Source organism: Salmo salar, chromosome 27, assembly GCF_965601325.2.
Source record: "Salmo salar chromosome 27, fSalSal1, whole genome shotgun sequence".
Taxonomy (NCBI): Eukaryota; Metazoa; Chordata; class Actinopteri; order Salmoniformes; family Salmonidae; genus Salmo; species Salmo salar.
The window spans coordinates 19,363,939-19,508,117 of NC_138317.1; the positions used below are offsets into that span (position 1 = coordinate 19,363,939).

The 144,179-nt window shown below is 42.1% G+C and overlaps 2 protein-coding genes and 1 pseudogene across 4 annotated transcripts in view; 1 reads left to right on the forward strand and 2 right to left on the reverse strand.

Moving 5' to 3' along the window:
• The window catches only part of LOC106588595 (protein mono-ADP-ribosyltransferase PARP10), a 22,915-nt gene extending 10,148 nt beyond the window's left edge, over positions 1 to 12,767 (reverse strand). Inside the window, exons 1-4 of the mRNA XM_014177750.3 lie at positions 12,053 to 12,767; positions 6,793 to 6,968; positions 6,323 to 6,565; positions 4,391 to 4,615 (exon numbers count right to left, since the gene is read on the reverse strand). Coding sequence (XP_014033225.3) covers positions 4,391 to 4,615; positions 6,323 to 6,565; positions 6,793 to 6,967 — 643 coding nt within the window. The 5' untranslated portion in view covers position 6,968; positions 12,053 to 12,767. The remainder of the gene's footprint in view (positions 1 to 4,390; positions 4,616 to 6,322; positions 6,566 to 6,792; positions 6,969 to 12,052) is intronic.
• A 5,940-nt stretch (positions 12,768 to 18,707) lies between these two features.
• On the reverse strand, positions 18,708 to 62,313 carry LOC106588596 (CMP-N-acetylneuraminate-beta-galactosamide-alpha-2,3-sialyltransferase 1). Of its 3 annotated transcripts, XM_014177753.3 has the most exons (8): positions 62,024 to 62,313; positions 36,771 to 36,919; positions 36,095 to 36,601; positions 32,973 to 33,166; positions 23,334 to 23,513; positions 21,643 to 21,688; positions 21,332 to 21,451; positions 18,708 to 20,412 (listed from the first exon to the last, which is right to left on the reverse strand). In XM_014177753.3, the coding sequence occupies exons 3-8, from the start codon at positions 36,383 to 36,385 to the stop codon at positions 20,239 to 20,241; spliced, it is 1,005 nt and encodes a 334-aa protein (XP_014033228.1). In that variant the 5' UTR covers positions 36,386 to 36,601; positions 36,771 to 36,919; positions 62,024 to 62,313; the 3' UTR covers positions 18,708 to 20,238. The 3 variants fall into 3 exon arrangements, with proteins under 3 accessions (XP_014033228.1, XP_014033226.1, XP_014033227.1); XM_014177751.3 differs by having other exon boundaries at positions 36,095 to 36,919; XM_014177752.3 differs by lacking the exon at positions 62,024 to 62,313 and adding an exon at positions 37,302 to 37,433 and having other exon boundaries at positions 36,095 to 36,919.
• On the forward strand, positions 48,933 to 111,224 carry LOC145864372 (uncharacterized; annotated as a pseudogene).
• Positions 111,225 to 144,179: the final 32,955 nt, after the last annotated feature.

The window sequence follows — 144,179 nt, forward strand, 5'->3', positions numbered from 1 at the left end:
TTTTTATTGTTACTATTTTCTGCATTGTAGAATAATAGTGAAGACATCAAAACTATGAAATAACATATGGAATCGTGTAGTAACCCAAAGTGTTAAATCAAAATATATTTTATATTTGAGATTCTTCAAATAGCCACCCTTTGCCTTGATGACAGCTTTGCACACTCTTGGCATTCTCTCAACCAGCTTCACCTGGAATGCTTTTCCAACAGTCTTGAAGGAGTTCCCACATATGCTGAGCACTTGTTGGCTGCTTTTCCTTCACTCTGCGGTCCGACTGTCATGATGTTGCCCTCTTTGGGTACAGCGAGCATCATCCCCCCTCTCTCTATACTCCCTACACCAGGCTCTGTTAGGCAGGTCATACATTCCTGGAGGAGATTCTCTCCTCATGGCCAGAGTATAAGAGAGAGTGAGTTTTTCATAGAGAGAACGAAGGAACTTCCACCTCACAGAACTTGAGAACCGAACAATATTCAAGTTCTGGAGAATGTATAAAAGGTCGGTGACATAGCCAGCTACGAACTGTCCGTTTGGTACAATTCTGTGAAACTCACGAGAGACAATACAGCCACATTACCATAACCCTGTTTATTCAAGAGTCTCAGTTATGAGGCTTACATCTAATTGTTGTATAAATTGAATGAGTAAAGATGAAACTATTTGTGAAATTATGTAATATGATTTTAGACTGTTTAATGAAGGAAACTCCAATTCCCTTTGGAGTTTAACCTGTTGGGGCTAGGGGGCAGCATTTGCACGTCTGGATAAAAAAAATGTACCCGATTTAATCTGGTTACTAATCCTACCCAGTAACTAGAATATGCATATACTTATTATATATGGATAGAAAACACTCTAAAGTTTCTAAAACTGTTTGAATGGTGTCTGTGAGTATAACAGAACTCATTTGGCAGGCAAAACCCTGAGACATTTTCTGACAGGAAGTGGATACCTGATGTGTTGTATTGACTTTAAACCTATCCCATTGAAAAACACAGGGGCTTAGGAATATTTTGGCACTTCCTATTGCTTCCACTAGATGTCACCAGCCTTTACAAAGTGTTTTGAGTCTTCTGGAGGGAGATCTGACCGAACAAGAGCCATGGAACGATGATGTCCCATTAGACACCTGGCGCGCGAGTTCATGTTGGGTACCCTCGTTCCAATACGTTATAAAAGAGTATGCATTCGTCCACCTTGAATATTATTCATGTTCTGGTTAAAAAAGGCCCTAATGATTTATGCTATACAACGTTTGACATGTTTGAACGAACGGAAATATATTTTTTCCCCTCGTTCATGACGAGAAGTCCGGCTGGCTTACATCATGTGCTAACGAGACGGAGATTTTTGGACATAAATTATGAGCTTTTTTGAACAAAACTACATTCGTTATGGACCTGTGATACCTGGAAGTGACATCTGATGAAGAGAATCAAAGGTAATGGATTATTTACATAGTATTTTCGATTTTAGATCTCCCCAACATGACGTCTAGTCTGTATCGCAACGCGTATTTTTCTGGGCGCAGTGCTCAGATTATTGCAAAGTGTGATTTCCCAGTAAGGTTATTTTTAAATCTGGCAAGTTGATTGCGTTCAAGAGATGTAAATCTATAATTCTTTAAATGACAATATAATATTTTACCAATGTTTTCTAATTTTAATTATTTAATTTGTGACGCTGACTTGACTGCCGGTTATTGGAGGGAAACGATTTCCTCAACATCAATGCCATAGTAAAACGCTGTTTTTGGATATAAATATGAACTTGATAGAACTAAAAATGCATGCATTGTCTAACAATGTCCTAGGACTGTCATCTGATGGAGATTGTAAAAGGTTAGTGCATCATTTTAGCTGGTTTTATGGTTTTGGTGACCCTGTCTTTGACTTGACAAAACATTACACACAACTCTTGTAAATGTACTGTCCTAACATACTCTAAATTTATGCTTTCGCCGTAAAACCTTTTTGAAATCGTAAAACGTGGTTAGATTAAGGAGATGTTTATCTTTCAAATGGTGTAAAATAGTTGTATTTTTGAAAAATTTGAATTTTGACATTTATTTGGATTCAAATTTGCCGCTCTTGAAATGCACCTGCTGTTGATGGAGTGCACCACGGGTGGCACGCTAGCGTCCCACCTAGCCCCAAGAGGTTAACTAAATCAGAGGCCCGCCCATGAGTGCAGACATTGAGCTGGCGTCATGGGACCGCCCCTTCCCGCTCCTCCGAATATAACCCCACCTTGGGTTTTCTATCTTTAGACCAAGCTTACCTCAATTACGAGAGGGCTATGGTTTGAGTAGAGACCATGCATTTCTCTTGCTGAATTCTTAACCATACCACGTGGTTTAACTCTTAGACTATCTAACCGACAGAATAAGAACAAATCTTTGATACTAATTACTAGTCTGCAGCTAGGAATTTGGTATCATTGAACGCGAAGACCGACAAAACATCTATTCTATAACGACATTGCTGAATGTTACTCTGAACTATCCATTCTAATCATGGCAGAGAGGGCGGACAAACTCTCCAACAGAAACGATCTTTCCAACAGAGATCAAGACGACACACTGAGCGAAAATATACATTGATTGTAATTATTCCCGAATGAGTGAGCGTTCATGTGCAAAAGATTAGCATTTCAACTGTTATAATTATCAACTTTGTAGTGTCTTATCTTTCGTGCCCTTATCAGTCACTTTGTCTATCAAGCCGCCATGCCGGTTTAGCACACTAGGGCACATTCCCCTATCATTTCCTTGTAACCATATCTACTTGTTTGTTTGTGCATTTCTGTGATGATTTTGTTAGTTAATAAATAAATGATTTAAGACAATTGATGTATGGATGACTCATAGTGAAGACTGGGTTCGTGCAGATAACTAACTATTTACGACGTTTGGAATGAGACTAACGAGAGGTAAAGAATAATTCATTAATTAGAAGACTAATTGATCAGATATTAAAATATCTGAAAGTTATTAGGAAAATTGTAACTTTGAAATCTGAATATTTTCCTTGGTGCCCCGACTTCCTAGTTAATTACATCTACCTGATTAGTTAATCACGTAATAATAATTACAGAGAATTGATTTGATAAACTGCAAATAAGTCTTTAGTTTAATGATGCCAAAGACACGACACATCCCAAATCATCTCAATTTGGTTGAGGTCAGGTGATTTTGGAGGCCAGATCATCTGATGCAGCACTCCATCACTCTCCTTTTGGTAAAATAGCCCTTACACAGCCTGGAGGTGTGTTGAGTCATTTTCCGGTTGAAAAACAAAATGATAGTCCGACAAAGCGCAAACTAGATGGGATGTTGTATCGCTGCAGAATGCTGTGGGAACCACACATGCGGAGATCATCCGTTCACCTACTCAAAGGACAAATGTCCACCTGTCTAATGTCTATTGCTTGTGTTTCTTAGCCCAAGCAAGTCTCTTCTGATTATTGGTGGCCTTTAGTAGTGGTTTCTTTGCAGCAATTCTACCAGGAATGCCTGATTCACACAGTCTCTGAACAGTTGTGGTGAGATGTGTCTCTTACTTGAACTCTGTGAAGCATTTATTTGGGCTGCAATTTCTGAGGCTGGTAACTCCAATGAATTTATCCTCTGCAGCAAAGGTAACTGAGTCTTCCTTTCCTGTGGAGGTCCTCATGAGAGCTAGTTTCATCATAGCGCTTGATGGTTTTTGCGACTGCACTTGAATAAACTTTTAAAGTTCTTGAAATGTTCCAGATTGACTGACCTTCATGTCTTAAAGTAATGATGGACTGTCGTTTCTCTTTGTTTATTTGAGCTGTTCTTGCCATAATATGGACTCGGCCTTTTACCAAATAGGGCTATCTTCTGTATACCCTCCCCCCCACCTTGTCACTACACAACTGATTGGCTCAAACGCATTAAGAAGGAAAGGAATTCCACAAATTAACTTAACGAGGCACACCTGTTAATTGAAATGCATTTCAGGTGACTACCTTATGAAGCTGGTTGAGAGAATGCCAAGAGTGTGCAAAGCTGTCATCAAGGCAAAGGGTGGCTATTTGAAGAATCTCCAATATATTTTGATTTGTTGTACACTTTTTTGGTCACTACATGATTCCATGTGTTATTTCATAGTTTTGATGTCTTCACTATTATTCTACAATGTAGAAAATAGTAAAAATAAAGAAAAACCCTTCAAAGAGTAGGTGTTCTGAAACTTTTGACCGGTAGTTACAACATCTAACATAATTACTTTAAACGGATACAACAGCTAAAATGGAATTGCTTGTACACAAACAGATGAAGCTCTTATGGATGATGTCCTTAACTTACATCCAAACAAACATTCGGTAGAGATACAGTACATAACATTTTTTCAAAACTTACAGTCAAAGTCCAGAAAGGAGACCCTGGCAACCCCCTCTGACATCATGGTGACCTCCTTAACTTCACCGCACCGTTGGCTCTCCAGGTACAGATGAAGCATGTCTGCTGTGATGCTGGGGTGCAGGTTCTCCATTAGGATGGAGTCAGTTTGGTCGATCTGTTCCAGAACAATCTGCGCTCCATCCAGAGGCTTCTTAGAGATCTTTGAGCAAAGCTTCTGGAAGTCTGTGCATGCAAAATAAGGAAGACTTCACAAATTATTTAATATCGTATGCAATAGCATAGCCACTTACAATATATTTGTAATTATATTGTTTCTAAAATCATGAGCTGTCCTCAATTACTTAAAATTAATGGTTTAGTTGTGATGATACTTAACTTTTGTCCAAAAGGGGGGGGGCTCAACTCCCCTGAATGAGGTGTGCTTGTGACTCTGTGGTCGAGCAACTACTCTCTCCTTGAGTAACAGGGGGCATGGCTTGGTGTGTTTAGCAGCATTAAGCAGCAGCAGAAGGGAAAGATGACAGAAGTAAACTATAGAAAACGTACATAATAAGCGCCGGAGTTTAACAAACCATTTAACAAATCAAACCTTGAAATTCCATTATGGAAGGTAAAGTAAAAACTCAAACCGGTCTTTGCATCAATACCGGTATATAGTAAAATATGGTATACCGCTGAGCCCGAGTTGCGTTTATATTTTTGTTCAGTATACTTCCATAAAATGTTTGAACTGGTATCCGGGGGACCTTCAGATGAGTCTTTTAAGGACTGTGGTCATCCGATAGCAACACAACCGACATGTAGCCCAAAATGTTCGGACACCACAGACAGAAGTTGGCAGATCAGCAGTACCGACTTCAGACAAGTCCCTCTTGTGTTCGAGAGGGGTCATAATAGTTTGTAGGTCAAACCGTTCGGACGCTACAGAGAATTTTGTGAGAAGACCAATTTTCAAGATGTCTCATGCTCTTTTTTGGTCTCGCCTATGGCGGCAGAGAAGCAAGGACCGGACCGGCCCTGCACGTGGCTACATGCAACTCTCGCTTTGATCTCAAAACAAGCGCGTCTACGCATGCTGTAAACACAGTCCAGTTCAAAGTGAATGGCACAGATCCATATATGGCAATGGTTTATTTGCATATAGGCATACTGCAGTTCTGATTAGTTATGTCGCACCGGTCTGTGTGTAACAGTGTAGGTTCCGTCCCTCTCTTCGCCCCAACCTGGGCTCAAACCAGGGACCCTTGCACACATCAACAACTGACACCCCACGAAGCATCGTTACCCATCGCGCCACAAAAGCCGCGCGGCCCTTGCAACGCAAGGGGAAACCCTAGTTCAAGTCTCAGAGCGAGTGACGCCACCGATTGAAATGCTATTAGCGCGCACCACCGCTAACTAACTAGCCATTTCACATCGGTTACATGTGTAGAGTACAGGCTGAGTCGTGCGTGTCAATTCAATCCTACTCAGATGCGTTCTGCCTACAAAATATATTGCATAGTTAGTTTTGTTTCGATATGTTACATTGAAAGTGGATAATTCGATCGCGTTAATTCGATCACAATTGACACAGTAAAGGGAAACGTTTATAGTGTTAACTAAGGGGGAAAACTCTAGAAAGTTTAGTGCTTCTCTGCACGGGCTGATATTTCTTCTGCATGGCAGCCCCGGGGAGCTGCGCGCCTGCGCAGATGGAACATTGGTCTCATGGTCTAACGAACACCGCTCTAGCTCTGTCACCATTAACCGCAGATGCGGAAGTGCGACATCGGTGGATGGTGTGGATTGAGGCTCATCCAATGCAAAAAAACATCTCTCTAGCTTAAACTGACAGATTTTTATGGGGATACATTTATGCTAATTAGATTTCCGCAGGTCTGTGGAAACCGACTCTAGGGGGTTCAACTTGATAGGAAAACCCCAAACCTTTATTGAAGGCCTGATGGAAGTGTACTAGGACCAGGTCCCTGCCAGGTGAGGGGTACAGAGTGTAGTCGTCCATGTCCATCCCCATCATGTTCTCTACATACAGCTCCACCAGCTCTTGACAGCTGGATGGGTTAACCCCCCGCAGCAGCAGCCTCCGTGGATCCTTACACGCAGGCTTCCTCACGGTCAGCTTAGCATTGCTCAGGACATGTGCTCTTTTAGACAGGACCCTTGATGCAACTGTCAAATCAACACAGACATAATCAGCATGCCATGGATGAATAGTTTTTTGGTACAATATCATGAATTTGTGGACCACAGGAAGACTAGTTGTTGCTAAGACAGACTTCTGGGGATCCAGATAAAGAGAGAAAATCTGATTCTGATGTGTCGGTTCATAAAGTGAAACTTATTGGCCTTAAACATTATATCAGATCACAATAATTACACCGACAATGCATTCTTACCCTCCGCCTCTTCAAACAGCAGTAAGGCCCGGCTCCCTTCCAGCTCCACAGACACCAGATTACCTCCCCCAGAACGACGCTTGTTCTCAAAGTACAAATACAGCAGCTCATCCTCCACCTCCTCTGGTACTCCCAGCACCTCCACTGTCCGGTTCTCTTGGCTTTCAGCAGACATCCTGACATACAGGCACAGGAATAATCAATCAAAAACGTAAAGTAAAAGGTTGCCAACCAACAACGCATACAAAGTAGCAACGCATACAAACCTAGCTAACTAGCTGCCGAATAGGCATCAACTCACCACATAGCTTATTCTTAATGTTTGTCTATAGGCAACCAGAGTGAGGACAGACATTTTTCAGAATAAACGTGATGAGTGAAAAACGCAATGAAATAGACCACTCACTACCCGGTATCTTATTCTGCCGCTATACAACTTTGTATGCGTTGTTTTTTTGGCAACCTTGTTATTTACAACGTTTTTGGAATAGATTCCTGTTGGAACGTTCCACAAATTATACCCACCCGGTTTGAAGTCATAAACAGCTTGAAACACAGCGAAGAGCTGCTGGCAAAACGCACGAAAGTGCTGTCTGAATGAATGCTTACGAGCCTGCTGGTGCCTACCACCGCTCAGTCAGACTGCTCTATCAAATCATAGACTTAATTATAATATAATAAACACACAGAAATACGAGCCTTAGGTCATTAATACGGTCGAATCCGGAAACTATCATCTCGAAAACAAACGTTTTTTTTTTATTTCAGTGAAATACGGAACCGTTCCGTATTTTATCTAACGGGTGGCATCCCTAAGTCTAAATATTCCTGTTACGTTGCACAACCTTCAATGTTATGTCATAATTACGTAAAATTCTGGCAAATTAGTTCGCAACGAGCCAGGCGGCCCAAACTGTTGCATATACCCTGACTCTGCGTGCAATGAACGCTAGAGATGTGACACAATTTCATGTTAGCAGGCAATATTAACTAAATATGCAGGTTTAAAAACATATACTTGTTTATTGATTTTAAAGAAAGGCATTGATGTTTATGGTTAGGTACATTGATGCAACGACAGTGCTTTTCTCGCAAATGCGCTTGTTAAATCAACACCCGTTTGGCGAAGTAGGCGAAGTGATTCAATGATAAATTAACAGGCTCCGCATCAATTATATGCAATGCAGGACACGTTAGATAAACTAGTAATATCATCAACCATGTGTAGTTAACTAGTGATTATGTTAAGATTGATCGTTTTTTATAAGATAAGTTTAATGCCAGCTAGCAACTTACCTTGGCTTCTTGCTGCCCTCGCGTAACAGGTAGTCAGCCTGCCATGCAGGCTCCTCGTGGAGTGCAATGTAAGGCAGGTGGTTAGAGCGTTGGACTAGTAACCGGAAGGTTGCAAAAACGAATCCCCCCTGAACAAGGTAGTTAACCCCCGTTCCTAGGCCGTCATTGAACATAAGAACGTGTTCTTAATCTGACTTGCCTAGTTAAAAAGGCTTTACAACGAAAGCAAAACATTAGATTATGTCAGCAGAGTACCAAGCCAGAAATAATCAGACACCCATTTTTCAAGCTAGCATATAATGTCACATAAACCCAAACCACAGCTAAATGCAGCACTAACCTTTGATGATCTTCATCAGATGACACTCCTAGGACATTATGTTATACAATACATGCATGTTTTGTTCAATCAAGTTCATATTTATATCAAAAACCAGCTTTTTACATTAGCATGTTTTGTTCAGAACTAGCATACCCACCGAAAACTTCCGGTGAATTTACTGAATTACAGATACAGAACTCCTTTATGCAATCGCGGTGTCCGATTTTAAAATAGCTTTTCGGTGAAAGCACATTTTGCAATATTCTGAGTAGATAGCCCGGCCATCACGGCTAGCTATTTTGACACCCACCAAGTTTGGCACTCACCAAACTCAGATTTACTATAAGAAAATTTGGATTACCTTTGCTGTTCTTTGTCAGAATGCACCCCCAGGACTTCTACTTCAACACCCAATGTTGTTTTGGTTCCAAATAATCCATAGTTATATCCAAATAGCTCAGTTTTGTTCGTGCGTTCAAATCACTATCCGAAGGGTGATTATCCGAAGCCGGCGCGTTTCGTGACAAAAAATGTCAAAATATTCCATTACCGTACTTTGAAGCATGTCAAACGCTGTTTAAAATCAATTTTTATGCGATTTTTCTCGTAAAATAGCGATAATAATCCAACCGGGAGACGTTGTATCCGTTCAAACACTGAAATAAGAAAATTGAGTCTTCACAAGAACGCGCGCACCAGTGTCATTGTTCTCAGAAGGACCACTCTCCAAAACCCCTACTGTTTTTTGCCCAAAGACTGCAGAGTTATCATTCCACGTTCTGGCGCCTTCTGTGAACCTATGGGAGCCTTAGAAAATGTCACGTTACAGCAGAGATCCTGTATTTTCGATGAAGAGGCTACAGAAGGCCAAGAAATGGTCAGACAGGGCACTTCCCATATAGAATCTTCTCAGGTTTTGGTCTGCCATATGAGTTCTGTTATACTCACAGACACCATTCAAACAGTTTTAGAAACTTTAGGGTGTTTTCTATCCAAATCTACTAATTATATGCATATTCTAGTTTCTGGGCAGGAGTAATAACCAGATTAAAATCGGGTACGTTTTTTATCCTGCCGTGAAAATACTGCCCCCTATCCCTAACAGGTTAAGGCCACTTTATTTATTTATTTGTCTTCTTTTTTTGTATTTTACCCCCTTTCTACCGATCTTGTTCATCGCTGAACTCCCCAATGGGCTCGGGGGAGGCGAAGGTGAACATGCGTTCTCCGAAACATCACCGCCTAACCGCACTCAACACCCGCCAGCTTAACCTGAAAGCCAGCCTCACCAATGTGTCAGAGAAAACACCATTCAACTGGTGACCGGGGTCAGCCTGCAGGCACCCGGCCCGCCTCAAGGAGTCGCTAGATCGCAATGAGCCAAGTAAAGCCCCACCGGCCAAACCCTCCCCTAACCCGGATGACGCTGGGCCAATTGTGCGCCGTCCTATGGGACTCCCGGCCACGGCCGGTTGTGACACAGCCCGGGAATGAACCCGGGTCTGTAGTAACACCTCTAGCACTGAGATGCAGTGCCTTAGACCGCTGCACCACTCGGAAGGCCCTAAAGGCTACTTTAAATGTGTGCATGATACCGCAACAACATTTTCCCACAGGGACAATAAAGTCATTAAAGTAAAGCTCGCCGACATTGGACTCTGGAGCAGTGGAAACGTGTTCTCTGGAGTGATTTCCCCCTTCTGATAACCAGGTGGCGAATCGCATCTCTGCATGTCTGGCAGACATATCAGTGTGGATGACGGATCACCACCTCAAGCTGAACCTCGGCAAGACGGAGCTGCTCTTCCTCCCGGGGAAAGACTGCATGTTCCATGATCTCGCCATCACGGTTGACAACTCCATTGTGTCCTCCTCCCAGAGTGCTAAGAGCCTTGGCGTGACCCTGGACAACACCCTGTCGTTCTCCACTAACATCAAGGCGGTGACCCGATCCTGTAGGTTCATGCTCTACAACATTCGCAGAGTACAACCCTGCCTTACACAGGAAGCGGCGCAGGTCGTAATCCAGGCACTTGTCATCTCCCGTCTGGATTACTGCAACTCGCTGCTGGCGGGGCTCCCTGCCTGTGCCATTAAACCCGTACAACTCATCCAGAACGCCGCAGCCCGTCTGGTGTTCAACCTTCCCAAGTTCTCTCACGTCACCCCGCTCCTCCGCAAACTACACTGGCTTCCAGTTGAAGCTCGCATCTGCTACAAGACCATGGTGCTTGCCTACGGAGCTGTGAGGGGAACGGCACCTCTGTAACTTCAGGCTCTGATCAGTCCCTACACCCAAAGAAGGGCACTGTGTTCATCCACCTCTGGCCTGCTCGCCTCCCTACCTCTGCGGAAGCACAGTTCCCGCTCAGCCCAGTCAAAACTGTTCGCTGCTCTGGCACCCCAATGGTGGAACAAGCTCCCTCACGACGCCAGGACAGCGGAGTCAATCACCACCTTCCGTAGACACCTGAAACCCCACCTCTTTAAGGAATACCTGGGATAGGATAAAGTAATCCTTCTAACCCCCCCCCCCCACCCCAAAAAAAAGATATAGATGTACTATTGTAAAGTGGTTGTTCCACTGGATATCATAAGGTGAATCCACCAATTTGTAAGTCGCTCTGGATAAGAGCATCTGCTAAATGATGTAAATGTGATGAATCACGCTTCACCATCTGGCAGTCCGATGAATCTGGGTTTGGCAGATGCCAGGAGAATGCTACCTGCCCCAAAGCATAGTGCCAACTGTAAAGTTTGGTGGAGGAGGAATAATGGTCCTGGGCTGTTTATGGTTCAGGCTCCTTAGTTCCAGCGAAGGGAAATCTTAACACTACAGCATCAATGACATTCTAGACAATTCTTTGCTTCCAACTTTGTTGCAACAGTTTGGAGAAGGCCCTTTCCTGTTTCAGCATGAAAATGTTATCGTACAAAGCAAGGTCCATACAGAAATGGTTTGTCAAGATCGGTGTGAAAGAACTTGACTGGCCTGCAGAGACCTGACCTCAACCTCATCAAACACCTTTGGGATGAATTGGATTGCCGACTGGGAGCCAGGCCTAATCACCCACTAATGCTTGTGGCTGAATGGAAGCAAGACCCCGCAGCAATGTTCCAACATCTAGTGGAAAGCCTTTCCAGAAGAGTGGAGGCTGTTATAACAGCAAAGGGGGACCCATTCCATATTAATGCCCATGATTTTGGAATGAGATGTTCAACGAGCAGTTGTCCACATACTTTTGGTTATGTAGTGTATCATAGCCAGCACAGACAGGGCCTAGTATGAACACACCTACAGCCAGGTGTGTATTGATTGTGTAATGTGCATTGATCACAAAATGTATCCTATTTGGCTACAAAAGTCAGGAGTTAAGTTGACTTAAATAAAACAAATACATCTCTGAATATAATAGAATGTGGTGGATTTTATGTACATTAGTAACGTCACTCATTTTCGAAGAAATAGAAACTGAAACTATCTTCGACGCACAACATCGCAAGTATCACTGAGTGCAAATGACACAATTACATAATAAAGGAATAATAACTCTTGCTGGGTATAAATATGAATTCGACCTTAGTTGTCGGGTGAAAAAAGCTTTGAAACACCTTTATTCGCAGTTTAAAGGAAAAACTTACCTGGAATACAAGCATTCTCAGATCACGACGCACAGAAATGGCTTCATTGGCAATTTCTTCTTCTTGGGTTGGCGGGTCGCATACAACTTAAGCTGCATACACTGCCACCTACTGTACTGGAGTGCGAAGCCAGACACAGCCTACATACATTAAATTCTCTTCATTTTTCCTGTTCCTCGAAGAAGGTGAAAGAGACTTGACACCACTTCCCTCCCCTCAATACACCACCCAAGCCCCATCCAACCTCTCTAACCCTTTCACACAATCTCTCCCTATCTACATCATACAGTTCACAAAATATCAACACATGCTCCACCATTTCCTCCTCTAAACACTCATCACACAGACCTGTTTCATGTCTCCCTACCATCCACAACGTGGCATTCAAACCTGTGTTCCCAACACGTAGTCTACTCCACCCAACTTCCTCTTCTACATCCCATACACCCCACCTCTTCCTTTAATGACCGGAGCACACGATAAAATTGCCTCCCCTTACTACTAGTATCCCACTCCCTTTGCTAAAGATTGAGCCCTTTTGCCCAGATCAAGGACATGACTTCTCTGCGGCCCAGCGGGACCTGAATATCTAACAACTTCTTCTATGATATCATGGTGGTCCGCAAACAATGGTTTACGTGCATGCCGCCACCTACTGCGCTGGAATGTACGATCAATCATGATCTGCCCAGTTCTGTACTAGCACAAAGAAAATTATTATTATTAAGTTATCTAAACCAAATAAATCATTAACTTCTACCAAACCCTCCCCCCTCCCCACAAAACCCCTCCCCTACCCCATTAAACATATATATCATGCTGAAACACTGCACCCTTAGAATTGTTCAGCATGTCAATAACCATTTCAACAGTAACATCTGTTACCCCCAATATCTCTTTTTCCATCTCCACAATAACCTTCAACCTGGCATTTCTGCTTTCCACAACCCGAGTCGTATAGATAACCTTACCAATAAAAGCTATGAAGTCAACTTCATTCCTTATCAAAGTCCTTTGACACCGCACATTCATGAGCACACGATTTATGAACAGACCTCAACCATGCCAGGACCACCAGAAGCACCAGCCCAGACAGTAGGTCCACTTACGACAGGGACATCCATGTAAGATCCATCAGTCCACACTGTAGTTCTACCAATCTGTTTTATGGCCTCTGCATTCGATACATCATAACTGATCCTGTATCTCTGAGCCTCTCTCTGTACCTAGCATCCAACAAATGCTGCACTGTGTTCTCCCCCGTAATTACAGCACTTAATCTTCACATTGCTTCCACATTCACCGTAATCATGTGCCCCTCCACACTTGGCACATATTTTCTTTCTTTTACACTGAGCATGTCCCATTCTTTGTCATTTAAAACACCACAGTGGATATGGGACAAATTCTCTAATATTGAAAGTAAGGAATGCTATCTGTACTTTTCCTGGCAAGACTTTCTCAAACCTCAGCATCACTGATAAGCTTTCACTACTTTTATCAACCTTTAGGCTTAAATCACTCTGCCTCCCTTCACATTTTCTTTAACATCATCTGTGGACATAGATATTGGGACCCCGTGGGACTCCCCTCAATCTAGCATAAGCACCAGGGACAGACATGGCTTTTAATCTTCTTCCCATTAAGCTTTTCCATTTTCAAAATCTTCTCTTGTTGAGCCTGGCTACCACATGATATTAACAATCAACCATTTCCAATGAGCCGAGCTAATTTCACTTCACTTAATTCTTTCTCTACGAGATTAGTTAGTCTGATAGGGTGTAAGTGAGGCCCTGTGGTCTCCTCAAACACTATCACCACTTTCCACTCCAACGCATTATTACACTTGCTTCCTACCTTGGCTCTCTTCATGATTTCTTTACTAGATGCTCCACTGCTTACTGTATCATGATCTCTCTTCTTCCTATATCTTTTCACTACCGACCATTCCGGTCCTTGATCAGAACTAACATCCGTATTGTTCGCATTCCAGCACAGCTGTTTCTTCAAACTTTATCTCCATTTCCTCCGCACTACACACCGCCATTTCCTCTACAATGCCCCGCTTCCGTGCTACCGTCTTTGCCATTGAGCAATCATATCTACCCTCTCTCCCACACACACTCTCAGGGCCTTTGAATGTATCCTATCCTGGCGTTTTGGCTGCCGATCCATATACAAAGCACCCATAATCCAAAAATGACCCGATCAATGCGTGGTATATGTACAACAGTGTTTGTCTATCCGACCCCCAATCACCTTACTACACTTAATATGCTCAACATGTCTCTTCCATGTTATCCTCTCATCAAACCACATACCTAAATACTTAAACTCAGTCACCCTACCTATATCCTGACCGTATATTTGCAGCCTAACATCTTTAACCTTCCTCCTAGAAAACACCATAAAGCAGGACTTGGCCACAGACATCCTAAACCCCCATGTTAGAGACCAATCTTCCACAACTCCTACAGCTTCTTCCTCATCACATATTTCACATTCCCACTTCTCTTCTACCACGTTGACAATTCTGACCCCAACATGACTCGATCGAACAGGAAGTCCATGATCCAGTTATGCAGACGTCCCCCAATGCCCAATGCACTCAACTTGAGCAACAACCCTTCCCTCCAAATGGTATCGTAAACTTTCTCAATGTCAAAATACACAATACTCATCACCTCTTTGGCTATCTCTGTACTATCTCTGTACTAACTGTCATCAGGGCCTTCATGGCAGACCTCCCTCTACTGAACCCACTCTGTGCTACGCTCATCACACCCCTAACTTCCAAGAGATATATCATCCTACTCACCACTGGCAACTTCCTGGTTGTTCGTCATGTGCACCAGGTGGTGGTGCTGCTGCGTCAGCTACAGGATTTATGCATTACAGTTTCAGTAGCAAGGCCACTTGAATAAGCAGGCCTAATTAGTCAGAATATCCTAATTGGTTTGACTAAATATGCAAATGTTCATGGAACCTGAGGTCATGTGGAGGGGGAGAGAGTAAGAGGACACTTATGATTCTAGCTAGGTCATTTAGTAAGTTTGTTCATGACTGTAATGTAGTCCTAGACTATCATTTGTAGCCTAATGTATGTATCCATACATGTTTATAGCTTCAACAAGAGAGACTCAGGAGAACAAAGATGGTACTCTCATTATGATCTTGTAAAGCAGAACCATTGGCAAATAAAACAGTTTATCCATTATCCACTAGGTGACAGTGTCCTCTAATGTACTGTGACATGACCTGTGTGTGTGTGTGTGTGTGTGTGTGTGTGTGTGTGTGTGTGTGTGTGTGTGTGTGTGTGTGTGTGTGTGTGTGTGTGTGTGTGTGTGTGTGTGTGTGTGTGTGTGTGCATATATGTTTAAAAAAACGTGGCACATGTTATCATCACTGATATTCAATTCATTGACCGTCAATAATTATACTCCTGGTCTCCTTTTTTAAACAAACACATCTTTATTCAAATGAAACATGTTACATGGTCTCAAAACTTGCAAAATAAATCATGGAAAGATCTCAATTGCATACTCCTCATGTCCTCTCTCCGCATCTCTCAGGGGAAGGACCTCTGGCTTTCTTATCCAATGGGTTTTGAGAAGGAAACAAGAAGAGAGGACGTGAGGAGTATGCAATTGAGATCTTTCCCACTGCTCAAAACCATTTATGGGGGGGGGGGGACTTTGTAGCAATAAAAATATCCATTGACTGGCAGAGTTGTCTCAAGGCACGTAACACAGAAATACTGTTAAAAGTCATAATGTCCCAAAACATAAATAAATCACATAGGCATCCTTAAGCTTATCTCATGATACTTTAAATACAATAATGCAGGAATATCAATTATCTTACCATGTCATTTCTCCTGTGACAATTTTCTTTGTCAGCTAAAAGGTTAAATGAAAATAAACAAGAGAAAGAAATCTAAAATGTATTTCAAATGTATGAATGAGTGCAATAACATAAGATTCAAGCACCCCATGTGAAACTAAAGGTTGAGTGGTTCTGAATCTGACTGTCTTTAATGATATCACATTTAATAAACTTCAAACAAATATTCCCCTCAGTGCTAGGTCACTACAGTTTCCCATCATCGTTAAAGGTCTGATGCATCTCTCTGTATCATAGTCTGTATTTTGAGAAGTCCCTAACATCTGAAAAACCTGTAATAAAACATACTGTAGTTGGTCACGAGTTATTGCAGAGCCTTGATGAGCAGCAACTTGTAATACTGTACATGTTAAATCATTTCTCAAAGAATATTGCACTGATTCCTATCAAGAATATCATAGGCACTTTGGACCTGCTTAATTAGTAATATGAATATCATAGATAAGGCACTTATTTTAAAATGGACACATTGTCATTAGTCAGTCGTTTAGACCTTCTACTTTGTAGAATGATACATTGTGAGAGCTACCAGACATTGGTACTTTGAGCAGCAAAGATACCGTGATAATAAAGCAGTCTGCTAGTGGTTGTTGCACATTATTCCCTCATAGGATGGCCATTCAGTCAATGCCACACCTGGTAGCCAACTAAGATGGGAATACTGTATATACTTTAGAAGGGTAGCTCAATACAGAGATGACAGACGCTCCCACCAGCAGCCATCTGGAGAAGTTTGCCTCGGCCAGGGCTGCAGTGAGGCAACGAGCTAGAGACCTCTCTCCTCCTCATTGGACCTGACATCCCAGACAGGTGTCTGTGGCCTCAGGGAGGTGGTGGGGTGAGGGTGGGAGGGGCAAGGGGAAGGGGAGAAGTCAAGTTTTGGTTTTGGATCAACACATTAGACAAGGAAAAACACACGTTTTCTGGGTTTACTTCTATATATAAATTATGAGGTGGCTAAATGTGAATATGAAATTGTTTTGTTTCAGTCATCTGTATGAGTCAACCAGCATCAGCTCTGTATCAAAACCATACCCACATCAGAAAATTTAAATGTGGAAAATTGGGTAATATATGGTTGAGATGTTGCTCAATGAGATTACAACCTAAATTCACTCTCTCAAAAAGACAGCAGAAAGTTTGTTGAATTCCCAATGTGTTATCACTATGCTTTCAACCATCTAAAAGCACAACCAAATTCCAATGGAAAAACAATGTCTGGTTTTTGGTTGAGTGGTCACCTACAGTGCTTTCAGAAAGTATTCACACCCCTTGACTATTTCCACATTTTGTTGTGTTACAAAGTGGGATTAAAATGGATTTAATTGTATTTTTTTTGTAAACGACCTATACATAATACTCTGTAATGTCAAAGTGGAAGAAAATGTCAAATATTTTTTTTAATTAATGGAAAATAAATCACTAATATATTTTCATTACATAAGTATTCAACCCCCTGAGTCAATACATGTTAGAATAACCTTTGGCAGCGATTACAGCTGTGAGTCTTTCTGGGTAAGTCTCTAAGGTTGCTGCAAACCTGGAGTGTACAATATTAGCCCATTATTCTTAAAACAATTCTTCAAGCTCTGTCAAGTTGATTGTTGATCATTGCTGGACAGCCATTTAAATGTTGCCATAGATTTTCAAGATGATTTAGGTCAAAACTAACTAGGCCACTCAGGAACATTCAATGTTATCTTGGTAAGTAACTCCAGTGTATATTTGGCCTTGCGTTTTAGGTTATTGTCCTGCTGAAAGGTAGATTTGTCTCCCAGTGTCTGTTGGAAAACAGACTGAACCAGGTTTTCCACTAGGACTTTGCCTGTGCTTAGCTCTATTTCTTTTATTTTTATCCTAAAAAACTCTGAAGTCCTTGCCGATGAAAGCATACCCATAACATGATGCAGGCACCACCATGCTTGAAAATATGAGGAGTGGTACTCAGTGATGTACTGTGTTAGATTTTCCCAAACATAATGCTTTGTATTGAGGACAAAAATACATTTCCTTGCCACATGTTTTGCAGTATTACTTTAGTGCTTTATTGCTAACAGGATGCATGTGTTTGAATATGTGTATTCTGTACAGCAGGGATCATCAACTACATTCAGCTGCAGGCCAATTTTTCTTGAGCGCATGGTCAGGGGGCCTGAACATAATTACAAATAATTTGGAGACTGCAAATTGGCCGTAAGAAGCCCAAACAGATATATTTGACTAAAACGTCAATTCAAACCTTGCTTCCATTTGTATACGATCACATCTCTCTATTATGTGTGGGAAAACTTTCAAACAGATTTCCAAAATTAAAATCACTTGGAGCTGATTAGCTTATTTATTTTTTATTTACTTGGGGGGGGGGGGGGGCAAATAAAATCAGCTGCGGGCCAAAACATTCATATTAAACACCATTATTGCAAACAGTGATAGTCCATGCAACTTATGTGACTTGTTAAGCACATGTTTACTCCTGAAGTTATTTAGCCTTGCCATAACAAAGGAGTTGATTACTTATTGACTCAAGACATTTCAGCTTTTCATTTTTTATACATTTCTAAAAACATTATTCCACTTTGCCATTATGGGGTATTGTGTGTGGATCAGTGACACAAAATATAAATCATTTAAAATTCAGGCTGTAACAACAAAATGTGGAAAAAGTCAAGGGGTGAATACTTTCTGAAGGCACTGTAAATGTGTATCACTGCACCGAAGACCATGTAATAGCACAACAAATGGGAATACAATGTCAGATATTTTGTTTATTTATACAACTTAATGTGTTATCCCTGTTCTTCTTCTAATAGCACAACCAAATTACATGGATTGCAGTTGAGAATATATTACATTAAAAGTACATGGTGCAAGTGATCAATGCCGTTTATTATAGACATTTATTATAAAAATTGTGAAGATCTCCACAGACCTGAACATGCACTCTTTAATTGATAAGACATTTATAGTTACATTAGCGTCAAAATGTGGCCATGGATGTGTTACCCACTTGAATAAATACTGTTACATTAGTCTGTAAGTTAGCCTTACCTTTAGGCTACTGTATTACAAAAGTAACATTGAATTGTGTTTGGTTGATAACACAACAAATAACCAGCATTTAAAGGAGATTAATCTACTGCTTGAATAGCTTAATATGTCCCACTGACTTAGTCGGGCTTTAATTCCATTAATAATTGTTATGCTGTCTGAGGCACTGCATCACAGTGCTAGAGGCTTCACTACAGACCTGGGTTCGATCCCAGGCTGTATCACAACCGACCGTGATTGGGAGTCCCATAGGGCGGCACATAATTGGCCCAGCGTCATCTGGGTTAAGGGAGGATTTGGCCGGGGGGGCTTTACTTGGCTCATCTGGCTCTAGCGACTCCTTGTGGCAGGCTGACCTCGGTCGTCAGTTGAACAGTGTTTCCTCCAACACATGGATGCGGCTGGCTTCCGGGTTAAGAGGCCGGGTGTTATGAAGCGCTGTTTGGCGGGTCATGTTTTGGAGGACGCATGACTCGAACTTCGCCTCCTGAGTCCGTTGGGGAGTTGCAGCGATGAGACAAGATCGAATGAGAAAGAAGGGGCAAAATACCCCCCCAAAAAGTACAAAAAATGTAATAGTAATTAAGATGTTGGATTCACTTCTCCAACTCAACCAAAAATCAAACTTAAAGAATAGGACAAAATCAAATCAAACTGTAAATGGAATTTAAATAAAGTTGGATGTAGTCCTATTCTTTAATTTAGATTTTTGGTTAAGATGGAGACATGAATCCAACATATACAGTACATTATGAACTTTTTTTTTTGGGGGGGGGGGGGGGGGGGTTGTCAGTGACATATCAAAGCTAAGCAGGGCTGGGCTGGGTTAAAACCCAGGATGGGAGACCAAAGGGATAGCTATAAATAGCTGTAGAATTTTCCAGAAGGAGGTGCTGCCCAGCTATAGTTTTTTTTCCTGATAGTAGATATAACATTGAAGATCTGACATTGTTTCAAAAGGTACAAATTCAACATATTTTATACAAGCTTTGTCTATGTTGAAAATTGTTTACAATGATGACAAAATCCTGTGGTTGAAATTTCACCCTCAAAACAACAGTTGATTACTTTTTGCAAATCCAATGAATTTTACACAGATTCCACGTCACAATACGTTGACAAATTACGTTGAAACAATGTTGATTCAACCAGTTTATGCCCAGTGGTTAACCTCTGAGTCGACAGAATTTCATTTAAGAGGCTTGATGGTCTCAGGCCAGTGACATCTCCAGACATCAGAAGCCTTTGAAAATCTTGATCTTGTGTTTGTCAGCCAGAAGCAGGGTAACGTTGTACTCATAGTCAGCATCATGCACCCCGGTGTGGCGGAATGCTCCTCCCTGGTGATTCTCTTCCCAGTAGTGGTGCCAGTTCCCGTACTGATCCGCTCCAAACCCGTACACACTCACCTAAATGATACAACACACCATTATACAGAGATACTCGTCCGCCCCGGATTTGGCCAGACTCTTCTATGTGACTTATATTCATATACTTATATGCTTTGGCCTAATGCCATGTGCCACAGAACTGATGAGGTGGAATGTTGCTGTACTGATTGATGCGTTGATATGATGTTCTGGTACTCTGACACATACAATTGATTTTGTAGAGCTAATTTCTTCATTTGCAGATTTTTTTGTGAAACTTACAAAACATGCCAATTGATGATGCTTTAACTCTAGATGACAGTATGCAGTTACTAGAAAAACGTCCTTATACAGTTACTAGAAAAACGTCCTTATACAGTTACTAGAAAAACATCCTTATACAGTTACTAGAAAAACATCATTATACAGTTACTAGGATTTATTTTTCTTCTCTTCTAAATGACTCGGTTGAGCTCTATGTAACAACTATAGAACAACTATAGGACATTGGGATGCCGTCTGCATCACTTGGGGCAACTGTGGAGATTCCTGTTTTTCTAGAGTCAACCTCTTTTAGGTTCTAGAGAACACCTTTTTTTCTAAGAGTGTAGCACATGGCACGTGGTAATTGCCTGCATTTCACAGCTCCCGTGTAGATGCAGATAATAAGCATAACACTCGGCGCTCTGCCCCTCTTTCCGACCCAAAACGTGTTTGTTTGTAGAGCAGTGGCGGGTAGATAACACAGTGCTGCACAGCGTGTGGCCATTTCGCAGACGTAAGGGGTTACTTCATTTCCATCAGCGGTTACATTTTTTGGGCACTTGGGACACTTTTTCCCGGCTTTAAACTCTGTAAAACCTCAGTGTGAACCCAACGCATGCTTTGCAGTCACAGAACACTCTCATAATGTATAGAACTTTGTCAGACAGACACAAAAGGAAGTGGGTGGGCTCACCTTATCACAGATGTGAATGGAAAACAATAGGCTGAGGAAGCCAGTGGAGGGATACCGGCCATGACTCTCCAGCCATGCGTCATAGACATATTTAAAGAAGGTCGGGCTGTATATCAACACCTGCAAAACATAACAACAACTTTGACCTTGTGAGAAGTGAAAATACTTTCAATCTTGAACGTTATCAATCAATGAACCAACCAACCAATCACTAGCTCTTCAAAATCTGCATTATATTGTCTCCAGGTAAGGTAAACTAAAGCAGATCAACCCATAGGGCTTTGGTCAAAAGTAGCCAAGGGTTCACTCACCCTGTTCTTGTTTGCCTTAATCCTGGACTGGACAGGAATGTACGTGCTGCAAGAAACAAAAGATGACATAATATAAGAAATATCAAACTATTATCACAGATAAAAGGGGAAACCCAAGAATCTTTGGTACTGTCAGTTTAAACCACCATCGTTGATAAAATTCCCCTTATTTCTGACAGAGGCGCCGCCATCTTTGTTTACTTTGTGGTGGCCATCCGGTTGGCTATCAGCATTGGCTAACATTAGCCTACTGTCTATGAGCTCCTCTGGACAAACTAGTAGCCTATACAAGTAATACGTTCAGTAAAAGGTTGTCACGTCTGGAAAAGAAACCCGATTTCAGGTTAGAAAATGTATGTTACAGTTCACAGTGTATTTGCGATACTGATACTGTTTTGGTTACGGTTTTGATACTTGTTTTTTTATGTTTGTGCTGGTATAGTAACAGTTTGCAAACAAAGTAATTGTCACATTATTGATGTTTTTACAGATGATCACAGTGACAGATACAGATGCAAACAGCAGGGGCTTGTTTCCCATCAAGGTCAAGGGTCATACGCTATTATGATGTGCTGGGTGTGAGGTCATATAACCAATATTGATTTGGGAATGATTTGATTTGTACTACAGGTATGCTATTCACCACCGGTAGGGTAGACTGTATGAAAAGAAAAGCTGCACAGTCTAGGTCAGATTAAATAAGTGCAATAGATATCAACGTTTCGACAGCTATGCTGCCTTCATCAGGATTGAAGCTGTGCTGTGATATAACTAAAGCACTAAGAATTCTTGACCATCTGATCCATAACATTATTAGGCCCTGATCCTCAGGGCTGGACTGGGACGAGAAATCGTCCGTGGCATTTCTAACACACTGGCCCATTTTTTTCTTTGAGGCCCCCAAACCAATCCATTTTTTCCCCTCGAGACCCCCATACTGGCCCAGTTCTTACTTGAGGCCACCATTATTACAGAGATAATGATAATTTTGTGCAGAAAACCCAAGTTAGACAGGCCCACTGGGCAAAAAATGGGCCAGGCCACCCCTGCCGATATTCAAGGTGCCAGTAAAGATTCCTACAGGCAGCTAAGCACTTCCACAACCTCCTCATTCTCCTCCTCCCCTTCCTCTTCCTCCTAACATCCCACTCATCCTCAGCAGTCATTAGATCATTAACACAGGAACATCACCATAAGGATGTAACTGTCAAAAGCATTCCAGCTGAAGCCATATTTATGACCAAGTTGAAGGGAGTGTTACATTTCCACACGCTAAGAATCCACATGCTTAGAAGCTTAACTTGTGGTAATAATGAGATGATTAACTGAGATGACTCATGTAAGGTGTAATAATTGTCTAACACAGAGCTTGAGAACATCGACCTTGTGGCGCTGGAAGAGGTCTATATCAGTATGTGCCAACATGTGGATACTTGTGGTTATGACAAACAGCCCTGAAGGAGGTACCGGGTGCACTTTTACAAAGAATGTTTACACAGCATAAAGGATACCAGACCTCACGGGGATGAGAACGTTGTTTGCGGTTTCATCTTTCCATTCATTACAAACAACTCCACAGGCATTAACTACAGTTCGTATTGAAGGTTTGCTAAGGTGCACTTACTACACTTTCTTAGGTGAACTTGATGAACGTGTAGTGACTGTGTGGTGCATGGTCATTGATCACTCACTGTTTGATGGAGCCTGTAGTCAAGGCACTGGTGATCCACTGCAAGTCCAGAGTCTTGAAGGGGATGAGCAGAAGACTGGTGGTGTTGTCCAGATCTATGGCGCTCTCTGGGTACATGACGTGATGCGTGGTCCGGCTCCCAACATCCTCCTCATAGCCAGAGGTAGGAGCCATGTTCATTCTGCAGGAACAGGGTTACGGTTAGAGTCAAAGTGGGTTGTCCTGCATTATAAAAACTGGGTGGTTCGAGCCCTGAATGCTGATTGGCTGACAGCCGTGGTATATCGTACCGCATACCACAGGTATGACAAAACATGTATTTGTTATTGTTCTAATTACGTTGGTAACCAGTTTATAATAGCAATAAGGCACCTCTGGGGTTTGAGGTATATGGCCAATATACCACGGCTAAGGGTGTACCTAAGAACAGCCCTTAGCCATGTGCACGACCCCCTCCGTGCCTTATTACTTGAATATAACATATGGATGACAATGCTTTCACATACTAATCAACATATCTGCTTTGTTGAAGGTGGGATGCCTGGAGGTACAAACCTGGAATTTGTATCTAAATGACATTTCTGTCATTTGGAACTTGAATGTGGTGATGAATCAGAGGCTTACTGTATATCCTCAACATCAGGCTCTGGGATCAACCGTCTTCATGACATTCCTGTAAATATCCACTGAATACCCACATCCTAGTAGTGCCATGGCATGTGACACTTTGTGGAATTCCTGCTTCTCCACATCATACAGTTCATATTTGTGTCCCAGTTACAGTGAGTGCATTGAGGGGAAAGCTATAGCTGTGATTCTGCCTGTTTAATTAATACAGTTAGTTGGTTCTTCCAAGGGGAGATCTTTGTGTGTGTGTGAGAGTTAAGTGAGTGTGGGGTGAGCAGTATAATCAATTTCAGCCAAGGACTTTCCTCCTAATTTACACACTGATAGTTGGTCTGGCTCCTCATTGAAAAACACAGCGCAGAAATCCAATCTAAAACTGGGCTTTTCACTCACAGATGTGAGGTGCATAGCTATCACTACATCTGTCGGGCTCTAGGATCCAACCTAATGAAGTTACTCGCTGAGGCTTTACCCCATCATACACGGGTCAGAAGTTGATTGATGTTTAATCCACCGCTGATCCAACGCTGTAAGCGTCTTACACTCCAGACAAGCTAATTATGTTTGAATAAAAGAACCTGGTGCATCTTTGACACCTGTGATATAGCAGCTCTCATAGAACCAGAATAAATAGGCTTTTTTTTTTTTTTAAGTGTGAGGGGTTTTGCCAGTAAATATTTATCATTACATGAAAGGGGATGGGTACTATAATTTTACATTACCTTGGGCTATGCGCTTGGCAGTGGGTCAATGCTGTCAGCGTCTTATTATCCAGACAAGCTAATCATGTTTTAATAAAATATCCCGGTGCTTCCTTGACACCTGTGATATACCAGCTCTCATAGAACCAGAATAAATAGGTTTTTATCAACAAAAAGAAAGAGTTATGGATTTTGCTGGTAAATATTTATTTTCATTACATGGAACGGGATGGGTACTATAATTTTGAAGCAGAGCACATGCAACATGTTTTTCATTTGCAGTGTCGGGTCTGGCAATCGAGCGTTCATCTAAGTCACTGTAGTAGCAGCACATGGGCTCCATCCTAAATGGCACGGTATTACCTGTATAGTGCACTACTTTTGACCAGGGCCCACAGGGGATGCAAGATGATATGAACTGTACATAATTCATGTGCTTGTAAGCCTGTACTGCAGAGAAGGATTGTGTTAAAAGAAAAGCAATAAGTCTTGCGTCTCTTGTCCCAGTCTGCGTAATTAAATCAGCAAGCATGCTGCTCCACAGCATGGGATGTTGTAGAAGATAAGTGCAGTAATACAGCTTTACATTGAGGAAAATTTGTACATTTGTACATTTACATTTGAGTTCATATACAGAGTGACTTACAGGAGCAATTAGGGTTAAGTGCATTGCTCATCAACATATTTTTCACAAAGTCAGCGCAGAGATTCGTACCAGCAACCTTTTAGTTACTGGCCCAACTTTCTTAACCACTAGGCTACCTGCCGCCCAGAGATGTACCAGAAAGCTCATCTCCTGTTTTTCCATGCTTCTGTGACAGCATGGCCAGCACCGTTGAGGGCTATCTCCATTTTAAAGTAGTCAATGGGCACCTTCGAGCAGATACAGTGTGTTGCATTATGGGGATAAAAACTGCGCCTACACGTCAACTGCATGAACTTTACAAAAACCTTGTAAGCAAAGGTAATGCAGTTTTTTATTAAGTCGCCTTCAAGTCTCTGTAGTTGCTTCTCACAAACTGTACCATAGAGGGCTTGCAGTTGACGTACGACACCGTCTGGCGACCATGTTGGAAGACCACTGCATTACTTCTTCTGACAACAACAGCCAAGTTTCTGCCCCAAACTGCATGATAACAGTACCTAAAACTAGTTGATTCATCACCAAGGTCATTTTCTGTGGATATGTTTACAGATTCCCCGCAATCATGAAACACCATTGATGACACCAATGAGAGAAGACTCGAGAACTGTCAGAAAAGCTCAAGACCTGAACCCAGACAGCTGTCAGTACAGGGTCTGCTATGATTATTTCATAACTGGTAAGTCAAGTCTGATCAATTTCAAGTTAAGTTTATCTGTTATGCTAAGCAGGTGTTAACACTAAATTAGCTAGCTAGATTGTAGTCTAGCTATTAGCATATGTCGAGCAATTTCTTTACCATAAAATGGCACCTTTATAACAAATGACTGCATGCCTCGATCATCGCATTTGCAGACTAATGTAAGCCTACTATTCCTAATGTGATGAGCAGATTGGATAGTGATCATTTTGGCTATTAATAAGCGTGTAGTGGCAGAGGTTTATAGGCTATATCAGAGAGATTTCTTTCCTTTGCACAGGAAAAATGTGGCCTTTGATAAACATTTGATGCAATTCTACTACACTTTATATGAATGGAGACATTAGCAGAATCTTTTTGAATACGATGGTAGCCTAGTCCTACTCTACTGACACTGACAACAGATCAGTAAAAATGACCTCGTCTTGAACGCAACCATGTCATCTAGAATATGACATTCATTTGACAAAAATTGGATCCCTTCTAGCCATGACCATGAAAAGAGGAGGCTCAAATTATACAATATGACATCCATATAGCCTGGGGGACAAAACTCCAGTGGTTATTATATATTCATATGATAACCCATTGATAATTTGTTGAGAGCTTTATTCATAAGAGGGAAAATGTATGGACATTACAGCATAGGACAAAGGCCTCCATAGGATAGGTCAACCTGCTGTGTTGACTATTGGTTGTTCCAGCCCAACAACAGATTTAATCTTTACATGACACTAAAACACCTGAATGAAATGAACAACCAAACAATGAACAGCCCTGATGGTATAAGTCACCTAAAGAAGTGCTATTCAAACAAGTGTGCTTTTCATTTGTTTATGTACTACTGTAGGTTCACCAGCTGACCTCTATCAAGACACCCATGTCGACTGGATTCCCAATGTGAAGATGAGCAATGCTGCAGCAGCATCAGTTTCTACAATCTAGCTATACTTTGTCCTTTTCCAGATATGAAAGGAGACATTCCTTAGTCATATGAGATGGTTGTCATATGCTGTGCTTTGGCCAATCAATGATTCTGTTGTGCAATTTGAGTAGAGAGCACCTTGCCGTCATGACAAAAGTGCCCCCTTAAACTATATGAATATGTTAAACGTAATTTGGAACGTGTAAAATACTACTGTTTATGATATTGTAAACATACTGTAGATAATACACTATTGTTGTCTGGCTGAAATTAAAAGTATTGTCACCTCTGCTTTGCCTAGCCCCATTGAATAAAAAGTATTTCTTATAGCCCAACTATTATTCATGCTTTTACAATTTAAACACATTTAGCATAGACAACGTAATTGTTGTGGTAGTCTTCGGCAAACCATCTTCATTATCACAGTAGCCCGACTAAGTGCCACTCAGACCTTCTGGGAGAAAAGTATCTGGCAGTGAACTTGGTGGTAGTAGTTGGGTGTATGTTTGAAGAGAAGGATCCAAACTTCTCCTGTTTCCAAACGGTTCACCACCTAGACTACAAGGGTCGGATTTACACTAAACAATTTAATGTCAGCACAAGGCTTGTACAAAAGTCTAGTATAATGATTAGTCTCATACATTGTCTACTGTTATTGTTTTTACATTGAGAACCTAGAGCTTAACAATATGTAAACAATGTGTGAGTTAAGCTATTCTCTGCTTCAGATGCACAATGTCAAGGAGTCTTTTGCAAATGCCCATAAGGCTAATGTGATCATACTGTAGGCCAGTTTACAATTACACACTAAACTTCAAAGAATCAACACTATTTCATATCCTTTCAAAGTGTAGGCTATTATTACTAAAGCATAATTTCAGGTGAACAAAAGAAAGTCCATATCAGATCTGGCCAACCTCGCTCCACTGATCCCTGCTCCCCCCAAGCAATAGCACACTTGATTATTAACGAATTAATTTTGATACATTGAATCAGGTGTGTTAGTGCTGGGCTGGAACAGAAGCCTGCACACCCAGCAGGGTTGGCCTGCTCCAGTTGTAATAAGTTTAAACATTGTGTGTGACTTTTAAACTGTATTTCTGTTCACAACATGTGCTAACATAGGTACATATATAATCCATGGTACACAAGGATGTACCCTTATTCTCTTGGAACCTCTTCATCTGCAGACAGGGTTTCACAACTCTCTGTACCTGAGAACAGAAAACATTCTAAAGAAACAGGCTGCATTATACTCAAATTTATAACGGCTGTCATCAGAAATGGACCAAGGCGCAGCGGGAATGTGGATACTCATTTTTTATTAAAAAAAAGGAGTAAAGCATCCACCGGACAAAAACAATACACGACAGCAACAGTCTTGCAGGCACACAAAACGCAATGCAAGAACAACTACCCACAACCCCAAAGAAAAACCACACACTACTATATAGGACTCCCAATCAAAGGCAACTCAACACACCTGCCTTCAATTGGGAGTCCAATCACCCACACAACATTTAACACACACAAACCCCCTGCCACATCCTGACCAAAACTAACACAATTACGCCCTCTGCTGGTCAGGACGTGACAAAATTAGACAGCACTGAATATTATGTTACTATATCTCTCTGTCCTAAGTTTTTGCTCGCTATTGAATAGAACTGGAGAATATTTTCAAAAATGTCCTCCCGCAAAAGGTACCTTCCCTATCCAGAGTAGCCTACTCTCCCTTCTCTGACAGCTTGAATTGATAGCTAATTCTTTCACCCTCTTCCATGGCTGTTAGCTAGCTACAAATGAATTTAGTTAAAACGATAAATACATCAAGATAACTAGCAAATATGAAGTTAGAAAGCTGGTGATATTTAATTAACTAAGCTAGCTATACAGTTTGCTAAATAGCGAACATTACATTAGCAGCTAATTTGAGTCAGACTGCACACTTAAGTTTCTGTAGCAAGCTAGCTAAAAACAACCATTTTCAAGAAATATTTACTTACTTGAATAGGTTCTCACACTGCCATTTTCTGGGTCCTTAGAAAAATGAAATAATGGGCAATCTTCCCAAAGTTTGATGGTAGCAAAATTCAGCCAGCCATGTGGACAATTGGAGAACTTACTGTCAACTGCGTTTATTTTCAGCAAAATTAACATTTGCAAATACTTCTATGAACATAACAAGATTCAACAACTGAGACATAAACTGAACAAGTTCCACAGACATGTGACTAACAGAAATGGAATAATGTGTCCCTGAACAAAGGGGGGGTCAAAATCAAAGGTAACAGTCAGTATCTTGTGTGGCCACCAGCTGCATTAAGTACTGCAGTGCATCTCCTCCTCATGGACTGCACCAGATTTGCCAGTTCTTGCTGTGAGATGTTACCGCATTCTTCCACCAAGACACCACCAAGTTCCTGGACATTTCTGGAGGGATTGGCCTTAGCCCTCACCCTCCGATTCAACAGGTCCCAGATGTGCTCAATGGGATTGACATCCGGGCATGTCGCTGGCCATGGCATAACACTGACATTCCTGTCTTGCAGGAAATCACGCACAGAACGAGCAGTATGGGTCGTGGCATTGTCATGCTGGAGGGTCATGTCAGGATGAGCCTGCAGGAAGGGTACCACATGAGGGAGGAGGATGTCTTCCCTGTAATGCACAGTGTTGAGATTGCCTGCAATGACAACAAGCTCAGGACGATGATGCTGTGACACACCACCCCAGACCATGACGGATCCTCCACCTCCAAATCAATCCCGCTCCAGAGTACAGGCCTCGGTGTAACGCTCATTCATTCGATGATAAACGCGAATCTGACCATTACCCCTGGTGAGACAAAACTGCGACTCGTCAGTGAAGAGCACTTTTTGCCAGTCCTGTCTGGTCCAGCGACGGTGGGTTTGTGCCCATAGGCGACGTTGTTGCCGGTGATGTCTGGTGAGGACCTGCCTTACAACAGGCCTACAAGCCCTCAGTCCAGCCTCTCTCAGCCTATTGCGGACAGTCTGAGCACTGATGGAGGGATTGTGCGTTCCTGGTGTAACTCGGGCAGTTGTTGTTGCCATCCTGTACCTGTCCAGCAGGTGTGATGTTCGGATGTACCGATCCTGTGCAGGTGTTGTTACACGTGGTCTGCCACTGCGAGGACTATCAGCTGTCCGTCCTGTCCCCCTGTAGCGCTGTCTTAGGCGTCTCACAGTACGGACATTGCAATTTATTGCCCTGGCCACATCTGCAGTCCTTATGCCTCCTTGCAGCATGCCTAAGGCACGTTCATGCAGATGAGCAGGGACCCTGGGCATCTTTCTTTTGGTGTTTTTCAGAGTCAGTAGAAAGGCCTCTTTAGTGTCCTAAGTTTCATAACTGTTACCTTTATTGCCTACCATCTGTAAGCTGTTAGTGTCTTAACGACCGTTCCACAGGTGCATGTTCATCAATTGTTTATGGTTCATTGAACAAGCATGGGAAACAGTGTTTAAAACCTTTTACAATGATCTGTGAAGTTAATTTGATTTTTACGAATTATCTTTGAAAGACAGGGTCCTGAAAAAGGGATGTTTATTTTTTTTGCTGAGAGTACATACACACACACAAAAGTATGTGGACACCTCTTGAAATGATTGGATTTGGCTATTTCAGCCACACTCGTTGCTGACAGGTGTATAAAATCGAGCACACAGCCATGGAATCTCCATAGACAAACATTGGCAATAGAATGGCCCGTACTGAAGAGCTCAGTGACTTTCAATGTGGCACCTTCAGAGAATGCCACCTTTCCAACAAGTCAGTTTGTCATATTTCTGCCCTGCTGGAGTTTCCCCGGTCAACTCTAAGCACTGTTATTGTGAAGTGGAAACGTCTAGGAGCAACAACTGCTCAGCCGCGAAGTGATAGGCCAAACAAGCTCACAGAACGAGACCGCCTAGTGCTGAAGAACGTAATGCCTTAAAAATCGCCTGTCCTCGGTTGTAACACTCACTACAGAGTTCCAAACTGCCTCGAAGCAACATCAGCACAAGAATTGTTCGTCGGGAACTTCATGAAATGGGTTTCCATGGCTGAGCAGCCACACACAAGCCTAAGATCACCATGCACAATGCCAAGCGTCGGTTGGAATGGTGTAAAGCTCGCTGCCATTGGACTCTGGAGCAAACTCGTTCTCTGGAGTGATGAATCACCCTTTGACGGATGCCAGGTGAACGCTACCAGCCCCAATGCATAGTGCTAACCTTAAAGTTTGGTGGAGGAGGAATAATGGTCTGGGGCTGTTTTTCATGGTTCGGGCTAGGCCCCTTAGTTCCAGTGAAGGAAAATTCTAACGCTGCAGCATACAATGACATTCTAGACGAACTTTGTGGTAACAGTTTGGGGAAGGCCCTTTCCTGTTTCAGCATGACAATGCCCCCATGCACAAAGCGAGGTCCATATAGGAATGGTTTGTTGAGATCGGTGTGGAAGAACTTGACTGGCCTCCACAGAGCCCTGACCTCAACCCCATCGAACAACTTTGGGATGAACTGGAACGCCGACTGCAAGCCAGATCTAAATCGCCCAACATCAGTGCCCAACCTCACTAATGCTCTTGTGGCTGAATGGAAGCAAGTCCCCGCAGCAATGTTCCAACATCTAGTGGAAAGCCTTCCCAGGAGAGGGGAGACTGTTATAGCAGCAAAGGAGGGGACCAACTCCATATTAATGACCATGATTTTGGAATAAGGAGGAGCAGGTGTACACATACACTACATGACCAAAGGTATGTTGACACTACCAAGTTGATCTGAGCCTTGCTGTTGGAAAATCACCAGTGTTCAACTTTCGGCTGTCACAGATGCACCTCCCCCAGTTTCACTCTCCGACCTTCGTCTACAGTCGGCTTCATTAGCCTTACTGCTCTAACCCTATTTCTTCTTCTCAGAGTATTGGCAGGTCCCTCTAAGATTCTGTAATTCTGCGATCGCATATAATGTGAGGGCTTGCAAATTTGACCAATCACTGCACTATTTCAGCATAAAACAGTCAAATCATCTCAGGTATCGCATTAAACTGACCCATCAACGTCGTACAAAAAGAGGGCTTTCAATTTAAACCAATCACTGCACATTTTCTGCATAATATGGTTCAATCAAGCCACAAAAACAAACTTTTTCCCTCAGCATATTTTCACAACAAATTGGCCAAAATCATTACATATTGCCATGTAAAAATCAAACATTTTTGCCCTCAAATATAAAAAAAATCTGAGCAAAATCCTGGAGGGACTAATTGGCACTAACCCTACCCCCATCTATGTGCCAGAGTGTGTATAGTCTGAACACATAAAACCAAGGGTGATTAACTGCCACCTGCAGTTAAGGAAAGTTTTCTCAGCAGTCAATTTCATTAGCTGACCCCTTCTGCTGACCTGGATGGAATTCTGTGATCCTTCCTTAACCTATATCATGTCCCACCCAGCTGACTACTACAAAATAGCGAAAGCCCTAAATCGCATGGCACATCATGCTAAAACAGGTTTTGGGGCCAAGTGGCTTTGACTTCTATGAGACAAACTGACATGGGAACAACAGGTAGGGCAGCTGACAAGTGTGACATGAAGGGAGGAACGGTCTATGCTAGGGTGAAATCATATTGACATCAAACCAAATGGGGCGTCTACACCTACATGTCACAATGATCAGATCACAGTATAATTAAACAGGTGAGATGATATTCATAGCCTATACAAGCACCTTGATGGAACAAACTTGTGTTTGTTCCAATATAACCTTTCATGAGCTATTGTGATGATAATTGTAAGCTATAAACGCCTTGATAGAACAAAACCGTTTGTATCCCGGCTCAGGTGTAATCTTATCAAAAGGTAGGGGTGTGAATCAAGAAACTGGACTACAATGATTACACTTGTAAAATACATCAAAGCCTAGATATTGGTCAGGCATGAATGCTATACAGAACAAAATCACTCTTATCTGGCTTTGTAGTTCCATTCCTAAAATATATAACTCATAAACCAGAAAACAAGCTTGATGAGTCACCTTATGATGACATCACTGGAGTCGATGAGGGCTCCGTAGTGGGAGCCCTTAAGGTTCCCAGAGTTCCCCACCACAGCACAGGTCCTACAGCGCTCAGGGCCCGCATCCATGTAAAGGTCAGCATCAGGGATGACCTGGAACAACTTCTCCACCACCTCGCTGAAGTTGGCCGGCTCTTGCTCTGCCTGCAACCACTGGAGAGAGAGGGAGACCTTCAAGTCTTTCAGTTTGGTCTTTAACCACTCGGGACAGAGCAGAGACAGTAGAGGTAGGGACACAGCAGAGACAGGGAAGAGGTAGAGACACAGCAGAGACAGGCCAGCCAGCGCATAATTATCTGAGAACCATATGTTTCTTAGATCTTGGTGAGAGAATGATTGTCATATGGTTATTTTGCATACAACCTTCCCATAACGTTTCCTACAGGTTTCTTCATGGTTCTATTTAAAGGAGGTTTTCAAAACATGAGTAATGTTTAAAGAACACTCTAAGGATTTTATTTAAAAACATACTTTCAGTTCTCAGCATAAAAAAAACTCTATCTTGTTAAAGGGACGCTTTTGGATTTCAGCAATGAGGCCCTTTATCTACTTCCCCAGAGTCAGATGAACTTAAAGATACCATTGTTATGTCTGCGTGCAGTTTGAAGTAAGTTGCTAAGTAGCATTAGCGCAATTGCTATCTAGCGTTAACACAATGACTGGAAGTCGGCTAACATGCTAGCAGATACCCATAGACTTCCAGTCATTGCGCTAATGCTAGTTAGTATTGGCTTTCAAAACAGTTATTTATCCCGGAAAAAGGGAGTGGTTTTGGGAGTAAATCCCGGTAAATCTCAGTAACCGGGTTCTCACCATTCAACCCTAGCACACACCAAGACACTTTTTTTTTAACAGAGCCAGTAGATGGACCAAGACAGTTCTCATCAAGCCTCACCTCTTATGAAACAAGTTATGAGTAACAGGAGGTTACCTTCTAGTTAATATTCCATCTACTCTTACATCTAATTGGTCAAGGTGAATGTGATAACCTCATCTCCATAGAACCCTCTCAGGGCATGCGATCCTGTCACGTCTCAGGGCATGTGATGTGATCCTTCCACCTCCAACGTGTATCTCCTGATTTAATTTAATAGAGTCACGATGGTGGCAGCCACTGGTAATAGCCCCAGAATCAATTCTAATTTACAAGAAAGTGTTCCTAACTGGCTTCTAAGAAGGGTGAATGGACTTTTGATGTTTGAATTAAAACGAACAACGGCGTACAATTTGACTGTTAGACATTGTAACCGGGCTGTTCCTAAGTGATCGGCAGCTCATTCTTCATTGTACATGACCTTGCTTTAGAAAAACCAAGAATAAACTGACAAACTGTGATGCAGGGTTGAGGCAAGAATAATTTAGAGCTCAATATACCATCGGCCTACGCTTTGAACTCAATATGGCCACGGATTAGGTTCAAAAATAGAATAGCTCTCGTCTCTGAAATACTGAGAAACAGGGAGTGTAACGTTTTTTTCTCAGTTTATTGGATCTAGACTTCTCTAGTAGTGTTGAATGGTATTCATTAAGTAGTCATTCAGTTCTATCTGGTGGAATCTTAGAAATTAGCCACCTCAAAGTATAGCTGACTAGGAGATGGTATCGTTCATGGGCATTGGTACGCACAGTATCATTAATAACCTCGTCATGGACAAGGTTTTCTTCCTTATCCTGATTATCATTAGGACGGTTAGCCTGATGTGACTGAACCAAACTCACCTGTGTGGTTATTCACCTGTAAGTCTCAGAACCTGACATCACCTGTACGTGTCATCAGCCAGCAGACTGTTCCTCCAGGTCATCAGAGGGTGGACTAACCCAAACTCTCTAACCCTTGCTTCATGTCCACATCCCGGTTCAACCCTAACCCTCAACCCTAAACCTAGCTTCATGTCCACATCCCAGTTTAACCCTAACCTCAACCCTAACCTCATGTCCACATCCTGGTTCAGCCCTAACTCTAGCTTCATGTCCACATCCTGGTTCAGCCCTAACCCTAGCTTCATGTCCACATCCTGGTTCAGCCCTAACCCTAGCTTCATGTCCACATCCTGGTTCAGCCCTAACCCTAGCTTCATGTCCACATCCTGGTTCAGCCCTAACCCTAGCTTCATGTCCACATCCTGGTTCAGCCCTAACCCTAGCTTCATGTCCACATCCTGGTTCAGCCCTAACCCTAGCTTCATGTCCACATCCTGGTTCAGCCCTAACCCTAGCTTCATGTCCACATCCTGGTTCAGCCCTAACCCTAGCTTCATGTCCACATCCTGGTTCAGCCCTAACCCTAGCTTTATGTCCACATCCTGGTTCAGCCCTAACCCTAGCTTCATGTCCACATCCTGGTTCAGCCCTAACCCTAGCTTTATGTCCACATCCTGGTTCAGCCCTAACCCTAGCTTCATGTCCACATCCTGGTTCAGCCCTAACCCTAGCTTCATGTCCACATCCTGGTTCAGCCATAAACCTAGCTTCATGTCTACATCCTGGTTCAGCCCTAACCCTAGCTTCATGTCCACATCCTGGTTCAGCCCTAACCCTAGCTTCATGTCCACATCCTGGTTCAGCCCTAACCCTAGCTTCATGTCCACATCCTGGTTCAGCCCTAACCCTAGCTTCATGTCCACATCCTGGTTCAGCCCTAACCCTAGCTTCATGTCCACATCCTGGTTCAGCCCTAACCCTAGCTTTATGTCCACATCCTGGTTCAAACTAACCCTAGCTTCAAGTCCACATCCCAATTCAACCCTAACACAACCCCAAGCCTAGCTTCATGTCCACATCCTGGTTCAGCCCTAATCCTAGCTTTATGTCCACATCCTGGTTCAAACTAACCCTAGCTTCAAGTCCACATCCCAATTCAACCCTAACACAACCCCAAGCCTAGCTTCATGTCCACATCCTGGTTCAGCCCTAATCCTAGCTTCATGTCCACATCCCAGTTCAGCCCTAACCCTAGCTTCATGTCCACATCCTGGTTCAGCCCTAATCCTAGCTTCATGTCCACATCCTGGTTCAGCCCTAATCCTAGCTTCATGTCCACATCCCAGTTCAATCCTAACCCTAGCAGTGGTAACATCTCACCTGCCACCAGCGGTATGTGTCGTCAGTCAGCAGGCTGTTCCTCCTAGACATCAGAGGGTGGACAGACAGGTTGAACCTCTCAGTAAACCAGGGGTCATCCTCCAGCTCGGTCATACACTGTCGACAGCCACACTGGCCCTTAGAGAAGAAGCTGTCCGACTTGCGGATGGCGTATTTGAAGAAGTACAGAGAGGGATCTCTCAACGTGTAACTGAAGAGGAACGTGGTGAAAGTTACAATGCATGAAAACACAGTAAATGCCCTGATCTTCCTCCACTTCGATAGAGACATGGTGTAGTGGTAGATTAAAAACTCAGTTGTCTGGGAGGTGGAAGGAAGGGAAAAACAGAGAGAAGCCACTTATTGAAAGTTCCAATTTCCAAGTGATGTCTGAGAATATTTCCTCCCCTGGAGATTCCGTGGCTCTAACAGGCTGAACGCCGGGTTCCTCTGATGAACAGAAACAGTCCCTGTCTTCCTCATCACAATTACAGGCTCCTCTTGACTCTGTTGGAAAACAACAACATCTCAGAGTAAAAAGCTGACCAGAATACTAGTTCCTTATATTTTGAAGGGAAAGCCTTGGCATTCTATAGAAAAATGTTCGGTCAGACAAAAGTCACATAGATGAGGAATCCTTGTGTATGTCCATGATACGTCTGCTGACCAATAATACCGTAATTGAACGGTGGTACACAATCCAGGATGGTCCTGTCAACTTAACGATGGCCAGGTAACTACATCCAGCTGTTCTTCTGCGGTTGACAGTGTGAGGTCAGTGACTTGTGCGTCTAGCATTCACTGCCTGTCCAGTCAATCATTTACCTAGACAGCAAACAAACAGAAAGACATTAATAAAAATACACACACCGCTGAGTAAATGAATGATCATATATTATAAAACATTTCCTTTCAACAGCTTTCAACTTTCAGTATTCCCAGAACCAACTCTAGCTTTATACTAAAAACAGAAAAGCAGGAAGACCTCCTGGGATCTATTTCTACATGAAAGGACATCAGAGCTCCACCATCCAGCAGAAAGTCCTGGGTTTACTGTTAAATGCACAGAAACACAGAACATTTCACAGTATTGTTCACATTCAGCCAAGGCAAGTCTATGGCCATTCTCCGCACCGAAAACACTCTTGTCAAATTATAGGCCAATATGATAAAATGAGGAATTTGCACACAAACATACTAACTTCACCTTTTTACTCTTTACAATCTGTGGGATGTCAGTTTAGCACAGATCTCCAAAAAGACACAGACACCAGAGGTTAGGAGTGTTTTTTTGATGGTGTCAAGAATTAACAAAAATGTAAGAGAAAGGAACAGACTTGAATGTAACACATAACTAGTTTTCTTGAATGCAGATTCCTAGCAATTTAACAAGCAGTAGCTGTTAACTATTACCAATCAGCCTCAACGACTGTTTGCAACACTAGTTGTCTTGAACGTAACTCCTCAAACAAGTTCCAGCTGCTACTAACTGCTAATCAGCCTCAATACCTATTCTCACTTTCCTTAAGCCCCTAGAGTTGATTGTCGCACTGGTGCAATCTTCTACCCTCAAGCCATAAGACTGCTGAACAATTTATCAAATGGCCACCCGGACTATTTACATTGACCCCCCTCCCCCGTTGGTTAAGAGCTTGTAAGTAAGCATTTCATGGTAAGGTCTACACCTGTTGTATTCGGCGCATGTGACAAATACATTTTGATTTGAATCTAAGTAACATAATAAAAAAATCCCCATCAAAATCCGTCAATTTAAGCTAGCGATATGAGACGTCCCCAAAATCAGTCTTCTCACAAAAAGGTCTGTAGCGTCCGTACAGGTTGACCTACAAACTATTATGACTACTCTATGGACACAGAGACGCTCTACAACCCCCACAAGTGTCACGAGACTCATCTGAAAGTAACCGGTACGGAAGTATGAAGGTAGTATTGTGCCAACCCCAAAAAGGGGTTAAATATGTGTAAAAAAAGGCAACATATTTCCTGAGCTTTCTTATGTCTCCTAGATATAGGGCAGACACTTCAAAACCTTGTTTCTTATGATACATTTTTTGACAGACTTTTTTGTCATTTATGAATGTTGCTCAATGCGTTTCTCTGGGCTATTGTAGTACAGGCCATATAGCAGTAAAGCCCCCCCTACCATCCTACTTAAATCTGACCAGTCATTCCTCCTGTTTCGTGTCACATCCCTTCTCCCCCCTTCCCCCACCTCCTTTCTCCTTTTACTTATGTTGCCTTTACCACACCAGCCTAACTACCACGACCTGGCGGTGATGTCTACCTGAGACTCCAAGCCAAACCCTACAGAGTCAGCCCCTCTGGATCCTTCATCTGCAGCCCTCGGCTTCATCCAGTTCATTTTCATTTCCTCACTGAATCCTCATTCTCACATCCATTCCATTTCCTTAATAAATATTCTAAACCCATTTCATGTCTGGTCCTTAAACTCGTGAAATGAGGAATTGACCAGGAAACCCTGGGTCTGCCCTGCAGGGAGAGACGGAGGAGCAGTGGTGGTGAAGGGTGTCTGGGAGAGATGATGTAGAGGATGGTGGGTGAAGGGAGGGATGTCTGAGGCTGTGTGGGAGGGATCGTGATTGCTCTGTGGATGGGTTAGTCTGAGAAAAACATCACCCTTTCATAAAGTAACTGAACTAAATGACTATTGCGCCGTAGCACTCACTTCTGTCATCATGAAGTGCTTTGAGAGGCTAGTCACCTCCACCTTACCCGACACCCTAGTGCCACTGCAATTTGCATACAGCCCCAATAGATCCACGGATTATGCATTTGCCATCGCACTGCACACTGCCCTATCCCATCTGGACAAGAGGAATACATATGTAAGAATGATGTTCATTGACTACAATTCAGCCTTCAACACCATAGTACCCTCCAAGCTCATCATTAAGCTTGAGGCCTTGGGTCTGAACCCATCCCTGTGCAACTGTGTCCTGGACTTCCTGATGGGCCGCCCCCCCAGGTGGTGAAGGTAGGAAACCACACCTCCACTACGCTGATCCACAGTGGTGTGGGGGCTGTGCTTTGGCAAAGTGGGTGGGGTTATATCCTGCCTGTTTGGCCATGTCTGGGGGTATCATCGGATGGGGCCACAGTGTCTCCTGACCCCACCTGTCTCAGCCTCCAGTATTTATGCTGCAGTAGTTTGTGTTGGGGGGCTAGGGTCAATCTGTTATATCTTATCCGGTGTCCTGTGTGAATTTAAGTATGCTCTCTCTAATTCTCTCTTTCTCTCTTTTTCTTTCTTTCTTTCTTTCTTTCTTTCTTTCTTTCTTTCTTTCTTTCTTTCTTTCTTTCTTTCTTTCTTTCTTTCTTTCTTTCTTTCTCTCTCTAGGAGGACCTGAGCCGTAGGACCATGCCTCAGGACTACCTGGCATGATGACTCCTTGTTGTCCCCAGTCCACCTGGCCGTGCTGCTGCTCCAGTTTCAACTGTTCTGACTGCGGCTATGGAACCCTGACCTGTTCACTGTGATTACTATTATTTGACCATGCTGGTCATTTATGAACATTTGAACATCTTGGCCATGTTCTGTTATAATCTCCACCCGGCACAGCCAGAAGCGGACTGGCCACCCCTCATAGCCTGGTTCCTTTCTAGGTTTTTTCCTAGGTTTTGGCCTTTCTAGGGAGTTTTTCCTAGCCACCGTGCTTCTACACCTGCATTGCTTGCTGTTTGGGGTTTTAGGCTGAGGCTGAAGAAATTTGGCTTGGCCCCTAAGACCCTCACAAACTTTTACAGATGCACCATTGAGAGCATCCTGTCAGGCTGTATCACCACCTGGTACGGCAACTGCACCGTCGGCAACCGTAGGGCTCTCCAGAGGATGGTGCAGTCAGCCCAACGCATCACTGGGAGCACACTGCCTGCCCTGAAGAACATCTACAACACCCGGTGTCACAGGAAGATCATCAAATATCTCAGCCACCCGAGCCATGGCCTGTTCACCCCGCTATCATCCAGAAGGTGAGGTCAGTACAGGTGCATCAAAGTTGGGACCGAGAGACTGAAAAACAGCTTTTATCTCAAGGCCATCAGACTATTAAATAGCAGTCACTAGCCGGCCTCCACCCAGTACCCTGCCCTGAACGTAGTCACTGTCACTAGCCAGCTACCACCCGGTCACTCAACCCTGAACCTTAGAGGCTGCTGCCCTATGTACATAGACATGGAATCACTGGTCAATTTAATAATGGAACACTGGTCAATTTAATAATGGAACACTGGTCACTTGAATAATGTTAACATACTGTTTTACTCATTTCATAGGTTTATACTGTATTCTAGTCAATGACATCCTATTCAACTGTTGCTGTACATGTACTATTCTAGCCTATGTATTCTTCAGGTATACTATATATTCTATCTATATACTGTCCATAATTTCTATACATCCCCATCACATAAAGTGAGAGAAAAAAGTATTTGATCACCTGCTGATTTTGTACATTTGCCCACTGACAAAGAAATGATCAGTCTATAATTTTAATGGAAGGTTTATTTGAACAGTGAGAGACAGAATAACAACACAAAAACCCAGAAAAATGCATGTCAAAGATTTTATAAAATGATTTGCATTTTAATGAGGGAAATAAGTATTTGACCCCTCTGCAAAACATGACTTAGTACTTGGTGGCAAAACCCTTGTTGGCAATCACAGAGGTCAGACGTTTCTTGTAGTTGGCCACCAGGTTTGCACACATCTCAGGAGGGATTTTGTCCCACTCCTCTTTGGAGATCTTCTCCAAGTCATTAAGGTTTCGAGGCTGACGTTTGGCAACTCGAACCTTCAGCTCTCTCCACAGATTTTCTATGGGATTAAGGTCTGGAGACTGGCTAGGCCACTCCAGGACCTTATTAATGTGCTTCTTCTTGAGCCACTCCTTTGTTGCCTTGGCCGTGTGTTTTGGGTCATTGTCATGCTGGAATACCCATCCACGACCCATTTTCAATGCCCTGGCTGAGGGAAGGAGGTTCTCACCCAAGATATAACGGTACATGGCCCCGTCCAATGTCCCTTTGATGCGGTGAAGTTGTCCTGTCCCCTTAGCAGAAAAACACCCCCAAAGCATAATGTTTCCACCTCCATGTTTGACGGTGGGGATGGTGTTCTTGGGGTCATAGGCAGCATTCCTCCTCTTCCAAACACGGCGAGTTGAGTTGATGCCAAAGAGCTCCATTTTGGTCTCATCTGACCACAACACTTTCACCCAGTTGTCCTCTGAATCATTCAGATGTTCATTGGCAAACTTCAGACGGGCATGCATATGTGCTTTCTTGAGCAGGGGGACCTTGCCGGCGCTGCAGGATTTCAGTCCTTCACTGCGTTGTGTGTTACCAATTGTTTTCTTGGTGACTATGGTCCCAGCTGCCTTGAGATCATTGACAAGATCCTCCCGTGTAGTTCTGGGCTGATTCCTCACCGTTCTCATGATCATTGCAACTCTACGAGGTGAGATCTTGCATGGAGCCCCAGGCCGAGGGAGATTGACAGTTCTTTTGTGTTTCTTCCATTTGCGAATAATTGCACCAACTGTTGTCACCTTCTCACCAAGCTGCTTGGCGATGGTCTTGTAGCCCATTCCAGCCTTGTGTAGGTCTACAATCTTGTCCCTGACATCCTTGGAGAGCTCTTTGGTCTTGGCCATGGTGGAGAGTTTGGAATCTGATTGATTCATTGCTTCTGTGGACAGGTGTCTTTTATACAGGTAACAAGCTGAAATTAGGAGCACTCCCTTTAAGAGTGTGCTCCTAATCTCAGCTCGTTACCTGTATAAAAGACACCTGGGAGCCAGAAATCTTTCTGATTGAGAGGGGGTCAAATACTTATTTCCCTCATTAAAATGCAAATCAATTTATAACATTTTTGACATGCGTTTTTCTGGATTTTTTTGTTGTTATTTTGTCTCTCACTGTTCAAATAAACCTACCATTAAAATTATAGACTGATCATTTCTTTGTCAGTGGGCAAACGTACAAAATCAGCAGGGGATCAAATACTTTTTCCCCTCACTGTATATACTGTATACTGTGTGTATACACTATATATTTATAATCCGGACTCTGAAATTGCTCGTCCTTAATATTTCTATATTTCTTAATTCCATTATTTTACTTTTAGATTTGTTGTGTATTGTTAGATATTACTGCACTGTTGGAGCTAGGAACACAAGCATTTCGCTACACCCGCAATAACATCTGCTAAACATGTGTATGCGACCAATAAAATTTGATTTGACAATCACAGCTGAACTGCAGGCCTCAGCGCATATCCACATAAGGATTAAACGATAGGCCTCTCATGCTACCGCTACACTGAGTCTTTGTAGGAAATATGTGTGTGGGGTGGGGTTAATGGACACATTAATGTGATAGGTGGTGTATTAAACTCAGGGAGTCCTTGGAGACATAAGGCCAGGTACCGTAGATGACAGACTGAACAGACTGTATGCTATAACAGATGGTGGCTGGCTGTGTTTGACAATGGTATGTGTCGTCTAGTTTGCTGACCTTGTCCTGCTGGAGGTTGGCAGCTTTGGATTGATCAAAGTTCCCAAAGCTGAAACAACAGAGCATCTGTGATGTAAACTTCAGAGCAAGAAGGAGGAAGGAAGAGAGGGGGGGAGGGAGGGAGGGGGAGGGAGAGAGAGGAATAGAGGGAGGGATGGAGGGGGAGAGAGAGGGGAAGGGAGGGAGGGGGGAGAGAGAGAGGGATAGAGGGAGGGATGGAGGGAGAGAGAGAGGGGGAGGTAGGGAGAGAGAGAGGGATGGAGGGAGAGAGAGAGGGGAGGGAGGGAGAGAGAGGGGAAGGGAGGGAGGGAGGGGGGGAGAGAGAGAGAGAGAGGGGGAGAGAGAAAGGGAGGGAGCAAGCGGGAGGGAGTGGGAGCGAGGGAGGGAGGGAGAGAGAGAGAGAGAGAGAGGGAAAGCTGTGAGTTCTAGAGGTTCTCTCTAATCTCAGGCTTATACAAGTCATCAACTTTACAGGATGGAGCAACAGAAAAGTGCTCTGGATTGTGTTTTGAGAGAGTTTTTTCTCTCCTGCTTCCTGTGAGCAATTTCAGCTCTCAAACTTCTGCAGAGATGAGCCCTTGAATCCCTTTTTTATTACTTGTCTGACAGCACATCTGTAGTGTACAGAACATTCAAGATAAAAAAATAACCCCCACCAAAACATAAAGCTACTAAACACATTACATACTATGTAGTGAGTTTCCTCACTCGTGGAAATTACATTCAGATTTATAAGTTTCTCTTACAGTCATTTACAGGACTTTGATCAGGCTGTTTTTACATCCCATCAAAATGTTACTTTGATAGCAAATTCAAATTTGGTCAGTTTGAGGAATGATAAGCATTTCCCAAAGTTAAAGCTTTTAGACCAAGCAAGATGGCTGCCTCCCAAACATGTTATCTAGGCTTGCATTCCAAATGGCACCCTATTCCTTATTGTGCACCACTATGGGCCCTGGTCAAAAGTAGTGCACTATATCGGGAATATGGTGCCATTTGAGACGCAACTTAGACACAGGATAAGATGGATGTTTCCGATTAATCTTTGGGAGGGAGGGGAGTAGAGAACACCTCTCATTTTAGAGAGTGGTAGTCAACAGTCTTTTCCTACAGGGAAAAAATAAATGTTATTTTCATCAGACTGACGTTAACCTCCAATATACACAGTTTATTTGTCACTTTAACCAGATTTAAACCCCAGGTCAACATAATTTAAAAGGTTAGTTGAAATCATGTAGAAATTACATTTGCTGACAAAGGTTCCATCAGGTTTTTGCTCGGAAAGGGGGAGTATGCTTGGTGTTGGTGGAACTTGGCATAGCTGGGATGTTGAACCACATCACACACACACACACCACCGTGTGTGTGTGTGTGTGTGTGTGTGTGTGTGTGTGTGTGTGTGTGTGTGTGTGTGTGTGTGTGTGTGTGTGTGTGTGTGACCAGTACGACCATACATAATCTGGGCCGACAGTCAAATGCACTTGCTTGCCCAACTTCTGGGAACTGTTGATCTACTGTTAGAGGAAGTATGTCTTGAGTGACTTCCTTTTATTCTGGCCCCTATTGTCCTCACTCTGTTGTGACAGACTGAGGCAACCTTTTCACCTTTTCAAACATACAGATACATAGTGTCACATGTTTTGCAGATGCTTGCATTGGGTAGCTTGACTATATACATGATCCTGTACTCTCTGTACAGGAGGCTCTCACTCCATCTCGCCTGCGTGGGTGAGGCGACCAGCCTCCTTATTATAATACGTTTTTAATAAAAGTAATACCTTGATTGATTATTGATTTTGCCTCTCCTCGTTATTAGTTAAAGGTAGAATTTCCACCACTGTTCACAAATGTATAGGTGTATTTTACTCCAATAATGGTTGAATTGAAGAAGCGTAGGCTGTTGCCAATCAATCACTGTTTTTACGACCCGTGGACACCCAGTGAAAAATGCGCTCTTGCAAAAGCTGCATAGTGCAGATCCCAGCCTATGGAATAAAAGTTTGAGGGAGTTCCTCCCAGGTAAAAAAAATAATAAATAAAGATTGCTTTTTTGTTAACTAGCACTTGTAATGTAATGTAAATGTTGTAAACTCCTCTTTGGTACTGTGCTCCATACATACGCACTTTTGATAGACTTCAACATCTGCATATTATTGAGATATCAAAGTATCAACCATAGAGATCCTATTATATTAGGCATTATAATTCCTAATTCTATGGTGTCACCAACAAAAACATAAACAATAGGCTTAAAAACAGCATAGCCTTCCCTGTAGCTCAGTTGGTAGAGCATGGTGTTTGCAACGCCAGGGTTGTGGGTTCGATTCCCACGGGGGGCCAGCACAGAGAAAAAATGTATGAAATGTATGCATTCACTACTGTAAGTCGCTCTGGATAAGAGTGTCTGCTAAATGACAAAAAATTTAATTTTTCAGGTCATGCAAATAGCACTTTTCAGTAGTGCTCAAAAAATGCCAATCCATGAGAGCATCATTTCTTTTTCAACCATGTTTTGAAGCAATGAGCCCAATCATTCTTCCATGACAAAAACATAAGCTAATAAATCCTATTTAGAAAAATAAATCCAATTAGAATTATCTACATTTCCATATTTCCAAGTCATATTCTTGAAGATCAAGGGGCATTTAATTAATTGGAATGACTGGAATTCTGATAGACTGGTTTTTAATGTAAATATATAGCCTACTCGTTTTATTATCTGTGTTGAAGTAGAAAGTAATGGGTTAGAAGCCTACATGACCTATTAATGCAATTGATATGCAACTTTTCAGGGGAGTCAGGAACCAAAATACACAGTCAGTTAGGAAAGCTAAGGCTAGCTTTTTCAAACAGAAATTTGCATCCTGTAGCGCTAATTCCAAAATGTTTTGGGACACTGTAAAGTCCATGGAGAATAAGAGCACCTCTTCCCAGCTGCCAACTGCACTGAGGCTAGGAAACACTGTCACCACCGATAAATCTACGATAATCGAGAATTTCAATAAGCATTTTTCTACGGCTGGCCATGCTTTCCACCTGGCTACCCCTACCCCGGCCAACAGCTCTGCACCACCCGCAGCAACTTGCCTGTTTCTCCTTCACCCAAATCCAGATAGCTGATGTTCTGAAAGAGCTGCAAAATCTGGATCCCTACAAATCAGCCGGTCTAGACAATCTAGACCCTCTCTTTCTAAAATTATCAGCCGAAATTGTTGCAACCCCCATTACTAGCCTGTTCTACCTCTCTTTCGTATCATCTGAGATCCCTAAAGATTGGAAAGCTGCCACGGTCATCCCCCTCTTCAAAGGGGGAGACACTCTAGACCCAAACTGTTACAGACCTATATCATTCCTGCCCTGCCCTGCCCTTCTAAAGCCAAGTAAACAAACAGATCACCGACCATTTTCAATCCCACCGTACCTTCTCCACTATGCAATCTGGTTTCCGATCTGGTCATGGGTGCACCTCAGCCACGCTCAAGGTCCTAAACAATATCATAACCGCCATAGATAAGACAGTACTGCGCAGCCGTTTTCATTGACTTGGCCAAGGCTTTCGACTCTGTCAATCACCGCATTCTTATCGGCAGACTCAATAGCCTTAGTTTCTCAAATGACTGCCGCACCTGGTTCACCAACTACTTCTCAGACAGAGTTCAGTGTGTCAAATCGGAGGGCCTGTTGTCCGGACCTCTGGCAGTCTATGGGGGTGCCACAGGATTCAATTCTCGGGCGACTCTTTTCTCTGTATACATCAATGATGTCGCTCTTGCTGCTAGTGATTCTTTGATCCACCTCTACGCTGACGACACCATTCTGTATACATCTGGTACTTCCTTGGATACTGTGTTAACAAACCTCCAAACGAGCTTCAATGCCATACAACACTCCTTCTGTGGCTTCCAACTGCTCTTAAATGCAAGTAAAACTAAGTGCATTCTCTTCAACGGATTGCTGCCCGCACCTGCCCGCCCGCCTAGCATCTCTACTCTGGACGGTTCTGCCATAGAATATGTGGACAACTACACATACCTAGGTGTCTGGTTAGACTGTAAACTCTCCTTCCAGACTCACATTAAGCATCTCCAATCCAAAATTAAATCTAGAATCAGCTTCCTATTTCGCAACAAAGCCTCCTTCACAAATGGGAACTTGTTCTCAACTGGCCTCCCTGGTTAAATAAAGGTGAAATTAAAAATTAAAATGCAACATCCATTTAAGGCCAGCTATGTAAACTCTGACATAGATTTATCTTGCAATGTTGACAAGTGGTAATATTGTATTTTCTAATCCCTCTTAAGGGGAAAGTAAAAAGTAACAAAGTAATCTGATTATGCTACTGAGTTTGGGTAATCCAAAAGATATGCTACTGGTTACAATTTAGGACAGGTAACTAGTAACTGCCCAAAGCCTCACTGGGTGCACACTGCCTGCCCTCCAGGACACCTACAGCACTCGATGTCACAGGAAGGCCATTAAGATCATCAAGGACATAAACCACCCGCGCCGCAGCCTGTTCACCCCGCTACCATCCAGAAGGCAAGGTCAGTACAGGTGCATCAAAGCTGGGACCGAGAGACTGAAAAACAGCAGCTTCTATCTCAAGGCCATCAGACTGTTAAATAGCCATCACTAACCGGCTACCACCCAGTTACTCAACCCTGCACCTTAGAGGCTGCTGCCCTATGTACATACTGTAGACACGGAATCACTAGTCACTTTAATAATGTTTACATACTGCTTTACTCATTTCATATGTATATACTGTATTCTATTCTACTGTATTTTTGTCAATGCCACTCCGACATTGCTCATCCTAATATTTATATAATTCTTAATTCCATTTCTTTACTTTTAGATGTGTGTATTGTTGTGAATTGTTACATACTACTGCACTGTTGGAGCTAGGAACACATGCATCTGCTACACCCGCAATAACGTCTGCTAAATATGTGTATGTGACCAATCAAATTTGTTATGATTTGATTATAACAGATTACATTTACACTCACTCACTCACTCACTCACTCACTCACTCACTCACTCACTCACTCACTCACTCACTCACTCACTCACTCACTCACTCACTCACTCACTCACTCACTCACTCACTCACTCACTCACTCACGCACTCACAGATAATACAGCTATGACAGATAATCAAATTATTCACCCAGGTTCAGGTGCAGCTTGAACAGCACACAGCAGGAGGTGTTTAGAGCAAGTTCATATAGAACAAGTAATCGATGTGAAAGAGCAGAAATACAGAGTTTAGGAATGACATTTACTCAGGCAGCTATTGGCCGCCTAGCTGGTTTTTCCAGTGACAATTTTAAAAACATTAATGTGATGACTCTGACTCTAATGCCGTAGAGTGGGCAAAGCTGTCAAAGGCAAAGGGTGGCTACTTCGAAGAATCTCAAATATAAAATATTTTGATTTGTCTAACATTTATTTTGTCACTACATGTGTTATTTCATAGTTTTGAAGTCTTCACTATTATTCTACATTGTAGAAAATAGTAAATAAAGAAAAGCCTTTGAATGACGAGGTGTGTCCAAACTTTTGACGGGTAATGTACATGTCAGTACATACACACAACAAGTAGGTCACATGGGGAGAGGGGTTCGTTAAACTGTGTGGTGTTGCTTTATTTCTTTTTTTCAACCAAGTTTGCGGTTCACAATGGATAGGCTACCATACAAAAAGGAACGAAGAAGTGCAGCAAGTTAAGACGTATCATACATTAACTGCTTAATAACAGGCATTTAGGTAACAAAGAAAGGTCTAACTTAATTGTCCCCAGAGGGTTGCAAAACCAAAGGTATGTAGTGTCATGTTTATGGGAGTTTAGCATGCTAGTATTCCATTACGTTAGTATAAAGTCATGTCGTTTGTCCACGGATAAACTAAAAATATGAGTCTTAATCAGGATGTGAAACCATGAGACTGTACATAATGAGTAACTGATAGTATCTATGCTTGTCCCAAATAGCCCTCTATTCTGTCATGACTTCCGCCGAAGTCGGTCCCTCTCCTTGTTCGGGTGGCGTTCAGCGGTCGACGTCACTGGTCTTCTAGCCATCGCCGATTAACCTTTCATTTTCCATTTGTTTTGTCTTGTTTTCCCACACACCTGGTCATCATTCCCTCATTACAGGTCGTGTATTTAGTGCAAATGATTGCCTTAGTAAAGTGCTTTGTACACTCATCTCTGCTCTTCTCCGCCTGACTTCGATGCACCAGCTACACTCACCTCTTGACAGAATTACACACCCACAAGATGGAGTCAGCAGGAGTAGGTACCCCTGGTATAGGGGCCGAGGAGCGCATCCGGGAGCACACGGCGATTACTCACCGCCTCGGCGCCGCCATGGACCATGTCGTCCAGACGATGGACCACTGGGAGAGACAGAGAGTCCCTTCAGCGCCCTCCCCACCACCACCGGGGTCTCCACTACTCACCCCCTCCACACCCGGTTCCAGTGGGATTCGTCTCGCACTTCCCAGGGAGTACGATGGGACGGCTGCACGCTGCCAGGTTTTCCTGTTACAGCTGGACCTTAACTTGGCAACCGTCCACCAGGCTCCTTCAGGCCGTGAGAAGGTGTCCGCCCTCGTCTCATGCCTCTCGGGGAAAGCCCTGGAGTGGGCCAACATCGTGTGGGGAGAAGGAGATACGGCGTTGGACCATTTTGAGGATTTCCCCCCCCCCCCCCCCCTCCCCGAGGGTAGAGCGGCGGGTGAACGTCTCTTTCATCTGAGACAGGGGACGAGGAGCGCCCAGGAGTTCGCTATGGACTTTCGGACCCTGGCCGCTGGCGCGGGATGGAACGACAGGGCCCTGATCGACCACTATCGCTGCAGTTTGTGCGAGGACGTCTGTCGGGAGTTGGCCTGCAGGGACACCACCCTCACCTTCGGCCAGCTGGTGGACCTGTCCATTCAGCTGGATAACCTGCTGGCCACCCGTGGACGTCCAGACAGGGGTCTGTTGGTTCCATCCCCCAGCACCACTACTCCGATGCCCATGGAGCTGGGAGGTGCTGCGCTCAGGGAGACCGGAGGAGGTACCGTCTCGTGCACCATCTGTGGCCGCAGAGGTCACACTGCCGGTCGGTGTCGGGTTGGTTCCTCTGGGGGTTGAGGCAGCAGGCAGGGCACTCTGGCGTCACCCCAGGTGAGAAGGCACCATTCTCACCCAGAGCCCTCTGTTGCATGTTTTTGTTTGTTACTTTTCCTGAGTTTTCCCCGCATTCCCAGCATAAGGCGCTCGTCGATTCAGGCGTGGCTGGGAATTTTATAGACAGATCATTCGCCCATAGTTTAGGGATCCCCATCGTTCCAGTGGCTATGCCCTTCCCAGTTCACGCCTTAGACAGTCGACCATTAGGGTCAGGATTGATTAGGGAGGCCATCGCTCCTCTGGGCATGGTGACGCAGGGGGGCCACATGGAGAGAATCAGTCTCTTCCTCATTGACTCTCCTGCATTTCCCGTGGTGCTAGGCCTACCCTGGTTAGCTTGTCATGACCCCACTGTTTCATGGCAACAGAATGTTCTCACGGGGTGGTCGCGAGAGTGCTCGGGGAGGAGTTTAGGGGTTTCCGTTGGTGCTACTACGGTGGAAAGTCCAGACCAGGTCTCCACCGTGCGCATTCCCCCCCAAATATGCCGATTTGGCTCTCGCCTTCTCCAAAAAGAAGGCGACTCAATTACCACCCCATCGACGGGGGGATTGTGCGATAAATCTCCTGGTAGACGCCACACTTCCCAGGAGTCACGTGTATCCCCTGTCACAGGCGGAGACGGTGGCTATGGAAACATATGTCTCTGAATCCCTGCGTCATGGGTACATTCGGTCCTCCACTTCACCCGCCTCCTCGAGTTAATTTTTTGTGAAGAAGTAGGAGGGAGGTCTGCGCCCGTGTATTGACTATCGAGGCCTAAATCAGATCACTGTGAGGTACAGTTACCCGCTACCTCTTATCGCCACTGCGATTGAGTCAATGCACGGGGCGCTTCTTCACCAAACTAGATCTCAGGATCGCTTACAACCTGGTGCGTATCCGGGAGGAAGACGAGTGGAAGACGGCGTTCAGTACAACCTCAGGGCATTATGAGTACCTCGTCATGCCGTACGGGTTGATGAATGCTCCATCAGTCTTCCAAGCCTTTGTAGACGAGATTTTCAGGAAACTACACGGGCAGGGTGTAGTGGTGTATATTGATGACATTCTGATATACTCCGCTACACGCGCCCAGCACGTGTCCCTGGTACGCAGGGTGCTGGGTCAACTGTTGGAGCATGACCTGTACGTCAAGGCTGAGAAATGCCTGTTCTTCCAACAGTCCGTCTCCTTCCTAGGGTACCGCATTTCCACCTCAGGGGTGGAGATGGAGAGTGACCGCATTTTAGCCGTGCGTAATTGGCCGACTCCCACCACAGTAAAGGAGGTGCAGCGTTTTCTAGGGTTTGCCAATTACTACCGGGGGTTTATCCGGGGTTTTGGTCAGGTAGCGGCTCCCATTACCTCACTGCTGAAGGGGGGACCGGTACGTTTGCAGTGGTCGGCTGAGGCGGACAGGGCCTTTGGTCACCTGAGGGCTCTGTTTACCTCGGCTCCCGTGCTGGCCCATCCGGATCCCTCTTTGGCATACATAGTGGAGGTGGACGCGTCCGAGGCTGGGATAGGAGCCGTGCTCTCTCAGCACACGGGTACGCCACCGACGCTCCGCCCCGTGCCTTCTTCTCGAGGATGCTCAGCCCGGTGGAGCGAAACTATGATGTGGGGGACCGGGAGCTGTTGGCTGTCGTAAAGGCTTTGAAGGCGTGGAGACATTGGCTTGAGGGGGCTAAACACCCTTTTCTCATCTGGACTGACCACTGCAATCTGGAGTACATTTGGGCAGCGAGGAGACTGAACCCTCGCCAGGCAAGGTGGCCCATGTTTTCCACCCGTTTTGTTTTCACCCTTTCTTACAGACCAGGTTCCCAGAACGTGAAGGCAGACGCACTGTCCCGGCTGTATGACACAGAAGAGCGGCCCATGGATCCCACCCCCATACTCCCGGCCTCCTGCCTGGTGGCGCCGGTAGTATGGGAGCTGGACACGGACATTGAGCAGGCGCTACGTGCAAAGCCCACTCCCTCCAGTGTCCCGCTGGGCGTCTGTATGTTCCGTCTGTTGTCCGTGACCGGCTGATCTATTGGGCCCACACGTCACCCTCCTCTGGTCATCCAGGCATCGGTCGGACGGTGCGCTGTCTGAGTGGGAAGTACTTGTGGCCCACTTTGGCTAAGGACGTGAGGGTTTATGTTTCCTCCTGTTCGGTGTGTGCCCAGTGTAAGGCTCCTAGGCACCTGCCTAGAGGGAAGCTACACCCCTTATCCGTTACCACAACGGCCTTGGTTGCACCTGTCGGTGGTTTTCCTTACCGATCTTCCTCCCTCACAGGGTAACACCACGATCCTGGTCGTTGTGGACCGGTTTTCTAAGTCCTGCCGTCTCCTCCCTCTGCCCGGTCTCCCTACGGCCCTACAGATTGCGGAGGCCTTATTTACACACGTCTTCCGGCACTACGGGGTGCCTGAGGATATCGTGTTTGATTGGGGTCCCCAGTTCACTTCGAGGGTCTGGAGGGCGTTCATGGAACATCTGGGGTCTCGATCAGCCTTACCTCGGGTTTTCACCTCGAGAGTAACGGGCAGGTGGAGAGAGTGAACCAGGATGTGGGTAGGTTTCTGAGGTCTTATTGCCAGGACTGGCCGGGGGAGTAGGTGGCGTTCGTGCCCTGGGCAGAGATGGCCCAGAACTCGCTGGGGTACCAACCGGTTCTGGCGCCGTGGCATCAGAGTCAGATCGAGGCCCCTGCGGTGGACGACTGGTTCAGGCGCACGGAGGAGACATGGGACGCCGCTCATGTTCACCTTCAGCGGGCTGTGCTGCGCCACAAAGCCAGTGCAGACCATCACCGCAGTGAGGCCCGGTGCCCCGGGTCTGGCTCTTGATCCAAAACCTGCCCCTCCACCTGCCCTGCCGGAAGCTGGGGCCGTGGATTGTGGGGCCATTTAAAGTCCTGACGAGATTGAACGAGGTTAGTTACAGGTTACAGCTTCCCCGTGATTACCCCTCGTTCCATGTGTCTCTCCTCAGGCCGGTGGTGGCTGGCCCGCTCCAGGAGTCTGAGGTGCGGGAGGTTCCTCCGCCCCCTCCGGACATCGAGGGGTCCCCGGCGTATTCCGTTTGCTACATACTGGACTCAAGGCGTCGGGCGAGGGGCCTTCAGTACCTTGTGGAGTGGGAGGGGTACGGTCCGGAGGAGAGATGCTGGGTTCCGGTGGAGGACCCTTCAATGCTGCGGGAGTTCCACCGTCTCCGTCCGGATTGCCCTGCACCTCGCCCTCCGGGTCGTCCCCGAGGCCGGTGTCGGCGCGCGGCTCACGACTTCCGCCGAAGTCGGTCCCTCTCCTTGTTCGGGCGGCGTTCGTCGGTCGATGTCACTGGTCTTCTAGCCATCACGATCCACCTTTCATTTTCCATGTTTTGTCTTGTTTTCCCACACACCTGGTCATCATTCCCTCATTACAGGTCATGTATTTAACCCTCTGTTCCCCCCATGTCTGTGTGTGTAATAGTTTATTGTTGAGGTTGGCACGCTTCCGGCTGGTTTGCGCCGGGTTTATTTTATTACCCGTGCTTTGTGGCAGCCTGTACTTTGTACTTGTGTTTTTGTACTTTGTGCTGCCTCACTGGTTCGTTGGGCATTTGTTTTGTTGCGTACTGCGCAAACGATTTCCTTAGTAAAGTGCTTTGTCCACTCATCTCTGCTCTCCTGTGCCTGACTTCGATGCACCAGCTACACTCACCTCTTGACATATTCTCCAATGTCCCCTGGTCAAAAGTAGTTTATATAGGAAATTCCACCATATGTGGCAGCCTTTCTTCAATTATGTACAGACACAACAATTCCCCTCTACTCTGCAGTAAACTGCCTGTAATCGTTGATTTACCTTTGTAATTGTTTTGTTTTAGCCTGACTTACTACAGTGGTCCTCTGTAGCAGGCGTGACTGTAGAAGACGCTTTTATCCAAAGTGACTTAAACGGCTTATATTATTATTATCCATTTTGAAGACCAACTGTGTTTTGTTTTGTTGGTGGGTTGTTGAGTGTACAGTATGTTACGCTGTTGCTGACATTGTTATTTATACTTTGTTTCACATAGGTCTATACATTCCTACCTCCCCCAAAAAAACATGTTCCCATATTATATGGGACGTATAATATAACATGCACCAACTCAGTGGTCTTGTGATTAGAGTGTCTGCCCTGAGATTGGAATGTTGGGTGTTTGGTCCCCGGGTGAATCATACCAAAGAGTACAGTGAAATGCCTTTCTTGTGAACTCTTTTTTTTATTTCAGCATTTGTTGTTCGTGTAATTGGTTTGTAATGTTGCAAAGTACATCTTGTAAATGTTGCAAAGCAAGTCATGTTAACATCAACCTCCACTCCGTGGCAGCGCAGTAAAAGTACTGTACTGAGTTGGCATTCTCTTCTCCTTCTATGAAAAGGAGTGAACCCTCTGCTCTCCTAGGTTGCTTCCTTTATTCACTTTATGTCCTATATAGTGCACTGCTTTTGTTAGGGCTATAATCAAAATAGTGCACTATATAGAGAATAGAGTGCCATTTGGGACAAAAACCTCCTAATGGGTAAGAATGTTTGTTCTCTGTATGTGGTCTGAGATGGAGAAAACACATGGTAGTACAGCCCAGGGGCCAAACCATGGGGCCCAACACAGCTGTAGCCCAGCTTAACAGGGGAAATCTACAACAACACTAAGGCCCTTGGCAACAGCAATGGACCAATCCGTTCAGGAGTTTGCCTTTATTTCACCCATAGGGATTCCACCATCAGCTTCCTTCGTCTGACTTCTGAAATCCTTTATCCCCAATAGTCAGAGCTTTAGAAATGGGGATCTACCAAACACGTTTAATCAATTATAATCTAGTTCTAGTGTAAAACTAAAACTAGGTGTCAGTTAAACTAGCCTACTTGAATGTCTCTACTTTGTCAAACCTAAAACTTCAGTTAGCCATGTATGATTTATACAGTAAGAGGAAAGAACTAAGGCCAGCGGCAAGAGAGATGAGAAATCATTAGGGTTCTGTCCCAAATGGTACCCTATTCCTTGTATAGTGTACACTCCTTGACCAGGACCTAGGGGCCTATACGTTGGGATGCTGCTGATCCAAGCCGCTGGATTCAGACCCAGACACAAAGCTCCCTATTGAGTTGTTTGGGGTGAAAATACAAAAAGTCCTTTGTCATAGAGAACAAAGACAACAATACCGCAATATCATTATAGCAAATCCTTCAACATTCGCTCTGTTTTCTTCCACACAAAACAAAACAATGGCAGATCTTCCAAACACAAAAAGACGGGTTATGCTTGCAGCCTGCTGTACACAACACACTCAATATTCAGATCAGGTGGATGTCATGCTTGTAGCCTAGAGACTCGTAATATAGAAGTTCTTATGATCTGTGTCACCACACCATTTAGAAAACATGTAACAGCCATGTGAATTGAACTAGTCTCACAAAACAAAATGTACTTTATGAGTGCTGACAGACTTTTTGCTTATTTTATTTTTTAATTGAACCTTTAACTAAGTCAGTTAAGAACAAATTCTTATTTACAATGACGGCCTACCGGGGAACAGTGGGTTAACTTCCTTGTTCAGGGGCAGAACGACTGATTTTTACCTTGTCAGCTTGGGGATTCAATCCAGCAACCTTTCGGTTACTGCCCCAGACTAAGGGTTTGATGATGTGTGTAACCAATAGCAGATCACAGAAGAGGTATTTGATGATGTGTGTAACCAATAGGATTACACTGATCTCTCAAACAGCAATGGTTGTTCCATCAGCTTCACACCACTCCTGGTTTAGACAGATACACAAGCAGCAGTATGGTTTGTACACAAACAGCAGTATGGTTTGTACACAGGCAGCATGGTTTAGAGACGCAGTGTGAAACAACCATGTTTTGTATCACCTTTCTGAGGCAGTTGGCAGATATGGCATTTCATGTTTAATAATTTGTCCTTATATAAAAAACAGCACCTGCTTGGAACCTTAAGGTCTGGGGAAGCACCTGGGGCTGGGGTGTTAAAGGAGAACATCTGGCTGAACCATGGGTTTTAAAGGGGAGGACAGGTGGTGCTCAGCTTTGACTGTCAATTAAAATTGTGACCATATGAAGAGCTGGGAGCTGAGAGGGATAACTCCTAATTAACAATACACCTCCGAGGCATGACAATTAGCCTCTTTCTAACAAACAGAAAGCAGGACAGAGAGGTGGAAGATGGACACATTGGGGAGCACCAGGACATACAATGCCTTTGAAAAGTACTCAGACCCCTTGACTTTTTCCACATTTTGTTACGTTATAGCATTATTCTAAAATATATTAAATAAATACAAATCCTCAGCAATCTATGCACAATACCCCATAATGACAAAACAAAAACAGGTTTTAATTTTTTTTAAATAATTTATTAAAAATAAAAAACAGAAACACCTTATTTACATAAGTATTCAGACCCTTTCCTATGAGACTTGAAATTGAGCTCAGGTGCATCCTGTTTCCATTGATTACCCTTGAGATGTTTCTACAACTTGATTTGAGTACACCTGTGGTAAATTAAATTGATTGGACATGATTTGGATAAGGTCCCACAGTTGACAGTGCATGTCAGAGCAAAAACCAAGGCATGAAGTTGAAGGAATTGTCCGTAGAGCTCCGAGACCGGATTGTGTCAAGGCACAGATCTGGGGAAGGGTACCAAAAACATTTATGCAGCATTGAAGGTCCCCAAGAACACAGTGGCCTCCATCATTCTTAAATGGAAGAAGTTTGGAACCACCAAGACTCTTCCTAGAGCTGGCCGCCCGGCCAAACTGAGTAATCGGGGGAGAAGGGGCTTGGTCAGAAATGTTTTGGTACCCTTTCCCACATCTGTGCCTCGATACAATCCGGTCTCAGGGCTCTACGAACAATTCCTTCAACTTCATGGCTTGGTTTTTGATCTGACATGCACTGTCAACTTTTGGAACTTACATAGACAGGAGTGTGCCTTTCCAAATCATGTCCAATCAATCGAATTTACCACAGGTGGACTCATAACAAAGAGTCTGAATACTTACAAAAGCTATTTCTGTTTTTTTATTTTTAATAAATAAATTAATAAAATTGCTAAACCTGTTTTCGCTTTGTCATTATATGGTATTGTGTGTAGATTGCTGAGGAACAAAAAAAATCGATTTTAGAAAATGGCAAAAACATAACAAAATGTGGAAACAATCAAGGGGTCTGAATACTTTGCGAAGGCACTGTCGTCCTGGATGGCTAGGAGCTCGTCCCCAGTGATGTGCTGGGCCGTTGACACAACCCTCTGTAGGGCCTTCCGGTCGCAGGTGGTGCAGTTTCCATACCAGATGGTGATACAACTAGTCAGGATGCTCTCAATGGTGCAGCTGTAAAAGTTCCTGAGGATCTGAGTGGCCATGCCAAATCATTTCAGACTCCTGAGAGAGAAAAAGCATTGCCATGCATTCTTCACGACCGTTCTGGTGTGAGAGGACCATGTTAAGTCCTCAGTGATGTGGACACCGAGGAACATAGCTATTGACCCCCATCCCCCCCCCCCCCCCCCCCCCCCCCCACACACACACACACACTGCCAGTTCTCTTACCTCCTCCCTGTATGCTGTCTCATCGCCGTTGGTGATCAGGGCATAGAGGTCTTATGTTTATAAATGTATGTTCACACATGACAAAGTAAATGGAATGATTCATGCTGACAGGAAAGGCATAATTTATTTAAGATTAGTGAAGGCCTACAGTATTTCTATGCACATCCTTTTAAATGATGGGTTTATTGACCTTACATTGTACTGTACAGTATGTCATGTGTGACAATTCTATGTACAGTATTAGAAGCAAACAAAGGGCAATGTAACTGTTGCCCTCAGGTGAAGGTGATCAGAAAGTGTTCAGTATCAATCTGTCCTACACCCATTTTTTTTTTTTAACGAGTGTGAAATAAAGACATTCCCACAAACTGAGGAATGCTGCTATAGTTGATTGTGCAATGTTTCCATTCAAAGATCTTTGTCAGGCAGAATGTGTGCTATTAAATGGAGTCAGTCTATAATAGGAAGTATAAATGTATTTCATTTTATCTAACAGACAGGGTCTGGGTATGTGTAACCTTTTCAACATGACTTTATATAAGAATAAAAAGTCCAGGAAGAAGCTTTATGTAAGCTTTGGCCTATTCACAAGACCTACCCCACACGGTGAAATAATGACATGAGAATGGCTACGCCTGACAGTGGGTGCTTCCCAAATGGCAACCTAGTGCACCCTAGTGCCCATAGGGTTCTGGTCAAAAGTAAGGTATTATAAAGGGAATAGGGTGCCATTTGGGATGCAGACACAGCCTGATACAGGTCAAGGACAGAACATCTGTCCACCTAAACGAGAGGAAAAAAAACATCAGTCTCATCTCATTTCTCGCAGCAATCTATGAAATAGGGCATCAAAAGGATAAAACATCTGGTGGTATCTACAGCTCTACTTAATGCATCCATACATCCTGAAACAGAGCAGCTGTAGAAAGCCTTTTAAACACATTCTCTCCTTAAACAGCTGCCTGTCTGCTAGTGTGATCAAATAGGCACCGCATTTGTTTATTTGGAGACAGAAGTTGTGTAGTATTAAGTCTTAATTGAGAGACGTGGTTCACTTTGATTGCATTGGTAAAACACTTCCAAGAAACAGTGGTTAGTGCCAAGGAAAACAGACATTTGGTCATTCTCTCAACACAACAGCAGTTTCTAACCGCTTATTAAAATATTCAAAAAGGAGACAATACAATTAACTGCATGTGTCATGCCATGACGTCTGGGAAAAGAGGACAATGATACGTTAATATGTCTTTTTTTATGACGTCAGCCAGCAGTAAAAAGCTGTGTACTGCTATGTAAAGTGTGCCACGCAGGACACTGTGCTTTAAATGTGTGTTTGACAAAGAGCCAAGACTGTAAATGAAAACAGAGGGTGAACCAAAAGCCCAGAGAGAATTCCTCTTGAGAGAAACTGTGGAGGGAAAATAGTGTCTGTGAGCGCTTTGAGTGGTTAGAATGGAGACAACAACGGTTATGCTGTCTGGAGGGAGACTCTGATGCGTCCCAAATGGCACCATATTCCCTACAGATATAGGATCTTAATTTGAGCCAGTTTGCTATAGCAGGAAAATAATCCTGCAGCAACAGGAAATGTGATTATATGGATTATAATTATTGGACGTCTTTGTAGCGGTTGATACATTTTTCATAGAGGAAAATCAAGTCTGATTCTGAAAGCGCTTGAAAAAGCAAAACAAGCCCCCAAAAGATGGAGTGACAATCAAGAGGGAACCACATGTCTTGAGCAAAGGGAGGAGGTGGTAAACGCCGGGAGATGAGCAGGTCCTCCGGAAGCCAGAAGCACATTTCCCTTTCACCGGCACCTTGCCGTCCCCGACGTCTGGCTACGCCTGCTCTGTAGCCGTTGACCCTCTCTGGTCTTGCAGAACAAGATGAAGTTTGTTTTTTGAAAATGAGGACGGTGATAGCCCGCTCATAACTTCGGAGGAAACCTCCTTAGCGATGCAATCGCCACTGTCAGCTTGGCATGCATTGAACTACTCCTCATTGTGTCAGGAGGCTGTAGGAATAATAAATCAAAATACACTAGCTAGCTAGCTTGGTAGCAAAGCTAGCTAGCTATCATGAGAAAGCTGATTTGCCATGAATTCACGGTCAGGAAACAAATAGATGTAATCCATACACATTTGGCTATTCAAAACAAAAAATTAAGTTAAAAGATTCAAATAACAAATACTTAAACACATTTACAAAATGTACAGGAGCTCTCTGCCTAGGCGACCTTATGGAATATATATTCCTATATAGGGAATATGGTGCCATTTGGGACGCAGCCTCTGGTTACTAGAGAAATATACCACCTCACAAGCTGCCTGTAACCACATCCAGGAACCACAGCTATGAGGCCTGACTGTTTACAGGATGGGTTTCTCTCTTTTTCCGTCTCCTTTGCAGCAGGGTTGGTTCCCAGACCAAACCGTGCAGTTACAGTACAATATAATGATGTGCTGAAACGCTCTGAAAGGCCCTGTGGTTAAAGCATGGCGTCTCCACAGTTTAGGATGCTGAGCTGCATGGACCACATGAGTTGGCTCTTATGACTACAGTGCTGACTAGATGACAATGTGACTTATGACTACAGTACTTTTATCAGCATAACTACTGTACTGAGTCTGGCTTAGCCTACAGTAGTCTCGGAACATAGTGGTTTTATCAAAGGAATAAATTATAGTATCTTGGAAAAAGTTTTTAGTTCAGTACCTAAATGTGTAATTATAGCTTTGTGTCTAACTGTATGGCAACTACTGTAAATCTAACTCTTTATGCTCATCAGACAGCTTGTCTTTTTCTCTGGTTACATTTGACATTTAATTCATTTAGCAGACGCTCTTATCCAGTGCATACATTTTTCATACTGGTCCCCTACGGGAAACAAATTCACAACCCTGGCGTTCCGTGCTCTACCAACTGAGCCGCACGAGTGATCGACAGTTGGTGAGGGGTGTTGTACCAAGTTTCTCCAACATCAGTAAAATTCAGAATAGTTTTTACCACCAGTTACATAGGGCCTACTGTAATTACAGTGTACGGCCTAGCTGTACTATTCCTTAATATGAAATGACACCTGGCCTCCACTTCCATCATTCTGAGCACACACTGGTCCCCCAAGGTCACTCCGCAGCCAATCACATCACAGACGGAGAGCAATGTCCCGGGGCCAATCTTCCTGCCATCCAGGACCTCTATACCAGGCGGTATCAGAGGAAGGCCCAAAAAATTGTAAACGACTGCAGCCACTCAAGTCATAGACTGTTCTCTACCGGTACCCCCGGTGTATAGCCTTGTTATTGTTACTTTTAATTGTATTTTTTACGTTAGTTTATTTAGTAAATATTTTCTTATCTCTATTTCTTGAACTGCATTATTGGTTAAGAGCTTGTAAGTAAGCATTTCACAGTAAGGTCTATATCTGTTGTATTCGGCGCATGTGACAAATAAAATGTGATTTGATATACAATATATTGGCAATGACATTGTACTTGCTTATTACTTCTAAATGGTGATTGAATGAAAAGGTAACCCTTCTAACTGACACACTATCATTAGTATACATAAAGGACCTCAGTCATTACTCCAAAGAGAATGGGAAACACAATTAATAATTCAGATGCAATTTCAAATTAATTTCTTGAACACATAGCCATCCTGGGTTTTAATCCCAGTAAGGCATAGAGGTCTATAATAGCAGCATTTAGAGTGAATCCGAAATATTCCCTATATAGTGCACTACTTTTGACCAGAGCATCGGCCATGGTCAAAAGTAGTGCACTATATAGGGTATACGGTGCCATTTCGGATGACAACATAATGTCTGATGTTCTGTACTATTGTGTGGACTGAATGCAGAGAGCAGCATTATACCCTACTACATTAGAGATAATACAGTCAACAGATGTTGGTCTGTTCTCACTGTCATTACCGTGCCATTGAGCAGTTAAGAGTAAATTGTCAGAGATATTACAGAGATATTAAGCCACGCAGCATTACAGCTGGCCTCTATACCAGTAAAGATGTATGTCTGAAAGCCTACATTTTAAACATATTTTGCCTGTAGCCCAAGAACACGAAGTTCTTGAAAAGATAGCACTGAGGCAGTAGAAATGTCCATACAGTTTGCACTTCTGATACTAACTAGATAATTCTACTTCTGGTGACTCCTCAACATAACTCAATTTGGGGTGGGACCACTACTCACAGAAATGTATAGGCTACATTGCCTTTAGGAAATAAATACATTGTTGCAACAATTTCACCTAATCAGTACTCAAGTTATGGCTGTATGGTTAGGCTAAACGCCTATCTAGCCTGTGTACAGTTTAAAAGGTGACAGCAATTGATCGTATTTTTCAATAGACTTTCTATCAGATGAAAAAAAAGTTTCAATATTGAAGTTTGAACATTGGTTTGAAATACTGTAGTTTACAACGAATAGGAGAGTTGCCCAATACCCTTGCAGTACACTGAGTAGCCTAAGCTATAGATAAAAACATGATTTGTCCCGTGATAATGTGACTAATCATTTCAAATCAAAGAACCACAAAATGCATATTTGATCATGCAAAAGGCTTCAATGGCTGGATAGGCTACTTACTTTCATTTCCAAGACAGCTCTGGTCGGAATGGTAGGGAGACCCGTTATCCAGAGCATCCACACAGCACAGCGATAAGGTTATCCAAGCAGGGAGCTGCTGAGGGAAACCATCCCGATTTTCATCGAATACAGTAGCCTAGTTTAAAAGACCGAGCAGTGGACGTCAAAATGTTCACACCCTTAAGCTACTAAAAGGTCTATCTGCGAGTGGATGGCTGGAAGCGTCAAGTCCGTTATTATTCAGTGATACCTCCCCGACGCATGGAGAATCTAGTGGACCGCTATTCGCCTACTGGTGGCGATCAAGCGGTCTGCGGCCATGTGGATTGGTGAGGCACAACAGTGCAACGCAACGCCCCTTTTAATCCTGACTAGGTATAGCGGTTTGGACAGAGGTGTAATAATGGGGTTGCCTGCATAGGATGTGTTGGAAACATTGAAATAAGCAAATGAAAGGAGTAGACTTAGGCAACTTTTTAATTTCCTGTAATGATATGATAACTATGTCTTTGAAAAACAACTCAAATCATAGAAAAGGTTTCTCTAATTCTAGTTATGCCCCAGGGCAAAATCGGTTTAAATCATGTTTCCACGTCATTTCAACAACAACAATCACTGCGATGACGTTAAATCAACGTGGAAAACTGATTGGATTTGCAAAAAGTCAAAGTAAGGGAATTCGTCTCTTTTTCACGCAACTTTTTTCCCCCAATGACATGGTGATTTTTTGTTGTTGATTTCATATCATTTGAGAACTAATCCAAAAGTAAATCAAAACTAGAGATTGAAACGACCTCTGTGCCCCGTGGAATGTGACGAATGGGTGGACTGGCAGCCATATGGTGTACCCTACTGTAACGAGTGCGCTGAGAGCCAGGAAGCAAGCTCAGGAAGTGAGTGTTTTAATAAATAAAATGAACACGAACCACAAACAACGCACCGACATGAAAACAGAGTCAATAACACCGGAGGAAAGAACCAAGGGGAGTGACAGATATAGGGAAGATAATCAAGGAGGTGATGGAGGCAGGGGCGAAAATCTGATATCAACTTTGGAGGGGACAAGTACATTACATTTTCTCAAGAGCAATTCCTGAGGGGGACACCAAAAGTAGTGCTGTAACACATAGCCTACATTGTAATATGGTAAATGTATATTGAGGAACCAAAGAAATAAGGTGTTTGCCGTACTCCTAACTACCGGTACCCAAAACTACACAACTAATCACAACAGCAATACCATTGCCTTTAACAAATCTTAGTTCAGTCACCAGTTTAAGTTGAGAGTGGGGGTATCCATGGCATTTTCCAATTATGTTCCTATTTTACAAGTAAAAAAAATGGAGAACCTTTCATAATGTTGCCAAACAAAGACTCAACAAACTTACCTGAGACTCCCTGTCTCTGCCAGTCTGTCCCTGCATATCTGTCCCCAACTCTGCTGTCTGTGTGCCATCTGTTGCCTGCTCTGCCTAATGACATCATTGTGAAACATTTCCATTAGAATTTCATTTCTTTCTTATGAACATTTTATCAACTAGTCTTTGAGATATTAGGCTAGTAGGGTTCTTTGCGTTTTGGTGTACTGAAAAATACTCTGATGTCCGTCTTTTATTTTTCTGCCATTTTTCTACCTGGCTGGCTGGCTGGCTACACACACACACACACACAGTGTGTAGGTTATTTACAGTAGGAGATGGGCTTCTATCATCTTATCTTTTATCATTCTATTTGGGCTTCGATCTAAAAGGTAGCTAGCAAATGTGAAACGGATTAAAATGACAAGAGTTGACAGCTGTATGAGTTCACCATTTACACAACATATGCTGCAACCTTTTATAATTTTAATAGTTTGTTTCATATTGGCTGGCTTCCAACAATAGCTGAATTTGCAAAGCTAGCGAGCACCAATTCTGTTTCAGTGGTGTTTGCTATAATCTTTGCTACCCGGGTTAAATAAAGGTGAAATAAAATAAATAAATAAATAAAAGTTCCCTTGCGACAATTTAGCTTTTGCAACGAGACCATTAAATATATTTAAGACAATGGTAGAAGAGAGTGTAGTTCTGTTCAGTTTGGACTTCAGTTTATCGCTAACCTTATCGCAGGGACTTTGAAGCACTAACTTATGATGATGGTGACAGGTGTGAGGGATAATCATTAATTCAATTAAAACATTTAAACAAAGTGGATAGCAGAAAACATGTCTACCATTTACCTTCATTTCTTAGACAGACCAGAACCATATATATGTTCTTTGTTTTATTATTTTGATAGCACACAGGGCTGCGGGCCAGAAGGTTGTGGGTTCGCAGACCACCGTGGACAAGAGTAGGCGTGGAATGTTCTCCTTTATAGTAAAAGCATTGAATTAATCTATCATTGTATTTGCAGGTCCAAGAAAAACATACGTTTTACAAACAATTCAATCAATTCTACACCAATTTACATAATTAGCAGAATCTTTATATAATGCATATATGATGAGTTTGAATCTCATCACAGACAATTTGAGCTAATTAGCAACTTTTCAACTACTTACTATTTTTTAGCTACTTTGCAACTACTTAGCATGTGAGCTAACCCTTCCCCTAACCCTAACCCTTTTAGCCAACACTTGCCCTAAACTTAACCCGTTAACCTAACTCCTAAACATAACCTCTAACCCCTAGCCTAGCTAACGTTAGTGAGCTAGCTAAGGTTAGCCACCTAGCTAGAATTGCAAATTGCAAATTCATAACATACTGTACGTTTTGCAAATTCGTAACATATTGTACGATTTGCAAATTCGTAACATATTGTACTTTTGCAAATTCGTAACATATTGTACTTTTGCAAATTCGTAACACATTTTGCGAATTCGTAACACGTACGTTTTTCCAATTCGTAACATATAATACAAATTGTAATTCATGACATATCATATGAAATGGGTGATGGACATCCACAAACTAATACATACCATACGAAACATAACATATCATACGAAATGGAGTGTCTCGGATTTACGTAAAGAATAATACAAAATGCTCTGAAAACAGGTTGCTGATCATGGTACTTTCAAAATTACGACTACCTTTCCACCCCAGACAGAATAGCCCTACTGACACAGAAAAATGTAAGCATTTACTGTTGGCTATTCTTCATTCATGGCTTTGTCACAGGTGTTTCCCTAAAAGCTGTCTGGGTTTAAACATCTTATATTGTACAGAAAGTGAATAGCTTAATCAATTGATAGTGACAGAATGAGATTACTTCCCAAGCAAAGTAAATCTTTCGTCTCCTCAGCTATAGAAGGTTGTAGCTCAGCCTCTGAATGTCAAAGAAATTAAACAATGATATTCCATATACAGAGTCACGTAATTCCTGGGTATTTTACAGGTTGTTTCTAGCAGGAAGCATCGCGGACCAAAGCGCTGTTATAGATCACTTTATATAATAGGATCCGCTTTATTTTCTTCAAAATCTTAAACTAACGAAGGGTAGGCCTGTGATTTTTTCCATTTTCTTTAATAAAAGGTAGACCTATGGTATACCCTGTCAAACCCCTTCAATTCGAGTTTTGGTTTGAACTTAACAGTGCTTCGCTGACATGGAGGTAGGCAATTTAAAGAGTGCATGGTGGGTGAAGGAATTGATCGACAAAGCTATACAGTAGCTGCCTATAGCCTAATTTTGTCTGTTAAACACTGTAAGACTTTTCTGTAATTTCAACAGTAAAACACTGTCGGATGCACTGTATAATACCATACTGTCACGCCCTGACCTGAGAGAGACGGTTTACTTCTCTATTTTGTTAGGTCAGGTTGTGGGGTGGGCATTCTATGTTTTTGTATTTCTTTGTTTTGGGCAGAGTATGGTTCCTAATCAGAGGCAGCTGTCTATCGTTGTCTCTGATTAGGAATCATACTTAGGCAGCCTGTTCCCCACCTGTGTTTGTGGGTTATTGTTATTTCTGTGTGTGTACGGCACAGTGCGTAACATTTCTTGCTGCGTACCTGTTTATTGTTTTGGTTTCGGTTTCCTTCAATAAAGATGTGGAATGACTGGCACGCTGCGCCTTGGCTCCTTTATGACAGGGAATTTGAAGACAGCACTCGTGACAGAATAACCCACCACAAGAAGGCCAAGCAGCGTGCGCTGACTGGGAAGACGAGCTGGACCGGGGAGAATCAACGACAGAAGCCCGAGAGGCAGCGGCAAACTTTTTTTTGGGGGGGGGGGGGCACACAGGGAGATTGGCGAGGTCGGGTTTGAGACCTGAGCCAACTCCCGTGCTTACCGTGGGGAGCGAGTGACCGAGCAAGCACCGTATTATGCGGTGATGCGCACTGTGTCGCCGGTGCGCACTCACAGCCCGGTGCACTCGGTGCAAACTCCTCACAGTTGCCGTGCTAGAGTTGGCCGTCAGCCAGGAAGAAGTGCGCCGGCTCAGCGTGTCTGGTCTCCAGTGCACCTCTATGGCCCAGGTTATCCTGCGCCTGCTCTACGCACGGTACCCCCCGTTCACCAGCGCAGCACAGTTCGTCCTGTGCCAGCGTCCCGCCCTTGCTGGGCTTCAGTGACCATCCAGCCAGGACGGGGTGTGCCAGCCCTGAGCTCCAGACCTCCGGTGCGCCTCCACGGCCCATTGAGCCCTGTGCCTGCTCTGCGCATCCAGTCTCCTGTGCGTCTCACCCAGTCTGGTGAGACCGGTTCCAGCTCCCCGTAGGAAGCCTCCAGTGATAATCCATGGCCCGGAGCCTCCAGTTATGATCCATGGCCCGGAGCCTGTAGGGATGATCCATGGCACAACGCCTCCAGTGATAATCCATGGCCCGGAGCCTCCAGTTATGATCCATGGCACAACGCCTCCAGTGATGATCCATGGCGCGGAACCAGTTGTGAGGATCCATGGCACGGAGCCTGCAGCGAAGGTCCCCAGTCTGGAACCTACAGAGACGCTGTCCAGTCTGGAGCCTCCAGCGACGCTCCTCAGCCCGGAGCCTCCAGCGACGGTCTGCAGCCCGGAGTCTCCAGCGACGGTCTGCAGCCCGGAGTCTCCAGCGACGGGGGGGGGGGGGGGGGGGGGGGTACTGTCACGCCCTGACCTGAGAGAGACGGTTTATTTCTCTATTTTGTTAGGTCAGGGTGTGGGGTGGGCATTCTATGTTTTTGTATTTCTTTGTTTTGGGCCGAGTATGGTTCCTAATCAGAGGCAGCTGTCTATCGTTGTCTCTGATTAGGAATCATACTTAGGCAGCCTGTTCCCCACCTGTGTTTGTGGGTTATTGTTATTTCTGTGTGTGTACGGCACAGTGCGTTATGTTTCTTGCTGCGTACCTGTTTCTTGCTGTGTACCCTGAGCTGAAAAATACTGTTATTAATTGTAATTCAGAAGCCTCCTGTAAAAGTAACTCTAACATACTGTATTTATTTACAGTAATAGCTTATGCCTACTATAGATTCAAATGATTTGTTTCAGGCACCAAACTTATGCTGTCAGGTGAGACACATGAAGCTCAGTCCATTTTAGTAAATATCTTCTTGAAGCGGCTGTGAAGTGGAAGAATAGTTTAAGCAGCTGCTGGGTAGGTACCTTGCTTTGTTTATAAGCATATTTATTGCTAGCCAACGTTGAATTGCTGCATGTTTCCTTAGCTAACCTAGCTAGATAGTTGGCTAACGTTTGTTAGCTCAAGTTGACAAAAGCCATTTCATTCTGCTCTAAATTGCTCGTAGATATCTAGCTGTGCGACATAGAAAACATCACTGAGAGAATATTGTGATTATATTCTGTATCTCAGCCTCTGAGTGCAATAGAGAATACTCTGAGTGCAGACTCGTGACCGTTATGTTTCCACCATTACTACAGAGAAAATGGCTTGTTTCTAGCAGTTCATAGGATTACCCATATTTTTTCGGATTGATGGGCCGCATTTTACACACAAACGGCGCTGTGGGCCGTACTCGCGAGCCACTAAAGCTGATGCGAATGAACAGTGCACCATATTGTATTGAGGGGAATTTTCCCCTCCCATCATTATACAGTATTCCAAGTAGTATAGCAGCCTACACATTAAATAACTAATGTTGGTAGCCATCTAGATGTCACCGTGATATAGTCTACTCAATGGGAGAGCATAAATGGCTAAAACACCAGGACAGTGTCCTCAGCTGTCACAACCCTGTGTGATTCGATTCACTTGGCTCTCTCATCTGCACTACATAAATCATTGTTTTGTAGGCCAGGATTGTCCATATTGCCTCTCCCGCTAACCATTTAAATGTTAAAAACATTGTTCCATAATGTTACAGTATTTGCTAAACATGTTCACTTTACCAGTAGTTCGCAATCACTTGGTGGCACAGCTAGAAAGGAAAATGTTGTGAGTCTGGTAAAATTATCTGTGATATTGTGTATGGCAGGCTATAGTCTTTTTTGTATTTGTTCAATGCCTCAATTGATTTCATAAACTATATTGTATCAGAGGGTGATACACGCAGCCAAACGCACCATTGGGTGCACACTGTCTGCCCTCCAGGTCACCTACAAGACCAGGTGTCACAGGAAGGCCAAGAAGAACATCAGGTACCTCAGCCGTCCGAGCCATGGCCTGGTCTACCCGTTCCCATTACTCAGACGCAGGTGGCATTATGGCGAAAACTGGAAGACTGGCCAATAATTTCTACCCCCAGACCAATACAACAGGTGTAGACCTTACCGTGAAATACTTACTTACGAGCCCTAAACCAACAATGCAGAGTTTTAAAAAAGTAAGAAAGAAAATGTTGTTAAATAAACAAAAGGAAAAATAGTAACACAATAAAATAACAATAACGAGGCTGTATACAAGGGGTACCGAGTCAATGTGTGGGGGTACGGGTTAGTCAAGGTACATGAGGTAATATGTAACTGTCACACCCTGATCTGTTTCACCTGTCTTTGTGATTGTCTCCACCCCCCTCCAGGTGTTGCCCATCTTCCCCATTATCCCCTGTGTATTTATACCAGTGTCCTCTGTTTGTCTGTTGCCAGTTTGTTTTGTTTCGTCAAGCCTACCAGTGGTTTCCCCTCTGCTCCTGTCTCTCGATTGTTCCTGTTTCCTAATTTTCCCACTGTTGACCATTCTGCCTGCCCTGATCTGGAGCCTGCCTGCCGTCCTGTACCTTTGCCCCACCTTTCTGGGTAACTGACTTTTGCTTGCCCTGAGCCTGCCAGCCATCCAGTACATTTGCCCCACCTATCTGGATTACCGACCTCTGCCTGACCTTGACCTGCTTTTTGGCTGGCCCTGTTGGATTAATAAACTGTTGTTAATTTGACATTGTCTGCATCTGGGTCTTACCTGAAACGTGATAGGTATGTAGAGTAACAGCCGCGTGTGTGTGTCTGTGTGTGTGTGTGTGTGTGTTGGGAGTGTCAGTGTAGTATGTCATGAGTGTGTGGTCCAATGAGTGTACATCAAGCTTTTAGAAGCTGTTAAGGATCCGTTTGGTTCCAGACTTGGCGTTCCAGTACCGCTTCCCGTGCGGTAACAGAAAGAACAGTCTATGACTTGGGTGGCTGCAGTCTTTGACAATTTTTAGAGCCTTCCTTTGACACCGCCTGGTATTGAGGTCCTGGATGGCAGGAAGCTCGGCCCAAGTGACGTAATGGGTTGTATGCACTAGCCTCTGTAGAGCTATGGTCAGATGCCGAGCAGTTGCCATACTAAGCGGTGATGAACCCAGTCGGGACACTCTCGATGGTGCAGCTGTAAAACTTTTTGAAGATCTGAGGTCCCATGCCAAATTTCAGCCTCCTGAGGGGGAATAGGCATTGTCGTGCCCTCTTCACTACTGTGTTGGTGTGTTTGGACCATGATAGGTCCTTAGTGATGTGGACACCAAGGAACTAGAAGCCCTCCTTTTCCTGTAGTGTACGATCAGATCCTTTCAGCACCACAATGTAAGTTACTCGAATCTGGCTTATTGTGAGGTCAATAACTCTGATAAATACATAATGGGCAAGAAGCATATTGTTTTGAATAAAATCAATTACAGTAGTAGCAAACTATCAAAGTTGACCTCTGCTCCTCCTCATCTTCACACTCCTTCTCAAACTGAACAGAACATAGGCTATAGGCTAGTCCACGAGCAAGATAGTGCATTTTTTGGAATAGGCCTAATCCAAAATGATTTTTGTAAGAAGCCTTTGACTGACCTGCCACCTTAGGCCTACAGAGCACAGCCATTGGTTAGTTAGCACACACAAAAAATGTGATCAGCAAGAGCAGAGCAGGCCGGGGCTCAGGGTTGGAATATCCACTGTGGTGTGTAATGCATCCTCGTTTATTTACACCATCCCAGCACCTATCTTTCAAATGCAACTTTGCTCTGTGCTTCTCCAAACATGCACTTCGTAGCCTATGTGCTATGGATCATTTGATTGAGACCACACTAAATAGCCTATAGGCACACTTGTTATTGCGCACCCAGCGGAGAATCAGAGATGAGGGGCGGCATCACATCGATATAAAGCCTAATAAGCAACTAATTCTAAAACACTAAGAAATATAGACATTTCATAAATTACAAATTACATGACCCTCCCCTGGACTAGATTTAAAATAATACTAAACCCTCGCCTTGACTGAAATTGAAAAATCATGACTTTCTGCCATTTTCCTCCAGGTAACCATTCTGTACATTTTTATCCATTCCTAAGTCAATGTAAATGCTTAAATCACATCAGAAGACCATTTCCGATTATAATAATAAATAAAATAACAAATATTTTGAGTGTAGGCCTAATACCCTTTTAATTGCGCATCCAGGGTCATTGCAGAGTTAGCAAAACAAATACCCACCTAATTGGTACAATAATCAAGATATAATTCTGCCAGGTAAGCATAATCTGCAGTTAACCTTTAACTGAGAAGGTTTTGGGGAAAGTCTCTGTCTACCCACAAGACGGATTTTGCTAACTGGCTACATGAAGTGATAGACAAATGCGCACACCACCCAGACAGACTGGGGCAATATTGCTGGAAATTAATTTGCAGATATTGTGGTGTTGTTGTGGTGCCTATATGCAGGTATACGCAGTATACATACTTTTTCAGTGGGCATTGATTAGCCTATACTCACATCTTTTCCCACTGATGAGTATCAGAGTTATGTAGTGGAGGTATCAGTTATGTAGTACAGTAGAGAAATCATGCACAAAGTAGCCTACACAATCGCAAAACACATGAAATATTCAAATATGCGCTAGTTTGAGTGGAATAGCTCTCTACTGCTTGTCAAGCGGAGCAGCTGCAGAATATTGACATCGGTAGCCTGTACCAGTAAACGCTTAAGTCAACAATGGGTATGCAAACCAGGTATTGAAAAAGTTTAGTCCGAAGTCTTGTTTGAATATTTTCAATGCGCAGCTGGCATTTGAGCTGGCATTTGAGAGGGACCTGACAAGTACATTTAGCCAGGAAGGAGAGTGGAATCAGAGACTTCTCATGAGGTTCAACACAGCATGGAGGAACCTTTATGGCCCTGGCCAACGTGCCAGATTTATTCATTCATTGGTTCTCTCATGTAAGCCTACAGGTTGTTTGGCACATTTTCTAAATCGAATGTATAGTTTAGGCCTTTGCTTTTATTTGTGTCCTTTGCGTTCATTCTTGATGTCATTGCTTGCTTTTGCAGCTTTTCCTTATTAGACAGGTTTAGGGACAATGAGGTGACACTGACTGGCGGTAGCCTTCTGTCCATGGTCCTGAATCGACGGCTATGGTGTGTGCCGTTAATGAGCGCATCTGGGGCTACCCGTCTTCGTGGGGCTTCTCTTCAACATTGCGTGGGTTCTTGTGTGCAAAATGACAGTTATTGTCAATATGGCTGCATTTCAGATAGTCCTACATTTTTGTACATATTGTTTGTAAGACCAATACCATGTGTCGCCTACTAAAACAAGTAGGCAAACTTTCACTCCTGTCATTCATTTGCATTACATAGTCATTGTGTGATAGGCTACTGTAAAAATGATGTCAATACTATGAAAACAACACAGCTTACTTTTGCGCACCCTCTGCTCTCTTGCTACAGCGTGAGTGTGTGTGTGTGTGTGTTGCTCTCGGAATGGGCATTTACTTTTATTCGCAGCAGATTCAAATGAGCTACTGTCGTGTAGGAAATGTCACATCAGCACTCTCCAACACAGAAAATATTGCGCACCTGGAGAAGTGGCGTCTTAGTGTCACAAATTCCTATAGTTCTAATGATTGAAGTTTAGGCTATGAAGCCTGTAAGAATCTTAGATTAGCTAGTGGTGCTCATCCTGTCGAGCTGATCTGTGTATGTTGTAGCGACCGCTGCATTTCGGGTACACATATCTTAGCATGTCTTTCTTGTGTTACAATAGAAAGTGATGGTTGTTGATGTGTACGGCTACGTTTCAGATACCCTTTTGTACATTTGATCAGTATTAGGACCAATCCACCTTGTGTTATTAGGGCTCTAGTTGTGCCCCCTCAGGCATGTCTTCCTGGAACCGGGCCTGTGTAGGCCAACATTGTACAGTACAGAAACACCGCTAACGCTAGGTGGAATTGAATTAAAGGACAGCTACACCTCCCAGAAAAAATATATTTGTTGATTTTTCCCAGACCTCAGCAATGTTCTCCTGGTGTAGTTTAAGCATTGTTGTGGACTTTTTTTTAAAAGTTGGATTTTGAGAGTGAAAACCTGAACAAACTATAGGAAAACATATACTTTTTCACATAGGGCGTCGCTGGGTGGGTTATTTGGGAAATGTTTGGCAAAATTTGAGTATACCCACTTTTCCAGGTACCACTACACCCCTGGATATTGTGTTACGTTTGGCTATTTAAGCCAATTCTGGCTAACCTGTGGTGTGATAATATCAAAGTGGCTTTGATTGGATAGTATACTGGGAGATTTGTGAAATTTGTTTATGATACTGGTGAGATTGTTTATGACAGTTTGCATTGGAACAAGTGAGAAATACATGTAAATTCAGAATTGGCGAGCTACTCAAAGGTCAGTCTTGGAAAGCCGACCTTCGGCAACATTCTGGATGATGTGAACCATGTATTGGTGTTTCTGATTAGAGATGACAGTTAACAGGTGTCACGGTCGTCGTAATGGATGGACCAAGGCGCAGCGGGTATGTGAACGTTCATTTTCATTAAACACGAAACAAAACAAGAAACCGGATGACAAACAGTCTTGTAGGCTCACACAGCAATACAAAGAACAATCTCCCACAATCCCCCAAAACAAACAAACTCCTAATTATAGGACCTACAATCAGAGGCAACGATATCCAGCTGCCTCCAATTGAAGGCCCCAATCCCAAATACTAAACATAGAAATAAACACCCTAGAAACAGACATAGAACTGTACAACATAGAACTAAACCAAAAACCCCGGGAACATAAATAAAACGCCCCTCTACATAAACACACACTCAAAACCATATAAAACAAATACCCCCTGCCACGTCATGACCAAAGTATAATAACAAATAACCCCTTTACTGGTCAGGACGTGACAACAGGACTGGCCCAGTTAACAGGACTCAACCATCTTATGATAGCCCAGTTGAAGACACAATAACATGTCATTCAGATAACCGGGAAGGTGTTTGACATCATGGCATAGTTTTTTATCTCTCAAAGGTGTCTCAAATCTTTTAAAATAATGATTGAAATGGTTTGTAATAATATTAATTTACCTATCATGTCTTCATCTTTGATATTCTTCATCTATCATGTATTTTTATTTGTAGATTTTAACAATTACTTTTATGATGTATTCATCTTTTCCAAAAAAAATCATAAACTTTGCTTAACATATTCAAAACATCCAGGTGTTGTGAGATCTGGCAGGCGTCAGCAACATCTCAGCAGAGGAACGCGCCCAGTGTCTTCTTTCAAACTTCTGAAAAACGTTACTCTTTGCAGTTCATTCTCATGAAAGAGTGCATTGTTATTCACCCCTGATAAAGTGCATTATAGGTCGACATGGTAGGTTACTTCTGATAGAGTTACAACACTGGCATATTTGTCCATGGCGCTTTGTACGGAAAGGATGCATGAGAAAGTGAAGGAGATTGACACACTTAGTTATAGCAGCAGTGTGTGTGTGTGTGTGTGTTTTTGGTAGTAAAACAAGGAACATTTGGACAAGTGGAGACATTTCGCTGGTCCCCACAAGGAAAACGGCTATTTTAGGCTTAGGGTTTAGGTTTAGGGTAAGGAATAGGTTAAGAGTAAAACTCGCTGCATGGTCATTCCGTCTGCATTGGCCATGCAGCATTTATGATGACACAGCCTCTGCAGAAGTCAGGGCATACATACTTCTTGCGCTCCGCAGAGCAGCGCAGAGTTGTTTTCAAGGAAGTGAGTTTGTGTTATACAGGACATACCGCATCTACCTAAATCAAATCAAATCAAATGTATTTATATAGCCCTTCGTACATCAGCTGATATCTCAAAGTGCTGTACAGAAACCCAGCCTAAAACCCCAAACAGCAAGCAATGCATGTGAAAGAAGCACGGTGGCTAGGAAAAACTCCCTAGGAAAAACTCCCTAGAAAGGCCAAAAACCTAGAAAGAAACCTAGAGAGGAACCAGGCTATGAGGGGTGGCCAGTCCTCTTCTGGCTGTGCAGGGTGGATATTATAACAGAACATGGTCAAGATGTTAAAATGTTCATAAATGACCAGCATGGTCAAATAATAATAATCATAGTAGTTGTCGAGGGTGCAACAAGCACGTCCGGTGAACAGGTCAGGGTTCCATAGCCGCAGGCAGAACAGTTGAAACTGGAGCAGCAGCACGGCCAGGTGGACTGGGGACAGCAAGGAGTCATCATGCCAGGTAGTCCTGAGGCATGGTCCTAGGGCTCAGGTCCTCCGAGAGAAAGACAGAAAGAGAAAAAGAGAGAATTAGAGAGAGCATATTTAAATTCACAAAGGACACCGGATAAGACAAGAGAAATACTCCAGATGTAACAGACTGACCCTAGCCCCCGGACACATAAACTACTGCAGCATAAATACTGGAGGCTGAGACAGGAGGGATCAGAAGACACTGTGGCCCCATCCGATGATACCCCCGGACAGGGCCAAACATGCAGGATATAACCTACCTACCTTTAAATGCAATGTAAATAGTCCGGGTGGCCATTTGATTAATTGTTCAGCAGTCTTATGGCTTGGGGGTAGAAGCTGTTAAGGAGCCTTTTGGACCTAGACTTTGCGCTCCAGTACCACTTGCCATGCAGTAGCAGAGAGAACAGTCTATGACTTGAGTGACTGGAGTCTTTGACAGTTTTTTAGGCCTTCCTCTTCAACCAATCATGTCAATGTGGAGCTATATGGATCCCTACACATTGTTAAAACATTTGAGAGGCACACAGCGATGCGGTACTGAGTACTGAGCATGACTCCGAAGACTCCACAGTTATGTCACACCATCCATAAGGCGCCTCCGAACCACATTTTTGGATCAAGCATAAATTGGCTGTAAGGGTTAGGGTTTAAGGAAAATAGGATTTTGTTTGGTCCCCACAATGATAGTAAAACAAACCTGTGTGTGTGCGTGTGCGTGCGCGTGCGAGCGTGCGTGAGATAGAGAGAGAAGGGTGTGAACCAAAAATCTGTCTTCCAGTGTGTAGCATACAGGCCTCTGGTTTTACTACTGAGCACCAAGCAGCATGTGGCCTACAGCCCTTTGGCAATACCCTTTTCACTGAGCACCAAGGTCATCTGGAAAACTGGCATCTCTCTTCTCATCTCATCACAATGCTGAAGGATTAACAGTACTGTGCCAAGCCTCTCTTCATCAGTGCCTCCTATTCCTCCCCTTCATCCTTATCACTGTGCTTTAGATGAACAGTCTTTTCAGATGGATGAATATTGTTGGTTGGTTTCTCCTCTCTTTTCCACTTTGGTCCTGTACTGTTGCCTCTGTGCTGTTCTTCAAACCAGGTGCTGGTTCTACTTAAAGTAGTATTCTAAAACGGCTTCATCCCTTGGATGAGATGATACTGTATAACAGAGAGCATTGAAATGGCAATGTTCACCAGCGACTAGAGAGATTGTTGAGGTGAAGTTAGCCTTGTTTTTATGAGTCTGTCTGTCGGCTGCTTCCAGACCGAGAACTCAAGGATTACTGCCTCGTCTAGTCAGTCACACTTGAACTGTATCTCCTACATTCTGTAACAACCCGCTGTAAGGAAATCCCAGAGGACTCCATTCTGTTACGGAGGACAAAGATACAGAATTCAGAGTGTAAAGTCTCTAATCATGTGTTTACACGCTGTTGTTTTGTGGCCATGTTTTCTGGCGACTTTGTCATTAGGATTAGACAGCGTGAGATCCAGGCGGCTGCGGCCCTGGAAACGTCTCAGCCAGCCTGGCGCTGAGCCCCATGATGAGAGAGGAGAGGTAGATGAGCGAAGAGAGGAGACCACAGAAGTCTTTAAAAGAGCAGATCATCAATTCACCGCTGGCTGCCAGGAGAAAAGCTAGCTATCAACTGGGATGTGCCGTTATTTGAAATCTTTGTCCAATTATATTCCACTTGCAGGAAAGAAAGAGAGAGGGGGAAGAGAAGGGAAGAGGGAGAGGAAAGATGAATTTTAAAGTAGCATTTAATGTACAACACAAATCCTTCTTGAAAACCAGTGAAGAAAACTCTGAGGAGACATGATGAGAGAAGGACAAGCCTCCAGGGAGGGACAGACACCAAATACTGTGGTTTGTTCCTGTGCTGAGGACCAGGTGCTACCACAGCATCCTAAACAACAGCATTCAGACCACGGGGGAACGTGTCTACACCCCAGATAAAACCTTGGGTTCAGACACATGTCTGGTGAGTGAGCGTGTGTGTGTGTGTGTGTGTGTGTGTGTGTGTGTGTGTGTGTGTGTGTGTGTGTGTGTGTGTGTGTGTGTGTGTGTGTGTGTGTATCTCCCTCCTTTGATGTTTGGGCCAGGAACAGAATCTCTGTGGAGAGGAGAGCCTCAGCCAGGATTAGGATTGAAGCAATTACATTTTTTTTCATTATTAAATGAGATTCATTCGTATGCTCTGTCTGATCTGACACAGTGGAACAGAGTGCAGGTGGTTCTGTCAAGAGACCTGCTGTGTAACAACACGGTGTTTCGGCCACTGAGCAAAAGTCTATAGGCATTGGCTCGGGGGGCTAACGCAAGTCACCATTGAACCACCTTCGTTACAACAGCATTGTGAATATTGCGTACTGTTTTTAATGGACATATATGAGACCTCCAGTTCAAGTTTATTATGCTATTTGTTAGTGGGAGAATGGTGGCTGTTGTACTGTCACGCTGTCACGCCCTGATCTGTTTCACCTGTCCCTGTGATTGTCTCCACCACCTCCAAGTGTTGCTTGTTTTCCCCAGTGTATTTATCCCTGTGTTTCCTGTCTCTCTGTGCCAGTTCGTCTTGTATGTTTAGTCAAGTCAACCAGCGTGTTTTTCCCCGTACTCCTTTTCCATTCTCTTTTTATAGTCCTCCCGGTTTTGACCACTGCCTGACTCTGGACTACTTTTCATCCTGCCTGTCCTGACCTTGAATCTGCCTGCCCTTCGGTACCTATTGGACTGTACGTTGCTTGTGCACGACCATTCTCTTGCCTAAACCTTTTTGGGATTAATAAACAATGTAAGACTCCAACCATCTGCCTCCTGTGTCTGCATCTGAGTCTCGCCTTGTGCCTTGATAGTAACTACCTCTAACAAGCGACAACGTTTAATATGTGGACTTTGTACCTTATACAGTATGTTGAGTGTTACCTACAGCCAAGGCATTCTCTGTGAGGTTCTTGTGAATGGAATCTCAATGACTGCTCTAACCTTGATTACTGTAGGCGTTAATACACATTTTACTGAAACCTTTTCATCGTTTATTGAAGAGTAATATCAAGGAAGTACAAAGGGACAATAAGTAATTTTGATTCTCCTTATTGTGGTAGTTATTGACAGCACCACAGGTTGCCTATGCTTGCCACATGACTGTTATTTAAAGGTTAACATTCAAGAGAGAGAAACGGAAAGAACAGAATTTCTCTCCTTTTGCATGAAAGTGAAAATAATCCAGTATTATTTATTTGTCACCATGTTTTTGTTCTCTTCCTTATTTAGGACTCAAATGCGTTCTTTTCTCCCATGCATATAAACATTAATGTATGGCCTAATGGCACAGTAGAATACATGTGGAGATATGAGTTAATTACTCTCATGGAGACAAATCAGTAATAATCCTAACAATTCTCTCTTAGCTAGGCTCCATCTGTTCAGTAGCTCTATATTATTCTATATAATCACTGCCACAACGTGATTCTCATCTGTTTTACCATTCTATATAATGAATGAGGAATAAATATGAGTAAGGGGTATTATTATTGTAATGATGTGTTTTATGACGGGTCTGAAACCAGGATTTAGTTTTGGTGTTATTACAATGGTAAGCTGCACTAAAGCTCATCATCTATTATTAAAATGGAGAGTTGCAGTGGAGCTGTCAAGATTGTCACGATTGTGAGGAGACCAGAATTGTCTTGACAGGACTGAGGATATAAACGCCTCTTAACAGATCTATTCCCTCGACAGCAGCATCTTTCACATAACATCAGAGAACATAAGCACCAACCCCTCCTCCTTCTCCCCCACTCTCCCCCCCTTCCAATCCTCCTCCTCCTCCTCCTCTAAGAACTGTTCTCCTCTCAAAGGAGCACCAGACAGGAGTCTCTTTCTTTTTCAAGACCATCTCTCTGAACTTTCTAAAAAAAAGAAAAAAGAAGAGACTACTGGAAGTGCAGCAGCAGTAATTCCTAAAATGTTTTTTCACCAGATGGGTGAGAACATCAAAGTGTGTTTGACGTGTACACCTGGGAAGGAGGGAGTCCCTGGTAAGTAGGGAAGGAGGCAGCAGCAGTATGCTAGGCTAGGCGCTAGTAGCTTCACACAGAGACCTGAGGACTGGCCCGCTAGTAGCTTCACACAGAGACCTGAGGACTGGCCCGCTAGTAGCTTCACACAGAGACCTGAGGACTGGCCCGCTAGTAGCTTCACACAGAGACCTGAGGACTGGCCCGCTAGTAGCTTCACACAGAGACCTGAGGACTGGCCCGCTAGTAGCTTCACACAGAGACCTGAGGACTGGCCTGCAACAATAACAGAGTTGGGTGTTTATTGAACCAGTATCTGCGCGTTAGAGAACTAGCTAACTCCCAGGAAACTCTGATTCAAACTCCTATTCACCGGCTCTGCAAGCATTATAATGTCAAAACATGTTTGTTGATCCCCAAATATGGAGTTTCGCTGAGCAACTACCTTCATTTACTCCTGTTATGGCCGGCAAGTACTGCCAAAAAGGTCTAAATAAAAATGTACAAGGAATTGAAAAAATTACTCTTTAGCACCTCCAATGTATTGTGTGCCTTCAGAAAGTATCCACACCTCTTGACTTATTCCATATTTCGTTGTCTTACAAGGTGGGATTAAAATGGATTTCATTGTCATTTTTGGTCCACAACCTATACAAAATACACTGTAACGTCAAAGTGGAATAACAATTCTAACGTAATGAAAAATGAAACACTAATATATGTTGATTACCATAGATCTTGATATAGACTTCCAAGTCGATTTAAGTCCGAACTGTAACTATGCCACTCAGGAGGATTCAATGTCATCTTAGTAAGCAACAGTGAATATTTGGCCTTGTGTTTTAGGTTATTGACCTACTGAAAGGTACATTGTCTCCCAATGTCTGTTGGAAATCAAATCAAATTGTATTGGTCACATACAGATGGTTAGCAGATGTTATTGCGAGTGTTGCGAAATGCTTATGCTTCTAGATCCGACAGTGCAGCAGTATCTAACAGGTAATATCTAACAAGTTCCACAACAAAACCTAGTACACACAATCTAGTAAAGGAAGGGGATAAGAATATATAAGTTTAAAATATATGGATGAGCAGTGACAGAGTGGCTAAGATGCAATAGATAGTAAAGAATAGATAGTGAAGGATACAATATATAAATATGAGATGAGAAATGCGAGATATGTAAACATTATTAAAGTGACTCGTGTTCCATTTATTAAAATGGCCAATGATATCAAGTCTGTAGGTAGGCAGCCGCCTCTCTGTGTTAGTGAAGGCTGTTTAACAGTCTGATGGCCTTGAGATAGATTGAAAAACAGCTTCTATCTGTCCCAGCTTTAATGCACCTGTACTGACCTCGCCTTCTGGATGGAAGATGGGTGAACATGCAGTGGCTCGGGTGATTATTGTCCTTGATTATCTTTTTTGCCTTCCTGTGACATTGGGTGTTGTAGGTGTCCTGGAGGGCAGGTAGTTTGCCCCCGGTGATGCTTTGTGCAGACCGCACCACCCTCTGAAGAGCCTTGCTGTTCAGGGCGGTGCAGTTGCCGTACCAGGCGGTGATACAGCCCAACAGGATGCTCTCAATTGTGCATCTGTAAAAATTAGTGAGGGTTTTTGGTGACAAGCCACATTTTTTCAGCCACCTGAGGTTGAAGAGGTGCTGTTGCGCCTTCTTCACCACACTGTCTGTGTGCGTGGACCATTTCAGTTTGTTGTGATATGTACACAGAGGACCTTAAAACGTTCCACCTTCTCCACTGCTGTCCCGTCGATGTGGATAGGGGGGTGCTCCCTTTGCTGTTTCTTGAAGTCCATGATCATCTCTTTTGTTTTGCTGACATTGAGTGTGAGGTTATTTTCCTGACACCACACACCGAGGGCCCTCACCTCCTCCCTGTAGGCTGTCTCATCGTTGTTGGTAATCAAGCCTACCACTGTTATGTAATCTGCAAATTTGATGATTGAGTTGGAGGCGTGCATGGCCACGCAGTCGTGGGTGAAAAGGGAGTACAGGAGGGGGCTGAGAACGCACCCTTGTGGGACCCCAGTATTGAGGATCAGCAAATTGAAGTGGGTCTAGGGTGACAGGTAGGGTGGAGATGATATGATGCTTGACTAGTCTCTCAAAGCACTTCATGATCACAGAAGTGAGTGCTACGGGGCGATAGTTATTTAGTTCACTTACCTTTGCGTTCTTGGGAACAGGAACAATGGTGGCTATCTTGAAGCAAGTGGGGACAGCGGACAGGGATAGGGATTGATTGAATATGTCCGTAAACACACCAGCCAGCTGGTTTGCGCATGCTCTGAGGACGCGGCTAGGGATGCCGTCTAGGCCGGCAGCCTTGCGAGGGTTAACACGTTTAAATGTTTTACGTCGGCCACGGAGAAAGAGAGCCCACAGTCTTTGGTAGCGGGCCACGTCTGAACCAGGTTTTGAAAAGCCACAACCATGCTTGATTGGTACCCAGTTATGTGTTGTGTTGGATTTGCCCCAAACATAATACATTGTATTCAGGACATACAGTTCATTTCTTTGCCATATTTTTTGCAATATTACTTAGTGCCTTGTTGCAAACAGAATGCATGTTTTGGAATATTTTTTATTCTGTACAAACTTCCTTCTTTTCACTCTGTCAATTAGGTTAGTATTGTGGAGTAACTACAATGTTGTTGATCCATCCTCAGTTTTCTCCTATCACAGCTTTTGAACTCTGTAACTGTTTTAAAGTCACCATTGGCCTCATGGTGAAATCCCTGAGCTGTTTCTTTCCTGTCCTGCAACTGAGTTAGGAAGGATGTCTGTATCTTTGTGGTGACTGGGTGTATTGATACACCATCCAAAGTAAAATTAATAACTTCACCATGCTCAAAGGAATATTCAATGTCTGCTTTTTAAAAAACGTTCACCCATCTAACCATAGGTGCCCTTCTTTATGAGGCATTGGAAAACTTCCCTGGTCTTTGTGGTGGAATATGTGTTTGAAATTCCCTGCTTGACTGAGGGATCTTACAGATAATTGTATGTGTGGGGTACAGAGATGGGGTAGTCATTTAAAAATAATGTTAAACACTATTATTGTACACAAAGTCCATGCAACTTATTATGCGACTTGTTAAGGACATTTTTACTACTGAACTTATTTAGGCTTACCATAACAAAGGGGTTGAATACTTATTGACTCAAGACATTTCAGCTTTTCATTTTTAATTCATTTGTAAACTTTTCTAAAACCATAATTCCACTTTGACATTATGGGGTATTGTGTGTAGGCCAGTGACACAAAATCTCTATTTAATCCATTTTAAATTCAGGCTGTAACACAACAAAATGTGGAAAAAGTCAAGGGGTGTGAATATTTTCTGAAAGCAATGTAGATTTCCGACCTACGCATGGCAGTAATTAGAAATTTACACTGGTGCCGAAGAGAAATTTCTTTCAGGGGTTGTAAACTTTTATTTATACCTTTTTGGAAGTACATACCGGCCATAACGGGAGTAAATGAAGATGCTCAGTGAACCATCATATTTGGTAGTCAACAAACATATTTTTAAATTATAACACTTGCAGTACTGATGAATGGGAGTTTGAAGCTGAGCTTCCTGGGCGTTTGAGGTCCCTTAGTAAGTTAAATTATATTGAGGGATACCGAGAGAACATCAGACCTCTCTGAAATGAAAAAGGACGGCCCTCCCTTCAGTAAAATCTATTTTTACCCGACCCTCCCAGAATGCTAGAAAAAAAAAAAAAAGTCTAACATAATGTGGATAGCAGAGAACATGCCTACCATTTACCTTCACTCCTATTACAGACCAGAGCCTTAGATATGCAGTTTCAGAAACTGTTCTTCGTTTTGTAGGCATTACATGGCAAAGTAGCCAGAAGGTTGTGGATTCGCAGACCACCGTGGACTAGGGTAGGCATGAAAATATCTCCATTATAATATCATCTTCTTTGCGGGTCGGAGAAAAAAAATGCATTTTTCTAAATGCATTTCATGCAATTCTCTGTAATTTTACATGATTGGAGACAACAGAGCATGACAACGAACGAGCGCATGCTGCAGCACCGGAGACATTTTGATTTCTATACAGGCTATTGTTAAGTAGGAGGATACTGTAAAATTTCAATTAATAGCCCGGGCATTTATTTGCTTAAATCACTGAACACAGCAGGCGCTTATTAAAGACAGGCTTCTATTTGAGCCAGGCATATTTGTCTTTAATGCACATGGCTTTTGCTCATTTGCACAGTTAATTGTTTAATTCCAGCATTCAATTCCAGCATATTAATCAATTTCTTCATTTCTTGCCCTAATGTGTTATCATTTACACACTGTGTCATGTCTCTTTTGTCTTAGTATGACTCAATTTATTTTTAAATGTCCTTGACAGAAAAAATATTCTCCTCTTTGTCTGTGCATTTTTTTACCCCTTTTCTCCCCAATATCGTGATATCCAATTGGTAGTTACAGTCCCGCCACAGGAGTTTTCTAGAGCACGATGGGACAAGGACAACCCGGCCGGCCAAACCCTCCCCTAACCCGGACGACTCTGGGCCAATTGTGCGCCACCTCATGGGTCTCCCGGTCGCGGCCAGCTGCGACATAGCCTGGGATCAAAGCAGGATCTGTAGTGATGCAGCTAGCACTGCGATGCAGTGCCTTAGACCACTGCGCCACTCAGGAGGTCCCCTGCAATTCTTACTTTTGCCACTAGAGGGGGATCGGTCGATTTCTGGTGTGTGTCGATTTCTGGTGTGTACTGTTGTTGACTGATTTTATGCTTGCCAGTTAGCTAGCAGTTTTCAGCTGTCAGCAGTCTCGTACTGGATATAAAAACGGATTATTACATAATTCTTTCTAGTCATTAGTGAATTATTTCATGCAACAAATCGAACATTAAACTTTCTAAACAATTCATGGTGATTCATTATAACCTCCACCCCAAAAATGTTTTCGACCTGGCATTTATTTGAAACAGGTGTTTATTTGCTGAAACGTGTGCTGTTAAAAGGGACAGGCGGCTATTTGAGACTGCGCTTAATTTACGGTAATCTAAGTTTGAAACAGTGATAAAGTTGTCTATCAACTGTCAAAATGTAGCACAACAGAATCAGCTACAACTGAAGTATCTGATCATCAATGAATTAGAGAAAAAGCCATTTGTTTTTTTAACACAGCAGCCACATATAATAAGCATACAGTGCGTTCGGAAAGTATTCAGACAACTTGACTTTTTCCACATTTTGTTAGGTTACAGCCTTATTCTAGAATGGATTAAATAATAATTGTCCTTATCAATCTACACACAATACCCCATATGACAAAGTGAAAACAGGTTTTTAGAAATTGTTGTATGTTTTAAAATAATTTTGAAAAATACCTTATTTACATAAGTATTCAGACCCTTTGCTATGAGACTTGAAATTGAGCTCAGGTGCATCTTGTTTCATTGATCATCCTAAAGATGTTTCTACAACTTGATTGGAGCCCACCTGTGGTAAATTCAATTGATTGGACTTGATTTGGAAAGGCCTGTCTATATAAGGTCCCACAGTTGACAGTGCATGTCAGAGCAAAAGCCATGAGGTCGAAGGACTTTTCCGTAGCACAGATCTGGGGAAGGGTACCAAAACATTTCTGCAGCATTGAAGGTCCCCTAAAACATTGGCCTCCATCATTCTTAAATGGAAGAAGTTTGGAACAGCCAAAACTTCCTATAGTGGGCCGCCCACACCAGGGAGGTGACCAAGAACCAACCCAATGCTCACTATGACAGAGCTCCAGAGTTCATCTGGGGAGATGGGAGAACCTTCCAGAAGGACAACCATCTCTGCAGCACTCCACCAATCAGGTCTATGGTAGAGTGGCCAGATGGAAGCCGCTCCTCAGTAAAAGGCACACGACAGCCCGTTTGGAGTTTGCTAAAAGGCACCTAAAGGACTCTCAGACCATGACAAACAAGATTCTCTGGTCTGATGAAACCAAGATTGAATTATTTGGCTTGAATGCCAACTGTCATGTCTGGAGGAAACATGGCACCATCCCTATGGTAAAGAATGGTGGTGGCAGCATCATGCTGTGTGGATATTTTTCAGCGGCAAGGACTGGGAGACTAGTCAGGATCGAGGGAAAGATGAACGGAGCAAAGTACAGAGAGATCCTTGATGAAACCTGCTCCATAGTGCTCAGGACCTCAGACTGGGGCGAAGGTTCACCTTCCAATAGGACAATGACCCTAAGCACACAGCCAAGGCAACACAGGAGTGGCTTGGGACAAGTCTATGAATGTCCTTGAGTGGCCCAGCCAGAGCCTGGACTTGAACCCGATCGAACATCATTTTAGAATAAGGCTGTAAAAAGTCAAGGGGGTTGAATATTTCCGAATGCACTTCCAACTTTTTTTCATTTGGGAAACTATCATTTTCTAACTTATTCTATTTAATTAAATTATTTTGTTGTTACAAAATAGATGTGTTGACTGTGATGACGACATGGAAATATAAGAGCATATATTAGGCAAAATTGAAAACTAGGCATGCACAGCTCACCGCATGATCCTTCAAGCAAAGACTGGCCAAACACACATTTCTAAAAGTGAATTCAAAGGCACTGTAGAATGACTGTATAGCCTAATAAGGCATTGTTTAGTTATTATATAACTCTAACAATTAATATCGATTTTTATTTGATTTTATACAGCCTAAATGCGAAATGTATAGGCATGTTGATGAAGTGCTGTTGTTGACTGTAGCGCATCACACATGCTTCACAACGCATTTCTTAAATGGCAGGCTATAGTCTTATTATTATCATTATCATTATTTCATTGCCTAAATACTTCATTTTTGTTCCTTCTTAGGCTACCTGGCTTTCTCTTGACAGAGTTAGAATATTGTTGGATAACATGTTTAGCTGTTTTCTTTAACAAAAGCCACAATACCCTCACATACTCATTCAATTCAAGCCCCGGTTTTAACTTAACACACCAAGCCCTTCACTGACACTGAGATATTTAAGGAGTGCACGGTGACTGAAGAAATTGGCTGACAAAAACTATTGATAATAAACTATCATTTTGTCTTTCAAACAGGTAGACAGACCTACCTTTTAGTTCTTGAATAGGAAGAAATCGGCTCCAGCAGGAAGCCCTCTTGTAGTTAGTTGTTCAAATTAAAATGAAGACTGTTTAAATTAAGTAGGCCTTCTCAAATTTGCATACTTTTAGCACCCATGTGCTGTCCATCTCCGCGGCTGCCGCCGCTTCATAGTAATGTAAGTTGTAAGTTAATCAAATATGAATTATTGTGAGGTCAGTAACTATGATAAATCGATTTATTACGGGCAACAAAACATATTGCTTTTATTAAAATCAATTATAGCAGTAGCAAGCTTACCTTCGGTCCTCCTTTTCATCTTCACACACTCTCTCTCTCAAACTGAATAGGACATCAGTAGGCCTAGTCTGTGCGCACTGATATTGCTCTTTAAAAAAAATATGTTTTACAAATAAATAAACAATTGTGGTAGAAGCCTTCGACTCGCCTACTGAAGTGCCACCGTACACAGCACAGCCATGGTTAGGCATCACAAAATGTGTTTACATCAGCAAGAGCAGGTCAGGCCAGCGCTCATGATGTGGATAGCCTATCAATTTCAGCCTAGTTTTATATACACACCATCCGAGCAACACAAAAAGGAAGGAAGTACTTTTTTTTTTTTTAAATCTAACTTTGCGCTGTGCTTCTGCGAGCATGCTCTTCGTATAGCCTACGCCTATAAGGGATCATTTTACTGAGACCGCTACAGGCGCACTTGATATTGCACGCCCAGCAGAGAATCAGGAATGAGGGGCAGCATCGGGCACACATTCAGCTATAATAGGCAACTAATTATCAAACACTAAGCAGTATAGACATTTCATGAATTACTATTTACATTACCCTCCCTGAACTAAATAAAAATATACTAAACCCTCCCCCTGACTGAAATTAAAAAAGTATGACCCTCCCCCATTTTCCTCCGGGTAACAATTTACTAAATGTCGACCGCTCCCTAATGCACTAATACTGGTTAAGATGTTTCTTCACCATTAACATTCAAAGGAGCAAGCACTCCACTTCGCTCTTACACGGCCTGTTTGAATTAAATATGTGTCATCGCTGTCTGTCACAACAGCTCTGTATAATGTAGGATGAGACAGGGTTGAATGTAGGTTACTCTGTTAGGATGACTGCTGCGGTACAGACACTTCCTGCTAGTTATAGGGTTTGTAGGCTTCACACATTGAGTCATGTTGTTTTGCATAAGACATTGGATTATTGTATGTTTTAATGAGCAGTTCTATAGTATTTTCAGTAGAACTAAAAATGTATTGTAGCCTACAGTATTTGCACTGTTTGGTTTTATGTGTGATGTCGTGGAATATATTTGACTCTGTGATTACTTGGTTGTCGTGTCTTTCAGATTTTTGTTGAATGTTGAAAAGGTAACCTTCCATGACCACCACTTCACCTCCACTACTTTCACAATACATGGGTAGCCAGCAGACCATAGGGCTTTCAATCTGTTAGTTTATGTCCCAAAATGAAACCCTACTTTAGATCAGAGCCTATAAGGAACTAGGCTGTAATTATAGGAGTTTCGTCAAAACTAGTGCGCTATAAAGGATTTAGGGGCCATTTGAGATGGATTCTCAGTCTACCAGCGAGCAGCGTTCGTTTACTTCATCCTTGTCTATTCAAGCATTTTCTTTTCAATCCCCTCTTTCTACATTTCATGGTGCTTTCACAATGAGCATCCACTGTGTGGAATTCACTGTGAAAGCTCAATATGTTTTTTTTGAGAGATATGAGTGGAGGTAGGATGTATGAAGAATACTTGAATATAAGATTACACAAATGAATAAGTAATTCATTCACAGGCATTAGGAGCTTATTTTACAATAAAATTATAAAGTTGTTACAATAAACTCAAGACAAAATAAATACATTACAAAATTAATACCCAAGACACTTATAATGAATACATTATAAGTGTAGCCACCCCTAAAAGCTAACCAAGATTCTCTGCTGGATTTCAAATTAAATGTTTAAGGTATTTTCCGATTTTATTGAAAAGAGATAGGATAACATCATATGACATTGTCAACAAATTGGATAGCAGGATTGGTGGTGGTGGTGGGGGGAGGTAATGAGACCTTTATGAGAGATACCCAATGGAGATCTTCAACAAGTAATTACATCATTAGAATTCTGACCCATAAGAGCGGCAGTTCGGGGCAAGGTGTTAGGGCTAAAACTAAGCATAGTTTACAAATGTATCCAAGTGTGCTTTTCTCTCCTGCACTCTCTCTCTCTCTTCCTTCCTAAATCCCCATCTTGTGTAACACGTGTCATATTGTGTTGGTCCGCTAGGGACCTGTTTCATTGTACTAACTTCTAATCAATAACCTAGACTGTGTGTTTGTGTATGTGTATCTTATATTATCATTTAGCTTGTTAGTAAATAAATAATCAACTCAATTGGTGTGGTATAGAATGATTTAGTGAGACCCGGGTTTGTGCAGATTTACGAATGATGCGACGTTCAGGATGAGACTGTAGAGGAAATTCATTAATTAGCGACTGCTATAAAATAGATATTCTGATATTCTTTGAGTTAATTTGGGAAACGGAAACTCATTAAACAAACTTTTCCCATGGTGCCCCAGGCTACTGAGTTAATGATTACCTCGTTAATTTAATCACGTAATGTCACGTTCTGACCAGTAAAAGGGGTAATTTGTTATTGTAGTTTGGTCAGGACGTGGCAGGGGTGTGTTTGTTTTGGGGTATTGTTCTATGTTTTGTATTTCTATGTTCGTATTTCTAGTATTTGTATTTCTATGTTAGTTTTGGGAACGACCTCCAATTAGAAGCAGCTGGTTGTCGTTGCTTCTAATTGGAGGCCATATTTATATGGGTTTATTTTGTATTGTGTTTGTGGGTGATTGTTCCATGTATAGTCAAGGTTACCATACAGGACTGTCGTGCGGGTTCTTATTTTGTTTCAGTGTTCACGTATGAATAAAAATATAAGTATGGACACTTACCACGCTGCGTATTGGTCCGATATTTCTTACTCTTCATCAGAAGACGAAGATTATGACACGTAATTATAAACATAGTTAATTATTCGATAAACAGCAGTCGTCACATTAATGATACAACGTTACGACAGTACGTATTCTGTACCTGTATGTGAAGTAAATAATCCTATGTACAGTACCAATATGTACGTATCGTGTATGTGAAGTAAATAATCATATGTACAGTACCGATATGTACATATCCTGTACCTGTATGTGAGGTAAATAATCATATGTACAGTACCGATATGTACGTATCCTGTGTGTGAGGTAAATAATGATATGTACAGTACCGATATGTACGTATCCTGTGTGTGAGGTAAATAATCATATGTACAGTACCGATATGTACGTATCCTGTGTGTGAGGTAAATAATCATATGTACAGTACCGATATGTACATATCCTGTGTGTGAGGTAAATAATCATATGTACAGTACCGATATGTACGTATCCTGTGTGTGAGGTAAATAATCATATGTACAGTACCGATATGTACGTATCCTGTGTGTGAGGTAAATAATCATATGTACAGTACCGATATGTACGTATCCTGTGTGTGAGGTAAATAATCATATGTACAGTACCGATATGTACGTATCCTGTGTGTGAGGTAAATAATCATATGTACAGTACCGATATGTACGTATCCTGTATGTGAGGTAAATAATCATATGTACAGTACCGATATGTACGTATCCTGTGTGTGAGGTAAATAATCATATGTACAGTACCGATATGTACGTATCCTGTATGTGAGGTAAATAATCATATGTACACTGAGCACAGATCATTACATAATCCTATATCTCTATGCAGTGAGCAGTAAATGAACTGGAAGTAGATGATCTGTTCTCACCTTTTTGAGAGAGAGAGAGAGAGAGAGAGAGAGAGAGAGAGAGAGAGAGAGAGAGAGAGAGAGAGAGAGAGAGATGAAAGAGAGAGAGAGACGAAAGAGAGACGAAAGAGAGACGAAAGAGAGAGAGTTACATTTTCTATATTTACAATTTAGAATTTTCCATACAAGGGTGATTATGCAACTTCGGGCACTTTGGCTGTACAAACTTTCAGAAATTAAAACTTATTCAAACACCATTTTACCAGTATTGTACTTGTCTTTGATTTGTCTAGAAACTATATCTGATAATGGCTGCGATCATACTATTCAGGAATTTATATATTTTTGTCATTTTTCCCAGACAGCCATAGACAAATGTCATTTCCATCTTTAAACATCCATTTTAGTTGAAAATGAAATATCATACAATTGATTTAAACGGATTTCTTATACATTTGTACATGGACTTGAATTGAATATTATTTTAAGTGATTTTTAAGGTTTTCCCAATATTAATAATTCAACACGACGCCTGAATGTATAAACTTGCCTTGGTGACAGCTGTAAACAATTATTTATCATGAAAAATAAGATATTTCCACCCAACCTTTTTGTGAGATTATGTTAAAAAACTGTTAGGGCTAGGGGGCAGTATTGACACGGCTGGATAAAAAACGTACCCGATTTAATCTGGTTACTACTCCTGCCCAGTAACTACAATATGCATATAATTATTGGCTTTGGATAGAAAACACTCCAAAGTTTCTAAAACTGTTTGAATGGTGTCTGTGAGTATAACAGAACTCAAATGGCAGGTCAAAACCTGAGAAGATTCTGTACAGGAAGTACCCTGTCTGACCATTTCTTGAACTTCTTTGCCATCTCTATCCATTACAAAGGATCTCTGCTATAACGTGACACTTCCGACGACTCACATGGGCTCTCAGAAGGCGGCAAAAAGCTGAATCGTGGCTTTGCAGGCTCTGGCTGAAACAAAGTAGCGCGTTTGGGTAGTGGCTGGTTACAGTACTGTGAGACTCAGGCTCGTGCCCGCGTCGACCGAAAGCTTTCTTTTCCTTTGTCTGTTTACCTAAAAGGAGATTCCCGGTTGGAATATTATCGCTTTTTTACGAGAAAAATGGCATAAAAATGGATTTTAACCTCTCTGGGCTAGGCGGGACGAATTCGTCCCACCTACGCAACAGCCAGTGTAATCCAGTGGCGCGATTTTCAAATACCTTAAAAATCCTATTACTTCAATTTCTCAAACATATGACTATTTTACAGCTATTTAAAGACAAGACTCTCGTTAATCTAACCACACTGTCCGATTTCAAAAAGGCTTTACAACGAAAGCAAAACATTAGATTATGTCAGCAGAGTACCCAGCCAGAAATAATCAGACACCCATTTTTCAAGCTAGCATATAATGTCACAAAAACCCAGAAGACAGCTAAATGCAGCACTAACCTTTGATGATCTTCATCAGATGACAACCCTAGGACATTATGTTATACAATACATGCATGTTTTGTTCAATCAAGTTCATATTTATATCAAAAACCAGCTTTTTACATTAGCATGTGACGTTCAGAACTAGCAAACTTCCGGCGAATTCACTAACAATTTACTAAATTACTCACGATAAACGTTCACAAAAAGCATAACAATTATTTTAAGAATTATAGATACAGAACTCCTCTATGCACTCGATATGTCCGATTTTAAAATAGCTTTTTGGTGAAAGCACATTTTGCAATATTCTAAGTACATAGCCCAGCCATCATGGGCTAGCTATTTAGACACCCGGCAAGTTTAGCACTCACCAATATCAGATTTACTATTACAAAAGTTTGATTACGACACCTTGTCAGACAGGCCACTTCCTGCATGAAATCTTCTCAGGTTTTTGCCTGCCATATGAGTTCTGTTATACTCACAGACACCATTCAAACAGTTTTAGAAACTTTAGGGTGTTTTCTATCCAAAGCCAATAATTATATGCATATTCTAGTTACTGGGCAGGAGTAGTAACCAGATTAAATCGGGTACATTTTTTATCCAGCCGTGTCAATACTGCCCCCTATCCCCAACATGTTAAACAGCGGTTGACATGCTTCAAAGTACGGTAATGGAATATTTAGATTTTTTTTGTCACGAATTGCGCCATGCTCGCGACCCTGATTTACCATTTCGGATAGTGTCTGGAACGCACGAACAAAACGCCGCTATTCGGATATAACGATGGATTATTTGGGACCAAACCAACATTTGTTATTGAAGTAGAAGTCCTGGGAGTGCATTCTGACGAAGACAACAAAGGTAATCAAACTTTTGTAATAGTAAATCTGACTTTAGTCAGGGCTAAACTTGGTCGGTGTCTAAATGGCTAGCCGTGATGGCTGGGCTATCTACTGAGAATATTGCAAAATGTGCTTTCACCGAAAAGCTATTTTAAAATCGGACATATCGAGTGTATAGAGGAGTTCTGTATCTATAATTCTTAAAATAATTGTTATGTTTTTTGTGAACGTTTATCGTGAGTAATTTAGTAAATTCACCGGAGGTTTGCGGGGGGTATGCTAGTTCTGAACGTCACATGCTAATGTAAAAAGCTGGTTTTTGATATAAATATGAACTTGATTGAACAAAACATGCATGTATTGTATAACATAATGACCTAGGTGTGTCATCTGATGAAGATCATCAAAGGTTAGTGCTGCATTTAGCTGTCTTCTGGGTTTTTGTGACATTATATGCTAGCTTGAAAAATGGGTGTCTGATTATTTCTGGCTGGGTACTCTGCTGACATAATCTAATGTTTTGCTTTCGTTGTAAAGCCTTTTTGAAATCGGACAGTGTGGTTAGATTAACGAGAGTATTGTCTTTAAATAGCTGTAAAATAGTCATATGTTTGAGAAATTGAAGTAATAGCATTTCTAAGGCATTTGAAAATCGCGCCACTGGATTAGACTGGCTGTTGCGTAGGTGGGACGAATTCGTCCCACCTAGCCCAGAGAGGATAACAACCATATGATTTCCATATCTAAACAAATAAATGTATGTAAACTATACATCATATACTCATTTACCTCAAAAATATGGGTTGTGATGGAAATGACAAGGTGTGGTGGAAATGACAAGGTGTGGTGGAAATGATATCTATGTAAAAAAAAAAAACATATGAAAACAATATTTTAATGCCAACATTTTGAACAACAACCATTGTTAAACATTTCATTAATATAAGACAAAGTAAGATTCCAAAACACTGGAACTAACACTTGAGAACAGTGTGTTACAGATGCTACAAATAGAAATTCTAGCACATAGAGGGAAGAGTTAATTTAGAGCTACACATGTTTTATTTAATGTATGATTTTATGCCCTGCTTTGTATGTACTGTATAATTGGTTTCCAACGGAATCTAAGGCTTAGAAAGAGAGCAAAGTTCCTCCCAGACCAAAGCATCCAGCTCCATGTGCCTTTTGGTCACTGGATGGGGCTCAGGGACTAGTCCAAGCACATGCTGTGGTCTGTACCATATGATGTCGTCTCTCATTGGCCAAAAAAAAAAAATGGTTGGGACCAACGCGACTCATGGTTTTCACAAGAGCACCACTCTCTGCGTGAACGTCTTGCACGATACCAGGGTAAACGTCCTGATCATACTCCACCACACACCACTTTCCAATCAATGCTTCACTTAGATCTTCAATGGGCTGGACGGTGCTTTGAGATGAGTTGAATTTTCCATCTTGGTCCACCTTTTCTTTTACTGTCAAATGTACAGTGAACTTCTCCATGTTTCCCTCTTTGTTTTTCTTCTCTCTCTCTTCAGCTTTGTTTTTCCACTCAAACCACCATGTCTGCTCACCAGCATCAAAGTCAGATGTTTTAAGGTCTTTTGCTTGGCGAAGGGAGCACTCTCTATTATACATGCACTCTTTCTTCAGGTTCCCACAGCACAAAGACTCAATAACTTTCTCAATGTTGCTGCAGCTGATCACTTTGTGATACTGTAGTTTGTACTCCATGAACTGGAGGTTGGCGTGGGTTTTGCAGAGGCATTTGTCCTTATCCTGAGCGTTGGCTTGACAACCCAAAAAGGACGTAATTTGCAGAATTCACAGTAGGAAATTTGAATTTCTGAAACTTCTGATCAAGGTTCTGAATTGTGCCATTCAAGAAGCACTTCTGCTTTTTCTTCTTGTTCCTCGTTAGTGTGTCATTTTCCCCTGTTATTGCTCTACTTTTGTCATCATGTTCATAGAATCTAGAGATTCTCTTCTGTGGCTGTGCTAATTATTTTACACTGCTTTTTCCTGGAGTATTGAAGACTTGATGGCCTGTTTTCATTTGCCCTCATTGCTTTTGCTGAAAAGCAAAATTCTCTGTTTGCGGCTTTGACCAGGCCATACTTTCTCAGGATGCTGCCTCTGAGCATTTTTGAAGCCACTTGTTTGTCCTTGGCACTGCACATTTCTTTTAGATTTTTGTTTTAACTCTGCAATGATGGCATTTTGAAACAATAAAATCCTTCAAGATCTTCGGAGTTCCCTTCATTTGCTGTTTTGTCTTTGGGAATCTTGTCTCTCCATTTTGTTCATCAGTCGATCATACCTTTTTTTGTATTTCTCAGTTTTCCATAAAGCAATATCAAGTTTGACATTTGTCATACTAAGATCTATGTATGCTTTTGAGCGACCTCTTCCAACCTTTTTCCTTCCAGCAAGTATTTGACTTCTCATTCCTCTTGCAGACGATGAGGAAGGGGTATCAGGGTGTACGTCAAGGCCAGGTAAGTTAGGGGCAGGTAAGTTAGCCTCATGTTCTGGCTGCAAGTCATCTGGTGACTGAGGTGGTGTGTTGCCTGATAGGTAGGTCTCCATTGCAACCGTTCTCTTTAAAGTCTGTCTTCTATTCCGTTGGTTCCACTTCCATTGCCTTCTCTTGTTTCTTTGTTCTGTCTTTGTAAGCTCAGAGATAGATATCACTTCTCCCTTCTCTTTTTGCTTCCAGCATCTCTCCCTGTCTTTTTGCTTCCAGTATCTCTCCCTGTCTTTTTGCTTCCAGTATCTCTCCCTGTCTTTTTGCTTCCAGTATCTCTCCCTGTCTTTTTGCTTCCAGTATCTCTCCCTGTCTTTTTACTTCCAGTATCTCTCCCTGTGTTTTTGCTTCCAGTATCTCTCTCTGTCTTTTTGCTTCCAGTATCTCTCCGTCTTTTTGCTTCCAGTATCTCTCTCTGTCTTTTTGCAGATGTTCCTGGTATGGTATAGGATCAGTTTTTATTTTGTTTCTATGTCTGTGACCTCTGTGCTGTTTTATGTGGCATCTTCTAAAAATAAAGACAAATACTACTTCGTTTTCAACTTGTGCACACCTTGGAGCATTTTCTAGATTCAATTCATTTAAATATGATTAAATAAGCCTAAAGTAAAAAAAGAAGTAAAGTAAAAACGAATAAGATAATGGATTTGTGCCATTTCCATCACTTTCTATAATTTCCACCACACTTAAGTTTGTGATGGAAATGACTGTGATGGAAATGACACTTCTACAGTTTCTGGAGAAAATTGACAGACTGCTTAGCATGCTTTGGTTAGTATTACAGCTAGCATATCGTTTACACTAAATACATAAAATATAAAAAAATATATATAAAGTTCTACCACAAACTAAAGAAATGATAGCCTGTTTGGAAATGACTGACAATTAAAATATTCTCTACACAAGCAATATTTACCTCAATTTTTCTTCAACTTCTGGACATCACATTTGGAACAACTGTCCACTGCAGCCATGTGCTTCAGTGTCACAATATGTTTCCATTGTAACTAAATTAATATTCTTTTGAAAAAAACGTTATTAATGAGGAATTTGTCCTCAGTGGTGGAAATGACACCACTCCCAAAGGACAGGTAACAATATATAAAAAAAATATATATAAAGGGCATACTCACAATAAATATTGATATAGATTTTATTTAATTGATTATTTCTGTAGTACATAACATATAATGTGTAATTATTAATGTTTTCCCATAGAAAAACATAGTAGAAGCTTAAGTCTGGGTCAGGGACAAGGGCAAAATAGCGAAATTGAGGTATAAAATGCATCTGAAAAGTAGCTAAAATACTTGATAGAGAGGTGTTTAAAAAAGTATGGGGTGATTCCAGTGTGAACTTAACATACAAATATTTCTATTTGTTTTATTATTTATAAAATCCCCAAAATTGACCCGAGGACATAGAAGTGCCCGTAGTTGCATAATCACCCACAAATTCAATAATTTGTATTACTGAATGTGAAAAGCACTTTGACAACACTGCGACAAACATGATCTGCATCGTAGTTAGTGAGGTCAGTAGCAGCAATGAAATGGAAGGGTTTGGAAGAGAGTGGCCTATTATAGAAGTGTCTCCCAGTCATAATTATTACTCTACCTCCCTGGCTAAATAAAATAGCTCTTTCTCTCCCAGCACTACTGAGTAAATAAACACAATCATTAATCCTCGTGCTTTCACAGGGGACAGACATGTAATTGATGGAAAAGCAAACCCAGATCAATATTTACTCCATTACACTTGATCCGTATTATCTCCTCCAAAATCGTTTTGACAAACATTTAAACAGATGTTCTTATCCACAGCAACCAGGGTTAAGTGCATTGCTCAAAAGGCACATCGACCGATTTTTCACCTAGTCGGTTCAGGGATTCAAACCATCGACCTTTCGGTCAAACCAACTTTTCAGTCTAAGTGTTACCTGAACTTACAACAAGTAAACGTAGGCAAAAATGAGGTTGGGACAGCCACACGCAGTGTTTTTAATGTATGTTTTCAACATGCATATTTGACACATGCTGATGACATTGTGCATGTTAATTCATAATAGTAATTTCTATTCAACATGTCGTTATTTGGGACGTGAACTCACAACCACTAGGTTCACGGCATTCTGAGCTTCCTGCTACACCACCATGTCTGTGTCAGTTATCAGTTCACCTGACTGTTCTCATCATTGGTTTGATTGACTTATTTTAGGGTTTTCTGTTTTAAAGTTAGTCCTGAATCACTATGATAACTAAAATAGATTTCATTTAACAGAGCTGAAATTTACTTTGAAGTGCAAAGTCTAGGAATACAGGTGAAATCAGTCATTGACACAGACATGGTGGCGTAGCAGGAAGTTAAGAATGTCATGAACCAAGAGGTTGTGAGTTCAAATCCCAGGTGAGGACAGGTTGAATAATAATTACTGTATAACTAAACATGCACAACGTAATCATGTATGTCAAACATGTACTTAGACCATTTTATAAGCACTATTTTAATGTGTGGGTGTCACTAGCCTATGTTTTTTGAAGTTGGAGCTAAGTTTGGGCTAACAAAAATGTTTAAGTTATAGTAACACCTTGACCGAATAGTTGAGTAAACTAAAAAAGGCTGTGGAACCAGTTTTGACAATGTACTGTATATGTGCTTTATGAAAATGTACATTATTTAATTGAAGATAAGTGTCTTGTTTTTACTCTGCATAATTAGTTTACATTAACTTTGTTCAACCTTTCCTTGATCACCACAGATATAATATTTGATCATTTGAATATTCGCTTCAGAACAGATATCTGGAAGGTCGGGTATATTTACGTTAAAGAGAAGAGGACCCAGAAATGATCCTTGAAGAAGCCCCCGTTCTGGCCTGTACGTCTGATTTTATTGATTACTACACAGTTCACCTGGGGTAAGTGAACTGAGTGGTCCCACAAGTTGAGCTGTGAGGATGCCCCATTGGACAACCAAACTGCAAAGAATTCCATTAGCCTAAAATGTTCTGGTTTTCTCCATTGTTTAAGTGAAGGACAGACAAGTTATGGCTGTCAGGGAAATTGAGCCTGCACTGAGAATTGTGTTACTGATAACAACCAGTAGTGATCTTTCTGATTCCTCCCCCACAGTATGTGTAGGTGAAAGGGAAGTAATACATGGTCTTTCTGCATGTACAGTGCCTTCAGAAAGTATTCATACCCCTTGACTTATTCCACAATTAGATACGTTACAGCCTGACTTCAAAATGGATTAAATTAGTTTTTTTCTCACCCATCGCCACACAATACCTCATAATGACAAAATGATGTTACCATTTTTTTATTTTTTATTAAATACATAAATATCTCATTTACATAAGTATTCCCACCACTGAATAGAATCACCTTTGGCAGCAAGTCTTCCTGGGTATGTCTCTAATGGCTTTGCACACTTGGATTGTCCAATATGTGCCCATTATTCTTAAAAAACAAATGTTAAGCTCTGTCAAATTAGTCATTGCTAGAAAACAATTTTCAGGTCTTGCCATAGATTTTCAAGCTAATTTAAGTCAAAACTGTAACTCAGCCACTCATGAACATTCATTGTCTTCTTGGTAAACAACTCCAGTGTAGAATTGGCTTGTGTTTTAGGTTATTGTAATGCTGAAAAGTGATCTCCCAGACACTTGGAGATTTTGCCTGTGCTTAGCACCATTCTATTACTTTTTATCCTGAAAAACTCCCCAGTCCGTAACGATTACAAGCATACCCATAACATAATGCAGCCACCACTATGCTTGAAAATATGGAGTGGTACTCACTAAAATGTTGTATTGGATTTTCCCCAAGCATAACATTTTGTATTCAGACCAAAAAGTGAATTGCTTTGTCACAGTTACTTTAGTGCCTTGTTGCAAACAGGATGCATGTTTTGGAATATTTTTATTCTGTACAGGCTTCCTTCTTTTCACTCTGTCAATTAAGTTAGTATTGTGAAGTAAATACAACGTTGTTGATCCATCCTTTGTTTTCTTCCATCACAGCCATTAAACTCTGTAACTGTTTTAAAGACACCATTGGCCTCATGGTGAAATCCCTGAGTGTTTTCCTTCCTCTCAGGCAAGTTAATAAGGACGCTTGTATCTTTGTGGTCACTGGGTGTGTTGATACACCATCCAAAGTGTAATTAATAACTTCACCATGCTCAAAGGGATATTCAATGTCTGCTTTTGTTATTCTACCAATAGGTGCCCTTCTTTGCAAGACATTGGAAAACCTCCCTGGTCTTTGTGGTTGAATCTGTGTTTGAAATCCACTGCTTGACTGAGGGACCTTACAGACAATTGTATGTGTGGGGTACAGAGATGAGATAGCCATCTCTGTACCCCACACAGAGTCCATGCAACTTATTATTTGACTTGTTAAGCACATTTTTACTCCAGAACTTATTTAGGCTTGCCATAACAAAGGTGTTGAATATTTATTGACTCAAGACATTTCATCTTTACATTTTTAATACATAAATCCACTTTGACAATATTGGGTATTGTGTGTAGGCCAATGACATTTAAAAACAACAACATTTTATACATTTTAAATTCAGGTTGTAACAACAAAATGTGTAAAAGGTCAAGGGGTGTAAATACTTTCTGAAGGTACTGTAAATGGCTCATTTACATTACACATAGAAGAATCCTGTGCTATGTGCATGTGAAAATGTAATGGAATGTATTCTCTGGTCTCTCTGACTGTCCAATGCACTGAACGTTAAGGTTTACAGCCAATCAGGGAACTTCCTCCTCAGATGTCTTTATCATGGACGTGCTCATTAGTTAATTGGATCACTGATACTCTGTTCATCATAACCCACATCTGCAGAGGGAGGGGGCGAGAGAGAGAGAGGGAGAGAAAGTTCACAGGGGGTTTAGGGAGTGTATTCCCATGCTGATTCTCCCTCTCTTCTCTTCCTCCTTTCCCAGTGGGTTGGGGGGGACCTCAGGGAAACTCTCTGAGACTCCAACCCAGGGGAAGAGTCTCATGGTCTTATCAAAACTCCATTACACACTAAAGAGGAAGGAAGGCCATTGTAAAACCTTCAGAGTGATGTTCATTATACTTTTATATTACACCCAATGTCATCTTAAAGTGCTTCCTTGGGTTGTGAATATGTGATGCAATGTATGCAATCGAACATATATCAGGTAGTAGAGGACAATTCCACTAATTGTATCATTCTAAGGTTTCTCTCCATATTATGTAAATAACATTGATTCTGTCCTCTCGAGTCAATTATCATACAGTTACAGTTTTTCAATTCCTAAATTTGACTCACCTGAGTAGGGATTGAAATACTACTGCTTCCTGTCTGTTTTAAGCATACTGCATAAAGGTCTCCATTTTCTCCGGGGGGGGGGTGTATTTATACCAGGATACCTGAAGATAGCAAAGAGTCTTAGCCACACGCTGGAAGGCAGGCCCTCTGGTCACAAATCCACTACATAATCTGCTGCTGGTACTGTAAATACCTGCAGATGAGATTCATAGCTATGGCAGATGAGCTGCGCTGCGGTACAATCTGTACATGCACTGTGCCTGCGGTTGCAGTTGCCGACTACTATAGCTGTATATTGCGGTCACCATAGCAGCATAGACAGAGCCCAGTGGTTGATCTACTTTTCTGCTTAACTCTGGAATTGTAAATTTCCCCCTTTCCCTCCTCTCTTGCTACTCTGCAATCTCCCCATCTTTCCCCTTAGGTTATTGGCCAACAACATCCCATATACCCCAGTATATACACCGCTGTCACGTTCTTGGAAATGAGCGGACCAAAGCGCAGCGTGAGTATAGTTCCACATATTTATTTAAGTGAAACGAACAAAACAAAATAACAAAACTTACAAAGACCGTGAGGACGTAGTGCCCAAACACACTAGCAATCAATCAATATCCCACAAAAATCAGGTGGGGAAATAACTACCCAAATATGATCCCCAATCAGAGGCAACGATAAACAGCTGCCTCTAATTGGGAACCATATTAGCACCAACATAAAAATAAACATACTAGATCACCCCCTGACCTACTACACCATAGAGAACCAAGGGCTCTCTATGGTCAGGGCGTGACAGTACATTTACATTTAAGTCATTTAGCAGAAGCTCTTATCCAGAGCGACTTACAGTAGTGAATGCATACATTTCATACATTTTTTGTTCCGTACTGGTCCCCCGTGGGAATCGAACCCACAACCCTGGCGTTGCAAACACCATGCTCTACCAACTGAGCCACACGGGACACAGTACCCCCCCCAAAGGTGCGGACTCCGGCCGCAAAACCTGAAACCAAATGGGGAGGATGGGGGGGTGATTAGTGTCGGTGGTGGCTCCGGTCGTAGCCCCCGCCCAGACCCCGGATCCGGCTATCGCATTTTATACCTCTCTTATATCCCATATACCCCAGTATATATGCTCTGCCCCTTATTAGTAGGAGTCCTCTACCAATTTTTCAATAACCTTGATTAATTATTCATTCTCGCACAATCGAGAAAAACATAATATAATAATATTATAATTATTATAATATTAATAATATGCCAAATGATCATGTGTGACCTATATTTCCACAGTGACTTGTTCCTCGTCCATTTCTCTGTAACTGAGTTTGTTTGTTTGCTTGCTTTCAACAAGAACTGTTCCCTATCGCGATGCTAAAACAAACTGCCTCTGAAGAAGAGAGGGTATAGGCTAGTCTCCTTTGGCAGAAGGGTTCCCTCCCGCATTAACAATGTTTCAGCATACATGTCGTTTGGGTTAACCACAAATGGATGTGCAGGAAATCCGTCCAGGGCCTTATCCATTTGTGTCCTGGCCTGAACAACCTCACCGGACACAGCTAAATGGATATTGTCAATGAATGTATTTTTTGAATGAGCAATGACAGCTAATGTTAGCGTTATAAGCTGACTGTGGCTATAATTCGCCCAGCTTTCTTCGTCCGCATTCATCCTTCTCTGTCATGTTTCCAAGGGGATTCTTTTTCAAGATCACAATTCCCTCTTGTATTTTAAGCCCCCCCATACCCAAACTTGTTATTGGTTGGGAGAGTTGTCTGTCTGAAGAGCAGCCTCCCCAGATTTATTTTCTCCCCTTTCGAAGTGGCCAAGAGAATCCCACAGTTTCCCCAGACCTAGTACTGTTGCCATAGGTCTTGGATTTCCAGGTATAGTCTCAAAATAAACCCTGTTTCATGTTGAGGTCCACAGGGAGTTGTCACAACAACAAAAAATAGCAACAGAGAGATATGTGCTTTAGAACAGAGTTTGTCTGGTGTTAATAACATGTTCTCCCAGTAATAACCTTCTACCGTTTGTTAACCTCTCTAGTTCTCTCGTCACCTATAATAAAGGTCTGGATTCATGTACATCACATTATCCATACAGATCACATGTCTACTCTGACCTTTACTGCATGTGGGCTGGGCAGCCTAATTTTATCTGCTCTGATTTCTCTGAGTGTAATGCTGATATGTCCTTTTGTAACACTGTTATGAACAGGACTGGACAGGAGATGCCTGCCGAGGACATAATGGGACAAATAGGAGGCCATTGAAATACTGTATGTGACCCGTTTCAGGAAGCTAGGCAAATGTCGCACGTCACTTCCTCCCAGGAGAGACTTTCAAAAAAATCTAAATTCATTTTTTTTGCAGAAATTCCTTCTGGAACATGTGAACATTCATGTGCCTTAATAATAAACTTGTATGCCATCTGTAAATATGAATATAACTGTTAAATTATGAGCCTAGTTGGTTTAACCACAGAAAAAGACAGGAACCTTCCCGCTAGCCATGATTGAATGAGATAATGGATGGGCTGGACATGCCAAGAGATGAGTTCGGATTGGTCTGCCATGTAGCATGCTTCTGTCTATAACGTGACCTGCTCAGTATGTGTAGATATTCCTTGCTACCGTGGATTTGAAGAAAAAAGATACGTTAGCCATGGAGAACTGCAAAAGGTTTGCAACTGCCCTCAACAACATTGCTGCCCTGAATTTAGCAGGCGCTATCACCAAAGATCAGTGGGAAAAGTTGTGATAGACTACTTTCTGCACAAGGTCAGTGTGAACCATAGTGACTTGACACAACGCGGGCCAAATAAGTTGTACAAACAAAATGGAGTTAAAGAGTTTCTAGTCTGCCGTGAAGTGTTCATCCATGTATACGGGTAAGAGTCTAGCTACATTTTCAGATATGATACGTTTATAATTTTGTCAGAAAGTCATTTTCATTGCAGGTTAAAGCGTACTGTTAGCAAGCTAGTGAACATTAGCTTGCTGGCTCATTAGCTAACGTTACGTGTATGATCTGTGCAGTCATATTATAAGTATCTCAGAAATCCATTTGCATTGCTAGTTATAGCCTAATGTTAGCTCGCTAGCTAATATTGAACATAGTTGGTTAGCTTTAGCTAACTGCAATTTACACTACAACATTTCCTGCATGGTGGCTATCTATGACAATCTGTTTGTATTGGGATTATGGTTCATTGTTTAGCTAACTAGCTACATGTCTAAACATCAGGCTCCACTTTGCCAGATGATTACATGACCCATCAAGTTAGCCAGATGTGTCTGGGGGTAATTACAGCCATCTATTATATTTCATGAACATGTGTACATGTCTAGACAATAGTGACCCATTGACTTAGCTAGATGTGGCTGGGACTGGTTATAGCATTTACTTCACATGACCCATCAATTTAGACAAGTGTGAAAGCATCATCTAATAACTATGAAATATTTGTACAATATTTTTATCTGGACACATTCTAGTTTTGATATAGCTACTATGCAAATATGCAAGTAACCATTTCACTGTCCTATTTACACATTCTGTATCATGTGCATGTGACAAATAAACGTAGATGTTATTTGATATACCCAATTTGTAAGTCGCGCTGGATAAGAGCGTCTGCTAAATGACGTAAATTTAAATGTAAAATATAGTGTGTGTTTACCAGAGACGGTAATGTAAAAAACAATATGACCTGCTCCGAAGTCAGATTAGGATATGGGCCATGGACTAGATAAAGTGTATTTGTACTACTACTTTTTGCTACTACTTTCACCACTTTAGTCTTGAAGTCTTTGGTTGTTTACTACACTACCTTACTCTGTTTACCACATGGCCTCACATGTGAATCCTTAAAGAGATGGGTGGGTCTAAGGCTTAAGAGGGTGTGAACTATGCTGAATGGTTGTAGACAAAGAAGAGCTCTTCAGTAGGTGTACCAAAAAACATTGAAGGCCATTTTCACAAAAGTGGGGTTACAAGTTTATCAACTTTCAAAGCAGAATTACTTTCCTATTGTTCCTCAACTGTAGTGTATGATATACCATGTTGTAGCTCTGAGTCTCTACTTTTATCCAATGTGAAAAACACCATTTCAAATGTTGCAACATAAGACCTAATCAAGATGGTCGGTCACATATAGGGGACAAAATACCAGTACAGGATCGGTCATTGACAAACCATATAGGGGACAAATACTGCTATGAGGGGGTTGGATTAAAGTGTGGTAGACATACAGTACACAGTGCCATAGATAATTCAGCAGTCATCCTTTGACTGTAACCTTGGCAAATCTTGAAGTTTCGAAGTAAAGTGACTTTCAGGAAGAAAAGAACTGGAGTGTTTAGTGTGAGTAGGAAGATAAGGAGGAGAGGTTGGAGGATGCTCAAACTGACGGCAGGAATTACATTATTACCTGAAAAAACATTTTGGGTGGTATTCCTTTCCAAGTCTATTTTACTACTGAAGAACTAAGACTTTGAAGGCAGTCAATTGAAGGCAGTCAACTCAGGAAGTGATTTTACGTTTCATTTTATTGGGAAGTCATTGAAAATAAATCCTATTTTTTCAATTACTAAATTGAATTTTCATTTAACTTTCTGAATTGACTGCCTTCAATTCTTTATGGCGTAAAATGTCTGCTGGGTATGCAAATTCTGAGAATTAGTTTTTCTGTCTAATAGATTGCATCACAAATGATACGTTTGTGACTAAAAGCAAGGTTCTAGGGCCCTAAAAGTCAACTCTGGACCTCGAAGCCAGTTCCACTGCATTTTAACTCTGTTCCCCTCTTATCAGGGACCAGACCTTATAGGGTAAGAGTTGAATACCCCTGCTCTAAGACTTCCAAATCTTCAAGATTCATCCCTGGTTTTCAAACTACTGTAGTACTGGAATGTAATATACTCTAATCTTCCATTTCTCAATCAGGCTGAGAAACACCAACCCCAGGCAGTAGTGGATAAGACAGTCAGAGAAAAACAATCATTCAAAGCTTTCATTTAATTTCCTCTTCTAAGTAATGTTTTATTTTGTTAACAAGGCAGCTGTTTCTCTGCTCTACTCTGTCTCTGCTCTCTCTCTGCTCTGTCTCTGCTCCCGCCCCCACATCACTCCCACCACAGCTGTCCAGTCTCCTTCTCCAGTAGTCGGTCTACCCTTCTGTCTACCCTCCCTTTAACACCCTGCCTGATGAAATCTCATTAGTTATCAGAACTCTTGACAAACAATGTGACAGATAATCCAGTCAAGTTCCAGATTGAACCACCATGCTGCTTCCATCACGCTGCTCCATTGGCTGGCTGGGGACTGAATATTCTATTTACTGCTGAAATGAAGAATTGGGAGAGGGGGATGCCAAGTGCATTCCTTAATGCCTGTGGTTGGTTGCAGATCAGGGTTATTATAGTAAACGAAAACTCAAACAAAAACTCATCGATTTCGCAAACGGAAATAAAATTGTTAACAAACCTGTTTTAAAAACTAAAACTATTATCTTTGACACACCAAAACGAACTAAAATCAAATAAAACCCATAATGAATTATGTTCAGTTTTAGTTTGTTTTCTTCTAAACTTGAGATTTTCAAGCTTCTTTTTCAAAGTCGAGGCTGCGGAACCGGACGTAAATGCCCCCATCCCGCCCCACGTTCTGCTCATGTGTTTCTTTACCTTCACGCACACGTTTGTGGTCACCCTCCCTTCTCATTTCTCACTGATCATTAATGATAATTCTTCAAGTTTTACCATGAAACATCCATGCAGCCTGCCAACCATTTGATCTCAATCAGTTTCACGGGGACATGCATTTAGATGTTCTTGAGTTAACAGTGTTGTTTCGAAGTAGGCTATGTTGTTGTTTTGAATTATTTAGAGAGTGAATTTTAGAGCAGGTGCTGTTAAACTGTGGCATACCTGTATTTATACTGAACAAAATTATAAATGCAACATGTAAAGTGTTGGTCCCATATTTCATGAGCTGAAATAAAAGATCCCATAGCTTTCTGTGCGTAGGGGAAATTGTATTTTGCTGAAATGTTTTGTTTATATCCCTGTAAGTGAGCATTTTCTCCTTTGCCAAGATAATCCATCCACCTGACATGTGTTGCATATCAAGAGGCTGATTAAACAGCATGATCATTACACAGGTGCACCTTGTGCTGGGGACAAAAGGACACTCTAAAATGTGCAGTTTTGTTACACAACACAATGCCACAGATGTCTCACGTTTTGAGGGAGTGTGCAATTAGCATGCTGACTGCAGGAATGTCCACCAGAGCTGTTGCCAGATAATTTAATGTCTCTACCATAAGCCTCCTCCAACGTTGTTTTAGAGAATTTGACAGTATGTCCAACCGGCCTCGCAACCGCAGACCACGTGTAAGCGTGCCAGCCCAGGACCTCCACATCCGGCTTCTTCACCTGCAGGATCGTCTGAGACCAGCCAACTGGACAGCTGGTCTCTAGCTGTAATAAAGCTCATTTTAATTGGCTGGTCCTGGCTCCCCAGTGAGTGGGCCTGGCTCCCAAGTGGATGGTCCAGTCCCACCCATGGGTGCGCCCCTGTCCAGCACCTTTTTTTCTAAGAGTGTAGAGGACAGTACTGTTTGTTTTGTGTCCGCTAGTGTTCTGTTGACCTTGGGTTGAATCCCTTTCATGAACTAACATAATGAATTCTAGATGCTGCCAGGTTTACAAACCAAACCTCTCAACCTCCCAGCAGATATATTCCATTACAACACATTTCCTTCACTTAGCTATGTCTGAAATTCTGACACAACCTTTGAGAATGGCAGTCCTCAGACACCATTGGCACAACAAGATTAACTGCATTTATTTTACCGTCTTATTTCCATTCCTTTATTTCCCATCTCCTCCCATTTTCTGACTACACCTTCACACTGAAAACGCTTGTGTTGTAGGATCCCCTCCCCTTTATACTGTATAGATAAAGGCATTCAAATAACTGCAAAATGAAGGAGTTATTTCCTACTGTATCACCAATGGGGACATGTGAAACATCTCCTCCATATCCAATTACAAATTATAATATAGAACGTATATCATTTCTGACCGATGAATTAGTTAGTAAATTGTGCTGCTTGACCTCAGAGAGAGTGGTGGTGCGTTTCATGTTTGTTAATTATGAGGAATACATCCTCGAGCCAGGAGAGAAAGAAATACACAATTTGCTGCAGCACAGGAATGACATTCACATTGTTAGGTTGTGTAAGTTCAGCCCTGATTGTGGATTCAACTCATGTCTTTTCATTCTCACAGAAGCAGACCACACACACACATCCACACACTGGGGGAAGGGACATCTGAGCTTCAATTTTCACAGTAGATTGAAAGCCAACATAGAAGTCAGCTCGGAGAAATAGTTTCAGCAATTGAAAGGAGTTGTTGATGGAAATCAGGGGGAGCGAGGCAGACTGACAGATGGGTGTCCTGACTGCTGGGTTGAGGGTTCAGCAAACAGAAACTAGTCACTACCCACTGGGAAAACACTGGTTGAATCAAATTTGTTTCCACGTCATTTCAATGAATTGACGTCTGTGCCTAGTGGGAATGCTTTATTACTAGCTGAAGATGCTTTTCCACAGGATTGGTCTATTTGAAAGACAACCAGATAATAGGCTAATGGAAAGATTAAATGGTTACACTTTACAATAAGGTCTAGATCGAGGTGTAGATCACATTTGTCACATCCTAACCAGTATAGAGGATATTTTGTTATTGTAGTTTGGTCAGGATGTTGCAGAGGGTAGTTGATTTATGTATTACGGGGTTTGTTGGTCACTGGTTTATGTTTGTATTTCTATGGGTATGTTCTAGGTTAGTTTTTGGAGGCAGGTGTTTCTAGTTGTCTCTGATTGGGAGTCCTATAAGTGTTTTGTTTGTCACTTGTGGGTAGTTATTTGTTAGCACTGCTTTTGTTGAGCCTGCTACTCTGTTCCTGTCGTTAGTTTGTTTATTGTTTTTTCGTGGTGTTCTCATTTTTATAATAAAGATGTTGAGCACGCAACCCGCTGCGCCTTGGTCCCATTCTCTCTTCCACGACAGCTGTGAAAACATTTCACATTCCAGTGTTTGAACTTGTTAATGAGACGGCATACAGCCAATGGCAATGTCCACTTTAGGTATAATGTCTAGAGCCAATTGGGGATTTGACAGCTTTAACAGCAGTTCCACCTCTGACACAATCAAAACAACTGCTATGCCGTAGTTGGCTAAAGCAGATCTGATTGAATCAAAGCTACATTAATTAACATACATTGATAAGAACTTAATCAATAGACATAATGGTGAAATATTTACCCCTTACTATGAGCAATTAGCTTTATAACAGGGTCTGTTAATATCATCATAGCCTCATAAACACACATAAGTAGTTCTGTTTTATAAGTGCGTTATAAATGTTTTCTATCATTTCAGCCTGTAATTTTGTGAAAGTAGTGCTCATGACCCAAAATGGCTCCCCGTAAATTGTGCACAATTGTGTACAACGTCATCCATTTCATATGATATGTTACGTCCTGCAGTTATTATAATTTGTAAGTCCTTAAGATCCCGTTTAATATCTTTAATTAATTATTCCTTTGTGATAGCTACATTAAATCATGTTAAATAATGAATGAACATTGTAAGAGTTACTTGTGAGGAATAATTTATATGCACTGACAGTAACTGAGTCCTAAATAGCACCCTATTCCAGAGACCTATGGTCAAAAGTAGTCTACTATATAGGAAGTAGGGTACCATTTGGAATGCAACTAGTGTTCACCAGATTTATGACCTGATTGCATCATGCCATCATGTTACAATCTTCTTCGTCTTGCAAGCTTATGTTCTATAAAACATTAAAACATGAGACTTGTCATCCATTACATCAGTAAAAGACCTATTCTGTTCTCTCAGTTATGCCTAGTTCTGTCTCTCTGATATATTATAAACCCAATGTGCGTCCAATATGGCACCCTATTCCCTGATTAGTTCACTACTTTTGACTATCGAAAGTAATGCTCTACATAGGGAATATGGTGCAATTTCAGACGCAGCCCCAATGATTTAACCCAGCCAGCTGCCAGAAAGATTCACAAGACACCACGGCCTTTTAGAAGGAGGAACACGCTGAGCCTTGAGAGATTTCCATAAATGAAATGCTCAGTTTAAAATTTGCACTTTCATTTTCCTCACATCAATTTTAATTCTCTTCTCTGTCAAGGTTTGTTTATTTTTCATCTCTTTTGTTATTCATCATTTTTCAAATCTCACTGCGTTTCTCTCGAGGAGCAGGGGGAAGTATAGGCCAGGCTAATTAGAATTTAATAGGCTAAACCATTCTCTTTCAGGAAGACGGAGAAGAAGAAGAAGAAGACGGAGAAGAAGAAGAAGACGGAGAAGAAGAAGAAGAAGACGGAGAAGAAGAAGAAGACGGAGAAGAAGAAGAAGACGGAGTAGAAGAAGATGGAGAAGAAGACGGAGAAGAAGAAGAAGATGGAGAAGAAGACGGAGAAGAAGACGGAGACGGAGAAGAAGAAGACGGAGAAGAAGAAGAAGGAGAAGAAGACGGAGAAGAAGAAAACGGAGAAGAAGACGGAGACGAAGACGGAGAAGAAGACGGAGAAGAAGAAGAAGATGGAGAAGAAGACGGAGAAGAAGAAGAAGATGGAGAAGAAGAAGACAGAGAGGAAGAAGAAGACGAAGATGGAGAAGAAGAAGAAGACGGAGAAGAAGAAGAAGACGGAGACGGAGAAGAAGACGGAGAAGAAGAAGAAGATGGAGAAGAAGAAGACAGAGAGGAAGAAGAAGACGAAGATGGAGAAGAAGAAGAAAACGGAGAAGAAGAAGAAGACGGAGAAGAAGACGGAGAAGAAGAAGAAGACGGAGAGGAAGAAGAAGACGGAGAAGAAGAAGAAGGAGAAGAAGACGGAGAAGAAGAAAACGGAGAAGAAGACGGAGACGAAGACGGAGAAGAAGACGGAGAAGAAGACGGAGAAGAAGATGGAGAAGAAGAAGAAGATGGAGAAGAAGAAGAAGAAGAAGAAGAAGACGGAGAAGAAGAAAACGGAGAAGAAGACGGAGACGGAGAAGAAGACGGAGAAGAAGAAGAAGACGGAGACGGAGAAGAAGAAGAAGATGGAGAAGAAGACGGAGAAGAAGAAGAAGATGGAGAAGAAGAAGACAGAGAGGAAGAAGAAGACGAAGATGGAGAAGAAGAAGAAAACGGAGAAGAAGAAGAAGACGGAGAAGAAGACGGAGAAGAAGAAGAAGACGGAGAGGAAGAAGAAGACGGAGAAGAAGAAGACGGAAAAGAAGACGGAGAAGAAGAAGAAGACGGAGAAGAAGAAGAAGATGGAGAGGAAGAAGAAGATGGAGAGGAAGAAGAAGATGGAGAGGAAGACGGAGAAGAAGAAGAGGATGGAGAAGAAGAAGAAGATGGAGAAGAAGACGAAGACGGAGAAGAAGAAGAAGATGGAGAAGAAGAAGAAGATGGAGAAGAAGAAGACAGAGAAGAAGGAGAAGAAGAAGACGGAGAAGAAGAAGAAGAAAAAAACGGAGAAGAAGAAGAAGACGGAGAAGAAGAAGAAGACGGAGAAGACGACGGAGAAGAAGAAGATGGAGAAGAAGACAGAGAAGAAGATGGAGAAGAAGAAGAAGATGGAGAAGAAGACGGAGAAGAAGACGGAGACGGAGAAGAAGAAGCTGGAGAAGAAGACGGAGAAGAAGACGGAGAGGAAGAAGAAGACGGAGAGGAAGAAGAAGACGGAGAAGACGGAGAGGAAGACGGAGAAGAAGACGGAGAGGAAGACGGAGAAGAAGAAGACGGAGAGAAGACGGAGAAGAAGACGGAGAAGAAGAAGATGGAGAGGAAGAAGATGGAGAAGAAGAAGAAGACGGAGAAGAAGACGGAGAGGAAGAAGACGGAGAAGAAGACGGAGAGGAAGACGGAGAAGAAGAATACGGAGAAGAAGACGAAGAAGACGAAGAAGACGGAGAAGAAGACGGAGAAGACGGAGGAGAAGAAGACGGAGAAGACGAAGAAGACGGAGAGGAAGACTGAGAAGAAGACGGAGAGGAAGAAGAAGACGGAGAAGAAGACGGAGAGGAAGAAGAAGACAGAGAAGAAGAAGAAGATGGAGAAGAAGAAGAAGAAATAGGATAAGGTCACTGGTAAATAGACTATCTATGCTGACTTGTTAAAAAGACATTGTCTTGTGATTTGTACGGGCACTTCTGTTTAGTTAAAAATAGATGCAGTGCTTTTTGCTATTCAGACCCCTTGGATTTCTTCAAATTTTATTGTGTTACAAAGTGGGATTAAAATTAATTTGTATTTTTTTTTTTTGTCAACAATATACACAAAATACTATGTCAAAGTAAAAAAATATATAAAAATGTAATAACTAAAATATAGTCGTTGCATAAGTATAAGTACAAAAGTACAAAAAAGGCATATGTTTGGGGCGAATCCAATCACTGATTAACTGCCTCGCTATTTATAAGCATGGTCGTGGCTGCATCATGATATGGGTATGCTTGACATCGGAAAATACTGGGGAGTTTTTCAGGATAAAAATAAACGAGATGGAGCTAAGCACAGGCAAAATCCAAGTGCAAAACCTGCTTCAGTCTGCTGAAGCAGGCCAAATCTACACTGGAGTTTCTTACCAAGAAGACAATGAATGTTCCTAAGTGGCCAAATTACAGTTTTGACTTAAATCTGCTTGAAATACTATGGTAAGACTTAATAATTGCTGTCTGGCCATGATTCTCAACATTTGACAGAGCTTGAAAAAATGTTAAAAGAATAACAGGCAAATATTACATATCCCATGTATGGACTCAGGGAGCTGAATATTTACTTATGCAACAACTATATTTGATTCATATTATTTTATATTAATCTTAAAAGAATATACCTAATTTTATCTTCCACTTTGACATGACAGACTATTTTGTGTAGATTGTTGACAAAAAAAAAAGACAAATACATTTTAATCCCACTTTGTAACACAATAAAATGTAATGAAATCCAAGGGGTCTGAATCCGTTTGCAAGGCACTGTAATTACGTATTCCAGCTGCATACTTGAGGGGTGTGTTGTAGAAGTGACTGACAGGACAATGCTTTGTTAGAAATGGTGGTTTTATAACAGCTTGTTACACACTATCAGCTCCGGCCACACTATATTTACAATAATAATAATATCATTTGGTGGGTGCTTATATTTGTCCTATTTCACACATGTAGGCCTACAATTGTGTATTATATGTGTGAATAAAAAAATTGCATAGGTGATCATAGAGCATATAGGCTTAATGCCTTTGCTCAAAGGCACATTGACAGATTTTTCACCTTGTCGGCTCGGTGATTCAAACTAGCAACCTTTCAGTTACTGGCCAAACGCTCTAACCACTAGGCTACCTGCCTAGTTAGGTGTTGATGGCCCACATACAAAAGACGTCCTATGATTTGTATGGCTCTGGTATGTCAAATCTACTACTGTTTGGACAAAAAAACATTTAAACTTACATACGGTAGTTGAGGTGAGCTAGGGGTGTGTTGTAACACAAAGAACTTGTCACTTTCCAAGTGAGATGACTATGTTAGCGTAACTCAGCAACGGCGACTGTATTGTTCCAAACGGTATCTGTGTTTCCCCCCCACAACGTACCAGACATGTTCTCTATAGTCTAAGGACAGCACTGTGTCTCCACAGAAACACTTGGGACCCATCCAAAGCCAGATAGTGTTATCATCCTACACCACACCACCCAGACCTTGGTTTGGACTGCAGCTCCTACTCCCACTACTCTGTTCCTACTCCATCCTACAGGTGTGGGGCTGTTCCCTCTGCTGAGTTATTATGTAGATGGACACTTCTCACTGCACTCCAAATAAGAGGACCATTTATCATACATCAGAGAAGACTTGGCTGGTAAATCATTTTTATTTCTTTATTTAACTTGTATTTAACTAGGCAAGTCAGTTAAGAACACATTCTTATTTACAATGACGGCCTACCCCGGCCAAACCCTAAGGACTCTGGGCCAATTGTGCGCTGCCCTACAGGACTCCCAATCACGGCCTGTTGTGATGTTGTGATACAGCCTGGAATCAAACCAGAGTCTGTAGATACGCCTCTACCACTGAGATGCAGTGCCTTAGACCGCTACGCCACTCGGGAGCAACCCCAGAATCTCAATAGCTCTGGAGAGGAGTGGACGGGAATGATTAAGATCTGCAACAACACAACCCATAGACAACATATACAATAACCTATGGCCAACATATACAATAACCTATGGACAACATATACAATAACCTATGGACAACATATACAATAACCTATGGACAACATATACAATAACCTATGGACAACATATACAATAACCTATGGACAACATATACAATAACCTATGGCCAACATACACAATAACCTATGGCCAACATATACAATAACCTATGGCCAACATATACAATAACCTATGGCCAACATATACAATAACCTATGGCCAACATATACAATAACCTATGGACAACATACAATAACCTATGGACAACATACAATAACATATACAATAACCTATGGACAACATATGGCCCAAAAACAACAACAACCTTATGTTGTAACGTATGAAATTGTACATCGGTACACAATAGTTTGAGACCAAAGAGAGAAAGAAGAAGTTAATCAAAGTTTAATCACATATTTTCACATTCAAGTTCAAGGTTTATTAATCTGAATGTTGGCGTGGAGTTTGACATTAATAACACGATTTATGATCAAATCTGTGCCTAAGAACATACATTTTTTCATAATGAAGTTCCCTGGGGGAGTAATTTTCTGTCTTATTAGAATAACTGTTTGGGTTAGCTTAATGGAACTATAAATATATTCTTATGTAATCATAGAAAGCCTGCATATTCAAGATGCAGGTTGGCATTTATTGTCATGAGTCTTGCCCTGGAGGCAGCTCTACGGAGAGGATACTAGCTGGCACAGCCACAAAGTCATAAAATATGATGTTAAACATATTAAACCACACTGCTAACCCTAATGCCAAACCTTAAATTAAAACCGAAAAGGGAATTTTTGTTTTCATGAATTTTTACAATATAGCCAATTTTGACATTGCAGCTGGCCCATCTAGCAGAAACCGCTCAGTTCTGCCTCCAAGGCAAGACTCATGACAATAAACATCAACATGTGTTCAAGATAATGTGACCGGTGTAGATTGTGTTGTGTTTTTTTTAAATAACTTTTATTTAACTAGACAAGTCAGTTATGAACAAACTCTTATTTACAATGACAGCCTAGGAACAGTGAGTTAACTGCCTTGTACAGGGGCAGAACGATTGATTTTAGCCTTGTCAGCTCAAGGATTCAATCTAGCAACCTTTCGGTTACTGGCCCAACACCCTAACCACTAGGCTACCTGATCTGCTTACATATGACCAACAGATCAGGGTTGGTTTTGATGAATAATTCTCTGATAAAGAAACAAACATCCATAAATGAAATGTTGTGCTGGCCTTATGCACCAACTCCTCTCTTTCACATGGATACAGTAGAAAGGGTAAGAATAACAATCTAGTTTGACAATGATATAATATAATCCAATGTACTTTATAAACTGGATGGTTCAAGCCCTGAATGCTGATTGGTTGACAGCGGGTATGACAAAACATTTATTTTTACTTCTCTAATTACAATGTTAATCAGTCTATAATAGCAATAAGGCAACTCAGGGGTTTGTGGTATATGGCCAATATACCACGGCTAAGGGCTGTATCCAGGCGCTCCGCATTGCATCGTGCATAAGAACACATGGCATATCTGATAAAGAAACAAACAACATCCATCAATGAAATGTTGTGCTGCCCTTATGCTTAACTCCTTAACTCCTCTAGCTCAATGACGACATGTACAGAGAAAAGCATAGTAACTAGCTAGAATGTACAGTGTCATGAATGACCACGAGAATCCAAATAGGTCAGATCAGGTTTGCAATGAATAACTTCAATCAGACCCCCTTTCACTCGTAGAGGGGGAAGGAAATAACTAGTGGGGATTAACAAATCAAAATACATTTTAGATTCTTCATAGTAGCTACCCTTTGCCTTGATGACAGCTTTGCACACTCCAGGCGTTCTCTCAACCAGCTTCACCTAGAATGCTTTTCCAACAGTCCTGAAGGAGTTCCCACATATGCATTTCCTTCACTCTGTGGTCCAACTCATCCCAAACCAGCTCAATTGGGTTGAGGTCGGGTGATTGTGGAGAACAGATCATCTGATGCAGCACTCCATCAATCTCCTTCTTGGTCAAATAGCCCTTACACAGCCTGGTGTGTTTTGGGTCATTGTCCTGTTGAAAAACAAATTATAGTCCCACCAACCGCAAACCAGATGGGATGGCGTATTGCTGCAGAATGCTGTGGTAGCCATGGTGGTTAAATGTGCCTTGAATTCTAAATACAGTTGAAGTCGGAAGTTCACATACACTTCGGTTGGAGTCATTAAAACTCGTTTTTTCAACCACTCCACAAATTTCTTGTTAACAAACTATAGTTTTGGCAAGTCGGTTAGGACATTTACTTTGTGCATGACACAATTGTTTACAGACAGATTATTTCACTGTATCACAATTCCAGTGGGTCAGAAGTTTACATACATTAAAGTTGACTTTGCCTTTCAACAGCTTGGAAAATTCCAGAAAAGGATGTCATGGCTTTAGAAGCTTCTGATAGGCTAACTGACATCATTTGAGTCAATTGGAGGTGTACCTGTGGATGTATTTCAAGGCCTACCTCCAAACTCAGTGCCTCTTTGCTTGACATCATGGGAAAATCTATAGAAATCAGCCAAGACCTCTGAAAATAAATTGTAGACATTCACAAGTCTGGTTCATCCTTGGGAGCAATTTCCAAACGCCTGAAGGTACCACGTTCATCTGTACAAACAATAGTACATAAGTATAAACACCGTGGGACCACGCAGCCGTCCTACCGCTCAGGAAGGAGACGCGTTCTGTCTCCTAGAGATTAATGTACTTTGATGCGAGAAATGCAAATCAATCCCAGAACTGCAAAGGACCTTGTGAAGATGCTGGAGGAAACAGGTACAAAAGTATCTGTATCCACAGTAAAACAAGTCCTATATCGACATAACCTGAAAGGCTGCTCAGCAAGGAAGAAGCAACTGCTCCAAAACCGCCTTCAAAAAGCTAGACTATGGTTTGCAACTGCACATGTGGACAAAGATAGTACTTTTTGGAGAAATGTCCTCTGGTCTGATGAAACAAAAATAGAACTGTTTGGCCATAATGACCATTGTTATGTTTGGAGGAAAAAGGGGGAAGCTTGCAAGCCGAAGAACACCATCCCAACCATGAAGCACGGGGGTGGCAGCATCGTGTTGTGGGGGTGCTTTGCTGCAGGATGGACTGGTGCACTTCACAAAATAGATGGCATCATGAGGGAGGAAAATTGTGTGGATATATTGAAGCAACATCTCAAGACATCAGTCAGGAAGTAAAAGCTTGGTTGCAAATGGGTCTTCCAAATGGACAATGACCCCAAGCATACTTCCAGAGTTGTGGCAAATTGGCTTAAGGACAACAAAGTCAAGGTATTGGAGTGGCCATCACAAAGCCCTGACCTCAATCCTATAGAACATTTGTTGGCAGAACTGAAAAAGCATGTGCGAGCAAGGAGGCCTACAAACCTGACTGAGTTACACAAGCTCTGTCAGGAGGAATGGGCCAAAATTCACCCAACGTATAGTGGGAAGCTTGTGGAAGGCTACCTGAAACGTTTGACCCAAGTTAAACAATTTAAAGGCAATGCTACCAAATACTAATTGAGTGTATGTAAACTTCTGACCCACTGGGAATGTGATGACAGAAATGAAAGCTGAAATAAATAATTCTCTCTACTATTATTCTGACATTTCACATTCTTAAAATATAGTGGTGATCCTAACTGATCAAAGACAGGGATTTTTTACTAGGATTAAATGTGAGGAATTGTGAAAAACTTAGTTTAAATGTATTTGGCTAAGGTGTATGCAGAATGCTGTGGTAGCCATGATGGTTAAGTGTGCCTTGAATTCTAAATAAATCACTGACAGTGTCACTAGCAAAGCACCCCCACACCATCACACCTCCTCCTCCATGCTTCACAGTGGGAACCACACATCCAGAGATCATCCGTTCACCTACTCTGTGTCTCACAATGACACGGCGGTTGGAACCAAAAATCAAAAATTTTAACTCATCAGACCAAAGGACAGATTTCCACCGGTCTAATGTCCATTGCTCATGTTTCTTAGCCCAAGCGAGTCTCCTCTTTATTGGTGTCCTTTAGTAGTGGTTTCTTTGCAGTAATTCAACCTTGGACAACCTGATTCATGCAGTCTTCTCTGAACAATTGAATTTGAAATGTGTCTGTTACTTGAACTCTGTGAAGAATGTATTTGGGCTGCAATCTGAGGTGCAGTTAACTCTAATGAACTTATCCTCTGCAGCAGAGGTAACTCGGGGTCATCCTTTCCTGTGGTGGTCCTCATGAGAGACAGTTTCATCACAGCGCTTGATGGTTTTTGCGACTGCGCTAGAAGAAACTTTCAAAGTTCTTGAAATTTTCCGTATTACCTGACCTTCATTTTTTAAAGTAATAATGGACTGTCGTTTCTCTTTGCTTATTTGAGCTGTTCTTGCCATAATATGGACTTGGTCTTTTACCAAGTAGGGCTATCTTCTGTATACCACCCCTACCTTGTCACAAAACAACTGATTGGCTCAAACACATTAAGAAGGAAATAAATTCCACAAATTAACTTTTAACAAGGCCCACCTGTTATTTGAAATGCATTCCAGGTGACTACCTCATGAAGCTGGTTGAGAGAATGCCAAGAGTGTGCAAAGCTGTCATTAAGGCAAAGAGTGGCCACTTTGAAGAATCTCAAATATAAAATATATTTAGATTTGTAAAAACAATGTTTGGTAACTACATGATTCCATATGTGTTATTTCATAGTTTTGATGTCTTCACTATTATTCTACAATGTAGAAAATAGTAAAAATAAAGAAAAACCATGGAATGAGTAGGTGTGTCCATACTTTTGACAGGTAGTGTAGATGAAGTTTCAATACTATTGGTTGTGCATGTAATATGAACAATTATGAAAGTGTTTTTGTTAAGAGAGGGATGTGATTTGAGAAGTTATAAGAAATAATTGTTTTACATAACTTTGCACAGTGAGTAATAACCGCCCCAAAGTGAGGTCAGGGAGTGTGACAGCCTGCCGGAACCACCCCTTTCGAGCAAGAGGTATAAGTGATGGGTTAAGAATGAACACATTAGACCAGAAAAGTGTGAAGCTGCACCTGCACGTTTAAAATGGTTTGATTTTTGAATCTCAACACGAGGTGGAGACGATAAACTCACCTCCCAGACTATCACTGGTACGGCTGATTAGCTGTCCTAAATAATGTATCTTCAAAGTGAATTTAAGTAGGACCATCCTGTTACTTTGCTCAAATCATCATATTACGCTACACTCATCACCCCACTGGGGAACTATCAATACAGCTGGCTAGCCTATCTTCAAAGAAGCCTCTTCAAGAGCGAATGGAAGGAAAATCAACTCTGGAGTTCTGTTCAAGACTACATGACAAGTCACCGGACAACTACGAAGAAGGACAACAGGAGAAGAGTTGTTGGAACCATTTCGGACCCAACCCCCTTTACCGAAGGATCCCAGGCGAACCCAGGCATTTCACGTAAATACATTCATGATTTCTTGCTCAAAGCGGGCAGCGGTTCATGTGCAAAGTTTACGATTATTTTAGGTGACAGTAGTTTCTGAATGTGGCAATGTTAAGTGTCTCTGTCCCTCTATCTCCCTCTCCATCTCTTCTTTAACAAGCATCCATTTTGTTGTCATTCATTAGGGACCTGTTTTCAGCATATTAAGTCTCCAGTCAATAACTTGTAAAGAGTGTGTGTGTTTATCCTTTGCTCCCATTTAATTAGCTAGTAAATAAATAATTAAACAAATTTGTGTAGTACTGAATCATAAGTAAGGCTCGGGTTTTTGCAGATGCAAGTATGTTACGACTGTTCAGAATGGTGATATGATACGAGGTTATGATTAATAAGTTGACTGTTTATAGACGTGATCGGTAAAGACCTTTTAGAGTTTAATTCTGGAGATGGTAACTCTTTAAAGAACCCCTCAGATCATAATGAGTTAATTGTTACACGATTAATTTAAAATCGGGCAACAATCAAACATAGTTAGTTAATTAGATAAATAACAGTCTCCAGATGAATGTCAAAAAGTCAAGCCACGACAACAGCATTCTCAAATCAAAAATATAAAAAGTTCATAAATGCATGAAATGCATAAATATCACAATATACTGGTAGAAGACCATAATATTACAATGTCAGAGACAATATAAACTCAATATCTGTGTTTTAACATGTAGGATTGATTGATTTTCATGGGGCCATTTTTCAGTAACCTACCTCTTCCACATGGGTACAGTAGACGGGGAAGAGATAAAGGGGGCAGGATGTTTATGAGGGGGAATACAGAAGGAGAAGGAAGTATGTGACATTAAAAAAGGGCACTTACAACAACAAAAGGAATGTACACTAATATTAGGCATAGGAATATTCAGATTTTGTGTAATTATATACAACATGAAATTCAACACGTTACACGTGCAAAGGTTGCAGGTCTGTGGAGATCTTCACAATTTCTATAATTATTTGTGCAGAATCTTGAACAGCATTGACCACTTGCACTATTAAGGCTACTTTTAATGTAATCTCAACTGTAATCCAGGTCATTTGGTTGTTCTATGAGATGAAGCACAGTGATAACACATTAAGTTGTTATAAATTCAAAATATCTGACACTGTATTTTCATTTGAATGTTGTTGTGCTTTATACGATTGAAAGCGCAGGGATAACATTTAGATGACAACTAAACAACAACAAAAAAGAATCGGACAATGTTTTTCCTTTGAAATTTGGTTGTGCTTTTAGATGGTTAAAAGCAGTGAGAACACATTGGGAAATCAACAAAAGTCTTTTTGAGTGGGTGAATAAAGGTTGAAATCTCATTGATCAACGTCTCTACCAAATATTATCCAAATGTACATGTTGAAATGATGTGGTGTGCCCAGTGGATCAATGTTCCAGGGACGCTGCTCTGCCGCAGCCCCCGTGCTGCTCCCAGCCTGTGATGTGTGTGTTGTGTATCAGTTTGCGTACTTGTAACAACAAAAAATTAAGAATATCCGTGCAAATGGAACAATAATGCAGGTATTGTAATGCAAGTATTGATTTACTCCCTGGCTCAGTCAATGTTGTCTTTTCGTTGTCTTATTTAACATGGAGAAAAGGTGCTTGCCAGCAGTGTATTGTCCCTCTACAGCGTGAAGGCTGCAGCTTCCCTATTGAATGATCCAGACTGCCGTCACGCAAATCAGTCAGCCAGATGACTCGGACATTGCCGGTGAACTTTACAGCTGTGAAGCCTAATTAACGAGACAACTGCCTCCTCCTGTTTAGCAGCTTCCATGATTACTCCTTAATGAAGAACAAAAGAAACTGTCTCTCATGCTGGGCTTTCTGTGTTGTTGCTAGCTACAGTATGCCTCCACTGCAACCAGCTATAAAGGAAACAGAGTGATAAGTGTCCCACTGCCTGTTAATCAACACATCCCAGTCTCCATCCCAAATGCCACCCTATATAGTGGGGCTTTCAGGTATAGAAATTGTGCACTATGTTGGGTACATGGTGCCATTTCGCACACCAGTGTTTTTCTTGCATTATACAACGGGTGGGTCTAATCCTGAATGCTGATTGGTTAAAACCGCATTCCAGCCAGTGTCTAATCCACAAATGACCACTGGTTAAATCTAGGATGTTAAAATGCCTATTTACTCTGTTCCATCTGACTGCGCAATCCATTGTCTCATCAGTCCAGCCAAGCAACTTATAAAATGGATCTCCACTATAAAAAGCATCTCGACATTATCTCACATTTCTTTTAGACAAAAATTTCAATTTTGTTTTCAACAGCGGAGATTTGTACAAACCTTGCTGTCTATCTCTGACATTTGGAACATGTTTAATATTTAAATTCGATCTCCAGCTGTCCCATAGTAATGAACGTGTCGTGAGTCGGGACGAGACAGACAAGCAGCCAGCGTTTCTAAGCCAGTCAAAATCTAGATTGAACTGGCATCATTTTTATGGATATATACAAAACCATTTTTTTTTTTTAAAAGGTAAAATGAAACACAGCTAATTTGCAGTCTTTCCAGCTTCAGTTTGAAGTGATTGTGTTACTGTAGCTGTGTTGTTGGCTAGCTCCTCTGAACAACAGTGTCCTGACGAGTGAGTACATTTGCTATGTCAGGCGAAATTGAGCCTCATCAGCTTATTGTTATGGATGTATCCAAATAAATGTCACTAGAAAACAGCTTTAACCAATGCAAATACAGCTACTTTGCTGTTATTTTGGCTGTACTTTTTGACGTGACTATAAGTTAGCCGTAGTTGGCTAGCTAGCAAGCAAGGGATAGGAACATTGCCAGCCAGTATGGCAATGGACCATTTAGAACAAACAACTGGGTCGCATCCATAGATACAGAACAAAAATACTGAACGACTGGGTCGCGTCTCTAGCAACCCTAAATTTGTGTCGGGACTATATCTTGTGGAAGAATGAAATAGTATGAATAAATTAATCAAAATAGCGTTTTTAAATGAAAATATGTCAATCATTTCAATATGTTGATAACCCGTGTGATAATGCCCTCGAAGCCGGTGTTTGGAGGTTATATTAGCACGGTTTGCCGGCCCGAGAACAATATATCCTCCTATCACCGGCTTCTCAGGCATTATCACTTAAATAGACAAGTCATAAATGAACAAAGTCCTGAAGTTCTTTCTGATGCTGTCACTTATTTTAAACACATTCACATCGGGATTTTAAAATTCAATGGAGGGCTGCATTTGTGGGGGGACCAATTGTTTATTAAAATCAATTTGCGGGGGCCTCTTGAGTGGCGCAGTGGTCTAAGACACTGCATCACAGTGCTTGAGGCTTCACTACAGACCTGGGTTTGATCCCAGGCTGTGTCACTGCTGGCCGTGACTGGGAGACACATGAGGGGTGCACAATTGGCCCAGCGTTGTCTGGGTTAGGAGAGGGTTTGGCAGGCCGAGATCGCGCTCTAGCGACTCCTGTGGCGGGCCAGGCGCATGCACGCTGACACGGTCACCAGGTGTACGGCGTTTCCTCCAACACATTGGTGTGGCTGGCTTCCGGGTTAAGCGGGCATTGTGTCAAGAAGCAGTGCGGCTTGGCTGGGTCGTGTTTCGGAGGACACACGGCTCTCGACCTTCACCTCTCCCGAGTCCGTACGGGAGTTGCAGCGATGGGACAAGACTGTAACTACCAATTGGATACCACGAAATTGGGGAGAAAAAAGGGGTATAATAAAAATATATATACACAGTTTATGTCTCGCGGGCCGGATATAAGTGCTGTATTTGCTGTAATGGAAGATCCCTCTGCTCTGATTTATAGACTAATAGCCCAGCCTGTATGCTACTGAGCAGCAGTAAGAAAAGTTTGAACGGTATGGAGCTAAAAGAGGTCTATACATACAGTAGTTATGTGTCTCAACACCTACAACATCATTATGTTTCTCTATTCCTATTTTGTCATGGCAGGAATTGTGTCTGAAATGCAGTAAGGCACGTCAGGTGTATTCACACATCTTACTCTGTGTGTCAATTAGTAAACAACAGCTTCATTTAAATGCATCCTTATGGCTACGCTAGATGTCTCCAGTGCTGCTGCCATTACATATAGTCTTACTGTGTACATGTTTAAAGGAAATTAACTGTGCATACAGAGGCACATGCCGACATGCCTTGAAGCTACACGCACCTTCACTATGGATTCTGAGAAGGAGACAAATGAAGGCTGATTCAAACCAAACCAGTTTCAGACTCTGTCTTGGTGAGAGAAATATAGCATGCTTTACATACTGGGATGACAGTGAGAATAATGCATGTTTGTATTCTTGTAACAAATGAAACAATGCATGGCCTCCGTTTCAAACAAAGAGCTAAAGCCTCGTACTGTATATCGATTAACGATTGAATGTTGTTTTGAGTGAAGAGGCTAATAGGACAGCACACAGTTTCCTGCCTGTGACTCATTTATTCTTCAAGAATATAACTTATGACTTTAGTGCAATTTAATTGACCTGTCATAACCCAAGATTAGGCTGTATTACAGTCTCTCGTTCATGTTTTTGTTGTCATTTCTCCGTCTACAAAATTGAGAGCGGTTACATTACCCTAGTCTGCCTCATCTGTCATTTTATCAAACAAAGTGGCAGGATCAGGCTGTTGAAATGGCAGATTGCCTTTATCCCGCCCTCCCTGTGAGGGTGAGAGGTTATCATCTCTGACACTGTATTCTGATGCCCAGAGATGAATCACAGCCTGATTGCCACCAGAAACCTCCTGGTGGGTAATCTCCCCCACACCCTTTTCACCACACACACACACCCTTTTCACCACACACACACACACACACACACACAGTCCTTTCTAACCTGATGATTGCTGTAGTGAAGACAGAGCATCAGCCACACTGATACAGTCAGTCAGTGAGGTAGAAAGGCTTCCCAGAGACTTTAGCCAGTTCCTGTTTTAAATGCAGCCCATAGATCAGCCAGACAGAGCAGAGCAGAGCCAGAGCTGCTGGGACTAAGAGACCCACAGGCCCATTCTGTGGCTGAGCTGAAGTGATCCCCACTCTTAACACTGATGGATGTTTCTCGCTCAAGGACTGACTGCAGCCTGCTGGTGCCTTTGTGTTGGGCAGCATATCTAGCCATGCTGCAATGGAATGAGGTACCTCTATTCCTTTCCAAAAACCTGTCCTTTAATAACCGGCAGCTAAATTTTACATTGCAGCATGGTCATCTAGTGAAGTCCTTTTAGTTGCATTCCTTCATCTCTAAAAATAGATAGATTTAGTGAAACAGCACAGCTGAGAGGTCAATAAGATGCTGCTCTAATCATTTTAGTCTGAATCTCTCTAAGGTTAGTTCTTCCCCAGAGTGTTGCATGTTTATGTTAACCTGCTGAGCTAGCAGAGATGCTAACAGATGTTTTACTCGTCTTGTAAATTCATGGATGAGTCAGTCTCAGATGTACTCAAATTACTTGAAGCTAAACATAAAAGGTGATTATTTCATCTGTGCAGCTTTGGCTCAAAGCAGAATTAATTTGCAGCTATCAACATGCAAATCGAGATACAACGTGATATAGTAACAGTTATTTTAGTATGCGATTTAAAAGAGAGTAATGTTAATTTACTGTGCAGTGTGTAAATGTGATGGGATTTATAATCTTTTATTGTCAGCTTCACTACACGACTTCCCAGCCTAAGCAACACAACGGTACTGTATAAAGGACATACAGCAACACAGAGGTTCCCTAACGTTTTCACTCAGGGCCCCCCTTCCAGCCTTGGGGAACATCCTGCACCCCCGCTGCTTGCACGCGCCACGTCTATTTCTCAATGGTCACAAGCACTGTTCATGACACAAACTGTTCACACCCCTCTTGTTGGTGGAGAGAATTTTACAGGTTTAAAGCTTATTTCCTGCAATTCTACACATTTTGTCATGGGGTGCAAAGAAAATCTTGCAGTTTTAAAGCAAATTTTCTTGCTATTCTATACATTTTGCCATGTCTAATGTGATATTTGAGTGACTAAAAAACGTCAACAATATCTATGTGCTAAAAAACCTAAATAAGAAAATAAGTTTAGTTGACATGGGCTAGTTGATCTGGATATTTCTATAAAGACCTCTCTAAGGTATTTTATTTAACCTTTATGTATCTAGGCAAATCAGTTAAGAACAAAGTCTTATTTACAATGACGGCCTAGGAACAGTGGGTTAACTGCCTTGTTCAGGGGCAGAACTACAGATTTTTAACTTGTCAGCTCGGGGATTCGCTCTAGCAACCTTTCGGTTACTGGCCCAACGCTCTAACCACTAGGCTACCTGTCGCCGTATACAATGACTAGAGAATAGAAAGGTTCAATTGTTTTGTGAAGCATCACATTACAGTTGAAAAATATATGGCAAATAGAAATCCAAAATGGATGATGTTGAGAGATAGATGGGAGGGGTTGAATGGAGCTGAAGGGTGGGACTAATAACAGGATAAAAAATGTAAAACATACGGGGTCTGTAAAATGTATATAGGTTCAGAAATTTTGTGAAATAGCACAGTTACAAATAGAACTGGATGGACATCAGAAATAGAGGAAGGACTAAAAACAAACAAAAAATAACTATTGTAAAATAGACTGTGTCTGTAAAATGTGTATAAGATGAATAAATTGAAGCTGAAGTGTTTATTAGTTTACTCCAATTGGGGGATCGGTGGTAGGGTTTGCGGGGAATAATAATAAAGGTATATTCTTTAAAAAAGTATGTATGTCTATATAGTATATGTATGTATATATGTGTATATGTATGCATGCGTGTATGGATATATATATTTACCCCTGTAACGCCCTGGCCATAGAGAGGGGTTTTTTGTTCTTTATTTTGGTTAGGCCAGGGTGTTACATTGGGTGGGCGTTCTATGTTCCTTTTTCTATGTTTTTGTATTTCTTTGTTTTGGGCCGTGTGTGGCTCCCAATCAGGCACAGCTGAAGCTCGTTGTTGCTGATTGGGAGTCACACATAAGGAGCATGTTTTTCGTTTGGGTTTTGTGGGTAATTGTTTCTATTAGTGTTGGCACCTGACAGGAGTGTTGGCACCTGACAGGAGTGTTGGCACCTGACAGGAGTGTTGGCACCTGACAGGAGTGTTGGCACCTGACAGGAGTGTTGGCTGTCGATTTTCTTGTTTTTGTATAGTGTTCACGTTGTTCAATTAAATGATGAACACTAACTCTGCTGCGTTTTGGTCCACTCTCTCTTCAGACAGCCCTTACAACCCCAAAAATATATGGGGGATTGGAAATGATGCAGACAATTACATTGATGGAAGCAATATTCTTTCCGCAATATTAAGCTGATCCACCCCCCCCCCCAAAAAAAATATAATAATTATCAAAAAATGTACAAAATAAAAATAACAACAAAAAAAAAATATATATATTATATATTATGTCCAAAACAGCTCAAATAAGCAAAGAGAAACGACGGGCCATTATTACTTTAAGACATGAAGGTCAATCCGGAACATTTCAAGAACTTTGAAAGTTTCTTCAAATGCAGTCGCAAAAATCATCAAGCGCTATGATGCAACTGGCACTCATGAGGACCGCCATAGGAAAGGAAGACCCAGAGTTACCTCTGCTGCAGAGGATAAGTTAATTAAGAGTTAACTGCACCTCAGACATTGCAGCCCAAATAAATGCTTCAGAGTTCAAGTAACAGACACATCTCAACATTAACTGTTCAGAGGAGACTGTGTGAATCAGACCTTCATGGTCGAAATGCTGTAAAGAAACCACTACTAAGGGACACCAATAATAAGAAGAGACTTGCTTGGGCCAAGAAACACGAGCAATGGACATTAGACCGGTGGAAATCTGTCCTTTGGTCTGATGAGTCCAAATTTGAGATTTTTGATTCCAACCACCATGTCTATGTGAGACGCAGAGTAGCTGAACGGATGATCTCTCATGTGTGGTTCCCACCGTGAAGCATGGAGGTGGGGGTGTGATGGTTTGGGGGTGCTTTGCTAGTGACACTGTCAGTGATTTATTTAGAATTCAAGGCACACTTAACCATCATGGCTACCACAGCATTCTGCAGCAATACGCCATCCCATCTGGTTTGTGCTTGGTGGGACTATAATTTGTTTTTCAACAGGACAACGACCCAAAACACACCTCCAGGCTGTGTAAGGGCTATTTGACCAAGAAGGAGAGTGATGGAGTGCTGCATCATATGACCTGGCCTCCACAATCACCCGACCTCAACCCAATTGAGATGGTTTGGGATGAGTTGGACTGCAGAGTGAAGGAAAAGAAGCCAACAAGTGCTCAGCATATGTGGGACCTCCTTCAAGACTGTTGGAAAAGCATTCCAGGTGAAGTTGGTTGAGAGAATGCCAAGAGGGTGCAAAGCTGTCATCAAGGCAAAGGGTGGCTACTTTGAAGAATCTTTTTGTTAAACACTTTCTTGGTTACTACATGATTCCATATGTGTAATTTCATAGTTTTGATGTCTTCACTATTATTCCACAATGTAGAAAATAGTAAAAATAAAGAAAAACCCTTGAATGAGTAGGTGTGTCAAACTTTTGACTGGTACTTTATATAATAGAATTGCCCCCCTTGCTGACCGCCGCACAGTTTGGCAACCAAGTCATGACAAGGTCCAAGTAGGCAGACAAGGTTCAACATAAAACACTTGCCAAGTAGGAAAGCATTGCCTGTCCGTTCTCTTAAAATACTCTGGTTTGTAGTGTCTACAGTTAAGGCAGTAACTCCTCTGTTTCCTGGGATAAGTCAAGATTACTCCTACTATAGGTCTTATAGCCAACATAAAGCAACAATAGATTTAAACCTGGCCTCAGGGGCTTCCCAATGAAATCAATATCCATTCCAGGTGATATTACGAGCCGACTGAAATTTCTCAGGTGGGAAGAGAGTGAGAGAGTGTGGTGGATATGGAGGGGGCTTGGCTTGAGGTGCACATCATGACATGAAGTGAGTTGGAATGTGTTTAGGCTATTGCTATCATAACTTCATTGTATTACAGAATGATACACTAGACATTACGAATATTTCTGGGACAAAAAATACAATTATTAACCGGTTCTCAAGATTTGAAAATAACGGTTCTGTTACCTCAACCCGTTCCAAGCCCTGATTTCCTATATAGTGCACTGCTTTTGACCAGGGCCCATGAGGAAAAAAACAGACCTGCTTGACTTACGTAAGACTCAAAGCTTTCTCTTTGTGGTAGAAACAATTGTCCTTTTAAGTCCATGAGAAAGACAAACAGTATTCTACACATTATGTACTGTTCTGATGCTTGACATAATCATCAGATGGTGTTCTGTGCCTTGATCCAGGAAATGGAATGACAGGGGGAAGGTGTTCATTCACACTGGGCCAAACTGCACTTTGTTAAGGAAACTTTGGCACATCAGATATTCGACAACCATTCCTCAAGTCACTATTCAACGATCAATGCTTTACATGTGTCCGATGCCCCCAATTCTGTACAATCAAATAACAAGGACAAGAACAAATTCCAGACACACTGATGGTAACTTGAGTGCTATTTGACAGTCAAATCTATTTTTGCCACATCACACAGCATAGCCTCAATACTCATAACAAAAGTTTCATATTTATTTGACTCTATTTGAAATACACAGAACCTAAAATTGAGGAAATTAGGCAAACAGCAATCCCCACACAAACATTTCCACAGAAAAGGTGTTTAGTGGATGTTTTTGATACCTGTAGTGCTCTCTCGCTCTACATATTCTTGTGGTGGAAACAACAGGGGGACGCCAACAGAAATAGTGGCGTTGTTAATCCTTGCATTCCACCTTACATCAGTCAATGAACTGATCATGTAGACCTAGCAGTAAATTGCCATACTGTAGTTCTAATTACTTTATGATCAATAAACAATTATACTGATGGGGTTAATTGTTAATTAGTTGTTAAATGCTTACAGTATAGCTCAGAGTCTATTTAACCTTGTCATTAAAGCTGGCTGTTGCCGCTTCGTTTTTAAAGCTGCAATACGCAACTTTTTTGTCATAATTCGCATAGATATGGGAGTCATAGATCTGTAATTCCCCTTGAAAGCAAGTCTAAAAAGCAGCAGATTTGTTCTATGTGCTCTATTTCTATGCTTCCTGTTCTTAAGTTATGTTTTTGAGGCTTTTACTTTCAGTTTTGTACGACAAAATATATTTCACAGTGGTTTTGATGGTACAATGATTCTCTATACCATACTTGCTTGTTTTGTCACAGAATTTTAGCAACCAGGAAAGGGTGGAGCAATTTCTGTATAGCGCACCTTTAATAATAGATGAGCAATTTGTGTGAAGAGAAAATTGTGTTTATGCTGTAGACAAGATCACCGAGTAACCTGCAGAAGGACAAATAGTAGAAAAAAACTCATACTGTGTGTTGGATGCCTGGAAAATAAGGTTACTCAAAGGCTGTAATAACATATAATCATATACTGAAATAGTTTTTTCCAGGTGGATAGTAGGTGCAATATACAGTATTGAGTCACAGCCACAGCCAAGGTACAGTAACACTGAGGAACTGCAAATAATAACCAACGTGCTGGTTTCCTGTGGGAGCCTCACAGGGGACTAACCCACTGATCTGAGCCAGCAGGCCAGTAAGCCTTGCAGCAGCAAACCCATTTACCTCATCGATCCGACCGTCTCACACCACCAGCTTAACCATGGAGTGTTAACCTGGTGACCTCTCACTTATAGGACACTAGTCCACTCACAGGGTTTTGACTAGATGGGATGCAGCTTTTGTCAGATTTGACTTTTCGTAGTAGGTTAGGAGAACTTACACAGCAGGTTAGGGTAATTAGGTTAAGGTTAGTAAAAGGGTTAGCTAAAATCTATATTCCTTCTAGCCATGACCCTCTCACAGCTACAGCAAACTGCAGTAGAGATAGTGTGGTTAAACAAGACTTAACGCTGTGCTCACCATTGTTAACGTGAAGTGAAATAATGGTGAAAAGAAGCATATCAGTTTGGATGCCAGATAATAACTGATAATAATTGAGTGTTAAAAGTAATCATTCCCTTGATTGCGCTCAGCCTCACAGTTTAATCAATGCGTTTTGCCTTGTTCCTATTTGGGGAAATAGCAAGCTAGCTAGAGGCATTGATTACTGAAAATTACCACCCCTTATTTGTTTGCCTTTTTCCCTAACCCATACTCCTATAAGTGTGCAAAGGATATTATCAGATGCATCTGAAATGGCACCCTATTCCCTATATAGTACACTACTGGTGATCAGGGCCCACTATAGGGAATAGGCCTGGTCAAAAGTAGTGCACTATATAGGGAATATGATGCCATTTAGGACGCACTCTATTTCCAGTGCCTTAATTACAGCTCATGTGGCTCGTTAATGATATAGTTGAATTAATCCACTAGGAGGTAATTACTGATTGGAGACACTGATTGTGATGGAGTCAGTCAGTTCTATGTGGTTACTGTTAAATTAACTTGTAGATCCGCTACCTCAGCCAAAACATATCTGACATTTTCACTGTGCAACTGTCTGACTCCACTCTCTCCTGTCTCCTCTCTCTAAAGCAGTGTTTCTCAATACTGGTCCTGGGGACCCAAAGGAGTGCATTTTGCTTTTGCTCTAGCACTGCAACATGAAATCATAGGAAAAATACAAATATGTAACATTTAGGAAGATCAAACCTTTGAAATCGCCTTTATGACGCACCAATTAATAATGTACGGCCTTCTAGGGACACTCTTTAACATACAGTATTGACTCAGTATTTTTACGTCCATGTCTTTGAGTGGATATGTCTCTCTGTCTGTCTGTCCGTCCGTCCGTTTATATGTCTGTCTGTCTGTCTGCTTGTCTGTCTGAGTTTTTCACCAATTTACTTATTGCAGCTCTACCACCAACTTTTTTGCCTTGAATGCGATTTATTGACTTATGCGTCAATACCCTTAATGCATATCTATCCATCTATATCCTGTCTGTGGATTGTGGGAAAGTGGAGAGAGAGGTGGAGGTGGGAGATAGAGGAGGGAGAGGGGAAAGAGAGATAGAATGGAGGGGGAGAGAAAATGAGAGAGGGAGAGAGTTGAGAGAGAGGGTGAAGGAGGGGGAAGAAAGAGATCAAGAGAGAGGAGGGAGAAAGAGAGGAGGGTTTCATGTCTGTGATGCCTTTCTATATGCATCCATATTGTGATGCCAATCTTCCCCCATTGAATCACATGTATTCACTAAAACATCAACCCTGTGACACTCATCTTTTCCTATTGACATAAGCATCAACACTTTGACACTCATCTTTTCCCATTAACTGTTATGTATTGACTTAAGCATCAACCCTGTGACACATATTTTCACATTGAACACACTTTAGTATTTTATTAGGATCCCCATTAGCTGCAGCTACTCTCCCTGGGGTCCACACAAAACATGACATAATACATAACAGTCATAGAAAGCTGAAGGACAGAACCACATTGTGTTACGTCACAGCCTTATTCTAAAATGGATTAAATCATTTTTTCCCCCCTCATCAATCTACACACAATACCCCAAAATGACAAAGAGAAAACATTATATATTTTTTTGCAAACGTAGTAAAAATAAAAACAGAAATACAGTATCTTATTTACATAAGCATTCAGACCCTTTGCTATGAGATTCAAAATTGAGCTCAGGTGCATCCTGCTTCCAATGATTATCCTTGAGATGTTTCTACAACTCGATTGGAGTCCACCTGTGGTAAATTCAATTGATTGGACGTGATTTGGAAAGGCACACACACCTGTCTATATAAGGTTCCACAGCTGACACAGTGCATGTCAGAGAAAAAAAATCAAGCCATGAGGTTGAAGTAATTGTCCGTAGAGCTTCGAGACAGGATTGTGTCGAGGCACAGATCTGGGAAAGGGTACCAAAAGTTTTCTGAAGCATTGAAGGTCCCCAAGAACACAGTGGCCTCCATCATTCCTAAATGGAAGAAGTTTGGAACCAAAGACTCTTCCTAGAACTGGCCAAACTGAGCAATCGGGGTAGAAGGGCCTTGGTCAGAGAGGTGACCAAGAACCCGACGGCCACTCTGTTAGAGCTCCAGAGTTCCTCTGTGGAGATGAGAGAACCTTCCAGAAGGACAATCATCACTGCAGCACTCCATCAATCAGGCCTTTATGGTAGAGTGGCCAGGCGGAAGCCATTCCTCAGTAAAAGGCATATGCAACATTTTCCAAAAGACACCTAAAGGATGCTCAGACCATGAGAAACAAGATTCTGTGGTCTGATGAAACCAAGACTGAACTCTTTGTCTGAATGCCAAGTGTCATGTCTGGAGGAAACCTGGCACCATCCCTATGGTTAAGCATGGGGGTGGCAGCATCATGCTGTGGGGATGTTTTTCAGCGGCAGAGACTGAGAGACTAGTCAGGATCAAGGGAAAGATGAACGGAGCAAAGTACAGAGTGATCCTTGATGAAAACCTGCTCCAGAGTGCTCAGGACCTCAGACTGGGGTGAAGGTTCACCTTCCAACACACCGACCCTAAACACACAGACAAGACAACACAGGAGTGGCTTTGGGACAAGTCTTAATGTCCTTGAGTGGCTCAGCCAGAGCCTGGACTTGAACCCGATTGAACATCTATGGAGAGACCTGAAAATAGCTGTGCAGCGATGCTCCCCATCCAACCTGACAGAGCTCGAAAGGATCTGCAGAGAAGAATGGGAGAAACTCCCCAAATACAGGTGTGCCAAGCTTGTAGCGTCATTCCCAATAAGACTCGAGGCTGCTTCAACAAAGTACTGAGTAAAGGGTCTGAGTACTTATGTAAATATGATATTCCAGTGTATTTTTAATACATTTGCAAAAAGCTCAAGTTTCAATGTAATCCTTCACTTTAGATACATATGTGGACTTTTTAGAGCCCATAAAGTGTTAACTGAGGTATAGTACAACCATTTGCCGTCTACAGCCCATAAAGGGTTAGCTAAGGTATAATGCTTGGCCTTTGGACTTATTCATAAAATTAATAATGTCCCCTTCATATGGCGTTTTCTCTGGTTCTCTTGAGGAGTGTCTTCCTGTTCTCTTATGGAGTTTCCTCCTGTTCTCTTTGGAGTTGTAAAAAAAATAATACACTTCTATAAAACTTTGCTTTACTGACTAGCATAAGTAAGCTGACCAGACTATCATATCATACGGAGCAGTACGTCCTTACTCTACCGTGGCTTTGCTTATAATTGCTTTCTCTGAGCAGGCTCTGAAATCCTGATGCCAAGGGCACATCTTATCTTTAACTTTAACCCAAACACCAGATTTGCTCAGGATGGAGATGCTTCAGCTATTTAGGTCAGAGTTGTTGTTCTGTGATACATAACTCATTTCAGGAAACTACTTCACAGGAGCAGCATTTGAACGTAAACATACATTTTTTATCAAAATGCATTTTTTGGGCAGAAAAGCCTTCTGGAACATGTGAACTTTCATGTGCCTTAATAACAAACTTGTATTCCATCCATAAACATGAATAAAATCGTTAAATTACGAGCCTAGTTGGTTTAGCCATGGAAAAAGACAGGAACCTTCCCACTAGCCATGATTGGCTGAGCTAATGTATGGGCTGGACATGCCGGGAGATGATTTTGGATTGGTCTGCCATGTAGGAGGCTTCTGTCTATAATGTGATCTGTTCAATATGCGTTGACAGTCCTTTCTACAGCAATGTTTTTGAAAGATTTAACATTAGCCATCGAGAACTACAAAGGTTTTGCTACTTTTTAGCGACTGACCTGAATTTAGCAGGCGCTATCGACAGACCAGTAGGAAAAAGTGATGGGCTACTTTCTGCACACACATTGTCAGTGTGGACCGGAGTGACTTGAAACAAAGCTGGCCAAACAAGTAGCTACAAACAAAACTGAGTTAAATGTGGTAACCTACAAGAGAGCCAAGGAAATGGTTAGGCATGTGAAGGGTCATTAAGTTATAGCAGCAATCTACCTTAACAAGCAAAGTGAGAAGAATAAGAGCACCACATTGAAGCAGCCCCACAGGTTGTTTACCCCCACATGCGGGCGGGGCCGCGACGTTCTATTCTAATACCGACTGGGGCTATTGAGAAAAACGTCAGCTCCTGTGACATTTTCAGGCTGATAATGGGTTGAGCACTGACACACCTGATTCCAATAGCCAAAGGCTATTTGATTAGTTGAATCAGGTGTGTTAGTGCTAGGGCTGCAAATGTCAGAAACTTAAGGTACATTTCTGGAATTTTCCTGGAAACTTTCCATGGTAAGTTAAGCCCGGAAATTTGGGGAATTTTGCTTAAATTCATCAAAAAGTTAGCTTATAACAGTGAACCTTTTTTGTGGGATACACATGAGGCAATTCTAGGTCTTGTGGCATATTTTGGTTAAACTATCCCCAATTCAATGGAATTGCAACCCTCTGCATGCACGGTGCATACTTCCATCACATGTGCAGTGCACTTCCATCACATGTGCAGCTGATTCTCAAGATCTTGCACACTAATGAGGTGTTATTGAGCCCACACTACTACACTGTCTGAGCCAAGGACTACATGCTTTCTGGTAAGTTTTGATTACAATACTGAGTGGGGTGAATATATTTTATATGACAAACATGATTTTTTGTTAACTAGTAAATAGTAGCCAATAGCAAAGTGTGTTTAAATCATTTGGAGACATTTCACTGCAGCTAATGTAGAAGGAAAAGCTGTGTACATTTGCAAATACTGTGCCATATGTGAAGAATGCAACAAAGATGCAGAATCACCTGGCCAAGTGCATAAAGTTCCCTCAGCGCTCACAACAAGCAACCTCTGACTAAAGTCCCTCTACTTCTATTTGAGGTGAAAATGATGAATCAGACACCTTACCGATAGCAACAGCTCATGGTCCTCCTGGAATCAGAAGCTTTTTTAGACTCAGTGGAGGAACGTAGTCAGAGAAATGCTGATGAATGTCTTGCTCGAGCTGTGTATAGCAGCAATCTACCTCACCAAGCAAAGTGAGAAGAATAAGAGCACCACATTGAAGCAGCCCAGCAACACCCATTGGGGTCGTGTTGTCATGTTTGACAGTCTCCTGGAGGGGAAGGAGTCTCTCCAAGATATGGCCATATCACAGTCTGCTGATATGGACAGCCCCATCAAGAGGATCCTCCTGGATGATGTATTTTAGGAGAGAGTGGTAAGCAGCCTGAAACTCCTGAAACCTATAGCAGTAGCCATTGCACGGATTGAGGGAGACAATACCATCCTGTCTGATGCTCAGACTCTGCTTGCAGATGTAAGAGAAGAAATCCATACTGCCCTGCCCACTTCACTGTTGCTTCAAGCAGAGGAAACTGCAGTTCTGAAATACATCAAAAAGCATGAAGACTTCTGCCTGAAGCCCATACATGCCACAGCATACATGTTGGACCCAAGGTATTCTGGCAAGAGCATCCTGTCTGGTGTAGAGATCAACAAGGCCTATGGTCTCACCACCTTGGTCTGGATGAGGGCAAGGTTCTTGGCAGTCTGGCGAAATACACTTCCAAGCAAGGGCTTTGGGATGGAGATACAACATGGCAGTCATGCCAACATCTCATCAGCCACCTGGTGGAAGGAACTTTGTGGATCTTTCCCCTGTTGCCTCCATCATCCTCCAAATCCCACCAACATCAGCCGGCTCAGAGCGCAACTGGTCCTTGTTTGGGAACACACACACCAAAGCACGCAACCGGCTGACCAATACAACGGTTGAAAAATGTGTGGCCATCCGGGCAAAATTGAGGCTTTTTGAGCCTGACAACTAGCCATCCTCAACAAGGTTGGAAAGTGACAGTGAAGATGAGGCCTCAGTCTGATGTTCAAGAGGTGGACATTGAGGAGGTCCAGGGAGAACACCTGGAAGCCTGAGAGGAAAACAAACAAAGCTTTAGTTTCTAGACTATCATTTTACAGATGTATGTTGAAAACATTTTTGGGAGATGCGATGGATCATTGTGGATCATTCAATATTCCCTTTCTTTTGTTGTTCAGTGAAATCATCCCATGTGAAGAGTCAATTAATTTAATTAAAGTTCAATTCGTAACTAAATCGTTTTTTTTTTATTTCTATTGAAGGATTAAATTATTTACAATTTTGTCTATTTATGAAAAAGTAAAAGGTTTATGTTTCTATCTCCATATGACATTGTAAATATATCCAATGCAAAAAACATGTACATTTAAATGGCATTCATATGAATTTGCATATATTTCCGTTAATTCACATATATTCCCGTTAATTCCCACGGAAAGTTTCCACCTCTGAATATTCCCCAAAATGTGCAACCCTAGCCAGGGCAAAAACATTATTTTTCCCCCATTTGGGTCCCCATGACCAGGATTGGGAAACACTGCTATAAAGTGATTTTATCAGGCTCAGTACAGGTGGTGTTCACATGTTCCTGGCAACCTGCACACATGGCTAAACAGGTTTACAGATTTGGAGGATTGCAGCTATCTGCTGGGAGTTATTACTTAGATGTTACTGTTTATCTATATTAGGCTACTATATCTATTCTGTCAAAGAGACCTAACTGTCATGATCAGTACAGACAATAGCAGTTAGAGCCTCCCACAGGCCCCAGAGCAGAACAGACAGGACAAAACACAGCCAGTAATGATAGTACTGCATGGTATTAATATACTAATGGTATTCCTCACCCCCATTACATGCTTGCAAATTGCAATACAAGGACACATCTAATTACTTATTAAATTCATGTTCCATCATTTCTATAAATATTTTGAAAGGCGAGGAAGCCAGCTTGGAGAAAGAAAATCAGGACCGGGTGATATAAGAAGTGATGGGGGGGGGGGTTGGTGGTGGGTGGGATGGGGGAATATCTCTTCTTTAATGTTTTAATCAACATTGGAACCCAATTCCCCTTCCTATATAAAAAGCTAACATCGCAGCAAACAAGTTTTTCAACATCCTTTGGTTAAAATTAATTGACATTTGCTGTGATACTCAGCATGGGAGAACAGAGGAAAGTGATTCCCAGTTGGAATATGTGGGAGGCAGATAAGACGTCTTATCTAACCATTAATGACGCCCTAAAAGGAAAATCGTGTTTGTCATTTTGGAGAAATATGTAGCTATCTACCACTGATATAATTGTTGTTACTGGGAGGAAAGCATTCAGAATCAGCATAGAGATGTTGCCAGTTGGAAAGGATGTATATTACTTTGTTCTGTACACACAACAAGGGCGGCATGTAGCCTAGCAGTTGAGAATGTTGGGCCAGTAACCAAAAGCTTGCTGGTTCAAATCCCTGAGCTGACTAGGTGAAGAAAAAAGTGATAATAATAATAAAAAAAATTCAGACAATGTGTCCTTGAGCAAGGCACTTAACCTTAATTGCTCCTGTAAGCAGAGCGTCTGCTAAATTACTAAATGTGATATCGAAGCACCTTTTAAGCATTGTACTGATAATGCACTTACACAACACACACACACACACACATTAGGTTATTCTCCTGTCTCTCCAGCCGGCTGGCTAGCAGTCCCAGAAGGGACCTCTTATTAAATTCACATGAAGGTGCTTCACTACTGACATAATAATATAATATAGCATCTTTAATTACTTAATATAGCATCTGGTCCCTTATTGGACCTGGCAGTTATTCCCTTGGTACTATATTTACTATGCATATCCTGCAGAGGTGCATAGACTTGTCCTTTAGATCCCACAGGTACGTAGACTCGTCCTTTAGATCCCACAGGTACATAGACTCGTCCTTTAGATCCTGCAGGTACACAGACTTCCTATAAATCAAGGAACTCAATGTACATCTGTGCATTATTCTCAGGAATCCCTATACACAAGAGTTAGAGGCTGGGCTGACAATCAATGCAGTTGTACAATGTATTGATTTAGCATATTTCAATCTGTGAAAATATATGATCCTCATTCCCAGTAGCTTTACAGGTGTAGGATCTTAATTTGAGCCAGTTTGCTACAGCAGGAAAATAATCGTGCAGCAACAGGAAACACAAATTATTATGTGGATTATATAAATATATATATATATATATAAATATATATATATATATATATATATATATATATATATATATATATATATATATATATATATAATATATATATTTTAATTACATGGGTTGGTACATGTTTCACAAGGGATAATCAAGCCTGAAATTTCTAAGTGGAAATTACAAACTTCAGAAGCCGTTTTAAAACTCAAATACACTACAAGTTTAAAAATGTCCTGCATTGCAGGAAAGTTCTCCTGCAACAGGGTGATCAAATTAAGATCATAAATTTGTACTGTGCTCCATCTCCTTTTTCATCTGAAGATATAGGTGAGGGAAACTAACATGGTCCCAGATCTGTTTGTATACCATAACTCCTATCAATCTCACACAAATTATCAATGAACCTATCAGGTACAACCCCAAATCCGTAAACACGGGCCCAAATACACCTGCCCTCCAAATACACCTCTGCTGTCTTCAACCAAGATCTCAGCGATCACTGCCTCATTACCTGCGTCCGTAATAGGTCTGCGGTTAAATGACCTCCGCTCATCACTGTCAAACAATCCCTGAAACACTTCAGCGAGCAGGCCTTTCTAATCAACCTGGCCCGGGTATCCTGGAAGTTCCTAGGAAACTATGCAGTATTTTTTATTTTTTTAATGTGTTATTTCTTACATTGTTACCCCAGGAAATCTTCGGTTTTATTACATACAGTCGGGAGGAACTATTGGATATAAGAGCAACGTCAACTCACCAACAATACGACCAGGAATACGACTTTCCCGAAGCGGATCCTCTGTTTGGTCCACCACCCAGGACAATGAATTGGATCCCAGCCGGCGACCCAAAACAACGGCGCCGCAGAAGGGGCAGACGGAGCGGTCTTCTGGTCAGGCTCCGTAGACGGGCACATCGCGCACCGCTCCCGAGCATACTACTCGCCAATGTCCAGTCTCTTGACAACAAGGTAGACGAAATCCGAGCAAGGGTTGTCTTCCAGAGAGACATTAGAGATTGTAACGTTCATTGTTTCACGGAAACATGGCTCACTCAGGATACGTCATCAGAGTCGGTACAGCCACCTGGCTTCTTCACGCATCGCGCCGACAGAAACAAACATCTCTCTGGTAAGAAGAAGGGCGGGGGTGTATGCCTTATGATTAACGAGATGTGGTGTGATCATAACAACATACAGGAACTCAAGTCCTTTTGTTCACCTGACTTAGAATTCCTTACAATCAAATGCCGACTGCATTATCTACCAAGAGAATTCTCTTTGATCATAATCACAGTCGTGTATATCCCCCCCAAGCAGACACATTGACTGAAAGAACTTCATTTGACTCTATGTAAACTGGGAACCACATATCCTGAGGCTGCATTTATTGTAGCTGGGGATTATTAACAAGGCTAATCTGAAAACAAGGCTCCCTAAATTTTATCAGCATATCGAATGCACGACCCGGGCTGGGAAAACCCTGGATCATTGTTATTCTAACTTCCGTGACGCATATAAAGCCCTCCCCTGCCCTCCCTTTCGGAAAATCTGACAACGACTCCATTTTGTTGCTCCCAGCCTATAGACAGTCAGATAGTCTGTTCAATGCTGGTCCGACCAATCGGATTCCACGCTTCAAGATTGCTTCGATCACGTGGACTGGGATATGTTTTCCGCATAGCGTCGGACAATAACATTGATGAATACGCTGATTCGGTGAGCGAGTTTATTAGCAAGTGCATCGGTGGTGATGTACCCACAGCGTCTATTAAAACATTCCCCAACCAGAAACCGTGCATTGATGGCAGAATTCGCGCAAAACTGAAAGCGCGAACCACTGCTTTTAATCAGGGCAAGGTGACCGGAAACATGACCGAATACAAACAGTGTAGCTATTCCCTCCGCAAGGCAATCAAACAAGCTACGCATCAGTATAGAGACAAAGTAGAGTCGCAATTCAACGGCTCAGACACGAGAGGTATGTGGCAGGGTCTACAGTCAATAATGGACTACAAAAGGAAAACCAGCCCCGTAGCGGACCACTAAACAACTTCTTTGCTCGCTTTGAGGACAATACAGTGCCACTGACACGGCCCGCTACCAAGACCTGCGGGCTCTCCTTCACTGCAGCCAACGTGAGTAAAACATTTAAACATGTTAACCCTTGCAAGGCTGCCGGCCCAGACGCCATCCCCAGCCGCATCCTCAGAGCATGCGCAGACCAGCTGGCTTGTGTGTTTAAGGACATATTCAATCAAATCAAATCAAATGTATTTATATAGCCCTTCTTTCATTAGGCTGATATCTCAAAGTGCTGTACAGAAACCCAGCCTAAAACCTCAAACAGCACGCAATGCAGGTGTAGAAGCACGGTGGCTAGGAAAAACTCCCTAGAAAGGCCAAAACATAGGAGGAAACCTAGAGAGGAACCAGGCTATGAGGGGTGGCCAGTCCTCTTCTGGCTATGCCGGGTGGAGATTATAACAGAACATGGCCAAGTTGTTCAAATGTTCATAAATGACCAGCAGGATCAAATAATAATCACAGTGGTTGTCGAGGGTGCAACAGGTCAGCACCTCAGGAGTAAATGTCAGTTGGCTTTTCATAGCCGATCATTGAGAGTATCTTTTTCACTCCTGCTGTCTCTAGAGAGTTGAAACAGCAGGTCTGGGACAGGTAGCACGTCTGGTGAACAGGTCAGGGTTCCATAGCTGCAGGCAGAACAGTTGAAACTGGAGCAGCAGCAAAGCCAGGTGGACAGGGGACAGCAAGGAGTCCTCATGCCAGGTAGTCCTTGTATCAAAAGCAGCACAAAGGTCTAGGAGCACGAGGACAGATGCAGTGCCTCGGTCTGACGCCATTAAAAGGTAATTTACCACCTTCACAAGTGCAGTCTCAGTGCAATGATGAGGTCTAAAACCAGACTGAAGCATTTCGTATACATTGTTTGTCTTCAGGAAGGCAGTGAGTTGCTGCGCAACAGCTTTTTCAAATTTGTTTTGAGAGGAATGGGAGATTCGATATAGGCCGATAGTTTTTTATATTTTCTGGGTCAAGGTTTGGCTTTTTTACTGCCACTTTTAGTGAGTTTGGTACACATCCGGTGGATAGAGAGCCGTTTATTATGTTCAACATAGGAGGGCCAAGCACAGGAAGCAGCTCTTTCAGTAGTTTAGATGGAATAGGGTTCAGTATGCAGCTTGAAGGTTTAGAGGCCATGACTATTTTCATCATTGTGTCAAGAGATATAGTACTAAAACACTTGAGTGTCTCCCTTGATCCTAGGTCCTGGCAGAATTGTGCAGACTCAGGACAACTGAGCTTTGGAGGAATATGCAGATTTAAAGAGGACTCCGTAATTTGCTTTCTAATGATCATGATCTTTTCGTCAAAGAAGTTCATGAATTTATTACTGCTGAAGTGAAAGCCATCCTCTCTTGGGGAATGCTCCTTTTTAGTTAGTTTTGCGACAGTATCAATTTTTTGTTGTTGTTGATTGTTCTCATTTTCCTCAATTAAGTTGGAAAAATAGGATGATCGAGCAGCAGTGAGGGCTCTTCAATACTGAACGGTACTGTCTTTCCAAGCTAATCGGAAGACTTCCAGTTTGGTGTGGCGCCATTTCCGTTCCAATTTTCTGGAAGCTTGCTTCAGAGCTCGGGTATTTTCTGTATACCAGGGAGCTATTTTTTTTTATGACAAATGTTTTTAGTTTTTAGGGGTGCAATTGCATCTAGGGTATTGCGCAAGGTTAAATTGAGTTCCTCAGTTAGGTGGTTAACTGATTTTTGTCCTCTGATGTCCTTGGGTAGGCAGAGGGAGTCTGGAAGGGCATCAAGGAATCTTTGAGTTGTCTGAGAATTTATAGCACGACTTTTGATGATCCTTGGTTGGGGTCTGAGCAGATTATTTGTTGCGATTGCAAACATAATAAAATGATGGTCTGATAGTCCAGGATTATGAGGAAAAACATTAAGATCCACAACATTTATTCCATGGGACAAAACTAGGTCCAGAGTATGACTGTGGCAGTGAGTAGGTCTGGAGACATGTTGGACAAAACCCACTGAGTCGATGATGGCTCCGAAAGCCTTTTGGAGTGGGTCTGTGGACTTTTCCATGTGAACAATAAAATCACCAAAAATTTGAATATTATCTGCTATGACTACAAGGTCCGATAGGATTTCAGGGAACTCAGTGAGGAACACTGTATATGGCCCAGGAGGCCTGTAAACAGTAGCTATAAAAAGTGATTGAGTAGGCTGCATAGATTTCATGACTAGAAGCTCAAAAGACAAACGTTGTTTTTAATTTGTTTTAATTGAAATGTACTATCGTAAATGTTAGCAACACCTCCGCCTTTGCGGGACGCGCGGGGGATATAGTCACTAGTGTAACCAGGAGGTGAGGCCTCATTTAGCACAGTAAATTCATCAGGCTTAAGCCATGTTTCAGTCAGGCCAATCACATCAAGATTATGATCAGTGATTAGCTCATTGACTATAACTGCCTTGAAAGTGAGGGATCTAACATTAAGTAGCCCTATTTTGAGATGTGAGGTATCACAATCTCTTTCAATAATGGCAGGAATGGAGGAGGTCTTTATTCTAGTGAGATTGCTAAGGCGAACACCACCATGTTTAGTTTTGCCCAACCTAGGTCGAGGCACAGACACGGTCTCAATGGGGATAGCTGAGCTGACTACACTGACTGTGCTAGTGGCAGACTCCACTAAGCTGGCAGGCTGGCTAACAGCCTGCTGCCTGGCCTGCATCCTATTTCATTGTGGAGCTAGGGGAGTTAGAGCCCTGTCTATGTTCGTAGATAAGATGAGAGCACCCCTCCAGCTAGGATGGAGTCCGTCACTCCTCATGAGGCCAGGCTTGGTCCTGTTTGTGGGTGAGTCCCAGAAAGAGGGCCAATTATCTACAAATTCTATCTTTTGGGAGGGACAGAAAACAGTTTTCAACCAGCGATTGAGTTGTGAGACTCTGCTGTAGAGCTCATCACTCCCCCTAACTGGGAGGGGGCCAGAGACAATTACTCGATGCCGACACATCTTTCTAGCTGATTTACACGCTGTAGCTATGTTGCGCTTGGTGACCTCTGACTGTTTCATCCTAACATCGTTGGTGCCGACATGAATAACAATATCCCTATACTCTCTACACTCGCCAGTTTTAGCTTTTGGCCAGCACCATCTTCAGATTAGCCTTAACATCGGTAGCCCTGCCCCCTGGTAAACAGTGATTGATCGCTGGATGATTCGTTTTAAGTCTAATACTGCGGGTAATGGAGTTGCCAATGACTAGGGTTTTCAATTTGTCAGAGCTAATGGTGGGAGGCTTCGGCGTCTCAGACCCCGTAACGGGAGGAGTAGAGACCAGAGAAGACTCGGCCTCTGACTCCGACTCGCTGCTTAATGGGGAGAACCGGTTGAAAGTTTCTGTCGGCTGAATGAGCGACACCGGTTGAGCATTCCTACAGCATTTCCCTCCAGAAGACATGAGAAAGTTGTCCGACTGCGGGGACCGTGCGAGGGGATTTATACTAACGTTACTATCTGTACTTACTGATGGCACAGACGCTGTTTCATTGTTTCCTACACTGAAATTACCCTTGCCTAACGATTGTGTCTGAAGCTGGGCTTGCAGCACAGCTATCCTCACCATAAGGCGATCATTCTCCTGTATATTAAGAGTACAGCGACTGCAATTAGAAGGCATCATGTTAATGTTACTACTTAGCTTCGGCTGGTGGAGGTCCTGACGAACCACGTCCAGATAAAGCTTCCGGAGTGAAAAAGTTGAATGAGAAAAAAGTTGAGTGAGGTGAAACTAAAAATATAAACGGTAATTAAAAAGTAAAAACCGTAACGTTGTCAGGTAGCAAAGTAATGTTAGTCTACTGTTCACTGTTAGTCTACACCTGTTGTTTACAAAGCATTCGATCAATCCTCATCCCAGTCTGCTGTTCCCACATGCCTAAATTCCGTCTGGATTTTAATGAGTGAGAATGGCAGAATGTTGAACTTACTAAATGACAGAGTTTGACTGTGTGATATTAAGTTGCTTCTTGTGTAAATAGTTTCCGTCTGGATTTTAATGATTTGTAAATATTTACCCAAGAAAGCGAAGGTAACTGAGCTAAATGACTATCGCCCCGTAGCACTCACTTCCGTCATCATGAAGTGCTTTGAGAGACTAGTGAAGGACCATATCACCTCCACCCTACC

Bases quoted from the DNA above. Each gene is read 5' to 3' on its own strand.
- LOC106588596 (XM_014177753.3), bottom strand. From the start codon at position 36,385: ATGTCTCTATCGAAGTGGAGGAAGATCAGGGCATTTACTGTGTTTTCA. The intron at 33,167-36,094 runs GTGAGATGTTAC...CTCTCTCTCCAG, and splicing joins ACACATACCGCTGGTGGCAG to TGGTTGCAGGCAGAGCAAGA. The intron at 21,689-23,333 runs GTGAGTGATCAA...TGTTTCTTGCAG, and splicing joins ACTACAGGCTCCATCAAACA to CACGTACATTCCTGTCCAGT.